General features: G+C 43.6%; 2 protein-coding genes and 1 long non-coding RNA gene across 3 annotated transcripts; all 3 read left to right on the top strand.

Moving 5' to 3' along the window:
- The first annotated feature begins 9,727 nt into the window (after positions 1-9,727).
- gpc1a (glypican 1a) lies at positions 9,728-34,663 on the top strand. Its single transcript, XM_037470188.2, has 10 exons — positions 9,728-9,984; positions 25,360-25,518; positions 26,788-27,005; positions 27,497-27,670; positions 29,138-29,303; positions 30,087-30,217; positions 30,983-31,120; positions 31,321-31,451; positions 32,950-33,125; positions 33,329-34,663. The coding sequence occupies exons 1-10, from the start codon at positions 9,834-9,836 to the stop codon at positions 33,511-33,513; spliced, it is 1,629 nt and encodes a 542-aa protein (XP_037326085.2). The 5' UTR covers positions 9,728-9,833; the 3' UTR covers positions 33,514-34,663.
- A 2,298-nt stretch (positions 34,664-36,961) lies between these two features.
- Positions 36,962-97,041, top strand: LOC119216407 (ephrin type-B receptor 1-like). Its single transcript, XM_037469205.2, has 20 exons — positions 36,962-37,179; positions 56,406-56,470; positions 56,927-57,217; positions 57,609-57,827; positions 57,905-58,085; positions 63,715-63,870; positions 65,364-65,626; positions 66,452-66,527; positions 67,716-67,840; positions 73,991-74,156; positions 85,881-85,986; positions 86,531-86,592; positions 86,676-86,873; positions 89,638-89,885; positions 91,304-91,371; positions 92,230-92,377; positions 92,642-92,791; positions 95,789-95,994; positions 96,083-96,244; positions 96,912-97,041. The coding sequence occupies exons 1-20, from the start codon at positions 37,077-37,079 to the stop codon at positions 97,021-97,023; spliced, it is 3,105 nt and encodes a 1,034-aa protein (XP_037325102.2). The 5' UTR covers positions 36,962-37,076; the 3' UTR covers positions 97,024-97,041.
- Positions 77,945-83,328, top strand: LOC134132159 (uncharacterized). Its single transcript, XR_009956685.1, has 3 exons — positions 77,945-81,362; positions 81,618-81,669; positions 83,286-83,328. It is a non-coding gene; the product is annotated as an uncharacterized LOC134132159 (long non-coding RNA).
- Positions 97,042-120,588: the final 23,547 nt, after the last annotated feature.

Genomic DNA, 120,588 nt, shown 5'->3' with positions numbered 1-120,588 from the left:
TATGATTATCTGACAAATCATTAATCAAAGGCTTAATTTGGAAACTAATTTGGGTGTTTTATGATCATCGCATCCCCCACATCTGGGGTGCTAAATTGGGTTCAAGCGAGTGGCGCGCTTGGTGCCATCGGAGCCTCGTGTGCAGCTCTTTGGCCTCTGGCCTTTTGAGAGATTAACTGTGATTGGATTGGCATGGTGAGGAAGTTGGCATAGTGCGCTCGGTTAATGGAGGGAAACTGCCAGGGCATGATGAAAAATGAAGACATCATTGAATGCAAATTTTTGCAGAGAGAAAGACAGCGAGAGAGAGAGAGAGAGAGAGAGAGTATGGAGAGGAAAGACTTTGAGAAGGAGCGTTCCCATCACTCATCCTAATGTTGGCGCGACCTCGTCATGGGATCTTGTCCCATCCAAACGTTCTGTTTCCCTCTAAAAAACGTTGTTTCAAAATTGTACTTAAGTGCAATCTTTTTGTTCAATGTTTTTGGTTTATCTTTTATGGACAAAGACTGACGCAAGAGTGGACGCGTGGTGGATGCATGCAAAAGAGGGCTGAGGGCCGGCGTACTCTTCACATGAGCACAGCGTAAGAACAGACCGAGAGGTAAACGACAGGCAGGGGGAGAGGTGAAGAGGGGGATGCGTCACAGGTCAGAGCGAAGGAGCGAGACCGGGGATTTGCAGGATGTTGTTCCACTAAGCCGGACTTGAGGTTTGCTGTGCTGAATAATACCCTTCCTCTGTGCCAGCACTAATGATATCAGACCCCTGGTTTATTTTTACCTTGACCAAGGGTTATAACCGAGGTGTGCGATTTTAAATCATATTTATGTTTCCATCCGGCCGCGTTTGCCGCCTTTGAGGCACACATTGGATCAGATTACGTATGTTGCAGCCACACGTGGTTTTATAGCCGTTTAAAGCTATAAAAAAAACGTGACCGGAGGCTTCCGAAAGGTACAGAGATGTGTGGGGATCACCTCAGAAGACACATAGAAGCACAACTAGATTCATGACGGATTTTTAAATTTAAATGTATTTCATTTTTTTGCAGGGACGCCGCACACCTATCGACAGTTACACTGTAAGTGAGCCAGAGTTTTTATGGCAGCATAAAAATGACAATGCAATCCAAATTCATAGACCAAGGCACAACAACGTATAGACAAAACCAATATACAACAAAACAAAATGTGTATCGTATAATAGTCTAGAGCGACCGCAACAGGCTGCAGCATGCGTCACAACAAACCCACCTGCAGTAGAATCACACATACACTATAACAATGCAGCACATAGCATACACAGAGAATTTTTTTTTTATTATGCATACCCTTTTTTATTTTTGGGTCAATCAATCTGGAAAGATTCTTCTTCTGAAATGCCTGATTCAAGTAGGAAATCAGGTTATGCGCTGGTCCTCTTAGTGACTGAACAACTGCAATGTAAGAAAGAACGAGCTCTTTTACTCCTCAGTGAGTAGGCAAAATGAACTGCATTAGCCACATTGGATCTGTTATCCTTCAGGTATTCCAATACTTTAATTGCTCTATTGTGTACAGGAAAATCCAAATAGCGTTCTTAAGCTTCTTAGTTAATAAAAGGACGTTGAGTATCAATGACTGCTGGGGGAATCTGAAGGGCAGCGGTGGGGCGAGAAGATGATCGATCACTGCAAAACCAGCCTGAAAACAAGCATAAAGTTAACAGCTCGGCACCTGGATGTTTACATCATGATCCATTCTGCAGCGTTCCCTGATTTTGAGAAGAAGTGAGAAGCAAGAGACGCAGATTTCATGCTGTTTTCAGGTTGAAGCAGGTTCACAAGGATCTGGATACCAGCCAGTGCTTTTCTACCTTCCCATTTTGTCTGGGCTGTGGTTCGGAGATATTACTCCTTAATTGTCAAATAGTTGCGATGAGGTGGAAGCTATTCAAAGTGTCAGTTAGAGAGACGTGTTGTTTGTATTGTGTGTTACAGGTGAGCATTGGAATAGACACATCAGGAGCAGCTCCAGATGCTACAAACAGTGACGGAGTGAAGAAAATCGGTCTCACTGACTTGTAGCGAGACTCAGTAGATAAGAAAATACTTCCCCTGCAACCCATTACAAGTCATAGCAGGCTGTGCTGCCTTGTCTTTCATTATTCTTCTGATGCAAACGAGTCTGGGCTGAGCTAATGAAGCTCAGTTATGTGGCTGATTCGAGGTGTTAATGACCTCGGGTGACACGCCTCCTCTGAAGTCTTCGGCAAAAAAAAAGTCTCAGAGGTCCACAGTGTGATTGAGACTCTCGTTTGAGGCGAATGTCCTCGCTGGGTCTAATGGAGAGCCAAGACCGGTTTCCCTACAATAACATCTGCTTCATTTTTAGGTCTTTGCGGGGAGATTTTTTTCCTTTGATTAATCACCACGTGAGCCAAAGATCACGTAAACCCAGAGCCAGAGTCAGTCGATCGTTGCAGACTTAACGAGCTGACAGGAATCAGCTGAGGGCCCCCGTGGGCTTTTCTTCACACGCGTCACAGCGGGAAAGGAACAGGCGTTAATGTTCAAATGAATGATCTTTTCATTTTAACATTCTTTGTTTCCGATGGAGATCAGGCATCGGTGGAACACCTGAATCCCACGGAGCAACTGCTCGTGTTGTTAATAACGCCTCGGATTTTCCAACTCAAATGATTTGCGGTGGAAATAAAAGCCCGATTTAATGGTATAGGCTGCAATGGAAGGACACATTACTTCTTTTCAGTTGTTGGATGATCCAAACAGGGTTCAGTTACCTGCTGCCCGTCATGTTCTTTAAAACCCCAACGGGTCAGAAGTTTGGTTCAGTGGTGTGTTCCCGAATTTCTGGCAACAACCACGTGAAGAAAGAAAAGTAGACCGAGGTACAGTTCCCCCGAGATACCTGATTGTTCAGTATCATCCTCGTGTGCCGTCCCTCAACCTTTGAGCCTGAAGCATCAGCAGTTGGTCAGTCACCATCTTTTACCACATCCAATGCAGAAGAGATTGCGTCACATTTAAACCGTTGTTGGATTCACTTTAACCTACGATTGCATTTCATCTAAGCTGTGAGTTTGTGAGTTTCTTGAGTCAGATGTCAGGGCTGCCTTTGACCTTTCCCTGCCAGCTTCTGGACCGAGCACCGCTGATGGGGAGGATGTAAGAAGATTAGGGATCGGCTGACAGCTCATCGGGTCACCTCCATCAAACCCCCTGCCACAGGGACGCACCGAATCCTGGTTCCCAGCAGGGCCACGTTGCACGTCTACAGCTTGTGATTGTCAGGTTTTTGTTTTTTTTTAAAAGAAAAACTGTGTTCTCTTTCTAGCTATTTAGGGTGTTAGTTACAGGAGATAGGGCACCACTGTCGGTGAAATTTGAGCAATGTTCCAACGCTGTAGACCGGGCGTGGTTGGAAAAAATGAATTCCTTTTGCTTTCAAACTTATCTTTTAAATTTGCATCAAAAATATATTGAACATTAGACTGTTATGCGTTTTACCACTTTTATCTCTTATAAATACTTTTTATTTCTTCACTTGTACTCTGAACAATTGTTTTTGGCTTGGCTTTTTGAGCTAGTTGTGATTTTAATACAAGATGCTGTATTTTTTTTTTACACACTGTTCTTCCTAAAATGGTTGCTGACGATTTTGTAGGATTCAAAATATGCATCTGTTAGGGCTCGACCTGCCAGAGAGTCGCACACCTGACGCCGCTCTGCTCATCGCCACAGCTGCAGCTCGTCAGCTCATCCCACAGGGAGGTTAAGAAGCAGATCTGCCAGTGGCTCGCTGTGAGTTCGTGCTCTGTGTTTCCCCAGAGAGGGTTGATTGTTCTTCCCCTGTGCTCCTCTTGGAAACCCTTCCGGAATTCCCTACGCAGAGTTTTTGTTTTCCCTGTGAGTATCGTGTGAGTTTTCATTTTTTGATTGGACTAAGAGCGCCCACGGACTAGAGAAGTTTTTGGAGTTGCCTTTTTTTGTTTTTTCTCCCCCCTGCCAATTAAGGAGGCAGTTCTCGTTTTTTGGTTTATTTCTCGTATTTGGTTAATTTGTGAAATAAACTACGCCGTTTTCCGGCTAAACCTAAGCTGTGTCTGGTGTCGTGCACTTGGGGTCAGAGACAATCCATAACAGTACGAACTCACCATGATGACCCCAGCCGACACAGACCGTGGCAGTTTAGAGGCTGCCCTGGAGAGACAGCTTCAGCTGACGGACAATCATACTCACCAGCTGGAGGCGGCCGCCATTGCCGTGCAGAACCTCCAGGCCCAGGTCCAGCCCCTTCAAGCTTCGGTGGAGAGCCTGACTCAGCATCAGGTGGCGTCGGCGGCCCAGCAAGCCGAGATTCTAATACAGCTACGGGCATTGACGGCGGCTCTCACCACCCAGCCGCCGAACCAGCCTCCGCCGGTGAGGGCAGTGATCCCGCCCCCGGGGGATCCCCTCCCAAGTAGCCCTGCGGAACCTGCCTCGTTACCCTGGGAACCCTGCCTTTCCAGCCCACACCCGTTCGGGGGTGACTTCGAGACTTGTGCCACCTTCATAATGCAGTGTGAGTTGGTGTTTACTCACCAACCCAGCCGCTACACCTCCGACGCTGCCCGAGTCGCATATGTGACGAACCTGCTTACCGGCCGGGCCGCCCAGTGGGCTGCCGCTTCCTGGTCCATGGGTGCCAGTTTCCGTCACTCCTACAGGGAGTTCGTGGCCGAGCTCCGCAAGATGTTCCACCATCCAGTAAGGGGTAAGGACCCCGGCGCCCGGTTGGCCAGCATCCAACAAGGCAGCGGCTCGGTGGCGGACTACTCAGTGGATTTTAGACTGGCCGCTGCAGAAAGCGGGTGGAACGACCCAGCCCTTCGGGTTGCCTTCCGAAGGGGACTCTGCGAGGCAGTGAAGGACCAGCTAGCTACACGGGAGGAGCCCGCCTCCCTCGACGACCTCGTCAGTCTCGCCATCCGCATCGATGGACGCCTTAATGAGAGAAGGCGGGAGCGAGTTCCCCGGGGACCCCTCCCTATCCCCCACATCTTCAGCACACGGGAGAGGAACCCGGTCGCCCATTCGACTCCCCCCAGTCCCGTCCGGCCTTCCACGTCACAGACAGCGACCGAGGAGGAGCCCATGCAGCTGGGACGCACGCGCATCAGCCCAGCCGAACGGGAGGCCCGATTCAGGGGAGGGCTGTGTCTCTACTGTGGCCAGAAGGGGCATCGCATCAGCGGCTGTCCCACACGGCCAAAAGATTAGGCTCACCAGGACCCCGGGAGATCCTAGTGAGCCGCCTTTCGTGTTCCCGTAGTCCTGCATCACCTAACCGGCGGGTTAGCGTCACCCTGGCTTGGGCAGATCAACGGATTACGGTAGGGGCCCTCCTCGATTCAGGGGCGGATGACTGTTTCCTGGATTTGGGTTTCGCTGTCCAGGCTAACATTCCAGTGAGGACACTGGAGAAGCCTTTGGAGGCCTTTGCACTGGACGACCGTCATCTAGCCCGCATCACCCAATGCTCCCACCCAGTCTCCCTCACTGTGGCGGGTAACCATGTAGAGACCCGCCAATTCTACCTCATCCAGTCCCCGTTGGCCCCAGTGATTCTCGGGTACCCCTGGTTCGTGCAGCACGAGCCACACATTGCCTGGTCCTCTGGGACTATTCTGGAGTGGAGCGCCTCCTGTCACGCCCAGTGCCTCCAGGCAGCTCCAAGTCCGTCACCCCGCCCGACTCCCCGTGCCCCTTCCCCGGACCTTTCCGCTGTCCCTCGGGAATATCATGATCTGGGAGAGGTTTTTAGCAAGTCTCGGGCTCAGTCTCTACCTCCACATAGGCCATACGACTGTGCAATCGACCTCCGCCCAGGGGCCCCCCTTCCCAGCAGTCGGTTGTACAGCCTGTCCATTCCCGAAAAGGCCGCCATGGATGATTACATCTCGGAGTCAGTGACAGCAGGGCTCATTCGGCCTTCATCCTCCCCGGTGGCAGCGGGGTTCTTCTTTGTGAAGAAGAAGGATGGGGGTCTCCGACCCTGCATTGACTATCGCCAACTAAATGACATTACGGTCAAGAACCGGTACCCCCTCCCCCTCATGAGCTCCACCCTCGAGCCCCTGACCCAGGCTGCCATCTTTTCCAAGCTGGATCTCCGGAGCGCCTACCACCTGGTCCGGATCAGAGAGGGGGACGAGTGGAAGACCGCCTTCAAGACACCCCGAGGTCATTACGAATACCGCGTAATGCCATTTGGCCTTACCAACGCCCCGGGGGTTTTTCAGGCGCTCATGAACGACGTGCTCCGCGACATGCTGGATGAGTTCGTGGTTGTGTACCTCGATGACATCCTGGTGTTCTCCAGGACTCTCGAGGAGCATGTCCAGCACGTTCGTCGGGTGCTCAAGCGTCTCCTCCAGAACAGACTCTTTGTCAAGGCGGAGAAGTGCCGTTTCCACTCCGCCTCTGTCGACTACTTGGGTTTCATTGTGGAGAGAGGGCAGACGCGGGCCGACCCCCGCAAGATCCAGGCGGTGGTAGACTGGCCGAGCCCTACGTCGCGAAAGAAGTTGCAGAGCTTTCTGGGATTTGCTAACTTCTACAGAAGGTTCATACGGAACTACAGCGTCGTGGCAGAACCCCTCACCAGGCTGACCTCCTCTTCCCAGCCGTTCATCTGGTCCCCGGCCGCCGACGCCGCTTTTCGGTCACTCAAGAGGAGGTTCACTAGCGCCCCAGTGCTGCTCCATCCCGACCCAAAGCGACAGTTCATTGTTGAGGTGGACGCCTCGGACACCGGGCTGGGGGCAGTCCTTTCCCAACGGGCGGTGGGAGATCAGAAGGTGCACCCCTGCGCGTTCTTCTCCCGGCGTTTTCTTCCCGCGGAGATGAACTACGACATCGGTAATCGGGAGTTGCTGGCAGTAGTAGCTGCTCTGGGGGAGTGGCGCCATTGGCTGGAGGGGGCAGAGCAGCCATTTACCATTTGGACAGACCACAAGAACCTGACATTCATCCGGGCGGCCAGGCGTCTCAATGGGCGACAGGCTCGTTGGGCCGGTTTCCTCAGTCGGTTCAATTTCTCCCTGACCTATCGTCCCGGTTCCCGCAACATCAAAGCGGATGCCCTGTCCCGACTACATCAGGGGGGGGGACTGGCCACCGAGGAGTCGGCACCCATCGTCCCCGAGACCCGGGTGATCGGCATGGTGGCCTGGGGCATCGAGACTGTCGTGAGGGGGGCGCTGCGCTCCCACCCTGCACCGAGTGGCGTACCCCCACGTAGGCTTTTCGTCCCGGAATCTGTCAGGCCCCGGGTACTTCAGTGGGGCCACGCCAGCCAGTTTGCCTGTCATCCCGGGGTCCACCGCACCTTCACCTTCCTAGCTCGACGTTTCTGGTGGCCCACAATGAGGAACGAGGTGAGGGACTTTGTGTTGGCCTGCCCCGTTTGTGCCCGCAGCAAGGCCTCTCACCAGGCACCTGCCGGGCTGCTGCAACCCCTCCCTGTTCCTAGCCGTCCCTGGTCCCACGTGGCCTTGGACTTTGTGTCTGGATTACCGGCCTCCCAGGGTAGGACGGTGATATTAACAATAGTAGATCGGTTCAGTAAGGGGGTGCACCTGGTGGCCCTCCCCAAACTCCCTTCGGCGTCAGAGACGGCGGACCTCCTGATGAGCCATGTGTTCCGGCTCCATGGCCTCCCCCAGGATGTGCTCTCGGACAGAGGACCTCAGTTCATATCCCAGGTATGGCGGGCATTCTTCAAGGGGTTGGGCGCCTCTGTCAGTCTCTCTTCTGGTTATCACCCACAGACTAACGGGCAGACGGAGAGGATGAACCAGTGTGTGGAGACGGCACTCCGCTGTGTGGCTGCCAAGAACCCGTCCTCCTGGAGTCGGTTCCTCCCATGGGTTGAGTACTCGATTAACTCCCTTGTCAGCTCTGCCACAGGTCTCTCCCCTTTCGAGGTGTCGCTGGGGTACCAGCCACCGCTGTTTTCGGCACAACAACCTGAGGTGGCAGTTCCGTCGGTACAGACTCATCTGGACAGATGTCGTCGCATCTGGGGAGTCGCCAGAGCCGCTCTACTCCAAGCGGCTGAACGTAGTAGCCGGGGGGCCAACCGTCGCCGGAACCCAGCGCCAACATACCACCCCGGGCAGAGAGTTTGGCTGTCCGCCAAGGATCTTCCCCTGCAGTCAACCGCCAAGAAGCTGGACCCCCGTTTCGTGGGCCCCTTTGAGGTCACGAAGGTGCTCAGTCCTGCCGCAGTGAAGCTGAAACTACCGGCTTCTATGCGGATCCATCCTGTGTTCCACGTATCAAGGATTAAGCCCGTCGCCTGCAGTCCTCTGATGCCTCCTGCCCCGGACCCACCTCCACCCACAATCGTGGATGGACACCCTCAGTGGAGGGTTCGCCGACTGTTGGACGTTCGGCGTCGGGGGCGAGGGTACCAGTTCCTGGTGGACTGGAAGGGCTATGGCCCGGAGCACCGTAGCTGGGTATCTCGCCGGCTCATCATGGACCCGGGGCTTCTGACCGCCTTTTATCGAGCCCATCCCGAGAAGCCTGGCAAGTCGCCGGGTGGCTCCCTTGGAGGGGGGGGTAGTGTTAGGGCTCGACCTGCCAGAGAGTCGCACACCTGACGCCGCTCTGCTCATCGCCACAGCTGCAGCTCGTCAGCTCATCCCACAGGGAGGTTAAGAAGCAGATCTGCCAGTGGCTCGCTGTGAGTTCGTGCTCTGTGTTTCCCCAGAGAGGGTTGATTGTTCTTCCCCTGTGCTCCTCTTGGAAACCCTTCCGGAATTCCCTACGCAGAGTTTTTGTTTTCCCTGTGAGTATCGTGTGAGTTTTCATTTTTTGATTGGACTAAGAGCGCCCACGGACTAGAGAAGTTTTTGGAGTTGCCTTTTTTTGTTTTTTCTCCCCCCTGCCAATTAAGGAGGCAGTTCTCGTTTTTTGGTTTATTTCTCGTATTTGGTTAATTTGTGAAATAAACTACGCCGTTTTCCGGCTAAACCTAAGCTGTGTCTGGTGTCGTGCACTTGGGGTCAGAGACAATCCATAACAGCATCCATATCAGATTTAAAACTGAGACTATAATTTTATGCCTTTTTTGGATTCTGAGGGATGCTTGTGAGTATAATGAAACTAATGTTTAATTTAATATTAAATGAAGGAAATGCATTGACATGTTTAGTTAGGAGAGAGAGAGAGAGAGATTCACAGGTTTCAAACCCCACCTAAGTACCGGATTTTGCTCTTTTGTTTGCCCTTTTGTTTCCTCTTAACGGGCGGATTTCCATAATCATGATCCGGTAGTCTACGCGCGATCTGCCCCGCTTTGACTAAGCGACACCTGCTCTCTCTCTCTCTCTCTCTCTCTCTCTCTCTCTCTCTCTCTCTCTCTCTCTCTCTTTTGTCTCCGGCATCTCACAGCTAGCAGCGCTGAGCAAGAGGTGGAAGAAGAAGAAGAAGAGGAGGAGGAGGAGGAGGAGGAGGAGGAGGAGCGGGGTGTATCTGACCCCCACAGCCGCCCGTCGCAGCCCTTCTCCCGCAGAAGCGCACGGGACTTGTCCACCACCGGTGCCTTTTGGTTCCCTCTCCACGCTGTCCGTGCGTCAGTCAACAGTTCGGGGGGGGACGTGGACCACCGCTTCCACCGAGACACATCGCGCTCGGAACCACACATAAACACGAGAGGAGGGGGGGGGGGGGGGGGGGTTCTTAGAACTCCTGCTTCGTTCACTCGGACCAGAAACACAGAAATATTCGGTATTGTGGTGACGGACCGGGAGCGGCCAGGGGGAGTCCAGCTCGGAAGATGCGCGTCCCGCTGCTCGTGTGCGTGTCGCTGTGTCTGTCTGCGGCAGCGGGCCCGGTGGCCGCGGCGGACCGGACCTGCGCCGACCTGCGCCAGCTCTACACCGGCAAAGGGTTCACGCTGGTGGACGTCCCGCAGACGGAGATCTCCGGTGAGTTTTATAGAAAAGCACATTTCCGCACTTCGCACCACGTATTCACCCGATCTTTAGAATTGTGAGAAGAGAAAAAAAAAGTGATATGGAAAATATATATAAGATATAAGAAATGTTATGATGTCATTTCTCCACAACGCGTTTTCTATCGCAACAGTCTAAATGCTGAGCACGTCAAGCTTGCTTAGCCAAGTTCTACCATGCATTGACATGTTTTTTGTTGTTGTTTTTTTTAAATATCCCAATGGAAAGTATGATTATTGTTATGAATCTCGCGTCGCTCTTATTGAGCATCACCCTTCGGACGCCTCCCCTGGTTTCATTCGGCCCACTGAGCGATGCACCCATCCTCACCGAGGTGTCCCCCCCGCGTCTCAGCGCCCACTCGGTGCCTTTTCATTGTCTGCTGTAAGTGAGGCTCGCAGATTGGCGGGTGTGAGCCGTGTGTGTTGTGGTGCTATTATGCGCTTCGCAGGCCATTTGTGGTTATTTGCTGATGTTTGCACTGCAGGTGTGAACCGTTTTTTTTTTTTTACACAAACAAAGAGGAGAATAGAGATCTGCTGTAACTCCGTGTTGAATCTCACTTTGTGTCCCGGGGCATTTTTCATTGTCTGGTCTTCTCTGGTCTGCAGCAGTGGGGTGTATTTTTGTATATTTGTGTGTATGTGGGACTCATTACATTGCTGAAATGGCCTGTTTTTTTTTATTCCTTTGCATAAATGAATAATGTATTGTAGCCAGGGGCATTGGCCAATAGGAAGCCCTTTTCTGCGGGCTCACAGCGTAACCTGCTGTCACAAAGTTAGAGACAGCAAGACTTTATTGTTTTCTATTGAAATGTTATGCTTCACCCAATCATTGAAGCAAGCATCAGTCAATTGACAATCAATGAATCAATCAGCTCAACCCTCAGTTAGTCATACATCACACATCTGTCCTCTCTGGCTGCCACTCTTCACACATACCCATTTAATCGTCGCCTTGAGGAAAGTGCTGTTACATATTGTGAAAAAAAAAAGAAATTCACCCTTTAGGGAAATCGTCTGACTCTGTCTCTCTCTCTCTTTTTTCACCTAAATATGCAAGTGAGTCACTCGAGGTCTCAGTCAAAGCCGACACAACTCTCCCTCTACCTTTCCATTAAAAACTCATTTTTTATTGACAGACGGGATCTTGATCTGCTCCAGTTATTTGAGCCAGAGTTCCTCCTTCCAAAAACCAGTTGAAAAAGTGACAACTGGACAAAAAGGTGATTCAAAGCAATATTGAAAAATTCAGGAGGAATATCCATTGTTTGGTACATGCTCAAAACTAAGAAACTAGTTTCTATTCATGACTTTTTGCAACATCAACCGTAGAAGCAATAACGGTTGAATCAAAGCTAAACATTCAGGCTTCACTGGTTTTTCAAATGTATCTTTGATCGCTGCAAGCTCATCTTCGGAGGAGCAATTGGTTATTCAGGATTTGGAAACACACTTTGTTCTGGCCAAGCAGTACTGAGGTCCGATATGTATCGCTAAAAAAAAAATCTCAATCTTTATCTTTTTGACATTTGCTTGCAGATTCCAAAAGGAAGTGCACAGTGTGGTTCAGTATACTTGCAGCCAATGGCAGAGGGAAGATCTGTCTGAAACACAACATCATGTCAGTCGTAAATAGGACGGTGTGTACATGACAGTAGATGGTGTGTCATTGGACAGACAGATGCTCGTAATACCTTAAGAGAGTTTATTAAAAAAAACACTCCTTTTGTTCCATGGATTTAACAGCAAGTCGTCTTTCCTGTTGTCTACCCGTCTGTCTTTGCGCCTGCAGGCGTTTTTAGCTCGCTTACATAGTACCTGGTCAATAGTTAAAGACCAGCTCCCCTTACAGTGTGTGAGTGAACCTGTGTGAATGTGTGTTTGTGTGTATGTATGTGTGTGTGTGTGTGTGTGTTCAGTGTGAATCAGTGAAAGCCAACACCTTCTCCAGGGAGGACACTTACTTTCCTTCACACATGCATTGTCCACGCAGAGCAGCACACACCCATGTGATCGCATGTCACGGAGACAGAGACGGACTTTGTGTCCTGCACGCTTTTATATTCCGCACTGGGAGGTATTGACTTTTGATGCAGGTGTCGGTTATGACGCCCACGTCATAGTCATTTTGTCACGTTGCTTGTTTGAAAAAAACATGGGAAGGAATGCGCGTTTTACATAATACACTGCGTTTTAAATCAGATTAGGTTATTAAGACATTACTAGTTTGGTTACTGGTCAATAACTCCTTTACATTGCTGACTTAAATAGGCGGCCTCTGTTTATTTCAATTTACACAATTTGAATGCCCATTTGACATTGGATAATTTAGGATAAAAACATTAGTTGATGAAAATAATCTGAAATTGCACCTTTAATTACATGAACAGTGTTCAGGGAGACATTTTGCAAAAGGAATTATGAATTCAATGAATTGTGTTGAGTTCAAGTGCTCGGTCAGTTTCACGCGTTTTTGGGATCCTGTGTGCGACAACTATACTGCTTCCCCAAATAAAAGTAACTAGCTAAAAGTTGAAAACCTGTTAACTCAAAACCGGTCCGCACTTTTTTAAATATTCGCTTCGCCTACGAGCGCCGCCGCAAAGCCCGGGACAAATGGATGAGTGAATCTAAGACGCTGGCACACATCTGTCCGCCGCTTGCCTCCGTCCCCTTGTGTGCGTTTGTGTGTGTGTGTGTGTGTGTGTGTGTGTGTCGCGAGAGGGGAAATTGATACTGTCCGTCATCCGTCACACATCACGTGCTCACCCGGGCGCTCACAACACATGCCGCCAAGTGGAACGCCGTACACCCAGTCGACACACACACACACACACTAACACACTAACACACTAACACACTAACACACTCACACTAACACTCGTACACAATCTCTTCATAACTTTGACACTCATCTTCCGTCTTATTCCTTCGATGTCAGATGGTAGTCGGGTTGCCGGGTGTTTTGTGAGGGAATGGAGGAGGAAGGAGGAAGGAGGAAGGAGGAAGAAGGAAGGAGGAAGGAGGAAGGAGGTCGTGGCTGCCTCAACTGTGTTAAAAGCACAACTGTGAATCTTTCATGATGTCTGATCCAGCGAAAATGAAAGAGAGCGAGAGACAGACAGACAAGAGATAGAGGTGAGGAGGAGGAGGAGGAGGAGGAGAAGGGGAGAGGATGTGAGCAGGAGGGATCAAAAGGAAGACGGGACGACGGCTCTGTCCTGTCATCTCGCCTTCATTGCCACGGGATGGATGACGCTACCACTGGTTTAGATGGTTTTGCAGTTGATCCTCCACACTGCTGTTCTCCAGAATGACAGCGGGGGAAAGGCCAAATAGATTCGATTCCTCCACCCACAACACCCAATCAAGTCAAAGTGATGAATGCGTCTCCACGTCGACCGCGTCACGCAGAGGGGGAAAAAAGAACCGAGGAGCTAAAAGCACAAACCATTGAAACCCGTAACATCAATCCTTTCACCTAAAATCAATGTGATACCAAACCAGCATTGTCTCCCCATGACCTCTGCTTCTCTCTCCCCACCTCTGGTTCACACCTCTCCTCCTCACTTTTTAATGTTTCCTTTCCCCTCTCTTTGCTCCTCCTCCCAGTCCTCCTTTGATCATCTTTCTCCCCTCTTGAGGAATCGAGCGTCTATCTGTTTTTCCAATATAATGAAATTGTCTGATGTAGTGGACTCGTGGTTTGGTTGCTTTATGAGTCGATGCTCTTCATACATATGTTCCACAGGGCCCCACTACACTATGTATGTGTTTATGTGTGTGTGTGTGTGTGTGTAGGATTAAGATTTATTGGTGTAACAAGAATTTATATAGTGAAATTAACTGGTTGTACGGCTGGTTTCTGAGCTGATTATTCAGTTATAATATTCAAATCCAAAAGAAAACTCATTATAATTGAATAGCTGAGGAATGAAAAAAAAGATTCTATTCTATTCTAACTGTCACGCAGTGATGGTTTGTCATTTCAGGGCAGTTTACTCTGCGTTACAGACGGTGTCTCTGACAGGCTGATTTCTATTAATTGGTTATTATGAGATTTGATATCCTTAGTTTTAATTCAGCTCTTGGTTGAAAAATAAATGCACACTTGTTTAAACACATTCAGTCCGGTTTTCATTGAAATTGATTCACCATTGTGTAATCTACTGATTCCTTTCAATTATATTGATACACACAAAGTTGCCAGTTTATTAGGAACAGTTGCTAAAACTCTCATGATCTTGATTATACTTTTGTGAAGGAGGATTAATGGCAGGACGCAAAGAGATGTTTTGATATACATTTTTTAGAAAATAAAAAAGGAACACTTGCTAGAAACAGCACTGTTTCGATATGAGTACGAATATATAATAGTATCATGACAGATTGGTTGCAGCACTGCTGTGTTGGCGTTCGCTCCATGTAACTGGTTAACTTGTACCACGTGTTTGTTTTATATCATTTGAAGATGTTTAGCAATCATCCAGATCAATAAAGTCACTTAGTTTGCTGATCATTTGTGAAGGATGCAAAATAATATTAATATCTTAATAGTAACATTGATCGTTGTACTGATGGGTACATCGATGCATTGGAATCTCTCATGGAAATATCAGACTGCTGGTACAACGTGAACATGAACTGACAAACAAAATGTCATGGAAAATGACCACAAAACGTAACGTAATCACATGACAATTTGCATTGAATCTGCAGCCAATACGTAGGGGTCAAATATAGACTCGGCACGTTGAATGAGTGTGTTGGCTTGTGCTGTTCTGTACAGGGAGACATTATATTATTACCACTAATCACACAGCTTGCATTTCCCTCAAATCCCAGCAGGGTTTTTATATCGGTCTAATAGCTTAAACAGTCACTGCAGAAGGAAATATAAAGGATGTTTTTGTCAGTTTTCCGAAACTGAGAGGTCACAACCGCACATGCAGGCAGGCCCAGAGCACAGAGCCCCCCCCCCCCCCCCCCCGCCCGAGAGCTTTATCGCAAGCAGACTTTGTCGGGTGTGATTTTGCGTATGTGGCAGGTGTTTCTGTAGCAGCTTTGCAAGCTAACCTTGGGCCAGTTTCCAATAGCAATAGAGGGCTGTGATCGTGATACATTAAGTTAGTGATCTGAATGCATCCAAAATGCAAGATCAATAAAGGGTTACGCTGAAGCTTTCCCCTGAATCCCAGTGTAAGCTCTTTTGCTGCTCGTTACCTCTCCTCAGATAGCAGCAGATGTATGGTTAATTAATAGAGAATGCCTTACATAAAACAATGCATTGCAGTGGGATTTTTGGCATCCTCATGTCAGATAGAAGCTTATAATTAGACATGTTTCTGTGAAAATCCAAACTCCATGCACGTCTGCTCTGTTTGCGCCTCTATGAGCTCCACTGTGCGGCTCCCCTCAGACTCTCTTTGTGTTTTATTATTATCCTAACCTCCTGAGTGTAAGCTCAGAGGCCATTTCATGTTAGTCTTTATTGTTATTTTTATGGCATTTCCGCTTTATTAGATAGTTCGTCATCAGGAGGGACGGAGAACTTTATTTAATATAGTTTCACTAGAAACTCCTTGGCTCATAAGATTTTAAAGACGTATTGAGCGTTATATTCTGATTTTTTTTTAAATTGAACACATTTTATGCAGTAGATCTAGTGCAGTTCCTACAGAGCTTTGCTCAAAGGTACCTTGAGACATAATAATGAATTTCTGTGGATAGATTTCAACGCTCCTTATGAAACTGAGAAAGCCTCTTTGCATTTAACAAAGCTTTCTTTTGAATCTCGTCAGATATTGCCATTGGTTAAACAAATACTGGTTATCTGCTGCACATTTTAAACAACATCTTTTGACAAACCCCCCATTGCTTTTAGATGAATTGGACCGACTTCTTCCTGAAGCACATTTGCGTGTACCCCAGAACTCATGATTTACCAAATCAAGCAGTAGCGTGATTAATATATAATAATGAGGTGAGTGGAGGGGGGGGGGGATCCAATAACAACCACAGTTTATTCACCATAACTGTTATCTTTTTTTCTCAACCTTAGCCATGATTGTAATGCTCCATATATTGTAGAAAGCAATCATTTGACATAGGGATCTTTTTTTTTTTTTATCAATAAAGCTCCAGTAATACGTTCCATGTCTGGCAATACGGTTTAAACATCACATACAAACCTGAAACAGCTGCATGAGAGACGCAGATCAGGTTTGTACTTCTTACATCAAACGGTGTTTCAAATGTGCAGAATGCTGACATTTCTTTAGTCAAACGTCAGATCACATTTCTGTCCCACTCCCTCCAAAATCCCGTGTCGGCGCCCCAGCAGCTCTAATCGGGCGGCGGGTGCCACATTCGTTCAGTGTTTCCACCGCTCTGACGTTGAAGTCTCGACCTGAAAACGAATGACCTCGGGGCGGTGACCTAATGTTCCCCTAACCACAGAGATTTAATGCTCCCTGCTGGGAAAGGGCCCGGGACGGAGATTCTGCCACTGGTGTGCCCCCATTACCCCTCGTCTCACTTTTCACACACACACACACACACAAACTCACATGCTGCCTCACTATTTGCTTCCTCACCATCACCACCACTGGCACGGTGCATTTGGATTAGAGCCTAATGTCTAATCTCCTTCTAATCCCGGGCCTGTTAATCTGTGTGTTAACATGGTTTCAGCTCACAAAATGACAGTTAATTCACTGACCTTGGCACGGAGGGACTAACACCCGAGTCATCTCACTGCATAATTTGCATTTTTTTTTCTCTCCGTTCGATCCTTATACGTACATATTTACATACATATTTACATTTGCAGAAACGCTTATTATTTTGTACAGATCTTGTTTTAAATGTGCCACAGGGCATCACTTTTCAGTGTAAACAAGGGCTAATCCGGGCAGTTAAAGATAGCGGATTGATCCTCGCTTCTCCTCGTGCCGGCTCGGCACACATGTGCACCGTCAGACTCCGAGCGGTGTGGCACGCATGGGTCGGCACTTCTTTTTTTTTTTTTACAGTGAGTGAGTGAAGGGAAGTCAAAGTAGTAGTTAAGAGCCTTTAACTACTCCCACAGATAACCTAGAATTATGGTATTATACGGGGGAAGGTGGTGCCACACACGCACCCATGCACATACACACAATGCACACACACGCACACACACACACACACACACACACACACACTTGCAGGGCAGCAGACGGGGCTGAACTGTGGCGCGGTGGGGAATTTTTAGTTCAGTAATTGTATAAAATGAGGGAAGGTTCACCCACCGCTCCCCCTCATCCACTCTCTGCCTCCTCGTTCCGTCGTTCACCCTTTCATTCGCTGTCTACCTCATGTTTACAAGTCTGTTCTCAATAGCATCAGCAATTACATTTTTCCATCGCTGTGTGTTGCACGTTTGTTTTTTGTCATTAAGCATGCATGCATTGGAAACCATAAACACAGTATTTCATGCATATTCACCACAGTTGGTGCCTTATACAAAGAATGAACAGAACGATTGATGGAGGTTAAAAGTATGTAAAAAATAAGTCCACCAACTTGGATTCAGACTCAAATATCTCCAAATAACATTTTCTTTTGAGAGTGTCAGCAAACACAAAACTAATTGTCGCACTTTAATTAAACCTTTAATGGCTCATAGCAAGGTGTAAATCTTGTTTGATGAAGTTGCACTTTCCTGTTTCTCTTTCTTCTGGGTTTGCATACGGGTTGAAATGCACTTATTGTGCTCATCCAAAGCGTCAGCTGAATGACACGTAATGTAATGTAATCCTGATGTCAGCATATAGCTACGTGCATGGTATGGCCTCACAGAGGCCCTAGCACGTCTGTAGACACGTCGCACCTAGCGAATATTTTCTGTATCAATTAAACTGACCGTACTGTTACTGATTCCTTTTTCATTGAAAACAACAGCAACAGAAAGCTGATTGAGCTGCAGGTGAGCAGAGAGACAGTATGTGTCAGTACATGATGCGTTTTACACTAGGTATCTTTTCTTTTACCCCGAAGGCGATGATATCGTGGGAATTCAAACTAATAATTTTATGATCACAGAAGACAGAATTTATTTGTGGAACGTTGGCATTATTGCTTGAAAGAGGTTTGAGATTTTCTTAATCACCAAAATTCGTTACCCTTGACTCGAAGAACAATTTGCATCTACCTGACACTTTGGCAGCATTCTTTGCAGTAAAGATGCAAATATCGATGTAAGCTGCGAGGGGAGCAGCCTTTATTGATCTGCATGTTGACCAGAGCAAACTATGATGATCCGTCGCAAACTGCTGTGTCGGCCACTGTTTGAGATGACTGTGAATAAATAATCTGCACAAAAATAAGAAAAAACTTAAATCAAAGAGAAAAGATGTAAAGTTGAGATTTATTAGACACTTAGAAGTAGATTACAGCATTATGACTTTCTCCATTTTCCGTTTTTTCCTGTCTCTGCTTCCTCTTGAGTCTCCGCCGATGGTATTTCACCTCTCTCTCTCTCTCTCTCACCTCCCCCACTCCTTTGATTTCCATTTTATTGGATTCTCATCCCTCAATCTCTCTCCCCTTTCATCATTACTGCTCCTCGGGCTCCCCTTCGCTTTTTGGCGGATAGTAAAACGGTAAAAGTGAACTTTGGGAGGAAGGCCATGCGCGTCGTTAAATCACAACACAGGTGCCCTTGCGAGGGTGTGACACGGAAACACGCACACATGCACACGGGGCCCCCATCAGCCCCTCGTTTAGGTGGCTGTAATTTGCCGCAGTTAGTGACAGGGTTATTGTAGGAGGCTCTTTAAGGAAGGGAAGCAGTGAATAAACGTCTGACTGAAGGGAATAAATTCAAACCAGTGCAACGCTTTTACTGCCCAGCAATAAGTTGCTTTGATGTGGTGTGTCATAGCAGCGCTGCGGCAGACTGCCTGTGTGTGTGTGTGTGTGTGTATGTATGTGTGTGTGTGTGTGTGTCAGTCAGTTGTAGTTATGTCTTCTTACAATGGTTTTTACATTTGACATGTAACGTGATCACAGTATAACGTGGGAAGTGTTTGCTCTACATCTATCATATGTGCACTGGACCGTGTGTACATGTCTGTTCCTGAATGCTTCAAGGGTCAAAGGTCAGATCAGTTGCCATAAGATGGACTGCTACTGCGGTAACACAGTGCGGTGTCCTGTCCCCCCTCCCAATGACAAACTTTCCTCTCAGCAGGGGTAAACTGAGTAAACAACTTTGCCACATTTCCACATCCCTGTAATAAGCCCGGTGAGCACTATGTCCCTAACCCCAATAGAAATGATAAAACATCACAGAGGAACTTCTCATTTAGGGTAATTGCTCCACCTGACAGGAGAGCTACTGTCAAACTCCAATATAATTCCTTTGTCATCAGCTGAAACAGTTTGAGCAACGATGTAACATCTGGAAACTAGTGATTTGAGCGAGTTCAGTAATGCTTCCCAGGGTGCTGAGGCAGCATCGAATGCTCCCCGACCCCTAGGAAAGATTGGTCTGCAGTGTTGGTTCTGGTTATTTGTGTGATCGAGCACTTGTGTGGCTGAGATTGTAATTGGATTTACACGTCTCATTTAATCTGCTAGATGCCTGATATTGGAAACATCGCTTGAGGACCTAAAACCAAATTCATCTTGGATTTTTCACGGTGCACTAATATTCTTTAATTACGCAAACATAAACAACTTGCAAACAGTTCAGCAATGTACTACTTTATCATGATTAAGTGTAGCCGTTTTCAGCGTTTCGTCTTGCAAAACTTTTAAGGAATAAATACGGAATCTTGATTTTGTTTCAGCAGTAGCGATCCATGTCAACGTGTGTACTTTATGAAGCACAGTGACCTGAACGTCTTAATTGTGTGTCTGGTGACCCTGATCCACCTAATCAAGGCCACAAGGAGAGCCACATGTCTGTGTGCTTGCTTAAGCTCCCTTTCAGTGATGGAAACGGTGCAAGTGGTAGTAATACGACTGCTTTATTATTGTATTCATAGTGGTTCATGATTCAAAAAGAAGATACACTGGTTAAACCAAACGATATTCATCATATCATTATAGTAATTATAAAGTGGAGAAACATGGTGTCCTGATATAAAACGCTTTGAGAAGTAAAATTAAAGGTGAAGTGTATTATTGCTAGTTACCTGCAAGATATCTAAAGAAAAGTTTATTTTTTAACTAACACAGCAAGCTATCTGTCTTAATGTTTTGTTTTAATGTTGATGTTTCCCACCATATTTTCCAGATTTAATTAAGACCATTGAACATTTGAGTAATTATTTGCTTTCTTTCCCAGAGTGAGATAAGGAGGTGCGCCACGTCTGAGGAGCACAAGATATCATTTGTTTAACCCGCACTACATGGTGATATCAAAGTGACAACGTGTGGTCTTAGATGCAGCAGAGCTTTATAGCTTTGTCCCCTTTTCTGAATCAATAATAAATGAAAAGACATGAGGGTAATTTAGATCTTATCATCTAATGAACCAGTCCTGTTAACAGAATCCAGATAAATAGTTGATTAAAAATGCAGTTAATAACAGTTAAATGATCTCAGTGCAACTACTCTAGTTTTATCAGGACTTTGATTTAATCATGACAGTCAGTGCATTTCCCTCGCTCGCCATCTCACAAAGCAAAACAAACAACTAATAGCAGAAAATAAGTAAAGTAAGTAAAGTAATGTGCTGCAGAAGAAATATTATCAATCAACAGCATGATTGAAACAAAATGACAGTAAACGTGTCAGACTGTCAAGCATTTTAATTTACTGTCTTATTGGATCTGGGTGTTGCCAAAAGTAGCATAATTGACATATTTCAGAGTTTGGCTTGGTGAGAGTTTTCATTTCAGTTTTGCCATATTTGTGCACAAATTAAATGGTGTTTCTGTGACACTAAAAGCTAAAGGCAGAAAGCCTGGTTAGGATTCAGCTCTCTGCGGCACCGATGGAGAGCTTCCTGCGTTGCGTTCACCTGCTTGGGCACACGGGCTGATTGCCGGGCTCACTTGTCGAGACCCGCTCAGGTATGTCGGGGTTGCCACGAGGAATGCGGCGAAATAAAACAGAGACAGACGAGGAGGGTTTTGCGACAGAGAGGGGAAAGTTGGAGCCAGATGCTTTTAATCGGAAAGGGAAACGGGCGGCCAAGTAAAGTGGCCTTGATGTGGTCCCGATGGCGACCCGTGTAAACTGTTTAAAACGTCTGCAGGCAAAACCAAAGACAAGTTTGGAATTTAATGGATTCACTAATGATTAAGTGCAAAAATTCCCCTGCAGCAGAAAATGGTTCTGCCATTTCTGTAGAGCGGCGCTTAGCTCCTGAGAGGCCTGTGGGAAACTCTGATCTCCGCTTGGCACAATAGTGTTCAATGAATTTATATATTCATGAATACGGCATCAGACATTTCCACATAATCAATACTCACCAATTTACCTCATCGGAATGCATGCCAGTCCAACGAGGTAAATACACTATATTTGTCAAATAACAAGCACGGTGTCCCGGGTTTAAATGGATTTAGCCTTCACCACATCCGTGACTCAGAGTTTATAAAAAGCAGATTGAGGCCATGAGGTTGTAGCTTTGAGTCCCCGATCTGCTGCTGAAATGTAAGGAGAAAGTGAACGAGCGGTGGGCAAAAATAGAAAAATGTGATTGAACTAAAGAGCACTCAGTGATGATTATATGAAGAGAGGCACTGGATATGAGCCCAGCTGATCGTTGCTGGATACATGAGTGTTTTAATGTATCAAAGGTAACACTTTGTGAAAGAGGTTAGAGGCAAGACATTTACCGCTTATCGAAAAACACACTTTACAAAAACATACATGCAAAGTAAGTTTGGTTACCTTTAAAATGTGACATACTGCTTTGGCGCAAAACCGCACCCTTGAACTTGGACCTTCTGGTTACTGGGTTGTGTGTGAGAATAGCCAGAAGGCCTGGATTTCTGCCGGTGCAACCAGATGCAGCAGTAATAATGCATTTTACATACTATTTTGCGTACTATTCATATTTTTCAACCGTACTAAATGTTGGGGGTAGTGTGGCTACTGAAACGCACGGCCGGTCTCTCCTTCCTCTGCACGCTGCCTAGTTTCATCTTAGTTTACAGTGCTGCAGGAAATCACTGGCCGATCAGGTCTTTTCCAGGAAGAAATAAAAAGGTCATCATTTGCGCACTGGGGACACACTTCATCCTCAGCGACGACACAAGCTCCTTTCGGGAAGAAAGCGTGATCATTTCAAAGAGAAGCCCCTCGCCTTAGCTGCATATAAAGCAGTTAATGCTAAACTGATGGTCTATTAATGTATTTTCTACCCTTTACGCCGACCGGTTTCTATTTTAGACCTCGAGAGGGAGAACAGTCGATGGTCGTGCGTTAGAAAAGCTCCAGATTTGAGTTAGTGCTATAAACCTTCACTCCAGGAACAGGCACCCAGTGACAACCAATCCCGTGCAACCAAATTATTTTCCGGCATTTTTTTTTTTTTTAATTACTTTTGTCTCAACGTAAGAAACACAAAGCGAAACAACATCAGAAGTGCGTTCCTGGAGTGTGTTATTTTGACACTATTGCATCTTATCATTAACATTTCAAGAGCAGACGAACGTTTTCCATCAGCCCCGGCTAGGATGAGAGCCCAAGCTGTCTTGACTTTCACAATATCTCCCCCTCGCAAAGCTCTTAGCAATCTTGTTTTAAAGTCAAACGAGGCCCCTCACAAGTGAAGTACAAGCCTCTCTGTGCGCGTGTGTGTGTGTGCCCCTCGAGAAGTGTACTTACTAAAGATATACTGAAGCTTGAGGGAAGAAATGATGTGAGCAACAAATTCACTTTCAGAAATGGATCTTATTCGTTTCAAATCTCTCCTCTCCGGCTTTACACCCCTTTTCCATACAGCACAATTCATGTTTTCTCTTCAAGGCTTTGCAGAAAAAGGACTTTCCACCATTGTGATAATCTCCTTTCTTTCCCTATAAGAAGATGCTTCCTGAAAGGCCTTCCATCTGCCCCCACAAAGCCCTCTAATTCACTGATTTCGCAAGACAACCTGCCCTTCACTCCCTCGATGTGTCCGTCTGCACGTGTTGGCACGTTGGCAAACTTGCTTTTTGAACACGCGTTAGTGTGTCTGCACTTCGTTCCTGTCTTTTTCAAGTAAATTGCAAAGTAAATTTTTATAGCAGGATGCCAGCCACTTCCACTCTCCAGTAACCCAGGAATGCAGTAAAGCATATGTGGTAAACGCCCCGCTTCGTCCGGCTTTGCCCACGCAAACAAAACAACTAAATGCGTCTAACATTAGCTGCACAAGGGGACAGAGATTGGGGGGGGTCTGCTGTTTCCGACCCACATGTGGAACCATGATGGGGGAGTCTGGCGCCCTATAAGACGTTCTCCCACGAGAGTTGATCTGTTGAGGGAAAAGGACCTTGGTGTCGTCAGAGAGGAGCCGTGTCGCATCTTTCCTCCCCTGCCGTCCTTAGCTCACATGACGCTCTGTTGACAGAAGGCTGGATTAACAACCAGCAGGTGATGGGTAGTCCTCTCTGAATACACGTGTGTACCCGTGTGAAAATTAAAAGCTTAAGTGTGAAGATTACATTTTTAAAACTCTTTCCAAATTTCCAAAAACAAATGTGAACCTGAAAGCTTTGGTCTTTGTGAACAACAAGTTATTTGTGGTTGAATGTAGTTCTTTTTTTAATAAATCATATTTCTGTATTATTCACATGCGATATTATAGTCTTTGGTTGCAGATTTTATAAATCTAGTCTCAAATCCTTTTTTCCCCTTTCAGATGGTATTTTTCCACGTTGAGTCCCTGATGTGGTGCAGGGGGGCGGGGCATCAACTCAGGTGTCGTTTCTCTGACCAGCTGTTGAGTCCAAATCTGTCAATATCTTGCCAACTTTTCCCGAACTCAGGCGCCGTCGCTGCGCTGCGTTCACAGTTGTTTCTGGAAGTGCAAAACTTTCAGAGATTCATGTGTGGTTGTTGAATGGTAATAGTGTATTTGTGATATATCAAAATGGGACGTAAGGAAGGAAGTAAGATGGAACATAAACTGCCATTTCCTGTGACTACTATGACACTCACGCTCGCACACACACGCACGCAATGCGTACTCACACACACACACACACACGATCGCGCAACACACACACACAAATCAGCCAGTGCCAATGAAAGATTCATGCAGGAGTGATGATTAATGCGTCTCGTCTTCCGCTCCACTTACCCTGGTCGACAAATTCTGCCCTCCAACCCACACATGCACACACATACACACACATGCATACAAACAAACACACACACACACGCACACACACACACACACACACACACACACACACATACAGGACCTGGTAAGAAGAAGGAGACCACTGATGCACACAGCTTTGGGGTACTTACTTACCTTTAACATTTTTAGTGAGAGTGTGTGTGAGACACACACACACACACACACACACACACACATAAACACACAAATACATATTGTGTCTATCAAGAGACTGAGGCTGGAGACTGATTTCTAGACTGTTTGGCAGAAGCAGTGGGTGTTGTGTTTTGCTCCCCTGAAGGAGTATCCCCTGATAAGAATATGAGAATAATAAGTGTTGAATGTCTCCTATTCTGGATTTATAAATGTTCTAAATTAGGCCTGAGGTTTAGGTTTGGTGTGTCATGATGATTTATTAAGGGAATTATTGACTTAGTATTTCAAAGTCAACCAAGATAAATTAAAACAGTTGGCATCTGCGCTGCAGAATATAAATGAAGAAGCACTCACATTTACAACACAATTAACTACAGCACACTATAAGTGAGCATGGAAAGAGACAAACAGCTGAAAAACAAACACGGCTGTTCAATTAAGTTTGCTGTATTTACTGTACAAAGAGCGTTTCTGGTGGGTAACTATAAAAGCGTTGTAATAAATGATTCATGCAGTAGTGTGAGAGGCACTTAAATCCCTCACTAGAAAAGTGGCAGAACCGCAGTGGAAAAATAAACATTCCTGGATACATCCTTTAATTAAGTGAAAGTAGAAAGAGATAGACTATTAGCAGAACAATATACGCCAGTTTAATAGATCCTCGGAAGTACCGAATTATTGATGAATTAATACAACAGCAAAAAACAAAAGAAATCATTAATCTAGGGTGTTGTATTTTGTTGTTTTTGTTCACCGCGTTCAAAGCGCAGTTTAGAACGGTATGTACAGCCGTGGTGGTTGAGACATGCAAACGAGTCAAACGAAACCATTACCGCTGTGTCTCTCCCAACTCGCCAGGTGAACATCTGAGGATGTGTCCTCAGGGTCCAACGTGTTGTACAAGCACCATGGAGGAAAACCTGGGCAGCCTCAGCGCCAAAGAGACCGAGGGACTGATTAGAGAGGCCGGCAGGTCGCTGCAGGCTGCCTTCAACGCCCTCCACAGGGGCTTCGACAGTAAGTACGATACGGGTGTGTGTGTGTGTGTGGGGGTGGGTGGGGGGGGGGAGGGGTGTGTTTGGAGGACAGATGCTCATTAATGCCTGTGCTCAATTCCAAAGAATGACAATAGTGCGTTTGGTGTCTGTGAATGTGTGTTTGGAATAAGCTCTCGCTGTGCTTAGCGCTCAATGCTGCAGCGCTAATACAAACACGTGCGTGTGTGCGTGTGTGCGTGTGTGCGTGTGTGCGTGTGTGCGTGTGTGCGTGTGTGTGTGTGTGCGCGCGAGGGATCGAGGGGGTGTGTTTGTGTCCTGTGCGTCGAGGGGACCCCTGACTGGGTGTTATAATGAGAGCAGAGTCAGCCAGACACAATGAAACCTGATAAGCCGATTCCCTGATCTCCAAAAGGCGGCACGCGCACACACACACACACACACAAACACACAAACGAGCACGGAGGGGTGTCCCCTAAGGCAGTGGCTGGTTTCGGCTAACGAGCAGTTGACCCACTGAGGAGCCCAGGCTGTAGATCACTGCACATCAGAGAGAGAGAGGGAGGAGGAGAGAAGAAGTTCCTCCGCCAACAACCAACAACGGACAAATGTGTCATTAGGAGTCAAAATAAGAACTGAAGCAGATGAAGGCGCAGGAGGAGGACCGGTCAGGGGAGTAGGAGGAGGACAGTAGTGTTAGCCTCCTGACAGTGGGCCACCTCGGTAGCGGTGACGTGGCCCGCCCATCTGCTGGTGGTTACGACGGGCCGGCACTGATCCAAAGCCTTTGAAGCGTGAAGGGGGAGCGTGAGTACAGAAGAGGCCGCTCGCTCCCTTCTTCTTACTCTCTGACCTCTCCATCACTTTGTACCCATCTGGCTACAAAGGCCATTTCAATGAAACTTTTAAAGACGTTAGATGAATGGGGGAATCTAAATACCTCATTGACTCGTTAAGCTTCACGAATTTTACAATTGTTTTTCTGTAAAAAAGAAGAAAACTTTGTGCAATGTGGACGAGGCTCACAGCGACGAACAGACCATTATCTCCCAACTGGGCAGTTTGAGTATTGATTTAACTTTTTTTGTTTTGATTTGGCCTTTCCGCTCTCATTAGTAAAGTTCACAGAGGTAGCAGGCAGCTGTGATGAGGGGCCCTGAGCGACACCCCGGGGCAGCCTGCAGACGCGTTGAGCAGCTGAGGGATCTGGTTTCTCACTCGTTCCTCCTCGTCTCGTCCTCTCCTCCTCTGACTATTGTCTGTCCCCTTTTTTTTTGTCTTCTCCCTCCAGCCTATTTCACTGAGCTGCACGGCAACTCTGAGCGCTCCCTGGCGGAGGTTCTGTCTCCTCTCGGCCCTCTGTACTCCCAGAACACCCGTCTCTATGGGGATCTCTACGCCGACCTGCGGCAGTACTACCGGGGCTCCGCTCTCAACCTGGATGAGACGCTGTCTGAGTTCTGGTCCCGCCTCCTGGAGCGCACCTTTAAAATCTCCACTCTTTCGGATGTGAGTATCGAGGTTCAACTTTTGGACACGTCCTGACTGACGGATTTCTGTACAGAATGAGGAAAAGAATCAGAGCGCCGATCGGGTAACTGGGAGAAGAAAGGAGATGCAAGGTCTCAATGTGGCATTAGTATTAGTATCTGGTTCTGAGCATTTGGTTCTCCATTGCATTTGTATTTATAGTCTACATTTACTGTACAGAATGCTACGGATGAAAAGGCCAAAGACACTGGATACCAGTGTTTCATGTTTAACACATCAGTTTGTAGTTGGCATGTGGAAGGATCTATTTATATGGTGTTTGTATGCATCCAAAAATAAAACTTTAGACTTTAAGAGTCATTTTTTCTATTTCATCAAACCGTTTTAGCTTTTTGTGTGTTTGACACAATGGGCATTAGTTTCAGAAGTTATGTTTTAGAAGTCGCAAAATGCAGTTTAAATCATTCTTCTCCTCAATATCTTCTTCCTGTCAACCCTTGTCTTGGCAGGTGAGCCTGTCAGAAGACTACCTTGATTGTGTTGCCAAGCAACAGGAGACGCTGCGGCCATTTGGAGACGTCCCACGGGACATGAAGGCGAAGCTGATCCGGGCTTTTGTCACAGCGAGGTCGTTTGTCCAGGGGCTGATCGTCAGCGGAGAGGTGGTCAGGAAGGTCTCACAGGTAAGATAGACTATGTGTGTGTGTGTGTCGGTGTGTGTGTGTGTGTGCATGAGACGTAAGGAGAGACACAGGGAGTGAGCCAGACAGAGAGAGACAGGATGAGTTGTTTGTGTGACAGGAACACAAACAACAGGAGTTCAAGAGTCAGTGTTTTGTGTCCTAGTGAGAGAAAATCGTGTGTGTGTGTGTGTGTGTGTGTGTGTGTGTGTGTGTGTGTGTGAGAGAGAGAGGAACACAGGGAAACAGATGATGGATGTGTTGTCGTTACACCCTAACTGTCACAGACAACGTCTCCACCCTAAAAATGATTCAAAAACAATGATCATCAAAAAGGAAGCATCAAACTCTGCCATCAGAACAAAGCTCCCATTTGATAACAACAATGTTGTCAAATTACCGGTGTGATGATGTCTTTTCAGCACTAAATGCAGTTCTTCTATCACCATTTGAAGATGAAGGGTGTTAGATGTGACACTGGGACTGACTTCCTTTGTGTATTGTTATGAAAAGGCTATTGTTCTTATTTGACACAAGAACATTTTATATCCTTCTTGCTCCATACTCAATACTCCCGAGTAGTTGTGCAATGCACCAAGGACCATACCAGATATTTTTCAACACAGGTAACCATTCTTTTTAAATGCTTTTAGCAGTTTATTTTAATTTTTCATTGATGAGGGAAACATACCACATGTTAAAAATGAGCTTGAAATGTGTACAAAGTGTATGAGTGCATGAACTGCGCTACCGTTTCAAATTAAGACTTTTTGTATGAGCAATTAAACAATATTACAGCACAATAATAGTATAACATTAGTAATATGCATTTTCTGCTATAGCACATTTTATACAATAACAACACATATGAAATATAAAAATACAATAAAATAGCAATTACAATAAGTCACATAATAATGAAAAATAATAGAATTAACACATTTGAGACACATCATATTGGATCAATTAGTGCCACAAAATAATGCAGATGTGATGTTAACAGTAGAAACATAGAAAAATGAAAGAACGCATCCAAATATCTAAAACCATACAGAATGCATCTTAAAATAGTCACCAAATTGTAGTGGAAATCTTGCAAACTCACACATGTGATCCTCGTCCTCCCTGCCCCTGTTTTAGAGGCCTCTTTCACATCAATGTAGAAAAGTGACAAAACAAACCCAGGGGGGGGGGGGGGGGGGGGAACTGGACACCTTTTTAAGACCCGCGGACACGTTCAGGAGCTGTCGGTGTAACAGAGACGGCTGTCTGTCTGTCTTCTTCAGGGCGTGTTCCTCATAATGTTACCACACCGCCCCCTGCTGTTTGTACGTCTCTTTGTTCACCGTTAAGCACGAAAGACAAAAGGGGGTCCAGTACGCAAGGGGCCCGGGGGACATTGAGTACATTTTCTCTTGCTGCTGGCCCGCCGCGGTGCCAGAAGATAACGGTTGGCTGGAACATCCGCAGGTTCACCTGAGTCCAGAGTGCATGAAGGCCCTGATGAAGCTGGTCTACTGCCCCCACTGTCGCGGCATGGCCTCAGTCAAACCCTGCTCCAACTACTGCTCCAACGTCATGAAGGGCTGCCTGGCCAACCAAGCGGACCTGAACCCGGAGTGGCAGAATCTGATTGGTGAGACTCAGAACCTAAATGGAGAGTAGAGTGAGGCGAGATGACTTTGTTAGTCTTTGTGTTGGTCCTCATGCAACAATTATCTAAGAAATGATTAAGTGTTCCCTTTGGGAGTTAATAAGTAGTTCTCATGTTGAGCAAAAATTGGCTAAATCTGAATGAATTTATAGTAAAGATTTTATAATAAACAAACGTTGTGCTAAATTAATATTATATTCTTGAAATAATGATCATTATGTCTTGTCTATTTACCAAGAGTTTTTTTTTTCTTCTATATATAGAGATATACGAGGCCTATTTCACCACAGTACCGTCCACTAGTTTTTTTTTTTACATCTCTCAGGCCGCTGCAGTATTATCCTTCTCTGCACAAAGCAATGAAAATTGTCCATCCGGATATTGCAATATTTCTGTTAATTTAATGATTAATTTCATGTTAATGACCAGATGTGTGGAACATGCATGTCCTCATCAAAGCTCAGCCAGTGAAATGAAGTGATTTACTGACACGTCCCTCCAGTTAACATTTGAATAAATTCTACTTGCACGTCTGGTTCGAGCAAGTATGACAGCTTTAGGCTTATCGGGTCAACATGTCAACGTTGTTGCATGAGGTCCACTGAGTGTCAATCATAAGTCATTTAGGATAAGAATGCAACGAGACATGAATGACCAAACAAGCATTTGAATATTATGCATATAAATGTGTCTGAAACTGGAGACTGCAGAGTTTGGGAGTATATTTGTGCCTCCCAAAAATGATTATTTCCCCTCTCCACTCAGACACCATGATCCAGGTGGCCTCTAGTTTCAGCACGGAGCCCAGTCTCGATGTGGTTCTGTCCTCCATCCCCGCTCGAATCTACGAGGCTGTTCACTTCCTGCAGGAAAACATGGACACCTTCACAACAAGAGTAAAACATCTCACTTTGATTCATTAACATCAACACTAAGCAGCGCGGATCATATATTAAACAGGATTATTTTACCGTTTTTTGGCCTCAGCTGTTTTGTACTCTGTATTCTTCGGCTATGAACTGCTCTGATTGTTGTTTAACGCTGTTGTTTTTCTTCATATTTTTGTTCTGGAAGCGCTGGCGTTGCGCATACTTGATGCAGAGTTTAACGGGCTCAAGCTCCTACCACTGCTTTTTATTGGTTTTATATGCATCCTTCAAATAAGACTCAGCAGCATTTCAGCAAAAAAATGCTTGGCTTTCATTATTTTACTGATGAATATATCATTACCCGTTTAAGAGACAAGCAGTAAGTGCAGCCATGAACGGTCTTGACCTTGTTTTCAAGCCAAACTGGTTTAATCTGTTAAGTGCAGTTTATTTTCGTTCTCTGTTCAAGTTTGTTAACTTTATTTAATCAACATCTATGGACTGTAAAAAGTAGAAAGTAGAATTTCTATCCAAATCTTCCTCTGTCATACTTTTAGTGTAGATATAGTCTGGCAACCCTCACATGCCACTAAACATCCTTCCAGTCAAAATAACCTGTGAATGGCGACCTCTTGTGGAGCTGTAGGTTACTACAAAATGTTCAGAGTTCGCTGCTTCAAATACCTGTTTTTATGCGACATTGTATTTGTATGTTATTTCCCGTGTGTGTGTGTGTGTGTGTGTGTGTGTGTGTGTGTGTGTGTGTGTGTGTGTGTGTGTGTGTGTGTGTAGGTGTACCAGACTTGCGGAACTCCAGGTGAACAAGGAACAGGAAGTCCTGCTCTTCATGAGCAGAGGAAGAAGAGCAGCTCCCTGACCGCATCCGGGTACAAACCCTCGCCAACCGCCGGGCTCCGATTGGAGATGCAGGTGTGTGCATGTGTCAAACAGTGGGGATGCGGAGGAATTATTGCTGTCTAATGCACAGCAAACAAAGAGTGTGAGGGTCTGTGTTGGCATTGTCTTATTTGCATCATGTCATTGTTTGGTTTCCACACCCAAACAATGTGATTCAGGGAGTTGGGGACTCACCTTTGACGTGAAAAAGCAATCCTGCCCTCTGTCCTCAGGTGTCGGATCTGTCCAGTAAGTTGAGGGAGATGCGGCAGTACTGGACCCAGCTCCCCGTGGCACTCTGCAGCAAATTGGCAGCAGGAGGTGCCGGCCAGGATAAATGCTGGAACGGCATCACCAAAGCCAGGTAAGCAGAAACCTTTGTCGCCACTGAATGATCACAGGCTTCGTCTAGCTTTAAATGATGACTCCCTGCTCTACTACGTCCAGTCTACCTGCCCTCTGCCTCTCCAATAATCCAAACGCCCCTCAAATCCATACTTCATTTAACCTCAGCATTAAAATGTTTCTTTTGCATAAGAAACTTATTTTTGCTATGCATTTATGCATTTTTCTGTTCCATCTGTTACTGAAAAGCTTTATGAGACTGCTTCTCGGGGGCTTTGTGTGACCATTAATTCCTGAATTTTATCCTTAAAACAAGGCTAATTTGAATTTTCCTGAAACAAAGCGTCATCCACATATAATGTATTACAGAAAGCACACTGGTCACGATCTTTAGCACCAAACAATGCTCCTGAGGTTAAGAGTATAAAGCAATAAAAAGAGGCAACAAGCTCTTTCTTGTCAGACAAAAGAAAACAAACGTTGAATGAAAATACATTCATGAACCGACATTTCCTCCACATACAGCGATTCAAAAGCCCGTTGAGATTAGCATTCTGCAACACATCAGCAATCATGGCCACACACGTACAACCCCAACGCCTCCCTAATCCGGGCCTGAATGGATTATAGAACAATTTGATTCCATGGTGATATGTATTCATGTTATCTCAAGCCTTCCCTCCACACACACACACACACACACATTCCTCCCTTCTTTTAAAGTGGTTGGATGGCAGCCGACTAATGAGATTTGTGCTGAGCGGAACACTTATTTATATATATATATATATATATATATATATATATATATATATATATATATAGTACAATGATGAAATACAGAAGTGTGTGTGTGTGTGTGTGTGTCTGAGCTGTGGCTGTGAAACAAAGATGATTGGCTGCCTGTGTGTGACAGATAGAAGACGTGTGTGTGTGTGTGTGTGTGTGTGTGTGTGTGTGTGTGTGTGTGTGTGTGTGTGGCAGAGGGAGCTTGTAGCAGCTCGAGGCTCCACAGCGACATCTTCTGGATTTCTCAAGGGCTCAATAAATGTCCAACACAAAGTGATTACTAAGAAATTCTCAGTGGAAGACTGCAGATGGTGCTGAAGTAAGGAGCTCCAATAGGTTTATAATACGTGGTAAGCAGCTGCAAAAACATGCAGATGTTGTGTGTCTGTGTGTGTGTGTGTGTGTGTGTGTGTGTGTGTGTGTGTGTGTGTGCGTGCTTGTAGTGTGCTTGTACTTTTTATCTTTGTGAAGACACAGAGTTTGAAAACTGAGGACATTTTAACTACTTCATTTAGGTTGAGATTTTCCATTCAACAGACCTCGCTTACCGAAGGTTGGGCGCCAAAAGCCCCCACTAAGTTCACGACGTATTCCAACGGAGCAAATAGCCTTTCATAAACAAGTCTCCCTTGTTACCGTACCAAATTGTTTTTTTAACACCAAAACCCCCCAAAAAGAGGATGTTGTCACACATTTTCCCTTCAAAAACCCTGCTCTCCTCACGTCAGGTACCTTCCGGAGGTGATGGGTGACGGCCTGGCCAATCAGATCAACAACCCAGAGGTGGAGCTGGACATCACGAAGCCAGACATGACCATCCGGCAGCAGATCATGCAGCTCAAAATCATGAGCAACAGGCTGAAGAACGCGCTGGATGGCAACGACGTGGACTTCCAGGATGCAAGTGAGTAGTGTTGATATTTTGTACACCTTTTATTGTTAGATGATGGCATTTAATGGTCTCATTCCCCGTTGAAACCAAAGACCGAACACATGCAATTAAAAAGGACAAATGGGCCCTGTAACCCTCGCAAAGGAGGAGCTCATCAGGAGCTACAGTGGCTCACATCTTTCTTACCCTCCCCCCCTCCCCCCGTCCCTTCCCAGGTGACGACATCAGCGGCTCGGGAAGCGGGATGTGCACAGGGGGCCAGTGTCCTCGGAACCGGCCGGGACTGTACGCCTTCTCGCCGGACAACAACCGGGTCAGGGGCGCTGCAGCCACTCCTCAAAGCCGCCTCTGCGGCCTCCTGCTCCCGCTCCCCGCCGCCGTCCTGCTGCTTCAGCGATGATGCACCGCCCCTGCCCCCCCCCCCCCCCCCCCGATCCAACTCTATAAAGTCTAGAGGAAGGCTGAACGACGGGACGGACCCAAAATGGGGGTTCGGTTTGGGTGGGAAAGACTAGCACGTAACTTTGCCAAAAAAAAAAAAAAAATGAAATGAGGTGATGGAGAATGAATGGACAGCATTTTCTTTGAGCAAGAGGATCGAAACTTGACAGTGACAGTTTTAATCTCTGAGTGAGGGTGGGATTCAGTTTGTTGAGCTGGTTTCAATGGATTGTTGGAAGAAGATGGAGATGAAGAAGGTGACGAAGACGGAGAGAACGATGGCTGCAGGATGATGTTGAAGATAATATTGATTTATTGAGACTCTTATCAGGTCCTTTCAGCTCCAGTTTCCAGGCACAGCTCAGTGAAAAATTTTAAAGTTCCCTCATATGTGGTGCGTTCAACAAGGCTTGTTTTTTTAAAGTTGAATACCTTTCCAAACATTGTGTAAGTTATAAATGTGTGTGTACATTAGCTTAAAGACTGGCACCATACTGAGCCATGAATGTACAGTGTAATACTATATCGGCAATGAATCTCCTCATAACCTGTGATGTAGTCGTCCCAAATGTTTCGGTGTGTGTTGGCATAAACAGATTCATTCATCGGGATTCACTTCCAAAACAGATAAACGCTGACGTTCCGGAAATGTTCCAACAACGTTCCAACGATTCGTCGCCTTTGTGAAAGACGCAAAGCAGTGTCGTGGCAGCACTGTTTGACAAGCACAGATGGGCAGATTCCAAGGAGTCCTTGTTGAACGCACACCTGCATTAAAACACCTTTTAAACAAAGTCCGAGCAACACAGTGGCTCACACGCAGGAAGTCAAACCAAAGCACTTGTTACACTGAACCCCTTTTTTTAGTGACAACCCTCTCACGACGTTACAGAAGAGAGGATGGCGGGAAACGTGCACGTCATTGACGCCGCGTGCACGTTTGCCCGGTGATGCGTCATTTACTCGGCATGCCTTTCACGCCGTCCACCCTGCTGCACCCGTGCATGCGGGCCTCCTGATTCGCTGGGGTTGTGTATGAAGCAGATTTTTTATTCATCCGTGTATTAAATCACACATTTCATTCATTAAACTCTGTTTGATTGTTGCAATGGAATTCGCCATGAACATTTTTTGATTTGATTGTTTCTCATCAGCATATTTTAACGAGAAGGGAGCACTTTCTTTAAAGGTCGGAATAGTGTAACGTCCTGAGAATAGCATGGTGGAGTCAGCAGCTAAAAATGAAAACATAAAGAGGCTGATAAACCTGGGGGACATTTAACGTGAGTTTTTACCAGGCACAAAGGGTCAAACTAAATGATTGAAATGAATCCATAGCAGAGACTAATGTCTGCCTTGGCCACCTACATTTGGACTATTTATTGCCACACAATAAGTACCTCAGTCAGTAACTCAAATTTGACTTTATGACTCACATGATGCTTCCACTTATCCTCTGCAGCACCACAATGAGGTTGACATTACGTTTCCAGCAGGATTGGTTCATAATAACTTTGAGTCAAAAATGCAGGTCAAAATCTGCACGTGCGCAATACATGTTGTTCAAGGCCAAGTACCTCAAAAACCGCACTACATTGTGAGCCTCAGCTGTACCAAAAGTCAACTGAAAGGAGGAACACGACACTGCGCCTGCGTATCATCGTTTTAGTACGTTAGACATGTCGTTGCGAGCATGTTAAAACACCAATGATTACATTTACAGCCTCACAGAGCCGGGTGCATGGACTCTATTGTGTGACAATAAATCACAACTCACTCCCTGTTTTTTTTTCTTTCTTTTTCTAGAAAAACTCAATTTGCCAGCTGCACTACTTCTATAAATAAGCATATTACTCTTGGTAACAGGCACTGACAAGCCTCACGTGGCCCCGTGTTGTGTGTGGGGAAGACAATCCTGCACCAGTCAGGGGGTTTGGAGGTAATGAATGATTTATTTTCCCGATGCATGCAACAGAACGAAGGAGAGCAGCAGGTAAATGGAGCGAGACGGCCCTCGGTTTCTATATACCTGATTAAAACTTCTGTCCATTTAACACATCGCTTGTCTTTCCTGACGCCATCGTGAAGGACGCGGAAGGAAAAAGTCAAATCCGAACAGAGATTCAACGAGATGTGGAAGCCACCTTCTGCCACACCGTTTATTTGACTTGTGTGGATGTGAAGGTCTCGCCTTGTTGACTCCCCTGGTCGGGAGTTACCTCTAAACCAAGAAGCACACATTTTAAGAAAAGTAAGGCAACTCTGGAGACTGATTAAACTTAAAACCGTTCTGCTCATGTGGAAGCAGGCGGGTCTGGAATTGATTTCCAGCTTCTCCCAACGGTTTGAAAGGCCTCTGACTGCTTCGCTTTAACTTACCAAGCATTTCCCTCTCTTAGTCGGCCTCTCACTCACACACGGACCTACAAACAAATACAAAACAAAGCCATCAAATAGAGGGGGGCGTCGTAGTAGTTACACAATGACGGGAAGGGTGACAGTGAAACGGAGCTGTCTGCCCGGCAGATGAACTGTCCCGAGCGGGGGGGAAATGCGTCGTCACGGCGATGATCTGAACTACAGTGGCGCTCAGCTTCTCTCCACAGACAGGAAGCTGCAGGAGATGAGATGAAGGAGGCGCGAGACAGGACAGAAACTTCAAGAGTGAATTGATCCAAAGCCACCAGGGACTCAGTTTAACTTTTACCTCGTGTTGCACCATCCAACTTTTTCCCTTGCTGCACCTTCAGAGCACCAATACAAGGAAGATGCTGTGCTTTGGCCAACTTTAAAATGTAACGCACGTCACTCCATGGAATATTGTGTGTAAGATAGTGTGAAGCCGGTGAATTTGTGTGATTTAATGTCACCTGTGAGAAAAAAAAGACTTTCTTAAGTGATTAACCTTTTACCACCACCCACCGGTCTGCCTGTGGGATGCTGAAAGTAAGAGGGAACATCACCACACGTACTAGATCTATTTGGGGGGGGTCATTGTGGTTATTTTCCCACAATCCAAAAACGAAATGTATAAAAATGATTTGGGGGTTTTCATTTATAGGGTTTTGTTACTGGTAATAATTTTTTTTTCATACATCACCAAAAAAAAACAATATTTATTCATTCACATATTTCAGGGGGTCTCTCAGTTTTATCGCTCTACCGCAGTGTGACCGCTGGGTGTCGCTGTCCCGTCACACAAACCAAAGCTGGGGGGGTGGAGGGGGGGGGGGAGGGTCTATCCACTGGGCATTCAGCGTAGGTCAGGTGGAAGGGAACGGGTGATTGGTTTACGATCCGCCAGTCTGACTCTTGATTGGACCGCAAGGTGCGCGAGGGGACAGAGCTTTGGAGATCCATCAGCAAGTGTAATCCTTTCACCCCCCCTCCCACCACGCCCCCCCCCGACTCTAAACTCACGCATACACGCACACACAACTCGGGGGGCTGAGATGTGAGTGTTAACCAGAGGAATACAGCGTGTTTCTGCGGGATTTTTTTCTTCTTCTCTTCGCTCGGCTCATGAGGGAGGGCAGCCGGGGAGTCCTTCTGGCCATGCGGGCCGTGCGGGCCGTGCGGGTTGCGGTGCTTCTCTGTGTGATTACTTCGGTGTGCGCAGTGGAAGGTAAGTGCGCAAAGACGGGGGGGACGTTTGTCTGGTCCGTTGTTGCAATGTGACACTTTTTTTTTTTAAACAGCTGCTTCTTTAGTGTCTTTGTGGTGTTGTTATCAACCTTAACTTTCCCCACTGAAACATGTTGTGATATATTAGTCTGAGCGACAGTTCTGTGGGATTCACCAGTTTTCTTGGTTGGTCAGAAGGTTCATTTACCTGTGGAAATGTGGACGCTTTAGCAACTGTGGCTAGTTGGAGGATAAAATAATAATAATAATAATGATGAACAAAAAAAAGAAGTTCCCAACAGGCTCTGTCACCGCTCCAGCATGCCCTTCTAAAAATGTGTATTCCAATTGTCTTCTTAATAATCTGGAGGGACACCAAATGCATGCAAACTATGTGGCAATCGCATCATTTGCATTATTATATTGTTAGAGGCTATCAGGTGTTAATGCTTTGTACATGAGGTGACGTATATTGTGTGGTGTTTAGACACTCTTGCATTTCTCCCTCTCTGAGCCCACTGAAGTAGCATCATAAGTATCGCTCCCAGCTGCTGCTGCTGCTGCTGCTGCTGCCACCACCCTGCTTCTCCTCCTCCTCCTCCTCCTCCAGCAGCACCACCGGCATGCTCCGCATCCTGCTGCTCCTCTCGGAGCGTGTCCTCCTGCTGCTTCTCCGCACACTTTGCCCACTGGGACCGTCTGTCTCTCCAATCCCCCAAATGTTACTCCTGCTCGTCTTGCTGCACCTCCTGCTTCTTCTCTCAATGCTTCACAATGCACCCCCCCCCCTCCTCCTTCCCCCCCACTACTCCGCTCCTTCACTTCTCCTCTTTCTGAGGTGTAAGCCAGTCCGGCTTCCAGCCACTCTGAGGTCTTCCCTACTGCTCCATAAACATTAAAACGTTATACTTCCATCGCCTCCTGTTGCTCCTCTCCAAGCATCGACCTACCGGCGCTCCTGCTACTCCTCCCCACCAATCACTGCTCCTCTCTGAACATCAACCCAAAGATCCTACTAGCTTTCCTGTTCAAATAATGCCTTATTGGGGCTTTTTGTTATCCAAAAAACATGACCTTTTGCTCCTTTTGCACCTACCTGCTGCTGCTGTATGCCTCGTTCCTACATCCTCCCTAGCTCTTCTTCCTGCCACTCCTTCCCACTTAGCGCCCACTGCTCGCTCCGCCGCCGCTCCTCCTCCTCGAGATGCATCAGTGGCAGTATTTCTGTTTCAAAGGACGGTCACTCGTTCGCGTTTTTTTTTTTTGTTGGTCAAAGCCGAACGGACGCTCGGGGGGACGACGGGCCGCTCGATTTAGGCCGCTCGATCAAAGTGTGCAATTGTGTGTCCTCTGGACTTCCATTGAACTCGTGATGTAACCTGCTGGTAGCGTTTACCGTGGGAGGGAATGGCGGGGGGGGAACCAGGACGCTGGCTACGTATACGATCAAAGGCGGTTTAAAGCAGCAAGAGGCCCGAGACCCCCCCCCCCCTGTCTTCTACCGCGTCTCCTCCCGTTCCTCCCGTTCCTCCTGCTGCTGATGCTGCTGATGATGCCTTACGGAAGCGCAAGATCAGTGTGCTGCTGCGTTTTAATGGTGCGGGTAATGACAGCCTCCGTAGTGAGCCCCCACCCCCCCCCCACATTATGAGACATGTAAATGAGCAGGACTATTTTGATTACACAGAAGTGTGTGTGTGTGTGTGTGTGTGCAGGTGACTGAGTGGGACAGTGAGAGAGGGGTAGGAGGTGAAAATGGATAAGAGAGACAAATCGGTGTGGGTGGTGGGTTGTTTTGTGGTCGCCGTGGCCTTTTCGTGGCAAGTAGGTGCTTAACGAACTGATGCATAAGCTGATCGGAGTTTGTTGGTGTAAAAACAACCCACTGCTGACACAGTCACTGCTATTCTATCGGCTCTGTGAACTCTTTTACTCTTTCTTGTCAACTTTCAGAGTTTTTTTTTTTTTTTTTTCTTCCTGCCAGAAGCCAATTGGAACATTCACTTGGACAACATTATTGGCTGATTTTAGTCTCTCACAGGTATATATATATTTATATACTGTATATTGTTTGGAGATTAATATGATGTAGGGCTGTAGTTTAGGATCCGTTTATCAATCAGTCTGCAAATGTTCTTCTTGAATAATGTCCCATAACATTATGCCCTCCTACAGGCTCAGGTAGAATCAGTCATATCTGGCAGCGTACCTTTTTTTTTTTCTTCTTCACCTGAAATGGACTGCAGACCACAGACCAAAGCGTACTTTGCAAATGTTTGAAATGTTTTTTGTGTTCATCATATCTGTCGAGGGCACGCCGTCATTGCGGCTTAATATTGCAAAGGTTTTCTCTCAGGAATGAACGCATGATGGAAACATCACTCTGGCTGTAGCTGCATTCTGTCATATGCTGCACACGTAAACATTGATCTTTGCATTACTCCGGGGCTTGCAACTTTTCACAAAGGCCCAAAACGCAGTGCACTAATCCATAACTTGACCCCGTGATGTTAGAAGCCAACGCAAACCAGCGGATTATGTTGGCTGTGAGTGCTGCATGACCCACTAACCAGCCTTGGGGAGAGGATTGCTGGTTCGTGTCAGTGTTTAGAGGTCGAGGAGTTTGTGTCTTCCGACTTTATCGTGAAGGAGCTGCAACTGTGTTCTGAGCCTTAAATGACCAAATCTGAATGTGTTCGTTGGCGCGGCACGACTCCATGTAACTGTGCGCTCTGCATATAATCAACGGCACGTATGATTCCTGCACTTGAACTATTTCGGGTCCTTTCCCCTCTGGAGCCCAAACACACACACACACACACACACACGAGCCCAGGCTTGTGAGACTGCTAAAGGTTACATATCGTAGATCCCTTTTATTTATGCTGGTATTAACGTGACAAGCGGTAATTTGTGACTTTTTTTTCAAAACAAGCTCTTCTCTATGTGTGTGTGTGTGTGTGTGTGTGTGTGTGTGTGTGTGTGTGTGTGTGTGTGTGTGTGTGTGTGTGTGTGTGTGTGTGTGCAACCAATGATGAACAAGTGATTTCCTCAGGGAAACCCATCACATGCTTATTGCAAATAGATATGCAGATGATACCCTGCAGGTACACAACATTGCCACCACACATGTACACAAACACACACAAACACACACACGTATAGGGTGCCATGCAGTGAGCTCTGCCGGCTCATGTTTTAAAGATGTGGTTTGTATATCCATCTGGTGACAGCTTATCAACGAGACGGACGGATTGTTCAACCGTGGAAGAGTAGGAGCCTGGGAGAAGATCCTTCACACCGGTCCTGAGGCTTCTACTCAAGCATTTCCCTGTATATTTCTTCCTCGGGGCCTCATTTAAATATTAATTTCCACATTAGATTTTTACTCCCCGGTACAGTTGTCTGATGCTGTGGGAATATTTAGCTTCTGCTGAGGGACACGGGTCACCGGGCCTTGGCTGTGTATCTTCACACCTTCGGGCCGCGAACTCTCACGCAACTCAACAGTCCTCTCAGAATTGAGGAGGAACTCGTTGTGACGAGTCGGTCACGTCGATTACTGTTTAAAGGTGGCTTTTTCGTTACCTCATACATTCGGCAGCATCACTACAGTCGCCGTCTCTTGCTCCTTTTGAGAGCGTGAACCCTGCCCCTCCGATAACCTGATATTGGATGGGTGCGCCGACTTATGATGCCCGATCCAGTAGGGTTAGGGTTCGGGGTTCGGGTGGTTTCTGAGGCGCTTCTGATACAAGTACCAGAACACTTCTGTGATGAAGTTGACGCTCGTGTCAAGTGTGTGCAAAAAGCTGCTTTTTTTTGTTTTTATTTTATTGTTTTATCTCCACCAACTGGTGAGGAGAATGTGCAGGAAGTATGTGTGGCAGTCTGATGCAGCTTTAGCAGGACCCTTTGCTGCTGCCCGCTGGAAATGAGCATTCCTAATGAACCATAAGACCGGCTGAGCGAAGGCGATTTATAACGAGGCAACCTGCTCAGTGAATGTATGGTTCATATAAACAACAGTCAATCAGCATCTAACCACCTTTTATTCCAAACATTTAACTCCAATCACAATTTCTCCTCCACAGCTGCCATCGCTGACATGTTTTGGAAGAAGCTCGAGTTGATTTCAGCTGCCTGCGAGAAGCAGGAGGCTTTGTGTATAATAAAACCCTTCACCACCCAAACTCCTCAGGTTATTTGCATCACAAGCCGGTCTAAATGGATTATATTTCCCCCCCGATATGAGGCTATAATTGATACAAAGCACCGGTGGGCATAAAATGAATCAAAGAATCCTTTGTTTTCACCTAAAATTCTCCATTTTCCTTTGACTCAGATCTATTGTGCTGTCACTTCAACTAATTTGCAGCTCAAAGAGTCCCATCAATACGCCGCTGTACTAGACAGATGGAAATGGCAGCCACCTCTCATTGTTCTGTCTCCTCCACGTGCAGCTACTGTAAAAGTATTTCACTATACGCTCTTGTGGCAGACTTCACCAATAAAACCCACTTATTTTATCTTGACCTCAGGTCTCTCGCTGATTTATCAACCTGCTGGATGCAGGAAGTTTGAAAAAAAATAGGAAGAATCTGATAGGCATTCACCTCATTTGAATAGTAATTGGGCAGAGTTACACGCATATTCTTGTGTCGTGCTTGCTTGAAGTGCATATAGAGAGATTTTTTATTTTGCATTACTATCACACTTATATCCAAGTATATTGAGGTCATACCTGGTTGGAATTCAAACACTTTTGAATATTATTGTTGTAACTAAATACTGTTTACATCTGTCTCTTAATCCATCAGTCATTTGTTAAAAAAAATAATTGTATTGTTTATAAAAGGTTCACAATGTGTGAATTTCAAAGCTAATTTCAAACCAATAAGCGCAAAATCAAATCAAAATCATCAGGTGATGGCCGTTGCGTTTCAGCCACTGCCTTCTGCTGCCATATTGATTTATTCATCCCCAGTCATTTAAGCCTTCTGATCCCAAAATTGTGTTTGGTTTCCTCCATTATGACTCCAGAATCTGTTGATGGAGGCTAATCGGAGAGGCCTCCAGTCAGCAGTCATCACAGCGTTGTTCCCCGTTTGGAAGGTGTTTCCAAGTGTCCTGTGACAGAAGCTACCTGTCGGCTACCTGCATATTCCTCCAATTTGTAGATTGAGAAATGAATATTGTTTTGCATGTGTTAAACACAGAATAATGGTGCAGAGGAGGTGGCTTTGACGATGTTGTAAAGCATCCCTGATGGGACTGAGGAATGGACTGAGCGGATTAATGTACCATATCACCTTTTGCTGTTGAATAATTCCACGTAGTATCAAAGTATTGTTAAAACTACACCATTGTATCGGGTTGTGCTCATTTCTGTTCTTCCTTCTGCACGCGGCAGCTTTGAGCTTTGGACCTTTTCATAGCTCAGCATATGATTGAACATAATGGCCTGTTATTTATTTGCCGGTCGAGAGTGGGCTCTCTGCCAGCGTCTTCAGGGATCCTGCGGTGGACATATGGTCTCACAGATAGCCATGCTGGATATTATGGTCTGTGTCATTGTTGAAGCAAAAAGGAAATTGGGGCAGAACATAATGAGGGAGGCAAAGCACATCAGTGAATTTGCCTCGCCCCGGGAAAAGGTTGTGGGGAGAAAAGTACCTCATCAGGAATTGGAAGTATTTCCAAGCAGTATGACCTGGTTTTTTCAGAATTTATTAAAGAACAAGTTCATACGTTTTCATGTCTGTTTTTTTTTTTTTTTTTTAAGTATTATTCAAGCGGCCATAAGAACGAGGAAACCGGTGTTGCTGGTTGTATTTATCCCTCCTGTAGATTCAGACTGCTTTCCCTCGTAAAGTGCTTAATGGGGGACAAATATCCACGTGCTTGCTTCAGTGCAAAACCGACTTCATGCGAGGTTAAAATGAGGCATCAGCATTCCACTAAACACCTTTTTAGCAGAGTAGCGGGGTCGAAGAGTGATCCCAGGCTGGTCATTAGCACATTACCAGCACTTCGATTCGTCGGAAGGGCATTGGGAAAAACCTTCAATATTCATATGGCCACCTGACTATTATTTTGTAGATGGACTTGAAAAAATGGTGGTGCCCGACGTGTGAATGTCAAGCAGGCAAAACCCTCCAAATCCTGGTTTAGAAGAAAGTAAATGTTGTTCTAATAAAATTAACTCTCAATATATTTGCAATATAGAATATAGAAGCGTGCCAGAAAACAATAAATATCTTAATTTAATAATAAAAAATAGAAAAAAAACGTATATAATATTGGTTGAAAGTTCCCTAACTTCACACAGCACACGCATATGATCCGGTGTTGTGTCATTTCAGATTAAACTTGATCAAGTCACGGGAGGTTGAGCGAGCCGCCGTGCTCTTTTGAAGCTGCTCCACACCTGCTCGGCTTCACCCGCACCTGCCTTTTTACAGCCAGGGGTCTGACCGCTAAGCCGCTCTGCTGCAGCTCAGGGCCTTCAGGTGGAACACATGGAAACTGACCGCAGGAAGAAAAAAAAAAAAAAAAAATAGAGAGAGAGAGATTACCGAGTGTCTGCTTTTGTCTGACAGAATGTCACACGCTTGAACAAGTGCACGTTTCCAGACCCAAAAGGGCTTTTTTTTTTCCGCTTCTCCTTTTTGGTGCTCGCTTTCATCACAACGGGGACCAAAGCAAAGAGCAGGGCCGAGCACGCTGGCACAGGGGGCGCAATTTCAGTTTGACAGTTTCTTGCTCTGCGTGGCATCGGTTCTGATGGAAAGTCTCTTAGAGCAACAGAGAGATGCAAAAGAGGAAAGAAAGCGTGGAAACGACATCAATACGGAGATGACGGAGCCAGTGGTTAGCCCTCTGCAGTTAGATATATGGAGCAGAGAGCCGGGAAGTGTCAGGTCCCACCCACTGGGGAGCCATTTTAACAAGCTCTCAGGGTTTGAGTGGCTGTTAGCAGCCTTGTAATCCCACACTGGCAATTTCTGACTGCTCTGAAATTCAAATGTTGTAACTGTGAACACATACAACAGTGTACACAAGGAAGCAAAAGCATAGCATTTGGTAGTGTTGTTTAAGGCATCGTCTTTGACAAACAGAGAGGCAGGCATTGTTCCGTTGGCGGTGAGCCAGATTCTACATAAACACTGCAAACACGAGGCAAATATACAGTGTTTGCTTTAAGGCAACGGTCCACATGGTCCACACTTCTGACCTCGAACACATTCCTTCACTACACAACGAGAACATAATGGCTTCACGTGGATCCTGGCTTGCAGTGCACTTCATTGTACAACATGCTGGATTCCTGGGTGGAAATCTCTCTCACTGGAACACGGACCTCTTCGGCGTCCTCTTCGAGCTCATGTCGCCGTCAGCCGGGTTATTTTAGTCTGGTGTATTTCTTGATTTCGGCACCACGTGGAAAAAAGTGGTAATATTTTTTGGCAGATTGCGGCAGACAGATTCACGTGAGAATCTACCGTTGTTTTGAGAATCACTTTAGGTACTAAGTTTCATGCATTTCACATTGCAGCTATCATCACGTGTTCATTTGTATTTTTAATTTATTGTGTTATTGAACCTTTTTAAAATGTATCCTTTTCTTCTGTGTTGCTATCAGACTTTTATTAACTTTAACAATTAGTACCTGCTCCCAGGTTCTCTTTTCTTGTAGCACTCTCTTTTTCTTGAGTCCTCGTTTCACTGAGATTTACAGTTTTTAGAATTCTGTTATTGGTCTGGTGCAACGCAAGCTCCTTGTTGTACCAGCTGCCAGCTCACAACAGTCTTAGTCACTGTGACCAGACGTTGGATTGTCCGGGAACGTCCCGGTTTCAAGATGGTGTTCCAACAAATATCAGTCAATAAAATGTCCTCGATTTCATTCCAATTAAAATGTTATAATATTATTCTTGCTGTCAGCGCTCGCATAGATTCCTCTTTTTAACACACCATGTAAAATCAGCTCTTTCTGACAGAGCCTAGAACTGTGCTTCGCTTACTCCTTTCATCACAAGCCGGCCTTTTGTTAGGGTTAAAACAGCGTTTTAATTCAGTCCACTCGGTTTTCTGTGTGTGATTAAGAAATAAAAAAAAAATTGTATTGCAATGAAACTGCTCATATTTATTGTTCAAATGTTCACAATATAATTTCTGCCAAGACGATGATTACTTCCAGACAAATGAGAAAAAGGAATGGTGATAATAATTTGGTTTCTCCAGTCTGATATGGAAGCCAGCTGCAACCAAGGGGCGCCGCGCAATCTGTCTGACAAACCTAATCCGGCCCTGACTGCTGACATCGATGAAATATTTAACTTTTGTCAAGGAAACCCATCTCTTTGCTCTACACGTCTTCTCTGAGTGGAGAATATATATTTAAAGGACCGAGGGAGTCCACTGTGAAGCATGGGCTTGCACTCAGAAAGAAGGAGCCATCAGTGACGGGGCAGAGGTCGAGGTGGGAGGGAGGGAGGGAGGGAGGGAGGGAAGCAGAGATTCAAAGAGGAAACAGGGGGGGGGGGGGGGGGGGGTTGGATACAGCTGTTGTTTTCATCAGCCCTCAGGGCGAAGCCAAGAGGAGACACGAGCTCATCTAATATTACAGTGGATCGAGCTCTGTGCATCTATGTGTAAATGCACTCATGCGGTTGACTTAGACTGCAACACTTGTTTTTGATGACCGTCACACACACACACACACACACTCACACACACGTAAAAGCACACGCCTTCAGTAGAAGTTACAAAACCATCCTCAGGTACGCGAATACCTGTGGTATATTCCCGGGATGAGCAACCTTTCGGCGAACTCTCTCTCCTAAAGGACATTTCTTTTCTTCTCACCCGTGTGACATAAAACTGTTCATGAAGTGGTTTATGGACAGAGAAATGGATGTTGAAGAGTTTTTAGTGTCTGTTCAGTGCTGGCTCTTGATTTCACAGAAACCTCTCCAAGGCGTTTTAAAATGGCCTCTTAGCATTTAAATGGGGAGATGAGAAATGGTACATGTTAAAGCATTTCATACGGCATTCACTGGATTGAACAACAAGGAATAAGTGCTATTGTGCTTTTCTATTTCATCCAAAATCTTTGTGTTGTCCCAATGAAGGTTTTTAAATCTTGTGTTATTTTGTTGCCAAATTTAATGTAATTATTTGCAGACCTCAATTAAAATATGTGTATGTAAAAATAGCATGCACGTTTATCCTTCAGGGTTTTGTAGATATCTTGTGAAGTTATTTTGTATGTAATCCATCTGTGCTTAATGTCTCAGCCTGGGGATCGCTGTTGGTTCCCCATGTGATACGAGAAGTCAACATTCATTTATTTTGTTACTTAACTTCAATAGTTAACGGAGTAGTCTATACGCCTAAAGCTGACTGACTGACATGGGAGAATATGTGTATAAATATATATATATACAAATATTTGAATGACAATAAGTAAAACGATCCATGCACCTCCATCTGCACAAGCCCATCTATGCATATATTGCGCAGAAAGCATGTGTGCAATGTCAGCATAGTATACCGTACCGCTTTAAATGACTGTATATAATGCAAGGGGAGCGTGAGCAGCACAACAGAAAGCTCCCGTGTTAACGGTGCTCGGAGGACGAGGTTGAGTTTCACAGTCTGAGGAAAGAAGCTGCTCTGAAGTCTGGTGGGAGGGGGGCTGATCCCTCCATCGCGTGCCAGCCTGGCAGCAGGGTGAACAGGCTGTGGCTGGGTTGGACATCGTCTTTTAGTATCTTTCATAGAAAATAATTGGTTTGGGTTTTTTTATTTTGTAAAAAAAATGCATTTCACAAATGAACAACCGAAAGATTACGAATGTCTTTTTTTAATCTCAGGCTATGGAATTTCATTAAAATGTGTATAAAATGCAGAATAGCAGCACATTCTGACGTGCTTTGAGAATCTGTTCAGTGAAACAGAGAATATTTGACATAAACAAAAGGACAACATTTTCTTACTTTGGTGGGAGCACCGCAATCACTTTTACTTTCACATCCATTTCTCTGGTTGAAATAAAGGGATGGAACAGTTGACTAGAGACTGCGAGGAAGCTATAGATCAATAATATAGGGCCTATTTTCCGTCATCAACATGCAGACGGCATGTTACCAAACCATCCTCAGGTACTCGGATACCTTGGATCTATGAGAAGTTTGTTCCTCTCAGGGGGCACGCCTGCAGCTACTCCCCCCCCCCCCCCCCCCCACCTCCCCCCACCCACCCACTTTGGGGTCTACAGCGAACCTGGCGGAGCACAGCTCCGCGCTGGCGAGACCGAGCTCCACACTGCGCCGGCATGTGTCTCTCAGACACGTCGCACACTTTGAGTTGGCACGAGGTGTCTCACTAAGAGAGCGGATGTCTCCCCCCCCCCCCCCCCCCCCCCTCCCCCCCGGCTGCCTCCAAACAGAACATCTGTTAGCCGATTGGGCCGCTGATCGGTGGAGGCTGTCAGGGGAGATCCAGCAGAGGCCGTGTGGTACGTGGTCAGCTGACACCTTTCGCCTCTGCTTTGTTCGGTTGGGGCCTTTTTACTGGCTGTCTCCCAGGAGACGGCTACATGCTGACATGTGATGAACAGATCCGCGAGTAACGGCCTGTTTTTGATAGAATACCAATTAGACCATTAAGGAAGCTCTTTGTTTCAAGCAAGTCAAAGCAAGGTTAATGCTTGAAGCTGGAGTTTGCTGCTTTGTAATCATCTTTTTATATCGCATCTACTGTATGGGAGGGGGGGGGACTGATGGGCTTTGATTTTTGTGTGAAAAATGGATTGGCTTTTTGGGTCATGCTTGTCCTGGTTTGTCAGTAAAGTCAATAATATGTTCATATTTATACAAGTTGTATTGCGATTAAAGGATTTCAGAGTTGTTGCAGTCTTCATTATACTTTTGCAGGACCCGTGTTGCCCCAATTCTTTGTAAATTAGATGAGCTTGTCACCATTTGAGATGATTTGTAGACGTGCGTCACCAAATGCACCGTGGTCCATTTTCTTTCATTCATTCATTTCAGTCTTTTTCTGAGTCACATAACGTTTTTGACTCCCCACAATCCAGTGGGTTTCTAAATTATTATCAGTTGTCAAAATGCAAAAGAAATATAAAATGGATGTATATTTACTCAAGACTGATTTGACAAAAAAAAAAGGCACGGGATTAGTTCTTTTGATGTTTGGGGCTTGGAGATTAGATGTTGGCGTTTGGAGCTGTTAATGCTTCAATGTGTAGCTCTCAGTTCTGCCTCGTCTGATTTAGTGTCCCATTCATCTTTCCTTTCTGATTGGCAGCTCTGAGACACACACACACGGTGAAAACATTGGAAAATCCCTTGATGCCCTTAAAACCATTTTTTGGATTTATATCCGTAGTCTTTCCTTTTCATTAAAGTTGAAGTTGTATTCTCATTCTCAGTGAGCTCTCGAAAATGACTTTCTGACTATCAAAAAGATGCCAGTACAAGTTCACTTGAAAAACATAATCATTACAGCCCATTAAATGCAGATGATATGATTTCTGGGTGTTGTGCAGATGAAGGGAGGCCTTACTAAAAACCCAACCTATTGTTAAACGTGAGTCAGTCCGGTCTCTGCTTTGGATGTGGACCGATCCCTCTTTAATCTGTGTCTTATTAGTACCCCGAAAATGTGTATATATATATATATACTCATCCACATGAGCACATACGCTGATGCTTGTGCCTCACCGGTTCCCCGGTCACGTGCCTTTCACGTGCACGCTGACAAAGGATCGGGCTCTGCTTTAAAATACTCAGCATGTCAGCTAGAGGCCCGCTCCTCTTGTCTTGGGCACAAAGAGTTCTGCAGCATTGACAGACGTGATGCTTTCGCACGGAGCTGCTGTCTCTGGTCGGGCGCGTGCACACACACACACACACACACTCACGTTCTTTTTAGCTTTCTTCCCGAGTGAGCGAGGAAAGAGACGTTTTTTTTTTTTTTTTTCTCCAAAAGACAATGAGTTAGTTATTTATTTGCCGTACAGTGACGAGCACGGCCCCCGTTGTCTAAAACCTTAATATGCGGCAGTTCTATTCATAGTGACGACCCTCTACTTTGACTACTTGGTGACAAGTCATAGCATTATTGTAAAGAAATCCAACACAGCAGCTGTGTGCCAGCGTGTCTCAACCGGGGTTTTCTCAAATGGACAGTTATCGGGGGGGACTTTGCAGGCCTTTTGTCAGGTAGCGGGTCGTAGGACAAAGATAATGGGTCTTTTCCAACAGTGACGAGCATGTCCTCTTTCATCGAGGAAAAAAATCATGACACCGCGAATTTTCTAGGTCAAGGCTCTTAACAGCCGATGGAAGAGGGGAATGAAAGGAGGGGTGAAATCAGAGGGCTGAGGGAAATGTTGGGGAGAGAAAGTCTGTGCGTCGATGTGCGTTTTGTTTGTTCAATAACACACTGCGGCACAGATAAATGACCTTGTGTGACAGCTTTTTTTTCTTCTTTTTTCTATCCATTCACAAACAAAATGTCAGGTGTGAAAAACAACCCTGATAAGACAAGGCGTTGGTTACAACGCATCACTTTGGGTCCTAGAGATCGGATGCTGCCCTGAAAATGTCTGCAATGATGGTGATGGATGAACTGCTTTAAATATCTGTCCATTTATTATCTGTTCATCACGAGTCGAGTTGTTTGTGCTGCAGCTTTGGATCGATTTTAATGGAAGGGTTACAGGTTTTGAAGATGTATGACTGTTATTAGAAATGCATTTTGGCCACTTGTGGCCAGCCAAACCACATGTAAGGTGTTGGCATCGACTCATTAACCTGATTTGCTCTGTGCATTAACAAAGCAGATGCCTATTTGCACTCTCCTTTGACCCGGTGTTCTCGTCACTTGATGATCATAAGTACAATATTAATGATTCCCTTTTGCAGTCTCTGTGCCCCATCAGCACCAGAGGAAAATGTCTGGCTCTTTATCATTTATGGGTTTACCATTGTTTTCTGTTTGGTGCTGGAAGGGCGACGCACTTATCCGAGCTCATTCGGCCGCAAAGCGCCGTCTGCTGCAGCTATAGAAGAAAAAAAAAAAACGGATGTAAAAGGTGGCTTGACCAGAGGAATCTGAAACAGCAGAGGAGGTCCGTTGAGCTTAGTGAAGCTTTAATTCAATTCAGGTCTTTGAATGGCAGCACAAATCCATAAACATCACGTGATGAACAACAACCAACACACACACACGGACTTTTCTACGTGATACAACCTGTACACGAGCATATCAATGTGGACGTGAGAGCAGAAGTCAGCCGAGTAGTTTCAAATTTGAGGAGTTCAAGGTGTGTTCTGCAGAGAGGAGGGGAAACTTCATTAATTATATAAGTTGAAGCAAATCCTGTCTTAGCCAAAAAAACATTTGTATCATGCTGTATGATCCATATCTTTGTCAACAGTTACACGCTTTATGGTTCATTAATAAGAAGAGAGCCAATATGTCACTGCATTGGGTCTTCTTACACCAAGTGAGCAATTTAGCTATTGATTAAATGAGTGGATCTGAATAATATTGTTCTAGTTCTTTCCTCGTATTTAGTTGTTGGACTTCCTTCATATGAACTGTTTTACACTATGGTGGAATTCCGATGCGCTCTCTCTCTCTCTTGGTAAAAGGAGTTTAAATGTGCATAAATGAGAGCGTAGCTGACGTGAGCGGAAACCCCAAAATACTCAGAGCGGCGTTTATTTGGCACCCGGGGAGGAAAATGTTGATGGTCACAAAAGCAACTCCGAAACATCAAGTGTAACTTTGACATGAAGGACGCCCTCATTGATAAAGCATCACGTACAACCAAAAAGGGAAAATGGAGAAAAATCCAATTCACTGCCGCAAGGACACAGTACAATTCGTCTTCTTAAAGCAATCAAATGAATCAAATGACGCAAAACATTTCAATATGATGCATCTGGACGTATTGTCTGATTGGCTAGTTTTTAGTCTTCTTCAAACGCAGCAGGACGTGGTGAATGTTGTAAATTCCGATCCAATAGACCTTAGAGCTGAGTATGCTTTGGGGCGGGCTAAATGGGATGGACCGGTTCCTGCCACTACTTGAGCCGTATCCAACGGCCCGCATTGTAAAATCACCAAACCAATGCTGCGATGACTTTGTCCACTTTTTGATCCCACTGCGGGGACACAATCAACAAAAATGGCCAGGTATGGTCAGCAGCAGTTGTTGTTGTTGTTGTGTCTAACTGCTGAGCAGACCCGTTTAGGACGACCGGGTCAGCCCATTAGCCGCTGTGCTCCAGGTTGTCGTGGCTCAATGAGTAAAATGATCAGGTGAGACTCGTGCGTAGGTAGCCGCCGCTGAAGAGAAGTGAACTGCGTGCTGATAGGTCGCAGTCTTGAGGCACCAGAGTGCAGTGCAGCGCGTACGCTGCCCACAGAGCAGCCCTCCTGTGGGCCTCGCACAAGAAAACATTCTGACAGCAGCTGAGGCTGCTGATTACCACGCTTCTGTTTTTATTCTTTTCTTATGATCCATTCTTTGTTTTTGTTTTTTTATATTTCATCCTAGTGTTTAATTGTAATTGCATAATTATTTCATAAAAACACTTATGTCCCACGGAGACGTAAGTCATACATTTTGTTTTATTATTAGAGCAGTGTGCCCTGCCTCATCATTGCCTTTATAATTGATTAAGGGGGACTGAGAGGGGAAAAAAAGCTGCTGTGTGTGAGTCCTGCTGAGTTTACGTGTGTGTGTGTGTGTGTGTGTGTGTGTGTCCGTGCGCTTGTCCTGCCGTGATGCTCTGCCATTTGACTTCAACGTCTGATTGGTCAACGGCTGCCTCTGCTGGCCGAATGACGTCTTTTCGCTCCAGGAGGGCTTTTATTGTGCGTTGGACTGCTGTGTATGCTATTTTGCTTCCTTAACCATAAATATGATGCTCCCAGCAGTACTTTTCTTCTTTTCTCTCATGTAAAATCTATAGAGCACACACACACACACACACACACACACACACGCAGACACACATTCAGAGGCATATAAATCAGCATTTGACCACCTGTGCTTCATCACTCTGACACACACACGCACACACACACAGATTAAAAATAGGAGTTGGCAGTGAAAACATTAAAAATGACTTCATGAATTCAGGGTACACGATAGAAATACTTATATTTCTCCCTCTCGGGCCACAACAAGGATTTAATAGCCACCTTGACGGCTACAGTATTGCACGAAGCTACCTCCTGTTTCTTCTGCCATGAAGTGGTTTCAGTTGTGTTCAGTGGTGTGTAGATTTGTTTTGAGGAGGTGCCGCACTGCGGGAGGAGGCGGGCACGCTGCTATCACAGCCTCCAATATGTAAAAAGTAATTAGGCTGATCGGAGAGTATACCCTATTATGCACAAAAAGGTGTGTGCGCCGTTAATTAGACTGATGAGCGTGTTCTCTAATGAGCCGGAGTAGACTTCTTTTAAAGTGAGAATTCACGGGGCCTGTTTGGCGGACTCTGTCCGTACTCCTTGTTTTAAAGATCAGAATAAAAACTGCCAATTGTCAATTTAAAGAACATGAGTCCGCACACACGTCATAAAAATGTTTTTGCGAGCATTTCACTTGTGTGACTGACTCGTGCTACGTCTACATTTTGTTACCGAGCCTTCTTCAGAACGCTGGATTCATACAGACTCACTTCAGTGACTACATTAGTAGAACACAAGAGGAAAAGCGTTGGATCCGATTCTTTAGGAGCTATTAACTTTTCTTTTCTTACATTAAATATTGAGCTCCACAAAAAAAAACGTTTTCTGGTCATCATTGTTTTGTTACTAAAACAATACACTAATTAAATACACATACATGATCACACATATTCAGGTTTGTTGCATCTATCACAGTGCAGTGTTTCCCGCACCATGATGTAAGCCCCCCCCAGCCACACAGACCACAAACATGCCAAAGGGACATGGTGACTTATTGATTATATATGTGTTAATTTACACTTTTAGAGACAGAAACTCTCCTCCTATTTGTGGGAAAGATTGAACAATTTTGTGCATGTTTTTTGTTGCAAGCCATGTGGTGTTGTTGTTGTTGTCATTTCCCTGCACGTGACGGTACTTTTTAATTGTGGGCGCTCTCTTGGATGATTAAAGGGGAAGAGATTTACATTGTCTCCATCAGAAGTGGGTCCTGCTTGAAACGCACGCTGGCGTCTTTCCGAGTGTCTCTTTTAATCTCTTTAATCTATGAAGCGCGGTGATGATGATCGGTGATTAGTGTTTTAGCTCATTAGATAACAAGAGGCCGGAGCAGGACGTGATGTTTACGAGATGCTGGGCTGTCTGATGTTTTCATGCTGTCTGGGGTTTTAACCTCAAAGATTTACCGACCAGACTCATTTGAATTGGGATGATTGCCAGCAGCGTGCAGTATTGGCCCAACAATCCAATTCTCTTGTTTCATCGATAAGGGTTATTTTTGGGGTCATGCATAACAACCAATCCAGCTAGAATTTGCACTGTTGCCGTCCCCGTTGCACTGCATTTCAGTCGGAGCCACAACTTGGATACAGATTTCATAGTTACGGATTATTTGCATGGCGACTCACAGCGTGATTCAGCAACGGGTTGTATTAGTTCAATAAGAATGTGCGTCTTGACAGGTAAAAGCTGGCAGAGTTCAAAGCCTCTTCGTGGGGAATACCACCATAAATTGAACGTTTCCTTCATCACGGGAAACCCGTGTTTTGTTATCACAGTGCAATCACTCAGAATATACTGTGTTTATGTATAGTACGTCTTTCCAGTGATGAGAGGGTCGATTTGGACAAAGCTCGTTCCTGAGACGGCCAGGGAACCGGTACTGCAATAAGGTCCTTGGATTTTTTTTTTTGTGTTTGTTACATGCTTGAAACATTTATGCGATGCCTGCTTCCGTTTATAGAGGGTTAGAAATGATTGCTTGGCCTCCGGTATTGATATTTGGAGCTTTCTCGAGGACCTCTTGCATGTATTCTGTAGCAATGCTACGTGTCATTGGGTTGCAAAAGCTCCCACAAACAGACGGAGAGCAAAGCTGCTTGGCTGTGTATCAGTTACCGGGGGACTCCTCTCAGTACAATACACAGTGTGCACGTAGCTAACCTAGGAATATACCCTCTTGTACTCAATAATACAATAATCAATAATACCTCAACAAAAATGGAAGGATGGAGTCAACCGCATGAACGTTTTTCGGGAAAATCAAAAGAGAAGAGATTTCATAAAACAGATGTAAATGATCAGTGATGAAAATCCTGGTTAGTTGGAGCCCAGACAGTATTTCAGACATTTGGTAGAATGATAAGAAGGATTATGTTTTGTCTACAGCCACATTACTCTCCCTGCACTTGGTCTCAATGCTCAAGCTGTGAACCGTATGTAACAACCTCAAATGATGAATCACACAGGTCTCCCGAGGGTTCCTGGGCATTGTGGTGCAATCAATTTTCAATAAACGTATTACCAGCAAAGCTGGTATTGTACTCTAAAAGTGCCTGAGAATATGTCTTGAATACCCTGTTCTGGAAATAGAAATGCGATGGTATTGTGTGAATATCACACTGCACAACCATTGTTGTGTTCTTATAGTAAAGCCCTGAATCAAAGCCCTTCTTCTGTGCTAGTGTGTGTGTGTAGCTTGTAAGCCTACACGCACTATTCCAACATCTCTTCTGTCAACGTAGCGGATTTCGTTTGATATTACCATATTTATTTTAAGCTGCTTTTCCTTGTTTTAAACCAAACTTGAGCAGACAAAATGAACCAGGTCTGTTCTGCTGTGGATGGATGTTTAAACATGTTTGCTGAGAACACACCGCTTAGACGCACTGGAGCTACAAATCAGAGAGGCACAACTGTCACCGTTTAAATGACCTCTGGTCCGAGGTAGCTGAGCACATTTTGGTGCGACAAGCATTTTTATTTTTAACAAACGCCCTTCACTCCCCGGGGAGCGCCGAAAAACCGGGCTCTGCTGTAATTAGGCTCGCATGCTGGCAAGGGGAAAAAAAAGACGCACCCAAGGTAGAGGGTGAGATGAAAGACGGGGATGCAGAGTGAAGGAGAGGATGAAGGAGGGGGGGGGGGGGGATTTGGGGACGAGGACGGGGGGGGGATATAATGAGAGGCAGGGTGACATATTGAAAGAGGGGGGGGGGGCGGTTTGCCGGTGGCTGCACCGTGGTGTGATGTCGGGGAATCTTCTCACCGTGTTTTACTACAAAGGACTTTGTGTTGAGGTGTGTCAGAATGCCAACTGTACATTTCGCACACGCGCCCAAGTGTTGTTTGAACAAACCGACTCAGCAAAGGGGGGGGAATTGTATTTGTTCAATCTCTTCCTTTGTGGTTTATTATTTATTTAGTTTTTTTTCAGTTGCAGGAGAAGTAGCACTTCTTGCACTTACGAAGGATCGATCATCTTGGCTCCACTTTCTAAACTCAACCAACACGTTGTGGAAAAAGTGACTTCCACAACCTCCATCCTGGATTTCATGTGACATGTGCTTGTCCGTCGCTCACTGTAGGTCCAGATTTACAGACTGTGTTTTCTTTGCAGATACCAGAGAGAAAGTTGCAAAAGTGAGTCTTGAAATGGCCACAATATTTCTCCATTAACACAGTAAATACGATTCACTTTTTACAATTAATACTGCCATCTGCTCTTTGTTGTTGCCGTCGTGCAGGCTAGCTTTGCATCCGAGTGCGCACGTTTAACTCTGGCGCTGCAGCGTGCACTCTGCTATCAGCGTGTCATCGTGCTGCGATCGAATCAATGAGCCGGGTCCGTATGTGGGGTTACTGTAGCAGATAGAGGTGCTAACGCAGGATCAGGTTTGGGACCCAGATCGTTTCGATGCTGCCTACACACATTCACACAATGGAGTTGTCTATTTAATTGCTATTGCTGCCACTGATTGATTTCACCTAAATGCATTTTTTTAAATGGTGAAATGACACCAGCGCCTTCACCTTCGGTCTAATGTAAGACGTTAGTGTTGCTAATTGCTTTCTATTGCTGTCTGCTACTGCCATATCTAAATGCTCACTGTTAACAAATGTCCCCTGTTGTTGCAGACTATTACAGCTGCTTTTATGAACTATTATTGATTTAAAAATCATACCTTCCTCTTTCTTTTTGCCTGACAGAGACGGTGATGGATACGAGGACGGCGACAGCTGAGCTCGGCTGGATATCGTTCCCCGCCAACGGAGTAAGAGCAATGTGGAGAGGTGTAATGTGCTTGTGTGCAGGAGCACAATACTGTGTACCCGGGGGGGGGGGGGGGGGGGGGGGGGAGAAAGCTTTCTGTGCACTTCACAGTGCTCTAAGAGTCTGTCTGTTTAAAAAAAAAAAAAAACATTGATGCATAACACAATGGATTCTAATAGATCAAGAGACAAATTAAGAGAATAGATCACATATAATTGAATGAAATAGGACAGGTTATTTATTTACTAGCAGGTTACAGTGTGTGTGTGTGTGTGTGTGTGTGTGTGCGCCGATCAAATTGTGATAAATGGTTGTCGCTCTTCAGGAAGAGAGAGCGAGGGAGAGAGAGAGATTTGTTTCAGGTCTTGCTAGACCCATTAATCATTTTGCCCCTCCCCCCCCCCCCCCCCTCTCCCCTCTCCCCCATCCACACCTCACACACTCCCGCTTTCCCCAGTGGGAGGAGGTGAGCGGCTACGACGAGAACCTCAACACCATCCGGACGTACCAGGTGTGCAACGTGTTTGAGCCCAGCCAGAACAACTGGCTCCTCACGACGTACGTGGACCGGCGGGCGGCGCAGCGCGTCTACGTGGAGATCCGCTTCACCGTGCGCGACTGCGCCTCCATCCCCAGCGTCCTGGGCTCCTGTAAAGAGACGTTCAACCTGTACTACCTGGAGACTGAGAGGACTGTGTCCGAGGGCATTAAAGGGGTGGAGTACTGGGCCAACGCCCCTTTCCTGAAGGTAATGAGTCCATAAATGAGCAATTTAAAGCACGATTTGGATGATAAAAAAAAAGAAAAAAAGAAAGTGTAACACAGCCTCATGTGTTTGCGGCTTCTTAATTGACCAAATCTTACCGAGTTTCTGTGTGGTTTCACAGTTTGTGTTGATGGAGCAGAGCGTTCTAGCAGCCTTGATTGTTGAGGTTCATTGGGGAAATATCAAATTATGACAAACATAATGACTCTATAAAATATGTGGTCATGAGGGCAGAATTATACAGGAGATTCAAACATTACCCAGTGAATCTAAATTAGGAACCAAGCAACCGGCACACCAGAATCTTCCATCGCTTTCTTTGACATTCCCATCCTTCCCCGCGTCTACCACTGTCCGTCTCGTCCACTGTAAGGTGGACACCATCGCTGCAGATGAGAGTTTCTCCCAGGTGGATTTCGGGGGAAGGCTGATGAAGGTGAACACAGAGGTTCGTAGCTTCGGACCACTGTCCAAAGGCAAAGGCTTCCACCTGGCCTTCCAGGATCTGGGTGCCTGCATGTCCCTGCTGGCTGTCAGAGTATTCTACAAGAAATGCCCCAGTGTGGTGCAAAACTTTGCTCTCTTCCCAGAGGTATGGACCAGATACGTTGGTATGCATGCATGCAGATGTTCAAGAACATTTCCTCTCATCATCCCGATTGTGTGCAGACGTTGACTGGAGCGGAGTCCACCTCATTGGTCATCGCTAGAGGAAGCTGCATTGCCAACGCCGAGGAGGTAGACGTGCCCATCAAGCTCTACTGTAACGGGGACGGAGAGTGGATGGTACCCATCGGCAGCTGCAGCTGCAAGGCGGGATTTGAACCCGACAACGGCAACGTGTGTCGAGGTACGTCCTTGTTATAAATGAGGCTGCGCTATCCAAAATTGTGTTTAGTACAAAAAAATGACACATCTTGGATTTCAAACCTTTTCTGATGACCTTGCTACTGCAAAAACCGTTGCATTGTGTGCACAAATTTCATTTTGTTTCGAGGCACAAGCCGGTAAGCTCGGTCCGACAGGAAATCAATTTCCAGCAAACAAGCAAACATGCAGCAGATGGATTGTCTCACAAAGCACATAACAAACGGGTATCACCAAGCACGCTACGAGCAAACACTTCATATACTTTGTACACTTTGTGATTGTGAGACAAATATGTTGTTGAAATTTTTGAACGAAATGTTTGCATAACCATTTCTTTTTCTTTTCCATTTACAAAGAAAATGAATATTTAAATTCTGGCCTGCTTCACTAAACAAGGTGGATTATAGCGCTGTGTCAATTAAGTTTGTTTGAGTGTTAGTGTAGTTGTGTTACTTCTGTTGGCCCCTGTTTGCAGTTTCAGATGTTTGTTTTCCCCAGGGCGCGATGTTGCATATATCAATATTAGTAGAAGCAGATTTGGGTGAACATAAATAGCACAGAAACAGCTCCTCTATCTCATTTACCTCCTTTTTATATCTGGCCTCCTTCCCCGTTTCCTCTCTGAAGATGTACCCATCATTTCTTATTCTGCCTGGTGAGTCTCATCCATTTTGTGTGTGTGTGCAAGAGACCATGTGTAAGTGTGTCTGGGGCAGGGTGTGTGTGCGTGTGTGTGTGCGTGTGTGCGTGTGTGTGTGTGTGTGATGTATGTACATATGGTGAAATGATAAGTGAGGCTTCTTCATCCCATGTTAATTAGTTTGGTGTGTTCCCCCCAGATTAGTCTTCTGAAAATTAGTCCTGAACTGCCAGAGAGTGTCGACAAGATAGAGGGGCTTTTGGATGGAGGGAGGAAGTGAATAAAGGAAGGAAGGAAGGAAGGAAGATAAAGCAGAATCCTCAGGAGAATTCGACTGGCAGGAAAATAAAATAAAAAGGACAAACCAAGGACAGAAAGGTAAAGACAGCGAGAGTTAAAAGACATAGAGGACGCAGACGGGACGGAGGAGTAGTGTTTCCAGAGAAATGCATTATTCTAGCGTTGCCTTTAAATCAGCGTTTCTTCATGCAGCGTTTGCGTCCTGAACGATAAGCCAGAAAAGGTAGTGCTGTTGATTGCCGCTGCAGAAAGACACAAAGCTAAATGTTTTGCCTGTAATGTTGAGTCCATCTCTTGAAAGATATTGAGCTTGTAATTGTAGCCCTTGGAAAAACTAAATAGTAATGGTAATAGTAATGAATATTTCCAATGGTTATCGCAGTATAAATAAGTTACACTTTAGCTTGAAATCTCATGGGAGATCACAACCTGAAGCATGTCAAAGAATAGTAGAAAACAGGATGTTAAATAAATACATTAGATTAAAATTGTAGACGGCACGAGTGGTACCATGTCTTTTATGTGTATTCAAAAAATAACAGCATGTCTGTTTTTTGGACTGACGTGTTTGTTACTTGTCAAGCAATGTAACCCATGGACACTATAGAAAAGTTGTATTGTGTGACCACTGTTCATGTTGTGCGTTTTGCACAGCTCTACTAGACAGTGTCCACTTCCACTTGCCTCGTGTGTGTTTTACTTAAAGCTCCGGGGCTCAAACAGTGGCTTGAGATGTCGTGGGACGTCTGTCTGCACCACAACGGCATCTTTTGGGTTCGCTCTCTGGCAATCAGCTGATAACAACTTGGCAGGAAGCTGGACTCACTATTGGAACAGATGGTTGTCTTTCTGTGTGTGTGTGTGTGTGTGTGTGTATGTGTGTGTGTGTCAGAGATAGTGGGGGGGGTTGCATACTGGCTTGGTAATATAACTGTGTGTGTGTGTGTGTGTGTGTGTGTGTGTGTGTGTGTGTGTGTGTGTGTGTGTGTGTGTGTGTGTGTGTGTGTGTGTGTGTGTGTGTGTAAAGTGAACATATTTAAATAGACCGTTACACCAAATGCACAACACTACACATGTCAGCACTTCATTTGAATACACACAAACAAGCCTTACTGTGGACTTTGAGAGTCTTTGAAATCTGCAGCTTTTCACCACATACACACACACACACACACACACACACACACACACACACACACACACACACACACAAATGAAAGTATTATGTAATTGATTATTGAGTCTGTATGCCAACTTTAGACAATTGCCATCGACGTGGTCGCCGTGTGACTCCACACAGCTGGCTGAATGCATCGAGGGAAACAAAGGGAATCATATTTTTACCCTTTTCAACTGGCCCTTTCTTTCTTTTTAGGGAATTATGTGTGCTTTCAATATTTTCTTTATTTTAGTCCATTCTTTCCACACCAAAAATGTTACATAGTCTAAATATATATATTTATTTATCTACCTTCTTTTCTAACAGGATTCATAGCTTTTTCCATAAACCAATATTCTGTCTGAAACATTTAATTAACAAATTAACAAAAGGTTGATTTTAAAGAGTAGTACACCATTGTGTGTGTGTAAAGGCTGACAAACACCGGGAGGTTTGTTTTTTTCTGGTTCATTTGCATGTCAATGCATTTCTTTGACCTGTTTTTCATTAGAACTTTCACAAAGTATTTGGTTATTATGCTAAAAAAAATATATATATATTTTTTTTTCCCCGAGCTTTTCATCGATAACAAAGACATCAACCAATCCCACTGTAGCTATATTCCAAAGGCGCACACTACTGTGTACAACAGCATGTAGGCTCCATAGGCAGATTACAACTAAATTACTTTTTGACTTGTCGTTTTGTCAACATTTTGGCAGTTTGATTCTATAAAAATGGTACATTCTGTTCATGAGTGACAACATGCAAATATAGCGTTAAAACCCTGAGACAGCTGGACACAAAGGGAGGGAGACAACCATCGGCGTCAGAGTCCTCTAACCGAGAGAAAGGAAGCAAGACTTGTTGCCATGGTGACACACCCCATGCGCCATGAGTGAGTTTGTTGAATAAATGACCCTGACAAGCCAGATGTCTATCTGCCTATTGAAGACACAAAAAAGGCCCAGGCCATCGACACTCCTGAAGAGACAACTTCAAAGAAAGGTCTGAACACAAAGAAGCTAAAATAAAGGGAGAGCGACACAGACGAAAAGAAAGGTGGAAAGTGTGTCTGACAAATAGGGAGCTTGAGGGAAAGGTAGCTGGTGATGAGATTACATAATTGCTTGAATTGAAATAGTACACACACATAAAGATTAGGAGACTGTCTATTTACTTTAAAAAAATATATAATTTTTCTGCATTTATTACAGACAGTTGAAAGATGACAGGAAAGGAAAAGCTCTTGAGCTGCATCGGCCACAAGCTGTAAGCACAACTTTGACTTATTAACTCCTTTTTATGAAGTTGTTACGGTGAATGTGTTTGTAAATAGTTTTTACAAAGCAGTATTATTATTCAGCCAAAGTCTTATCTCTGTTGCACACGCCTTTTTTATTAACTGTGAAACGTTGTTTTTTTTTTTGTTGCTCTCTACAAACGCCGAAGAAAACACTTCACTTTAGCTGGCAAATGATCCACTGTGTTCACCAGGTAGTCTCTAACTGCGTGTTCCTGCTGTAGTGCACAGAGACCCTTTGGTGGTTTTTAGATGAAACGGCGGGAGTAGCGATGGTTACCCGTAAGATTTTTTTTTGGGGATTTGAGCAATCTTATGATCTCGGTCGTGGGTTTATAGGTTTGGTTTCTTGCTGATATTCTAAAAAGTGGTGTCATTGCTAAAGCATTAGTCTGTTCTGTCGGCTGTTTGCCAAACCGTCACAAATTGGGCAATTTCTGCACATTTAGGTTTTGCATGTTGACAATCATCAATTGCTGGTGTTACCTGTCTTAGTTCTGAGGCTTGTGTTGCATTCGAGAATAATAATTAACATTTACTCAAGTAAAATGTAGCAACGCACACCCTGTGTGTGTGTGTGTGTGTGTGTGTGTGTGTGTGTGTGTGTGTGTGTGTGTGTGTGTGTGTGTGTGTGTGTGTGTGTGTGTGTGTGTGTGTGTGTGTGTGTGTGTGTGTGTGTGTGTGTGTCAGAGCGAAGCACAACTCCACCACTCGTGCAAAGATGCAGAGATAAAGGTTGGCAGCCCTTCCTTTTTTAGTCCTTCTTTTTTTCCTCTGTGATTTTGCTTTTTCTCTTCTAACAAGCCACAGCCCAACCATTAACTCGATACTCAAGGTATTTACTACGGTCTTTTCGGGCTGTCGTTTAGAGCTGAGTGTCAGGGCCAATCCCCAGGGCAGAAGTAACCAAAACAGTCACATTTTTGCAAGAAAAATCAGGCATGGACTGTTTTTTTTAAATACGAGCTCCATAAGGCCCTTTAATTTGAGATGGAGTGTACTTCATATCTGAGCTGCGAGTAGTTTCTTTATGCTCTGCAGTTCATGCACAATGTAATATGCAGTAAAAGAATGGTGGGCAGAGCACAGCATCTTCCATTGTAAGTCATGTTCGAAGCAACAAAAAGCATCAGCAAGAGCAAGAAATAACAGTGTTGCATTTCAGGAAAGTGAACACAATAGAGAAGTGCAGCAGATGTACAGTTATTGAGAGGGAAGAATAAAAACAGCACTGGCTTTTTCCCTGTTATTATCCTCTGCTTGATTTTTTTGTCCTCTCTCTTTGAGTTGATCTTTTTTTTTTGTTCCTGTCTTTATATTTTCCTGGACAAAATCTGCCTTGCCCTTAAATCCTTTAATGTTTTCTCTCTGGTGCTCTGTCTCATTTACCTCTTCCCCTCAATTGGAGTTACCATTTAGGCTCCAGTTTGTTGCAATCTCCCTCCGTCTGCCAACATAAATCTGTGTTACATTGGGTCTTGAAGCATCTAAAACATGGATAAAGTGAACATTCATTACAGCGGAGGAAGTGTTAAAGACTAATCAAACCTGGAAATAAGTCACATTAAAAAAACAAATTTGTTTTTTCCCCCATCAGCCTTTTTAGTCTAATTTCTCATGTCCTCGAATGCAAAGCACATCACATCACATCACAGCACGGTACAACTTGGACTTTGATGGTTTGATTTATTACCAACAAAACAGATCCAGATTGTTGAAGTTGAAACAAAATGCTAATTTCAGCGCAACAGCCGGAGAAAAGGGATACCGCTGGTTCTAGGAACGTCATTATCGCCTTACTGCATTAGGTAATCAATGCTGACAATATTTTAATGACTGCTGCAAGCCAGCCATGGCGTCCTCCCCTCAGGTTGTTCCCCTCACCTGAATCCCACCCCCCCCCCCCCTCCCCCGGGGTCCAGAAGTCCATGCACTGCTCCTTCTAAACATCAATATACCAACATACAATTATACCAAAACTACTGAACAGAGACGGTTTACATTGGTGCCAGTACAGAAAATAAAAGGAAACTTGTTTTATGAACATTAACTTGCTGTTGCTTGAAAGGTAACTTGCAACTTATTTTACTATAACAAACTAGATACACCGTTTAATGCCCTGGCTCCATCGTACGTATGCTGTATGCATGCATTTATTTTGTCTTTAAATGTCTTACCCCCCTCTCTCTCTCTCTGTGTCTCCTCAGCTTGTCCTCAGGGCACCTTTAAGCCCTCCCAGGGGGTAGGATTGTGTCAGCAATGCCCGCTCAACAGTCGCTCCGCCATCGAGGCCGCAACCGTCTGCGGGTGTCGCAGCGGCTTTTACCGCGGGGACATGGACAAACCGGAGGACGTGTGCACCAGTGAGTCTGCCTCTCTGTTGCACAAACAAAAACAGGAAACGACACACTTGCGTGCGTACCCGATGAGCCTTTTTAATAGCCAGCGGTGGTTTTGCCTCAGGCAGGTTTTTGTAGGTAGATTTTTTTTTTTTTTGGACTGAAGTTACCAATAGCTGACAAATTACAGCACATTGGTGTGTGACATCGGCGACACTCTACTTTGATTTACTGTCCCAACACAAATTTCATGCACCTCATTCAGGGGGGGGGTTGGGAAGCAGTACGTCACAGTCCTCAGGCTTTCCATTGAAGGGAATATGTGTTTAGTGCGTGAAAGAGGCTGCGCCATGCAAGACGAGACACAGGGTTTGAAAAACGCTGCCTCTCTGTTCCACAGAGAGATGGTGTAAGTAGGTTGAGACATGAATCATTTTAGACTGTAGCTAGTCTCTATTTGGGAAACTGTGTGTGTGTGTGTGTGTCTGCTATAAAAAGCTCTGGTTCATTCATGGCTGTCGTTAGATATCCGTCTGTTTTCATTCCAACATTCTGCCAGGAGAATGTGTAAAAAGTATCCCGAAAAAACAGTCCAACGTGTGCAATGTTTGATTTATGACTGTGAATATCTACTTTTGGAGTTGGTGGGGGGGGGGGGCGGCAGAGAAAAAGTAAAGCTGGTTGCTACTATGGCGCTAACAGCAGGAACAGTGTAAGCAACGGCCATATCTGCCAGCACTGTTTGAGCAGCAGATCGGCTACAAAGAGCAGTGAGGGGCTCACATCACACTTATTATATTGTTAGGGCTACATGCTGCTTTATTTTAATACTTTGTTGCAATAATACTGATCAATACTGATCACCTATTGCAGTGAACTAAAAGAGGAACATAAAACGGATGTAGTTATTTAACGACTCTATCCGGGTTCATCCTATTTTGACAACAGAGGAATTGCTTGAAAAACCTCACCTCAACAAAGCAGCATCACTCCTACGCAGCAATTTACTTTGTACTTTCAATTTTAGGCCAAAAAAACAAACCAAGTCACACTTTTCTTTCAAACGTAAGCACTAGAAAATAAGAGGGAAACTTTCATCTAAAAAAGGGAGCTTAAATTTATTTTTATTGGGTATTAAATATGAAATAAAATGTGATTAGGGAGTGTCCAAATAGCTACCGGACCACCAATTTAGATTATTGAAAATATCTCTTTATTTACTCTATTCACATCAAAAAGAAAGTCTGTGTCTATTATTGTGAATATGATTACAGAGACCAACAATGTTTCATTTCCTATTCCAACATGTCTTTTGGATGTGTGTGTGTGTGTGTGTATCTTGAGTTTTAAAAGTGTACCTGCTGACTTTGTTGAAACTCTGGGTTTGAGTTTAAGACTCACTGTAACATCCCTTGGTTCATGATGTATAACACAAGGTTTGATTGCATCTAGGTGTGGAGCAGTGATTATGTTGACGGGTTCTGACTGCTGTCAATCACGCAATCGCCTTTGTCTAGGTGTCCCGTCAGCTCCTCGCAACGTAGTCTCCGTTGTCAACCAGACGTCGGTGCAGCTGGAGTGGCACCCGCCACGGGACATCGGGCACCGCGACGACCTGTCGTACAACGTCGTGTGCCGCCGCTGCCACGGCAGCGAGCGCCGGGCGTGTCAGCCGTGTGACGACAGCGTGGCCTTCGCCGCCGGCAGGCAAGGGTTGAAGGAGACCAAGGTGGAGATCAGCAAGCTGCGAGCCCACACGTCGTACACCTTCGAGATACAGGTCCGTCCCCCGGAGTGAAGCTCCGTTCATTCCACGCGCTCGCTCTTCAGACTGCGCGCAGTAGCCGCTCGCTGGCATGGCGGCTTTTTAATGTACAGTTTTGAGGTACAATATGTTCCATCAACCATCATCAACCAATATCAACCATCAAGGCCACTCCAATGCTGTATTAAGCCAGTGAATCAAAGCTCAGATTAAGCCATTAAGCTAGCGCCGCTAATTATCACGTCCTTGTTCAGTGATTTGCTGGGACTGAAGACATTGTTTTTAACTGAGCTCATGACAAACATTACGAGGCAGCTAATTGGGCGTCTTTAAATGCACTCGGAACCTGCTGATTGTGTCTCTGTGTTGGCAGGATGAGACGTACGATGACGCTTCAGTTTCAAGAACACTGAAAATGAAATCACTTAATCACTCTAACCATTTAGCACAATTATTTAATATCCATTAACCGTGCCACGCTATTGTTTAGACGGCCCATTATTTTCAAACCTCAACATTCTATTAAAAAAAATCCTACTGTACCAAATACCTGTTTTACCAAAAAAGAAGACAACAAATCCTGGAATGACCCCAACCCCGTCGGAACAATAGAGAGTCCTCCCCGGCCTCGAAAAATCAGCCGCCGGTTAGAAATGAGAAGCATTCTTTTGTCCGTTTATGTCTGAAATCAGGTGCCTATTGTTTATAGAATTACTGAGACTATTGAGTGTCATGTTTGTCACCTTTAACCTTGTGAGACCAGAATGCTAGCAGCAGAAAATATGGGAGTTAATGTTTGATGGGTCGAAAAGCTGAACCATTCCACTTTTTACTCCACAGGCAGTAAACGGAGTGTCCAACAAGAGCCCTTATCCCGCCCAGCAACTGTCAATCAACATTACAACCAATCAGGCCGGTGAGTGGGGAGCGCTTTTGTATATGTGTGTGTGTCTGTGTGGGTGTGTGTGTGTGTGTGTGTGTAAGCAAACCCTGGGGCACAGCGGATAATGCAAGGGATGAGGGTTATGAGGGTGCCATCTTTGTCCCTCTGCCTCTCTTATTTCACACCCCTTTTCTGTCATGCCTGCACATCCACGGCTTCCCTCCTGTTTTCCTCTGCTTCCCTCTTTTTCTCTCTCTGTTCTCTCTAATTTTGCCTTTATCCCCTCTGCTTGCTCCAAGCCCCCCTCACCCCCCCCTTCTCTCTTTGTGTGACAGTGTAATTCTTTCGGCCAAGTTACCGCTCCATCGATACTTTATAGAGACCAACACAAAAGTGAGATTTTCCCCACTACCCAGTTTAGATTTAAAAGGCGCTTTGCTCTGATGGAAAACACCTCATCTACTGCAACGCAGGCTCCTTCCTAATTACAACATGATCCATTGTTACCGCTGCCTCTGCAAAACTCTCTTATCTCGCTTATGCTTTAGTACTCTACAAGAAAACCCGTTATAAATGCGTTAACGTAGCAATCCATTAACGCCGACAATGATTTCATCATCATCATCATCTTTCTTTTGAGCATTGGGAGGGGCTTAACACTGCGCACATCAACCGAGGAAATGGTAGAAAAGGCATTCTTTTGAAAAGGACATTTTCATTCGAAATCCACCATCTCATAACCGGAGTGCTACGAGCCACCAGTGGAGCGAGACTTCGGCAGACCACGCTGGACGCAAGAAGAAGATGAAGGAGACGCGCACGAGCCTCCCCGACACGCTACGCAAAAGTTGCGTGAAACGGAGGGGCGGCGTTACTGTTGATAATAAATCACACAGCAGTCCGAAGTACAACATCTGCACCCTGTGAAAGAGGTTCTTCATCATCTGAAAAAACGTAAATGAACTTGTGTGTCTAAGCAACTGGCTTGGTGCAGAGGAGTGAGAAAATGTAGTGTGGATAAAAAGGTCTGTGAGAGCTACTGGTTCCTAAAATGATGGTTGAAAATGTGTAATGACTCTGTGTGGTGTCAGCATCGCCAATATGTCATTACATGACACGCAATGTTTTCACATTCACGGCGTTCAAGCACGCTTGGGAATCTTGTAACTGGATAATTGACTGTGTGTACTTGCGTGTGTTTTTTTTTTTTTTTTTTAACAGCTCCCTCAGCAGTTCCAATAATGCACCAGGTGAGCTCAACGAGCCGCAGTTTCTCGTTGTCATGGCCACCGCCCGAGCAGCCCAACGGAATTATCCTCGACTACGAGATACGCTACTTTGACAAGGTAGAGTGATATATTACACGTTTGAGTGTTTTTCCGTCTGCATGCCTTTTCGGTGGTCACCGACAATAGTCCACTAGAGTAAATAAAAACGTACTATTTCACAATATCAACTATATCTAAGTCATCTGTTATCAGAGCTCACTGAGAAGCAGTCTTATCGCGTCAATACTTACGATACACTAAAATCAAACCACCTGCATACTGTCTGGCTTAGTGTAATAAATAAATTTACCAATTAATTAACTTGTGAATCGGGTGACAAAGAGAATATTAAAAAGAAATTGAGTGGATCATATTTTTTCAGCAATCAAACTACTCAAACTTTTGTGTAGAGACCTAATGCAGGCTAAACAGTGTGCATAGGAGGGGGGGGTTTCACTTCAATTTCTGCCTTCTGCATGTCTCATAATTGGGGTCATCAAATATTTAAATATTTTAGCTGTGTCAGCTTCTTGAGCAAACACGACTACACAGGGATTTTATTTTTTTATTTTCTGTCCATTCAATGATGTGTAGTTATTGTAATATATATATATATATATAATGTTACTATTTGTATTACTTGATTCCAGGCTGGATGCTGCTCCACATAGACCTGACATGATTAGTAATGAAGCTGAAGGCGGGAATGTGTCAACATTTTTCCCAGATTTTTAATTCTAGTTATTTCATCTATTTTCAGCTTCACTTTGACTCAATGTCCATTGAAAAGGGCGGTCTATCATCTTTTATACAATATAATTTCCTCACGAGTCTGGATTGATCAATGCATATTTCACGGGGCCTGCAGTCATGCTGATACTGGGTTTTGCACTGATGGAGAGAGACTCTTTTTATTCCAACACAAATCAATTGTTGATCGTAGTCATGCAAAATCCTCATTAATAACTAGCTACAGTGTGATTCTGTGAACTGCGATACTGCATGTGTCCAACAAAATATTGAAAATAATTCAAATAAAATTAAAATGAATGTATTTATTGACTCTACAAAATTGCGTCTCTCACGAACTGATGCAGTTTGAATGGCCATAGTCTCAGAAGCTGTAACACAGTGAAATTGAATTTCAATCTGTGGGCTCTGGATGATCCAATTAAAGCCATTAAATAGGTATATAAGTAACTCATCTTGTGTGACTTAAAGGCCACACTTTAATCACTAGACAAAGAAAAGAAAACTAGGCCACTGTGGGCAACAATATAGACATCAAATGAACCAACAACATTTACTTCTGTTTCCATCCTCTTTGCATTATTAAGTATGTTGATGACTGCAGGAGATGAAATATATAATGTAGTCTTGTTCATTTTCCCAATGGAAAATGGAACGGCTTGGATGCAGTTTATCCACTCCTGGCTCTTCATGATGATGGTTTCACATATTGCAAAGTCCATGTGGAGGATTGTTCACAATGTGTTTCGCCTACCAATAATATTGCGGCCTCGTTCGTTGGATGAGATTCCTTTTAGTCATCAGCTCACTGTTAATGCAGTGAGCATCAATATGTCGATGTCGGTGTCTCACTTAGTGTCCGATGAATCACAACCAACCATTGGTTGGTACTTACCTTTTTTATAGAATGTAGAGTCTTTCCTTCCAAAAGCGCCAGCACAGAGAGAACTAACAAATTTATCCTTTAGCCTTAAATGCTGAAGATCGGTTCGTCTCAGGCTGCTGTAGTGGAAGGTTCTTTGTTGTACTCTTTTCCATTAGCAATGCAGAGCAGCTGTTCAGAAACACACGTATTTATTAAATCGTCCTTTAATCGGGCCGTCTCATTGGAAATTATCAATACCTGGTTGATAATTTGATTGAAAGAAGCATTTATTGTTTTGCAATTGGAGGAACACGGACATCCTTTCATTCTACACTCAAAGCCTCATTTGATTTTTTTTTTTATTATTGAGTCAAGTGTTGAATTTTAATCTTTTTTTAATCTTTTTTGCCGAGGCCAAAACCTATGGTCCAAAAGTTCCTAAAGCGTGTCATTATGTCCGTTTTAAGTTATTTGTACCTTTCCCACGATAGAGATAACTTAACCTGTGCAGGAGGCTCCTTCACTGTTTCTCCATCCATTTCTCTCTTCTGCCGGTAAACAGAATCTAGAACCTTCTCTCCCAGATATGTATTCCTGCTCCTTCTGGATGATCCGGAGGCTTTCCAAAGTGAGATGACATATGAAATGTCATCAGCGTTTTGAGTCATCCCGGGGGGGGTGGGGGGGGTTCCAGTTTGCAGGAGCCCGAGAGGCGTCCTCAACAGCTGCCAAACCACCTCAACTGGCTCCTTTTTAAATGTGAAGGAACAGCGGCGCCGCTCTGATCTCCTTCCAGGTGTCTCGCCCCATCTCGAAGGGATTCTTTCCAGTGTTTTGCAAAGGAGAATAAACAGCGGATATGATGATTGAGCTGTTCCATTTTTTTGCCCTGCATAACAACACCTTAAGGGGCCCCGGAAGATCTTTTTTTTTATTTTTTTATCCCCAAGCCGGAAGGCAAGAAGACCAAAGCACAAATGTATATACTATTGCAAACGTAGTCTCTACCACTCTGCTTTGTTAGGGTGTCGGGCCGAAGCCTCCAGCGGTGCTTTAGTGGATAAGGCAGCTTGCATAAATAATGCCAAACCTGGGGCCGCTGTGTAAGGGGTGAAAGGGTCAGGGCCCGATTGCTTTCCCATTAAATAGTGCTGCTTCAGAACAGGAGGAAAAAGAAACCTCCAAAAAAAAAAGGACAAAGATATTGTCCTTTTTATCATTTAGTCAAAAGGAGACTTAAAGATGAAGTGAAAGCACATCTCTTTTACCCGAAACATAGAAAATCCTCGTATTTTCTGGAGCTGAGCCAACAGCTGCAAAAACAGATGGACTTTCACCAGTTTAAAAAGGAAAAGCAAAGCACCTTCATGGGATTCTGTGAGACGCACCAAAAGAACAGAGTGCCTGCATACACACATTTCCTCTCTGCCAGTCCCCGTGCTCATTTACTGCCTTTTAATACTTTGCGTCAGTGAGTTGATGTTTCCATAACTCCTCATAATTTCTTAGATCCCACCATGACCACAAACTGTAAATGCTCAGGACTGTTGAACTCTCTTGCTTATCTATTCCCTTTCATGCCAATGCTCAGCCACGGTGTTTCAGGCCATAGCTCCGCAGGGCTTTCACACAGATTCCAATTTAACAGCACAACATATTGTAGTGTAAAGCCCCACTTTCACTGTGCTGCGCACGGGAAAGCAAGAGTGTCTGTTGTTTTATATTATTGGATGCTTTTCTTGGTTCAGCTACGGTGTGGCACGTACTAATATCCATATGCTATAGATAAATAACAACTATTTCCCTTATATATTGATGCTTTTTCAGGCAAATCCAGTAATGATTTATTGCTACTGTTATAGACAATAAGATGAACAGTATGACTAGTATAGTATTTGTATTCTTCAACTATTCGACCCTTTGTTGCCTCAGTCATGCATGCATGTCGTTGCAAAACCTCTTAGAAAGAAGCCAAGGTGGAAGGTTGGCACATGTGCAAAGGGTCTTTGTTGGCAGGAGCCACAGTCCCCGTTACCAACAGCCAACACTGGCTTTCACAAAAACACGAGGGCCGGAATAATGACGCACAGTAAAAAGCCACTTTGGCAAAAAGGGGAAATTTTACTGACCACATATTGGAACATCAGACAAACAAAAAAGGCACAATACGAGGTCCTTGCAACATTGCAAATAACCTTTTGACTGCACCTGATGACGTTATGGCACCCAAACATTGTGTCAACATGTAAATACACTTCAGTCACGTAACTGCTCTCACATTATAAAGTGCAGCTGTTGGATAGAACCAGCAGTCAAACATGGATATTATGCTACGGCTGTTAAGGAATCTAAAGGACACTGTTCCCAGCCATCTTGCTGCTGACGATAATTAAAAATATACAGACAAGATTTTGGCCTGCACGCAAAGTGTAAAACATGTAACTGCACAAATGCATACCCAGGGGGGGCTGACAGATTAAACACGTCAAGATCAGGGTCAGCGACTTAGTTACTTCACCGCGCTGCCTTCGCTTCAGCCTTATCCAACATTGGAGACAATAAAGACGCATAATCAAAAGCGGGCAGTTGGATCATTTAAAGTGTTTCTTCTTTTCAATCTTCTTTCTTGATACTGATCTTAAGAAGGTAGAAAATAATCTGTTTGACACTGACGAGCTAACCACAAAAAGTGACTAATTTTAGCTCGCGTCTCCAAGTGAATAATTTTTTTGGGGCGTTTTACCAGACAGCTGTACTGTATCTCATTTTTTTCTGATTCTGATCATGTTCTCCACCTGCCTCCCCTCCATCCGTCCCTCACCTCCTCCCTTCCCTCACAGCCACTCTATCGATAATGAGGTTTTAATGGTGTAAATTTGATATGGCACAGTGAGGCTGGAATTTTCCCCACTACTTATCTCCGGCTTCCAGGCCTTCCCAGATGAGTTGCCCTCTAACCTTTTTAATGTGGCAAGCGTAGAATCCCCCTGAACACCCCCCCCACACACACACACACACACACACACACGCACACACACGCCTCCAAATCCAAATCACATCCAAATATAACTTTATTTTATCTCCCAGGTCTTAAAATGGTTTGTCTAGTTATCCCTGTGCTTTTTGCCCTAATTATGACAGTAGGGACTTGACTGGTCATGGAGGGGTATGTCATTAGTGTAGTAAAATAAATGATGAAAATGATGTCAAATACAGTGTAATAAGATTTTGTAACACTCATACATGGCACATCTATATATCTTGATCTTAATATTTACTATGCCATACAACAAAGCGGAAAACCAACAGGGTCAATAATTTGTCTAAGATGATTAAAGGAGGTTATTACGAATTATAGTGATAACAGTAATAACCCCTTTTTATTCATCTATTGCTCTCATTCCACCCTCAATGCTCATTTTCTTTAGGCTCTTTTCCCCCCAGACCTCTCCGCTCCTCTTCATCTCTCTTTTCTCTCCTCTTCGCTCTCCAGTCGACCTCTTCCACCTCCTTCATCCTCACGGCATGGTTCCCTCCCCCACCCGTTCCATTCCATCAGCATACCATATCTGTCGTTCCTTCTGGACAGTTCAGATCATGCTGCAGTGTAAACCTTTTTTTTATCTGAAATAAATGGGGGAGAGGCAGTATAAAGGGAGGGCAAATAAGATTAGTCGGATGCTAAATTTCACCAGGAATTACCACTTGAGATGGAGGAAAGTTTTTCATTTTTTCTAAGTTCTCAACTTAAGTTTTGTATTTCAATCACTTGTTATATCATCACTCGTGAGCTACCCCCAGCTGTAAAGCGGAAATTCATATATTTTCAGTAGTTTCTCACCTTGCTTGTCTGAAGTTTCCTCATGCACATGATGCGATGTGCACTATGAAATGACTGTGATGTGGTTGCAGATGCAAACTTCTGGCCACACCCATCAGTGGGGCCGGATGTGAGCAGAGTTCAAACTTGAAGGCAGCCCAGACGATTCAATTGGACATATTGTGTCAGTCACCATAGTGGTTTTTATGCTGATGTTTAGAGACTTGGCCCTTCTTGAAACTTCTGCCCCATCCCAGTAAGTTGAGTTCAAATATTTTCTTTTGTTTTTCTTATAACACAAGTAGAATTGGGTTTAATGTAAGCTGCCCCGGTCAATCTGGAAAATCTGCACAGACATCTGTTTTCTCAGTGACTTTCCATCAGTTGAAGATAATGAGGTCTGAGTAACCGGGACAATATTTTAAATTTGCCACAAACAAAATCCCATTGTCCTCCGTCGAATCGGTGTGAAGGTAGATTCAGTATCGCAATGCGGACAAATGGAACCCGTTGTATTTATATGAATAAACAATAACCACAAGTGTAAAAAGGACCCTTCAGGTGTGAATTGATAGACGGAGACAAATGGATGGGTGGAAAATTGATTGAGGGTGGGTTTTTTTTCATAAAATGTGATCGATTCTGTCTTTGTTTATAAATGAATAAACTTTGTAGTAAGGAATCCTGTTTTACCTTAAGCTCAAAACAGAGCACTAAATTCCGTCCCTCTGAGTCAGTGACTGACAAAGTGTTGTGGTCTGTATTTTCATCCCTCCCTCAACCTCCTCTGCAGGCCCTGTCGTCAGTGCAGAACAGCACGGTGGTCCAGAGCAAAACGCCCAATGTGGTTCTGGAGGGTCTGCGGCTGGGGACCGGCTACGTGGTCCAGGTGAGGGCCCGCACCGTGGCCGGCTACGGAGCCTACAGCAAGGAAATGCTCTTCCAAACGCTCACCGATGGTAAGTGGGCTGGTGTGTGTGTGTGTGTGTGTGTGTGTGTGTGTGTGTGTGTGTGTGTGTGTGTGTGTGTGTGTGTGTGTGTGTGTGTGTGTGTGTGTTCTTGTTCTTCTATGCCGGTGGGGACCTATACCTGATTGCACACAGACCGGTGGGGACTTGTGTCCCCGTGGGGACCTAAAATGAGGTCCCCACGGGCAAACCCCTCCCACAAGCTCCAAAATGGTGTCTAGATACACCCCCAATGATTTTTTCTGAGGTCCCCTGGAACATCAATTTCATGACAAAACTGTGTGAGTGTGTTTCTGAATGCGCCCCTAGTGGATGCACACGGGTACTGCAGTCCCCATGAGGTTGGCTGTTCTTGAAGTGTGCGTCGCTGTTTTTCCACTCACTACCGCCCCCTATCGGTTCAAAAGTGGTATTTTCGCAACATACACTTTCAATGCTGTCTGTTTGATGGTGGTAAAACAGACCACAAATAAAATGCTTTATTTCATAAAAAGTATACAAATAAATAAACCAAAAAATTCATACATACATAATATTAATACTGATATTGATCAAATTATTCAATTAAATAAAAATCAATTTCATTAAAACAATTATAAGGTTTATTTCAAATGTATAAAATGTTAGACTAGCCTTTATGTAAACTCTTGCCTGTTTATTTAATACTATTTTAAGGATATGTTGTTATTAGTATGTCATCATTGATATTATTGACAATCGTAATAATAGTCTATATTTGATTTCATTTATCATATGAATAGTGTAACATGAATTATTGCAGAGATCAATAAGGTCTTTTATTTTCAGATAACTTGTCTTAATAAACAGTGCCCACTGTTTAATCACAACGCTATGGATGATAATAGACAAGCAAGTATAGAGTTGTATCCATAGACAAAATAGGAGTACAAAAGACATTTTACTTTAAATCAATATAGCAAGATGCTTTGATGGATGACCATTTAATGTGTACACTTTCTATATCAAATTAATTAGGTTAATATTTGCGTGAACTATAAATGACAAGTTGTTGACTTGCTGAGGGATTGCATAGAGCAGGGGTAGGCATTGTATGGCTCGCGGGCCACATCCGGCCCTTTGGCTGTCCGTGACCGGCCCGTGAGAGGTTGATTGGAAATTACAAAGTAAATATTTTTGTCTAATTTTACCTCATGCATGGACTAAAGCTGCAGTACTTTTATTCTTCTCCTTGGCTTTGGACGAGAGCTAACTGAGGAGCTGGCAGCACTGCGCTCAATGAAAGTGATAACGACAGGGAGCGATTTATTCACGGAGGTAGATGCATGCACAAACATGCTGGGTCTGAAATGGGACCAATTTGCAGGTGTCACAACAGAGGCCTGTCCAAGTCCTGTCAATATTTTTGCATTTTATAAATGTGGTGACCCCTGCTGTGGAGGCAGCAGCTTTGCAGTGGGATTTTGTGGGCTGAGTTTGGTGATTGAAGGCACCTGGGCCCGGTTCCCTGAGATTAAAAGACCCAGTGTTCATTCTCTCTTCTCTCTCCAGTAGACGTCCGGTGGTGTGGTCGTGTACCTTTTTTTCGTTGGCTTATGTTAAATAAAGAAGATGTTAAAACTCTTTAAAACAGTACAACTCCAATCTTGTCATGGCCCAAAGAGCCAGGTTGTGACATAATACATCAGCCTGTGTTGCAAGTCAAAAATTAACCATGTCATTGATGTTGTCACTAAAATATTTAACTTCATCAGGGCACAACCATTGAATCACAGACAGTTTGCTACACTTTTGGAGGAGCATGAGAATGAACATTGTGACATAGGCTACGACACAGCACAGTCATGATTTGATTGTTATATATGTAAACTATTTAAAATCTATAACACCCCAATAATGCAACTAAAACATCAAAAATGGTTAGGGTGGTGTTCTTGTATATTTACCCAAGTGCTTTCCTGTGTTATTTTTAGGCTATAGTATCAATATAAAACATATTTTACTGTAGGATGCCTTAGCCTGGAATCAACCAAGGCCTGCAGTGTGAGCTATTTTGCATCTGAATTACATGAGGGCAAAGGGAAAAATTGCCCATAAGAAATATCATTTTGCCCCAAATATCACTACGAAAGGGGCCAAAAATGCCATTGAATGTTTTTGAGTCTCGCCTTGACTGTTGTTCCGTGTGCGGGAAGGATCAAACGTTCTTAAAAAGAAAAAAGGAGCACTTCTTGATCAGACCTGTGAGTTCGCAGAGAGCAAATCCAGTCTCCGTCACCATCTCAGGTCCAAAAGAAAAAGGCCCTCAAATTTAGCAACAACCAATGTCGTTGTCTACCGGGGAATTCTTCTGCTGACTTTATCAAGTGGAGCAAAAACAACACGAAATACGTGTCCTTTCGTCACCAGGCAACCGAGCAACATAGTGGGTGATAACCAGTTGTTTCAAAAGTATTCACATTCATTACTCAAGTAGAAGTATAGATACTTCTGTTGAAGTATCAACTCAAGCTTTTAACTTAAGTAAAAATACTGATTGTGTAGGTGTAAGGGGAAATAATTCCATCAAGTACAAAGTCTTAATGTGTAATCTCGCTCACAGAACATGTCAGTCCATTACAATAGACAATAATAATTCAGATCATGTGAACCTGCCGTTCGGATGATGTAAACATGGTGATGTTCAGAGAGGCAATGCTAAAACATAGGGACACATGCTCAAACAAATAAAACGCCCCTGGATACTTCCGGTTAAGTTAACCATCATGTGTTGATGATGTCACAGAGGTGCGCGGTTTTGTGAAATAATAAAGATGGACGGATACAGCGCCAATGACTAATATTAGTACTGCGTGTTTTACTTGGACAATTAAATGTCAGTGGACACTCACAAATACTACAGCCCCCATCACGATTACAATTGTTCACTCCTCAGTGCGCGGTTTCGCCCACCAGCGGAACCCCTCCGCCCCTAAACCCGGCCGGTCCGCCCGCAACTTTCAACGTGCTTATTAACTGACGGACCTTCTTGCGGTCCGCGAAAAAGGTTATTAATAGTATATTAAGTTGACGCTTTGTTGCGTAAAATAAAGACCAAACGAAAAGAATAAAATGATCTTCTGTCATTCACGTAAGAAAATAAACTCACGTGTCTGCAGCTCAATAACAACACCGAAGGAACAACGTCTCGACCCCGGTTTAAGTCTCCAGCAGACGAGGAGTAGCCTCGTTAGCAGTTTAGCTAGCTAGCACTTATCGCTCTCCCATGTTTGAAATATCTAACCGTCCTGCCTCCACATACGGTTATGTCCCAGGTGTGGTCGTGAAAAGCAAGTTCCATTTTTATGTATGCATCAATGCATTCCAACTAATGAGGCTTGCTAGCTACCCTTAGTTAACGGTTCACAGACTGCTGTCAGTGAGAAATGTTTCATCTCCTATAGGGTTGGATACCGAGAACCGGTACTAATATAGCACCGGTTCCTACGCGGTACCTACCGTACTGAAATGCAACGCAGATTTCGGTGCTTAGTTTCGGTTCCTGAGCCGATTGAAAAAATGTATTTACACACTCTGATGACACCGTCCTCTCAGCAGCAAACGATAGCCTACCGTGTGGCAAGCTAGCCATCACCCTTCTATTCTATTTATTTAAGTCAGTATTTCCCTCCCTCTTTCAGCACGCGGCACTATCGCCCAGACGGATGCAGGCACACTATTGCGCGCACACACAGACACGTGCGCATATACAGGAGAGCTGCGCTCTCCAGCGGACACAGAGTGTGAAATCCGCAACTACTGCACCCCTCCCGTCGGACAGCCCCCCACTGAAGTATTAAACAGAGGGTGTAACGACGTTCCTTCGGTGCTGTTCGCCATTAAGCCACATTGAGCTGCAGACACGTGACTCCATTTCTTCACGCAAATGACGGCAGATCGTTTGATTCTTTTCGTCTTTATTTTACACAGCATAGCGTTAACTAAACATAGAAATAATAATAAATTCTATCACATGGTGGATAAACAATATGCTCTTTTGCTTAATCAGAAATAATTTTAAATGCACCGGTTTAGCACCGAAAAAACCCCCGATACCAATCCCTACTCTCCTCAAAGGTTACTGACATCTTGTGGTTAACAGCCAATCGTGTATTTGGATAAAATACAATTAGTTGAGACTGTAGTTGATTGAGGGTTTCAAGGTTTAAATTAGTTTTGTTTTTACAGAAGCATGGCGTAATCATCTCAATAAACGAGAGCCAACTTTGGTTGCTGTGAATCTGATCTAGAAGACAGCGTTCTGCAAAATAGTCAAGCTGTTTGACATCTCTTAACACGAGAAACGATAAAAGAAATAAAAAGAAAATTGAATGAGTCTGATTAATGTTTTCTGTTTTGATTCAAAGAATCTAAGAAAAACCCTTTAGATTTGTAAACTACTGCCTAATAGTCTCATTACTGCCATTTTATGGCAATTACATATACATCCAAATGTAGTCCAAATAAGTATATTTAATCGTTTTAACAAAGGTATTATGTTATTTCACTAGTTTAATGAAAAAATGCCGCCAATTTTTTGATAAAACAACCCTGCTTTTCAGTTAGTGGGGGCAAGTGCGTAACAATGCATTCTTTAGGAAATATTGAGAAAATACCAATCTAACCCCCCCAATATACATGGTTACGCCCTTGAATGGGGCCTAAATATTATGTGAATTTCCTACCCTGCTATGGCATGACATATTATGCAGCACGATAAAGTGTCATTAATGTCTACATTGAATCAACGGTGCTAGAATATTTGGTGTTTGGTTGTCCTCCCCCAAAGCCCATATATATGGATAACTTGCCAACGATATAAACTATTTGACAAAAGTATATAGATAACACTGCAATAAGTAAGACAAATCTTTCGATATGAGACAGGCTGTCTCAGTTGAGTTGGGGTCTGATAGGCGCAGATACGAAGACAATTGGTTGAAGTTGTCAACATCAAAGGGGGCTGACTTTGGCAGTCTAGAAAGCTTTTGGAATACACCCTGAAACCAGAGATGGGGATGGTGAGAAGAAATTCAGTCTGAAGAAGAGTAAATGGGATTGGGTCAAGGGTGTATGTGGTGAGGCAGTTAGAGTACATACTGAAACCTCTTGTGAAGCCACATAAGGCCTCCTGATGGTATCAGCCCCAGGGTGCTGAAGACCTGCGCCATCCAGCTGTCTAAAGCCCACCAACATCTCCTTATTCTGAACCTAAAGCAGCAGGCAGTCCCGATGCTGTAGGAGACACCGTGGCCTCAATGACCACTGACTAGTTGCCCTCACATCCCATGTGATGAAGGTGCTGGAGAGGCTGCTCTTGACCCACCTTCAAGCCCAGATAAAATCATCACCGGGCCCTCTGCAATTTGCATTGCCTTATGTGGGAGTGGATGACGCCATCATCTACCTGCTGCCACGAGCCCAGTCGCACCTGGATGGTGGCTCTATCCCTTTCTTTGACTTCTCCAATCAGTGATTCTGGCGCTTCACAGTTCTGTGTACCTTGTACACAACTCACTTCAGTTAGGGCAGCTCCGACCGCTGGGCGCTACATGACTTGTAAAAATAAATGCTGCAGCCTGCCGAAGAGCAACGTCAGTTTTTACGGCATAATGCCGGTATGAACAGTGCGTGAGTTACCGTAAAACCTTGATTAAAGACTACATAGAAGACTGTAAAAATTGTCAGCCCCTCCCCACTCTTTATTCTTAAACCGGAAATATGATCATTAGCGCCTAAAACGTTTTGTGTATTCTTGTGTGAGTACTACACTTTTAAATGCTATTTCCCATTCTAAATTCATAATTTATGTCTGCACATATAAATACTTGTTCTGAATACAAGGGCTTGTAAATGTAGTAGTTGTAGTTTTTATTCTTAAAATATCAATGTTTGTCTACATTTTTAATTGTTCAAAAATGCTTCCAGTTTTATTAGAAATTAAATAAAATACATATTAAAATGTATACTTAATTCTAGTTGAGTAATAACGTCTCAACTTCACCAGGTATTTTATGTAATCCTTCGGTTTTAGTAATTACTATTACCCTTCTACGTTATTAACAAGGCCCAGCAGAACAGGCTGAGCCCCAATGCTCCCTCAAGCTAATGGTGACTGAAGGAGTGGGGGGATGGGCGAGGGTACGGTGGGGACAGTCAATGTCAGGTTTTGTGTTAAGAACCTTAAGTTTCGTTTCTTTACACAAAACCGAACTGTTACCATCCACGTGGGGTCCTCGGTCTGGCCACGCCCCCACCAAGCACCTGCTACCGTCCATTTCCCTCAGACTGCCGAGGAGCAGACAACGTGACGGTGCTGGCTGCAGAAGCTGGATAGAAATGGTGAGTTTTTAATTATTGGACTAGCTTCTAATGTAAAACAGTGCTTTTTACGTTTACTTTGATACTATTAATATATGTACTGCCATATAAAATGAGCTGTTGCAATGTGCTAAACTCAACTTAGATGGGAAGCTAATGTTAGCTAACAATAAGCAAGCATGTGCAACTAGCACCACAAATAGTGCTGTTAAGTTTACTTTGATACTATTTTCATATGTACTGCCATATAAAATGAGCTGTTGCAATGTGTTAAACTCAACTTAAATGGACAGCTAATGTTAGCTAACAATAAGCAAGCATGTGCAAGCAGCAGCATGTGCACGCGTTGTGAAATAGAATGCTGGACAGCTAATTAGTTATTTATTATATACTATATAAATATATTCATGTTTTATCAATATCTTTTCACACAGAATGTGAATATTATGCTCAACAAAGGGAGTGTAATACTTAATCTGCGTTAAGACCTGGATTATAACTAATTTCCCTTTAACCATTTTAAGTATCCTTACGGTGGCTTTTGGGCCTATAACACTTAATAAGCAGTTTTCCATTTGCCCAAAGAGTGATTGTAATATCTACCCATGTATAAATAGGCATTTTAATTCAGATTGTCATAGGTATTGAGATAGATAATATAATGTTTGTCGTTAAGAACAGAAGTAGATGTTGTTACTATAATGCATTCCATAACAGATAAACTTAATTCATTTCAGTAAAAAAAAAAAAAGAGTACTGTAATGAGTTGGATGTATAGCTTTGGCTGAATGTGTCCCTTGTGCTTTTAGGAGGATGGAGCATGTTTGCCATCCAGTAGTGACAGCTCGAAGTGCACAGGTGAGAGAGGGGAGACAAAAGGAGATGATTGTACATTGGTGTTTGTAGAAAGTCAAAGGAATATTACACTAAACTAGGGTTCTATAGATCTTTTTTTTAATCCCAAATTGATCATGATGTTAAGGTTTAGGTCATATAACAAGTATATGGGGATTTCAAATGCAAAATACATACATTCTTTTTTAATGTCTCATTTTGAAGGTATTTGTTCATCATACACCATAATAACATTTCCATCCGCTTACATATTTGCAGATGCTGATGTCGGAGAAATGAAGGAGCCTTTGACCGTGAACATACTAACCAGGTAGGCTATGTCATCTTAAGGTTCTTAAATGGCTGTTAACCTGCTTGACTGTGCACATAGAAAAGAAATGTCACAATGAATACAATGCTAGAGTAATTAATTTCTACAGGTAGTTTATAACATATATTTGACTTCAATTTTACCATAGTGTTTCCCACCAATTTAGATTCTATTAAATACAATATTCACTGGGTTGATAGCAGATCAAGCATTAATAGACGAGTTAGGTACTTAATATTTAAGCAATAAGGTACGAAACACTAAGAAAGTACTGCCTCAAGTACCTTATTGCCTTTATAACGCGGTTACCAGCGAAATTATAAATGGTAAGTAAATAGCTGCCTTTCAGCACTAAATAGTGGTAGCCACCAAACGTTGTGTATCTCATTTCATGAGTCTCGAGCACACGTGTCCAACTCGAGGCCTGCAACGTCAGTTTATGTGGCCCATGAGTGCCCAATTCACATATGTTAAACTCGCGGTCCAAATCTGGCCTGTCGTGGCGCCCGACTGCCCGTCCGGCGCGGCCTGCCGCCGGAGTGTGCTCAGCCCGCCGAGTAACAACCGCGCTGTCACTGAACAGTCGGCCGTATCGGCCCTCCCCCTCCCGTGCGCAGTGATATGTAACGCTTGGGTCAATGTGAACAGCAACTGTAAATTATCACTTATTATAATACGGATATATCATAGCGGCTTTCCTTGTGTTCTCTGCATCGCAAAACTGTTAAACAATGTACAGTATGAGCAACAGTGTGAGACCGTCAATGCTCGGCTGCGGCGTGATGTGTCCACCATTTGCGGATCTCGAAGGTCTTCCTGTAGATTAATGATTGCTTGTCGGCAGCATCGATAGCGCTCGTACAGGAAGTGATGTCATAACAGATCTTTGATTTCGGAGAACTCTCCCTGTAAAATGTAAATCTAAATAATATCGCTCTTTCATTAATGAGGAAGACAGCTTCCTTTTTTCCAGAGCAGTGGCAAGCTTGTGTTGCTATGGTTATTTTGCCAAAGGTTGGTATTTAGCATGAAACAAAGATGAAAGAAAGTACTGCAGGACAAGAATCATAAATACATTTAAAAAAATGATGAGTTAAAGGCTATCCCCAATGTCCAAAGATGTGTGTAATTTGACTTTTTATTTAATCAGGTAAAATTAGTTAAGAATCAATTATCATTTACAATGAGGACCTGGCCCAGAGGCATTAGGAATGGTGCCTACGGTGTACTATGGGTAAATGTAACCCATTGATTGAATTGTATTAAATTAAAATATGAGGTATAAGAGATGCCTTTTGTTTACAGACAGCTGGTTGGTGAAAAAGATATTCACTGCTGCCACATGAAGCCAAATGTAATAGTTTAAGTAAATGTGAGGATTATAGAAATTTCTAAAATAGTAATACAATATTTATCTTTTAAAGAAAACACACAGTTCAGTGACAAGTGACTAATTTTCATGCATTTTACCTTGCCTGTACGTTTATTTACAATCACATTCCCTAATTGAGTTTTTTTTAAATATCAGGTGTGTTCATTCTGTGGGCGCCAAAACTATTTCATTGCATTAATGAATACATTTAAAGTCTCTTATTCTAAATTTTGCTTGTTTTAAGGTAGTTCCGATGAAAAGATGCTGCTGGCTGGAGAGGTCTGGTGAATCCCACACAAAAAAGGTAATCTCTTCCAAGTTTTTCCAGGTTTTCACCTAACATATCTATTAGGGCTGTCAACAAATATTCTATATTAAAAAATATATACGAATAGTTGTTAAAAACAGATATTCAAATGTGAAAATGAATAATACAGCAGCGGCACAATTGTCTGCTTTGCGGGTTGCACGCTACTGTACTGACTTCATATTGCATTTAATAAAATAGACTAGAAGTTACAACAGCTTCATGCACTGGGCCCTGTTCCTCGTACGTGGTTAGCTGGATAATTTTCAGGATGAGATGACGTAGATCAGGCTTTGCGGTTCCCCGAAGCAGGTTTGGATAAATCACCATAGCAACACATCAAAAATCCTGCACTTAACGTTAACTGCCATAAGTACATGGTCCATTTAATTTTGTATAGCACAGTATCGCAAATATGCCTCAGAGGGCTTGACAGTCTACACGTGTGGCATCCTCTTTCCAGAAAGCCTCACATCGGCACAGGAAAAACCCCACAAACAATGAAAAATCTGAAAAAAAGACACCTTTAGAGATGGAGGAGGCTTCTCCCCCGGGATAAACATCCTGCGATGACGTATAGAATGAACAACGTAAAAGATGTGCATTATGTTCAATTCATCCAACAGAAATGATTGAAATACACATTATCTCCTCGTATGCGTTCATCATCATCTCCTGCTCGTGAGCGGAGAAAAAAGACGCACCTCTTTTAAGTTTATTTGTTGTTGTACTGTTAAAAATCCTTGTTTTGGCCTTTCGCTTTCTTACGTATGACGCGCACATGCGATTATCCTGATGTCTGACATTTGGTTCAAACTAACGAGACAGTTTGAGCGCGGATCCACCTTTGGGGAACCGAGTCCCTGATGATTGACTTAGTTGAATCACGTACGAGTAAAAAGGGCCCTAGTTTGATCATTTGCCATTTCATGCCAAGGAAATGTTCCATGTTAACACAGCACAGCTCGCTCGGAGCATTCAATGTTTGTAACTAGCAACTTCAAGCGAATATTAGAACATCATTTTTGAGAATATATATGCTAGTCTTTCTTGTCTTACTGGAATCTTTACTACAAATACTTCACTTTACTGCAACTATAGGTTGTCATACTGTGTGTAGTGGTACAGTCAAGACCTATTGTCATTATAGCCTCAGTAGTTGCTGTTTAACAGCATTACATTTTTGTCTCATTTTATTCAAGGTCACCACAAACAAAGAAGAAGTGGACCAAAGAGGAAATCGAAGCTGTTGAAAGGACCTTAATGGACTACATCAATGGTGGTCAGTGGTCAGAAATTCATCACAACATCGTCACTGGCCGATCAAGGGATGAGTTGTCAAAATATATATTAAAAACTGAATTTAAAAGAATTAAAAAAAAGGTAAGCCGCATTTTCATCAGATGGAAGATTAAATTCCTGGTGGACTGCCAGCACGTTTACAGACATTGTTTACAGTAGTCTTATTGCTCTCTGTTATTGTTATATTTATATAATATTTGAAAGTTGAAATGTTGTGCACTGCAGTTGTGTGTGTATATACATACATATATATATATATATATATGTGTATATACATACACATATATATATATATATATATATATATATATATATATATATATATATATATATATATATATACACACATTCCCCTCCATGATGCTTTAAACTGCATAGTTTAAAAAAAATAAAGATGCAATATATCAAACAATATTATAGAGTGGGGTTTAATATTCATAGATAATGAGTCATTATACAATGATAATGAGTCATTATACAATTATAACATTCAATGGTGTATATATTCAGCATGAATTGACAAAATATGTATTAAATGCCTTAGAGTTTCTAAAAAGTACCCTTTATTGAGTACCTTACCTTGTTTGAGACACATTTTGAACACTGCCCCCTGGTGTGATTTTGTATTATGACATAATTGGACGGTCCCCACCGGAATAGAGAAACCAGAAAAATATTCAACTCTATAAATTTGAGAAATTTTGAGATTTAAGATGATATTGGGGTTTGAAAAAAATTAAGGAAAATGATTTGATTGAAAGTATGTCATTATTCTGTTAAAAAAAATGAGGTCCCCACGCTTCACCTCTGTGCATAAGTCCCCACCGGCATAGAAGAACCCGTCTGTGTGTGTGTGTGTGTGTGTGTGTGTGTGTGTGTGTGTGTGTGTGTGTGTTTGTGTGTGTGTAAGGGGTTTTACGGTGGGGGATTAAATAGAGTGCAGGACGGAGAGAGGAGGAATCAAAAATGTGAAAACCTGGCGGTGAAGTATTCAAATCCCGCCCCACTTTGCATGTGGATGAATTACTGTGTAAAAATGAGCCATGTTATTGGTAATGAACGTGTGTTAGAGTGAGAGAAACTGTGCACATATTTTTTACGTTCCAGAAATCCAGAGTTGTGTTTATGTAAGAGACCCTGAAAAATACAAACATAACACTTTTTATTTTTAAATGCGTGTGGTTGGTTGTGTGTGTGTGTGTGTGTGTGTGTGTGTGTGTGTTTCCACAGATGAGTATAAGTCAGAGCTGGGGCAGCAGCTCTCCCTGATCGCAGGCTCTTTAGTGGGTGGAGTTTGCATCGTCTCCTTGGTGGCCATTGCCATCATCTGCACCAGGTAACGCGGAGACGCACCTGCACACGGATAGACACGCGTTACAAATAAGGAGGGAAATGTGGCCATTTGCTGTTTAGACGCAACAACCCAACGGCGTGTTTCGCACAGCAGACGTTTCCATTGTCACGGAGGAAAAGCACAGGTGTTACTAGCAGCATTATCAGTGGCTCCTTTCAATTCAACCTTCATAATCCGCCCTCAGTGTGACAGTGTGCACAACACTAGATCCAAGAAGGAAGCAGCTTATGTGGAATTCACTCCTTCAATCGTTCATTTTGGGAAAATTTGTATTCCTTAAGAGTTTTTAGCTCCGTAACGACGCCGCCTTTAAATGACCATCTGTTATCACGTGAAGTTACATACTATAGTAAACAGTTCATAACTGAGCCTTCCCCATGAGAACGGAGTAAGTGTACCTCGGGTGCACAACATGAATCATTGCCATTGTTATTTATGTCTCAGTAGGCCTACGTGACCTCGTGACCGACCAGATATAGCACAACCTGTTAGCATTCCTAACATGTCTACCTGCTTGCCTCTGCAGGAGAAGGCAGTGTAAGGAGAGCGTGTACGCTGACAAGCTGCAGCAGTACAACGCAGGAGGAGGTCTGACCTGCACTGGAACCTTGAAATACACCTAACTTCTCAAACGGCGTTCGTATTGACTCTTTGTGCCTTTCGTCCTCCAGAGGTGACTCTGAGGCCTGACATGTTCAGTGGCACCACCCCCACGGTGACCTTTCCCACCCTGTCTGAGGGTCACAATTCACCGGGGGTCAAGATCTACATCGACCCCTTCACCTACGAGGACCCCAACGAGGCTGTTCGGGAATTTGCCAAGGAAATCGACCCCTCCTGTGTCAAAATAGAGGAAGTCTTTGGATCAGGTAGAGATCTCCTCATGCTTGGGGCCTTTGACCTTTGCCCTTCCCTTCTCTCTCATGTTGATTAAATATTAACGCAACACTTATCTAAATTCAAATACTCCAGTTTGTGTCCATCATTACTTTAAGTTCATTTGAAGAAGCGCTTTTGTTCAAGAATTAGGTTAAAAAAAATAGGATTTACGATTCAAGTTTATAAATACTGCTTTAATGAGATATTTAAGTAAAAGAGGACCCTGGTTTTCTTCTAATGAAACCCACTGGCACATGAAATAGCAGATTGTCTACAGTAAATTAATCAATTCATTCCACCGTGCCAGCAATTTGTGTCAATGAAAAGATCTGAAAACAGGCAATGTCAGTTTATTATTTTGCTTTATTTTTTGCCTTTGAAGTCAGGAGAACTGTTTTATTCATGCTGAAAACTTTCAGAAGAATAAATTAAAACTGCTTTCGCACATTCTCTTTGGCTATCTGATCTAAACTGTAAAAATGCGGTGTGAAGTTTGTAGATATATAAGCGAAACGTCCCAGAGCCTCCTTTGGGGGGGGGGGACCGAGTTATAGCTTTCAAATGAGCTAATAAGGGACTAAATATATAGAGGTATTTTAGTTACTAAGATGAGAAGTGAAATACCTTCTTTTATTATTATGAAGTACTGTGTATCTAATGTAGGAATAATATGTCTGTCAGGAATATAAAATACAAGATTAAAGCCTTGATGCTTGGATGATTGTAAAATGTGAAGCTAAAGTGGGTGCTGCATTAGGAGCTCGTCTTGTGGAGTTCTTTTATTCAAATCAAACTCGCTCTTTTAATTTTATACGTCACATCTTCATGAGTAAATTAGAATTCATTCAATCAATTGAGAGGATCTTCTACCGGGTTACGAAACAGTGCCAATTAAATACTGACGCGCTATATAACCTTAGTAGATGTGACCATCAGCAAGAAGAAGACTATTTTTATAGAGTTCTAACTTCTTAATGTGATCGGCGCAACCGGGTCGGATCTCCAGCCCTCAGATCAACAGCCCTCTCAATCTCAACCTCTCAATCCACAATCGATGGAGGAATGTTTTTTGTTGTCATCGTCCCGTTAAATCCGTTAAACTTTTTTTTTTTTTGGGGGGGATCAAAACCAATCAAACACGAATGGCGATGGAGCTCTGGGTGGTAAAGGTCACGAACCAGAATCAGACCCTCACTGCTGTGAGTATGTGCCTTCGGGCTTTTGGCCCGTTAAGCCGCTCCTGAGAGGCTTCCCGTAATCCCTTCCCGTTTCTCGCTTTATTTCTCCCAGTGGAAGGTTGCTCACCTCAGCCAGAGGTGACAGAGGAGGGATGAAAACAACGGGGCAGGGGGAAGAAAAATATCAACTTTTGAATTTCTGCTCTTGGGCTGAAGGCTAGAAAGTAAAAATAAAACCCCCCCCACTTCTCATTTTCCCTCGCTCCAACTTTTATGCTTCCTCTCATTCTCATAACTCTGCCCCTGTGGAGTTTAAGAGTTAGTTTGCGTATAGAGAAATGCTAAAACATAGAAGCAAAGGGATAAAAAAAAAAGCAGAAAAACAGATTGGAGAGGAAAGATAAAAGGGGGAAGGCACCCTGAGGAGAAGATGAAAATATCTCACCTCACCTCCTCTCTCTCTCTCTCTCTGTGAAAACACTCCTCTCTTGTTCTCTTTCCTTATTACCGTCACTTGTAAATGTCTCTCATAAAAAGCATTTCAAGCCCTAAAACCCTTTACAAAAGAAACCACCAATAACATTTCCCCTGACAGGCCAGTTAATTCACTTGCGCAGTATTTAGAAGTGCAGTAGATGGTTTTAGAATAAAACCGTAACTAATTAGTGTAATGCTCCATCTTCCCCATGACCTGCTTTAGAAGGAAAGAGGAATAGAGACCTGATCTCGCCTCTCTTTTCTCCATCCACACTTCTGTCCCTTTTCTCCCTTACTATCAATACTGTCTCATTTCCACGCTTTTCATTCCTTCATACTCCGTCCCTCCTTCCCTTCCATTCTCATCCTTTCTTTTCCCTCCACCCATCTCCACTTCTGCTGGTTTACACCGGTGACAATGGAGCGATTTTAATGAGCGGGTGAGACGTGGAGCAGAGATCACAGCGGCGAGACAGGACGACATCGCTTGTCAGCCGATTCCCATCACTCATGTATAATTCACCCATGGTTTATATCTCTGAGATGATCTTATTTTGAAGTGATATTCAATTTTCACGTCCCCCCCCCCCCGGAGCAGCATATTGCTGCATTTGTTGTGACAAAAGGTATCGGCGTCTCCGGCACTGTAGGAAATTGTCTGTACAATTGAACAAGTTCAAGGCAAACCTTTGGACTTGTTGTTTTAGTTAATCTGCCCGAAATATATCTTTCATTCCAATTGGCAGCTGGAGATTTGAAACCTTATAACTGAAATCTCAAAACTAAACTCTAATCAGCGAGAATACAGGAAGGAACTTAAGGTGTGGTGTGAGGGAGCCAAGTCATTGCATTGATAATGGTCCCTTTTTATCTTGTTTGGTATTTTAAATGGTATTAAAATGCAATTATTTATTCTTCCCCCCTCCTATTCAATACTGTTTTATGTAAACACTTTACTTGTGTAAAAACCTCCAGCCCCAATAGTGCTCATGTAAGTTCCTGTTGAGTCACAGGCTGCTTCTGAAGAATGTAAACTCTAATTCTTCAATTCAACTTTAACGCTTTAATGTCCGCCTCGTGATGGTTTCTCCTTCTACAGGGGAGTTTGGGGAGGTGTACAGAGGTCGCCTGAAGCCCGTTGGGAAAAAAGAAATCCTTGTGGCCATCAAGACCCTGAAGGTCGGTTACTCCGAGAGGCAGAGGAGGGACTTCCTGTCCGAGGCGTCAATCATGGGCCAGTTTGACCAACCGAACATCATCAGACTGGAGGGCGTCGTCACCAAGAGCAGGCCCACCATGATTATCACAGAGTTCATGGAGAACGGAGCGCTTGACTCGTTCCTCAGGGTAAATAACTTTTTAAACAACATTTCAACAGTATTCTGTTGAACTTTATTACATTTTACCGTCACTTTGTCAAGTCGCCCCGATGCTCGAGTAAGTGAAGGAGTATCCACTCTACTGCTACAGGGACAACATCCAACATAGTTTCATTTCTCAACCCAATGTCTACATCCTCAGATGAGATCAGTTTGTAAATTTATAAAACAGCCCTTTGACTGTTTACAATGTGAAGCCTTTTAAGCAGTTTGACATAACACTAGGTCGAACCGGTTAATTGTACAGAGGCAGTATTGCTGATTACTTTGCCAACACTGTCTATTTACACACTTTTTTTTTTAGTCCAAAATTGTTCACGTGACTGGATGCCCATACGGCTCTACGGGTAGAAAGAGGGTTTTTCCAAGAATGGGACTCAAAGGCAGAAGCGACTTCCTGCTCTTCTTTCCCTCCTCACCCTGCGAGGGTGTCCGTCAGTGGGTCTGTTCGTCTCTTTGATCCCGCCCCCTTTTCCAGGTGCCTCTAAAGACAGAGAGAGAAACTCTTTGATGTTCGGTTCGCACAGCGTGACCGCTTTTGACACGGAAATCCTCCGCTGGCTCATGCACACACACACACACACACACACACACACACACACACACACACACATCGATCTCAGTGGTATTGCTGTCCTTGCGTGACCATCTTGCAGACACATGACCCAGAGGATCAATGACTGTGTGTGTGTGTGTGTGTGTGTGTGTGTGTGTGTGTGTGTGTGTGTGTGTGTGTGTGTGTGTGTGTGTGTGTGTGTGTGTGTGTGTGTGTGTGTGTGTGTGTGTGTGTGTGTGTGTGTGTGTGTGTGTGTGTGTGTGTGTGTGGTTGTGCACCGAAAAAAAGGTTTTGCCTGCAGAGGATTAGGCTAGAATAGCATCCAAGGCAAGGTTTGATGCACAAAGTGAATTAAATGGGTGCACACACCTGCCACTGGAAATGTGTCAGCAGAGATGTTTTTAAGAGACTTTCTGGCCCAAAAGTCTAAACTACATTATATGATTACCCTAACGAAACACCAACTCAATCTTGGTATTCATTGTGAGACATTTCTCATACAATTAGTAACAAATCAACATTTCACGGTTGACAGGCCCCCGACTCACAATTATCTTGCAAGGAGATTTCTAATATTGAAACTGCTATTTGGGACTAATCATAAAATAAGAGAACGTTAACACCCTCTAATCCCTTCCTCGTGGCAGCGGGCAGCGAGGTGGAAGCTAATTTGCCGTCTGATAAAAAGTTGTCACTTTAGAAAAGTAGAACATCTCCCTCCAGTTTTTTTAAATTCGAAATTGTAGTTTCAGACACTTTTAAGCATACTGAAGTCCTACTGATGATAGAAAAGTGGTATATTAAATCAATAAAAGTTCATGGTTTTTCAGCAAAATGATGGGCAGTTTCCAGTGATCCAACTCGTTGGCATGCTGAGGGGCATTGCCTCTGGAATGAGGTACACACACACACACACACACACACACACACACACACATTAACACTCTCCTGCTACAGAAATCCCTTTATATTATTAAGATTGTTTTATTTTTTCAAATACAATGCTACCAAAATGAATTCAATTCACTTTGTAAAGCCAAAATCTAACCGAATTAGTTATGAGGCAGTGGTCCCATAAAACGGGGTTCTGAGTAAGGACTATTAGATGTATGCCAGAACAAGTTTGAGGTTCCAACAATGAATGGGTTTCTGTACAGAACCCAATAAAGTCTAGTAATGAGATAGACACAGTAATATCATTATTAACATCCACATGAATCACCTACAATAATTACTTTATCTGTTTGAACACTTAATCAGAACTCAATACAGACCTGTGGCGCCGTACACTAACAAATTAAATGGTTTTCAACAATTAAGACTTTCAAAGTAGCTATGATTTAATTTAGGCTTAGGGTTCATAAATATACTTGATATTAATATTTCAAGTATTGAATATTGTCTGGTATATTGGCAGGAATCACCTGTTTCCAACACACACACACACACAAACATATGTCCATTCATTAATTGAAGTGTACCACAAATTATTGGCTTAACACCTATAAACACTGCTCACATACACACAAACAAAGGCACAATCTTACACGCTCAATAGATCCTATCTGTGTTTTACGGCGTGATACCACCCAAAAGTGTACATGTAGACAGACATTCAATCCTATCCCTTTATCACCCCTTCAAGGGGGCTTGAAGTGATGACTCTTGTTTTTGTCGACCTGGTAGCGTGTGACGGATGAAAAAAAAAAAACATCGGATAACTGTCCAAACAATGACCCCTGTTTTAATGTCACAGGTACCTCGCGGAAATGAGTTATGTTCACCGGGACCTGGCCGCTCGGAACATCCTGGTCAACAGTAACCTGGTGTGCAAGGTGTCTGATTTTGGATTATCCCGATATCTGGAGGAAGACACCTCGGACCCCACCTACACCAGCTCCCTGGTGAGGACCCACGTGGGAACTTGCTCGAAATGCTCCTGCATGACAAATCCCTTCTCGTTCGGGTGTTCATTTTGTCCATTTGACCATTACACACTAAAACAAGACGGAATTAGTTCCTACATATTACATGTAATGGTCTCTCGGGAGGCACTAACAGATCAGGGCCGCGTGATGCACGCGCAAGGGTCCACATCCAGGGTGGTGGTTAACAGCTGTTTCCGATTTGCTTTATTTCCATCATCTATCTTCCCCTCTTTCTCTCAGGGAGGCAAAATCCCCGTGAGGTGGACGGCTCCGGAGGCCATCGCCTACAGGAAGTTTACGTCGGCTTCAGATGTCTGGAGTTATGGGATCGTGACCTGGGAGGTGATGTCGTTCGGGGAGAGGCCTTACTGGGACATGAGCAACCAAGATGTGAGTCACACACACAGAGAGAGAGAGAATTGAGTCAGAAAGTGAAATTCATCTGAACAGAGCTATGTTCTTAAAGGCTGGTGACATGTAAGGTTTGTGTTTTATCTTACAAATGTGTGAGAAATGTGTAACTCCGTTTCCTTCATAACTTTATTAATAATAACATATAAAATAGAGTATCTTTTTACAGGAGAACCATCTGAAATTTGTATTTCTCTGACCCAAAATCGTATCTGCCGCTCCATTTACGAGACTTTGCCTCGGTTTCTTCGGTTCTCTTTGATTTTTTTGATTTTTATAACTGAATAGGGTTGTTTACGCGTACCCTCGTGTTGCCGTTCCAGAGTGTGCGGTAGGTACGGGGGGGGGTGGGCGTACATGTTTGTTTGTTTCGACCGTCTCTCACAGCAGGGTGTCTGAAGTTCTTGGAAAACGAGGGCATCAGTTTGAGTGTCACAGAAACGTTTGTTTCCCGGAACATCAGAGCTGAAGGATTTGTTTTTCCAGCTGGTCTTTTCTCCAGTGAATATCTCATTTTGTGACAACTTCATTCCAATTACCTTCACAGTATGATCAATTTACTGCAGCATTTGAATACTTTTTTCCCGTTCCTTTTAGTTGCGTCAATGATGTTATTAAGTGCTTTGAGGTTTAATTAATCCATCTGCTGTTTAGGCTTGAAATGATTGGCATTTCGTTTATCTCCAAATGTCATAAAAAAAACCCTCTCATCCGCGCTTTAGGCTGAGCATTAAATTTGACTGCTTAGACCTAAAAGGGATACCCGCACAGTACATTAAAAAGGAGGTTTTCGTAAGATCAGAATGCTAAAAATAAAAAATGTCAGCTATTCCCCAGAAGAAATGTGACACTCGGATCCGAGTTAGTTTTGGCACTAAACCCCAATTCAAAGCACCGAAGCTCTAAATCTCAATTCTTGCTTTCTGAAACTACATTTCTTTTGACGCAGACGAGGCAGAAGTATTTACAAGCCTACAGTTTCTCTTCCGTTCAAACTTGGTGTTTGGAGAAATGGCTGAATGCCTTTTACCTTTCGCAGGAGGTGAGATCTTTAGAAAGACAGCTGCTGTCCAGCCGTGTTTCCCTGATTCAGACCTCATTAACCTGGACTATATAAGTGTTCTTTTTTAGCTCCCCCCAGATTGATGAGGAGGTAAATAAATGTAAAACACATAAATCATTCCCCTCCCTTTTTGATATCCGAACAACCCTTTCCCCGCATTAACCCCCCCCCCCCCCCTCGTCTCTCCTCACCTTTCATTCACCTACGGTCCCTCCTCCGGAATAGAAGCGGCCTATGCAGCAGCAATGACAGAGCGTCGCTCTAATGACAGGGACATCTTTTTAATGGCACACACAGTGTATAATGATGGAGAAAGTGTGTGTTACCGCTAGAACTAACGAGGGTCTGCTGCGGTATTAACTATGCATGAACCTCACATCCTGAACCCACACACGCACACACACTAACACATTCAGCTGAACCCCACACATGCAGGAAGACATGAATCAAGGCACACACACACACGCAGGATTTCAAAGAATGGTGAAGTCGTCATTCGAAGCCACCCACAGGTGCTGTGTTCGACATGAATTAATCATAAAAAGAAACCTGTGATGTTTTACTACACTCGCTGCTATTTTGATTGACAGCGGTGCTTAGAGAGAATTTGCGCGGCACAAAGCCTGAGAAGTGTGTCGGGGTCAAGTAGAGTTCAGTCAGCGAGCAGACAAATCCCCCTGCGCTGCCTCCGCACTCTGTCAGCGTGCTGCGAGGTCGGCTTACACCGACGCGGCCCACCAGCGCCAAATTTACGGGGAGTGTTATTTCAAGGAATTTGATGGCACATCTGCTTTGTTAAAGGCAGAATGACGTCTTTAAAAATGTATCAAAGGCACCGAGGCTGAAGGCACAGAAGCAAAATGGAGAGCACGGCTTCAGGTTGGTTTAATGAAGAGTAATGAGCGTGTTTTGCAGGTGATGGAGAAACACACAGGGCACAACCCAGGGAACGCGAGAACACTGAATGCGTGGACCTGGAACTAACTCACCTGAACTTTGCACTATTTGTTGTGACAAAGTGTTTGCAGCGCCTCTTTTTCCTGATGATATCAATCATTTTTCTTAAAGGAAAGTATTTATGGGGCCTAAAAGTGTGGAGGGTTAGAAGAAAAATGAATGACACATTATCCAAATTTCCAAATGATTAAGATCAGCCTAGATTTAAGATAATGATAACAAATATTCTCTTTTCTTTGATTTTTTTTGGGATGGTTTTGAATGCTATGTTTTGGATAATTACATTCCACACTCTACTGCTTCCCTGCAATACAACATTTTTGCCTCCAACTTTTTTCACCGAGCAGCCTTGACAGATCACGCAATCAATATCTGTGTTTTCTCATAATGAAATCCAAAGCGCCTCAGTGTAAAAATACCTCCCTCGACACCAGAGACTGCAGCAGGCATCACTGCTGCTTCGCCACGAATATCTAGAGATGCTCTCTGGTGGAGATTGAATCCTCTAAACTTATCCGACTTTAATTAAAGCTGATCGAGGCAGGAATTCTCTGTAAAAAATACACCTTCCAAAATCACAAAGATGCTGGAACAGAGGTGACTGAACTGCTTTCGGCTAATATGAAGTGACAAATCCAAATCCCGAGAGAGACATTTAACAGCGAAAGAGAAAGTTATTCTAAAAAACGTATTTTGATATCCTCGGCATCACCGACCAGCACCGTGCTGAGTGCAATTAAACTGATGTCTGATCACACAAGTAACACATTTGTTTCAAAAATGTTTCTTTCCTTTTGTATCTTCAATCCCAGATGTTGTTCTGTTTCCAATCGATCTCAAATGCACCTTCAAAAATACTCATCTTTTTCCCCCCTGCAATGACTCCTCCTGCGTCAAGTTGTTCGTCACGAAGGCCTCTGATGACCTGCTCCCCTCCCCCCCTCGCTGTGTCCCAGGTGATAAACGCCATCGAGCAGGACTTCAGGCTCCCGGCTCCCATGGACTGCCCGGTGGTGCTGCACCAGCTGATGCTGGACTGCTGGCAGAAGGACAGGAACGCGCGGCCCAAGTTCCCCGATACCGTCAGCATGTTGGACAAAATGATCCGCAACCCCGCGTCGCTCAAGGCCGGCGCCAACAGCGTCGCCGCCGCCGCCCCGGGGTGAGGGGCAGGCGCGCCCCTTTTTTACATACGGGAGAGGCGCTCGGTGGATTTTTAAAAACGTCCTTGTTTCCCCTACTGTCCGCAGTCCTCCCCATCATCACCCGCTGTTGGACCGCGCGGCTCCCGACTTGAGCAGCGTGAGCTCCGTGGAGGACTGGCTGGCCGCGTTGAAGATGACGCAGTACCGAGACTCCTTCCTGGGCTCGGGCTTCACTTCTTTGCCGCTGGTCACGCAGATGACGGCTGAGTGAGTCGTCCACTCGACCGGCTCCGTGTTCTTTGCACGATCTGTCTCGCTACCTTTTTTTCCGACCGCTCACCTGCCACGTCGGTACCGGTCAGTCAGCTGACCGGCCGGGCCGGCTGCCGCTTCATCTCTCAGACTAACTTTCTTTCATCCTTTTTCTTTTCGTCTTTTTTCTTTTCTTTTCGAGCCACTGACCCTTGGCTTTGTGACACTTGACTGTATTTTAGGTGCGATGAACTTTGATTGTAGTGTACAGTCCGACAGGATAGTGGTTAAAAGAAAATCCCCACAGATAATATATTCAATCATCCAGTAAATTATATTTGACTGAATATTCATTTTCTAATATTTAAATAACAAATAATATTACATTTCCACCCTCCTTTTAATCTCTTAAAACTTTGAGAGGCAATTATGTGAAATACTTTCTGATATTGTAATTTCCTCTCCAGATATTGAACATGGGTTACTATTAGTTACTATTTATCAAGGCCAACATGGTCTTTACGCAGCATGTTCTTGCTGTGCTAATTTAAACCACAGGTACTTTTTTTATTCCAAATTGAGCACTGATGTACTGGGTTTTCCCGAGATTTACTAGTGTCACAGAAACCATTATTGTGACGATGAAGCAATCTCATATTTAACTGTTTCTGTGTAATTGCAGAGATCTTCAGAAGATCGGAGTATCTCTAGCTGGACACCAGAAGAAAATCCTGACCAGCGTTCAGTCGATGAGGCACAACATCGATGACCAGTCTCCCACTGAATCCGTGTAGCCACAGCGGGGGGGGGGGGGGGGGGAAGACAGACAGAGTACGAAATATATATGACAAGTGTCCCCCCCCCAATGCTCAATGCCTCCTGCAAGCGATTCAGTGGGCACCAATTGGTGAGAATGCGAGCGTGATTGGTCGCTGCAAAACAACACGAAGAAAACCAGTATCCGGTCTTACAATCCATCCCTATAAGGTATGAATTCCGCAGAGCAGTTTTCACCATCCCGACTGTTTGATTCGACGGGGCTGGTGGTCATTTAAGGATAAATCACACCAACAAAACGCTACTGTGAAGAAGGGAACTGACTGAACTGAAAGACAAAGTGTTTCCCGAGGCGCGCGGCAGGCTTCGCTGTTTCCTCTGACCTGTTCTGTTGAGCCCGAGTCACGAACATCTGAATCCAGATGAGAGACGGGATAAAAAACGGGGGCTTTGTGAATCCATCTTCATATTGAAGAGTTTGTACATATTTATGATATGGGATGTTTGTTTCCTTGCTTGCTTTCACTTTTGCCAACAACATGGAACAAGTTAATTGCCACTGGAGTATTTTGTGATTTCTCTGTGATTATCTTCCCCCGACTCATCGCCGTAGCCTTCGAGGGCAGACAAAATATATTTAAAACTCCACTAATCCACACAGAGAGCTGGAAAGGCTTGGTAAACTGGAAATACTTAATTCAGGAGTTACTCACAATGGACGGAGTTCGACCCTCAAAAGGCAATTAGAGATTAGGAAGCAGAAACCAATATCGGGTGAATGTATGTGAACGTTCTTGTGATTTGGCTGCCTGCCGCTGACTGCCAAGCGTGAACAAACCAGAAATCCAATGTTCATATAGCGTGTCCATGCATGGAACTAGTTTCTGCCTCAACTCAATGGCTGCCGTCCAGATGGTAATCACTCTACGGCAGGCAGGCTTTGCATCGATTCGCTGTTCTATTCATTGTTCATATTCATGCGATTTGACATCAGTGATTTGTACTGTTGTGTCAGTCAGCAGATGAAATTATATGAAAGTGACCTGATCCACGCTAACCTCCATGGAGGCCGACAAACAAATGTCAGAAAGACGATCTAAGCAAGCATAGATGGTGATTTACAAAATCGCTGGCGTGTTTATCCCATTTAGTGCAGATGCGTGATTTTTGACTCACTGTTCCTCAAAAAAAAAAGAAAAAAATACACAATCAAGAAGGCCAGATCCCATTCTGGGGCACGCAGAGAGATCTCTTTCATCTCGGCGGGCAGCAGATTACTCTGGACCTGCGCGTGCCCCCTGCCCAACCCGAGGATTAACAGTCTGCCGCCCTGCATTGTATTTTGTGATTTTTTTTCTTTTTTTTCTCCCTTCTGGCATCCCCTTCGGAGCGCAGCTCTCGATGACAGAAGTGACAGAAGTGTGTTTTTAAGACGTTTTCTTTAAACACGTTTTTTGCTGCTGACGTGTCCTACAGGACTATGTGTTTGTGTTCGTCTCGCTCCACTGCTCTCCACTCCTGGGAAGGCCCAAACTCCTTTTTTTTTAATTATGAACAGAAAAGAAGCACCAAACATTTCATTTTCCACTGCGACTGGGATTGCGTTTGTCGCCCCCAGAAACGGTTGCTTGTTGAACTTTTTACCAGCCGGGCTGGCGTCAGGGGTTTGGAGGCATGATTCTTTGTAAATAGGTGTCAGTGGAGAAAATGCGTCGGCGCTGCTTCGGAGGGTTTTGACAAAAGAGTGACACAATGAGTGCACCTGAAAAGCCACGTTAAACGCCGTCTAGTAAATACGTCAGGTGAAAAAAATCGATCCAGAGAGGCTTCTCAACACGTTGCCTGAAATGAAGCTACATATGATTTCTAACTTCCTAACCAGATTCGCTGTGAGTCAGGAGATGTGGGCTCTCAGATTGCTTTTTACATGTGAGCAGAATGATGGACATCTTGTATTTATACTATGAAGTGTTGATTGAGCAGCTTAATTGTCCAATTATGCACTGTATGAAATATAAATACAATATGAAGGGCTTTAAGAGCTCATGGAGAAGCTCTTGGAATTACATTTTTATAGGTTTTTGCATCTTCTTTACTTTTTTTTCTCGTGTTAAACCACAAAATCTATTCTTTGTAAACTATTTTACACTGGGGACTTTTTAAAGACATTTGAAAGCAGCCGTTTTACTCGCGTGCATCCGATCAATGTCACTCTCCGAAAGGTATTATTTGAATCTTTGATCGTAACGTGTGAATCCTTCCGTCTGGTTTCACTGAGCTGCTCACAGATCGCGCTCGGCCCTCCAGGTCAAGGAAGTTGTGGCAAAGAAGCCGGAGCTGTAAAACTGTGACGGCCAAACAGCTGAAACAAGAATAACAGATGAGTGAGACAACCATAATCTCTAGTTCAGTGGTTCTCAACTGGTTCTGGCTCCGGGACCCACCATCACCCCTTAGTGACAAGCCGCGAGCCAAATTGAGGAACATTCAACTTCTCAAATTTATTCAAAATCAAGTTCATAAGCTCTATTTTATATTCAGGATGTTTAATTATCCTGAAAAACCCAATGTCTCCCCCTTATAAGAATGGTTTGACCCAACCTGGCACACGCTGCTGAAATCATGGACGGACGAGGGTAAAAAAAAATCGACACTCCGCTGCATTAAAAAAGTCCCTTCAAAATAAAATCACAGGATGAATTATTTTTGTTATTTTTTTTTTTTTCCCATGGAAAGGCCCGCGACCCATTAAAAACGGGTCCACGACCCACTAGTTGAGAATCACTGCTCTAGTTGGTTCAAACAATCTTGAATGCTTCCTGGACCCCGTTTACACTGAGATCCGACGAGGCCTTCTAACGTGGGTTATTTATTGTCTTTTGGAAAATTAAGAGGACTTTTACCTGGAAACTTGATTGTGCCAAAATATCTCCTCCGACTTCACATCTCTTCATGCGATTGGTTTGAGAGAAACGGCTCCTGCATCGTTTTCAGATGGGCTTCTGCTATGAATATCATTTGTAATTAGAACATCCGTTTGTTGCATGGTACTTTGAAGTAGTGTTGCGTAGAAACGTGCCGCGCTGAAAAAGGTCGGCGTGTATGTCTGTGACCACAGTCTGTTTCCTTTACAAAAACATTCTGGTCTGCTGGGATTACTGTGGACAACTATGATTTTTTTTAGACGGGGGGGGGGGTATAAATGGCAGTTGCAGACAAAAGCCCTCGCTCGGGCCTGACACCCAAACCTGACATTTACTGCAGATGTTTTAGATAGAGAACTCCATTCAGACTGCACTGTAACTGAAGAAAATATATCATCATGATGTCCCTTTATTTTTGGCCACTTAACCACTATAACGGGCCAACTATGGCAATATTCAGCAAAATAGGCCCAGAAATGACTCCTGTACCTGCTATGGGGTGGGGGGGGGGGGGATTTATCTTTTAATTAGGTTTTTTTTTTTTTTTTTTCTTCCAAAGGCTGAAAGGACTCAGCTGCTCCTCCTCTCTCCAGTTGCTCTGGTGTAATAGATACTGTTGGAGATGAGAGGAAATAAAGTGAAAGGGAATAGGTAATAGAAGGAGCCAGAGAAGAAGGAAAGTGTAAAAGAGAAAGAAAAAAAAGAAAAGGAGGCGGAGGATGAGAGAGGCGAAGCTCGACGCTGGCGTTTGAATAAAAATGGCTCCTCTTTTTGTCTCACTCTGGCTCCCTGCTCCCCCCCCCACCCCCCCCCCCCCCCCCGGCTGTCCTCTCTCTTCAGCTCAATCTGCTCCCACTCTAAGAGCCGCTTTAAGAACATGTTGGATTTGAACTTTTAAGGAAATTTGACGCTTTTACATTCACAATAAAAACGGCAATCCGCAGAGTGTTGTTGGTTTTCAGGAGCAATTATCAATAAACTATGAAAGTAAACATCCAATCTATGCGGAAATGAAGGGTTTTTGGTTTCATGTTAGCCTTTGGTCAATGTGTTTAGTCATGTTTAAAAAAACTTACAAACTAAAACTGCCTTGCTGTAAACTCTCTATTATTGCACAAAAGGCTTTATTTATTATTTATTTCAAACTTATCTTATTTTCTATTGCTTGCCTTTTTTTCCAGTATTTTTTTTTATGTGTATCAGTTTCTCTTGTTTAAAAAAAAAAAAAAAAAAAAAAAAAAAAAAGCAGCTCAGTAATCATCTGTCTGCCTTTCTCTGTTTACCTACAATACTGTTAAAGGTGTTACTGCCCATATAGTCAGAACATCCCACTGTAATGTATTATAATGCTGTAAGATAATGTGAGTGTGCGCACGCCTGTGCATCTTTTTGTGTGCGTGCGTGTGTGTGTGTGCGTGTGTGAGTGTGTGTGTGTGTAAGATAACGAGCTGTTTAGTGTGCAGTAAATGTTTGTACATTGTGTGTGTGTGTGTGTGTGTGTGTGTGTGTGTGGGTGTGAATTTGTAGCTGTTAACTTTCTGAGTCTTACATTTACAAGGCCCTGTTTGTCAATAAAGAGGACAAATCAATCACGCTGATCAGCTTTGGTAATCAAGTGTTTATGCTGAGGTAAGAAAAGAGCGAATCAATCTCTATGAAATAAAAAGAGTCAAACTATGCGTTTAACATCTTATTAGACTTTCCTAACATTCTTTAATAACCTTGACTATGTTACCTTTTATAAATGTGTGAAGTGCTCAAAAAACATCATGCTAAAACAACAATTCAGTCACGTTTCAATGTAAATGTTGTCTTTAACTTTTTGCATCAGATTCCCAGTCCAATCAATTTACCAACAATGACATGAGCTGGAATCAACACATTTCAACCAACGGTATCATCACATCCAAAGTGTTTGGCGTCTTCTCATTCCAGCTTTGTATCGTGCAACATTCTTACCTCACCAACCTTTTAATAAACAGGTAAGATTTTATTTCAATCACTCTTCTGACTGAGACACTAAGATGTTCTGTTCGTAATACGTCACAGAAGTTAAAGTTCAAATACAACTCTGAAATGTTTTCTTTAGCAGCATTTGCCTTGCAAACCCCAAATAAGTATTCAGGATTTTTTGCAATTAAGTCAGTTCTACAGTTAACTGGGTATGTGAGATTTTTATATAATAAATATAAGCAATGCTTATAATAAAAGGCCAATTTAATATTCTTTGCTTGATGTTCTGGAGGCAAAATCCACTCTTTATCTCACAAACTACATCAAATCCCTTAGTAGATTATGGAAGACAACTGCATTCTGAAAATCAATAAAGACGGTAATAAAAACTCTATAATGAGTTCCACTAGTGTGCCAGCAGACTAAATGAATCATTGATGGGAGTGAGAGTCTGTGTCATTAAATGTGAGAGTCTTGTGTTTCTGACACACTCTTTGTTTATAAAGCGCAACGTTTACAACCTGGGAGGTCGACTTTGAGTGTCACAGAGGAATCTAACACAGCTGAGCCAACTAAAGCTCAAACCCACAAGGCGGGATAAATGCAATCGTATTTAGAGTCGGATTCACTTGGTAAAAGAAAACCATTACCTGCCTGTGCAGTCTGCTGCAGTGTATCATTCAGAGCAGTGAGAGAGCCATTAATTCACACAAAACAGATTAACTGCACGGGAACTATTGCATATTGCTAATGAGGGCCATGAATACACATTAGTGGTGTAATTGACATGAAGCCGTTAAGTGCAGCTAAGTGACAGCAAATTCAATTTGATGACAAAAAAAAAAAAGTTATTTCAAAGTATTAAATACATTCCCCATTTATTTCACTAAAGCATTGACCTTAAAATGCAAGTCGAGCGCCCCCACAGTTTACCATGGACGTGTCTCTGTATTTTATTTTTTTTACCTCCTTTTTTTCTATTAATCCACAGCTGAAAATAGACCTAAAAAACGTTAATTATTTGGACATTTGTGGTTAAAGGAACCCAATGTCTTTTTTTTAAGAAATTGGAGGCAAAGAGCTGTTTTAATCCCACATTAATGAAATTCAAAATCCAGTCCAGAGTTTCATCTTCATCTGGAAGCCACTCCCTGTATATTCGCTGCCTGCGTCTCATCGCTTTTTAGTTCATAAAAAAGGGGACCAGAGCTCCTGTCTTATGGATGATGCCGTGCGTGTCGCCCCAACACTCTGCTTAAAGGGTTGATGGCTTTCAGTGATAACGGACCAAAGCCTGGTCAGGCGTGTTAGAGGGGGGGAGGGGGGGGGCACAATGCCGGCGTGGTGGCATGACTGCATCGCCAGAGGAAAAGAGAGACTGACAGAAAGAGGGGGAGGAAGGGGGAAAAAAAGGGGGATTCTTCATGAAATGTGTGTGTGTGTGTGCGTGTGTGTCTCTCATGGAGTGAGTCATCTTCACACAACCATCCCAGCACATTTCTTTCTCTCTCTCTCTCTCTGCTCTGCTCTCCTCTCCCAACAAACCCCCCCGGATACATAATTGACTCACTCTTACCCCACTCTGGTCCACTGGTGTGAGGCATTTTGCTCACCCGACTTTTGTTTTTCCTGGAGATGAACAACGTGATTCTTTCTCCTCCTCTCTGGCTCTGTCGCCTTCCCTTTTCATGCGCCTCTATCTTTCCCTCACAGAGCTCTCTGCAGGAAAACGATGAACGCTGAGGGCTCTACTTCCTTTTTGGGGGGGCAATGAACGTTTATCTGTCATTGAGCAGCAGTCAGCAGCAGCTATCTCCACCTTCTAGGTTGCTAAAATAAATATGACACAGCGCTGGAGAGATTTGCACGGATCTGAGCTGAGCCCCCCCCCCTCCAGAGTTACACCTTCACCGGCAAATCAAGAGCCAGACATGAGCCGTGCAGTCGGGTCAAAGCAACTAGTGAAGGAAATCATATGTCTGTTGTACCTGGCAACGAGACATGCATATTGTATGTGTGTGTAAATATAAAACCCTGCAGAGCAACTGGAGTCTGTGTTTTGCGACAGTATTTCTCTTGACCTCCATCCTGAATCCACTGTCTCTATTTATCCAACTATTCCAGTCATTCTAGACAGCGCACACAACGAGCTTACTGCCTTCCCTTGTTTGATAATTGCTGCGGCACAGACAGAATTCTCTCCAGCGTAAACCTCCAGCCCCTGATTAGCTGCGTTCCCCATTTAGTTGGAGCTTTTCCAACCTTCCTCCCCATGCTGCCCGCGTTGGTTGTTTTTCTTCCTGCTTTTGCCCCTTTTTTTTTTTTTTTTAATTCTTTGCTCATTTCAAAATGTATCCTGAAAAGGTGTGATGTCGGCTTTTCCCCTCAATTTGGACCTGCTCTGTTGAGCTACTGTGCTGTACCGAGAGAGGCCGAGGCCACGTCCTCGGGGGGGGGGGGTGGCTGCGTGCAGATAAAAAAAGAATCCCTGCCTTGTGGACTTGCCGTCTGTGAGGCAGGGAGTTGGGATTAGGAACAGACTTGGCAGTGGAAAAGGCAGCAACGTGCAATGTCACCTCTCTGGGCATCCGCGGCTCGAGGTGACGCCTGTGGCTGAGCATAACGTGAGAGTGAAGTTATTGGACCTCCATGTCATCAGGGGGCAACTTTTAATACATTCTCCTCTGCAAAAGTAGGGGTGCAGACTTGAAGTACATTTTATAGATCAAGTCTATTCACCGGTATATGTCCATACTCATTGGTATGTAAATATACTTATAAAAGCTTTACTTTTGTTTTTAGTTTTCTATCCACTTAGATTTTACTACTTCTATATATGTTTATATATGTACATATAGTACATCTGCATAATGTAAAAAGCATTTTGTTGCGCTATTTCTGGTAAATGTCATGTAGCTGAGACAGGCCCATCACAAATGGTTACACACATGTCCTTCTCGTAACACGTAAGAGGAAAGCAAGTCAAATTAAAAGAGGGGAATTGGCTGCCTTCAAATGTCCCATTATGAAATGGTAAACCCTACTTTGATAAACAGGGCTCTCCACAAGGCTATTTAATTGTTTAATAGCGAGAAGAAGCCAGCTAAGAGGTTCAGGGACCATAAAAGGCCCAAATTGTTGGCTTCTAGCACATTTAACTGCCACTATTTCATTCTGATCTTCATATTGTATGTTTAAATGAATGCTGCCTGCCTGATTATAGTGTATTATTCTAAAGGAGGATCAGCCTCTTGCTCTTTTTAGTCCACACAGACTGTAGATATTTATTCAAATTCAAACCAATGACTCCTGACTGGCAAGAATGTGTGTAAATAAGAATCATCAAACCTTATTTATTATCTAGCAATTATAAATGGACGTCTTTTATCAGTACATTCCACAACGATGGTCCACATAGAGAAAGACAATTCATGTGTATGCTTAAATAGAACATAAAGCACTTTCCTCTAATTGTTTAACGCTGACTGCGGATTATAAAGTTAATGCCACTGCTGCTGCACAGTTACTCATGTTAGCTGTTAGCTTATCCATGAGAGCAACGTAGACGCCACAGTTATGTGATCATGTGACCCAATAAACATAAATAGTGTTTCTTGTGCATGCTGAAATTATGCGTAGGGTTCATTATTTGGCTTAATTGATGTATAATAGCGTGTTCAACAGTTTATACTTTGATTTGGGTCATAGAAGAACTTTCATTCGTAACCATGAAATGAATTGGGCATGACGTCCTGTCTCGAGCCTTGTTGATTTGACGTGATGACGCTTAGCTTAGCTTACGTTTGCTCTTGCACACCTCCGAAAAGTTACTGTAAAATTATAATTTGGTCATAGGTGCAATGCCAGACTCGAGTAATCATGTGTGAAGTAAATATTTTGACCATTAAATATTGCTCTCCATAGGCCTAATCACTTTATTTTGTCTGAATCCTAAATGTGTGCACCTTTGGGTGGACGTGCGCATTTCTCGCAGGCCCGTTTACCGGACTTTTCCAAACTGCAGTTAGCAGTAGACTGTTGTAGTTTGGTAACAACTAGCTCATATCCTAAACCTTTTTTTTCAGTTTTTTTGTAAAGATGCATCATCATCATCACTATAACGAACGAATGCATCATCGCACCAGCTTTAATACATATGAAACATGAGAACAGTTGGAGTTCTGTGGAGAAGGTGAGGGAGCAAACGTTAAAGAGTGAAGGGAATACTGGAAGCATTTCTGCTCAGTGGCCCTAAGCCCCAGCAGGGAGTAAACACCTGGTTTGGTCTCGTGTGGTCCATGGCATCCCTTCCTCTTCTGACGTAACTCCCTTCCTCGCTCATCATGTCACAGTTAAACAGAAAAAAGCTTCCGGAGATTCACAGCAGGGTCACATGACATTGCTGAGCAGTGACATGGTATAAGCAGAGTTTGGCCTGTTGTACGCTGTCAGTTGAATCTTCTTTTCAAGTTCCAAAGAAATCTGTAAAAAGTACATCGTTTTTGGGAAGTCTCCAGGTTGCTTTGTGTCATTAAATGAATAATTGATACAAAAAATGGATGAGTGAACAATTTGTTACTATATGGTGATTGCTTTGCACTGTGGCATTAATAAATTCAGGACGTAATATCTTGCATTGTGACTAGATTCAGCGTATTAACACATCCAGATGAAAGGAATACATTTTTTCGGGGATTCTCTCTAAGCACCTTCATTTGGGAAATTTAACTTAACTTTAATGCTCGACTCTTCATCTAATTGAAGAATTCTGGTCATTTTTTGTTGAAGTTGACCCAGAAATAAGATAACCAACGTGTCTTCAACATTCAATTTAATGCTTGTATGTACTTACCTACTTATAACTAAGATCACTAAGTTAATACCAATATAATAGCAATTTCTTGATGGCTCAAGTAAAAGCTAAAGTTTGAATCATCGTCAAAGGTCAAAATATCGCCGTGCCATCTAGGTTCTGTCTGTGTGTATTCACACTTCCCTCTTCCTCTTTCCACTTAGATCCCCTCCATCTCTTCCCTTCTCCCACCCCATTCCCATTTCGCCTTCGTCTTCCCCCTCTGTTTCTTGCATCCCATCGTTATTTTCTGCCCTGAAGCTTCTGAAGTTTAAATTTAGCCAGCTATTCTTCTGGCGGGATCAGTACTCGCTGCTTTCTGAAGACGCGCTTAATGTTTTGCAGGAAGTAGTACAGCGTAATCCTATTTTATCTGCTGAAAATAGTTAAGAATAAGAATAAAATGAACATGAACAAACCAAATTCTACTTTAAAACTAACACAAAACAACTATTGGATCTCATCTTGTGTAACATTCTGTATTTAATTCAATGAAACAATGTATTTAATTCAGAGAAAAAAGCCTGTGACAGGAATGTCACGGTGTATAAATGTATTTTTTGGTGGAAACAAATGCCGAAAAAAGGTGAGGGAGTGGGAGGATGTGACGGAGGCCTTGAATAGCCGCCTGCTGCGTCTGAAGGTCGGACTGTCTCCAAAATACAAAGGAAGTGGTCCAACATAGAAGTAGAAAGCCAAAAGGTGCCGCGGCGGGGGGCGGGGGGGGGGGGGGCAGGACGACGCTGCAGCTCCACCCCCTTGATGAGCAACTCGCTGCCTGGGTGAGGAAGTGAGGCACACTGAGACGCACGTACATAGGTAGGTCATTTGGAGGCCCTTTTTGGAAACATTTTTTGAGTAAAGTTGTCTTTAAAGCGGTTTGTGGGTACATTTATATTTTTGAAAACAGCAGGTAATGTTCTCCATAAGGTTCCTTTTTTACCCCATCAAAGGGTTTTTGATTTTCGGGGGTTTGAGTTTTTCCTGTGCCGATGTGAGGGTTCTGTGACAGGAGGTTGTTGCGTGTACACAGACTGTTGTTAGGAAGTTAAGTAGAAGTGCACCCCTAGCGGTGAGAAGTATGTTACATGTATCTATGTTTAGTGTAGAATTATAGTTGGTGTGATGTTAGATAGCAGATGTGAAGTGAATGCATTATAGTCAATTTATAGTCATGTAAATCATATAAATACTGTACGCATCCTGTCATGATGTAATGTTAAAACCTGGGGACGGAAGCTAATTGTCGTCCTTTATGGATTTTTCTCATCTTTCCCCAAAAGAGGGTTTGAGTTTTTTCTCCTGTCAGGTATTAGATAAGCAATTGGATGCAAGACAGCCGAATGAGGCAAAGTATTGCACCAGATATACTGTGATAAACCATTAAGTACTGTGATCTTATACGATTAAGTTTTGTTTTATCACAATGGCAAAAGAGAGTTTTGCTTAAATATCAGAACATTTATTAAAATATCAAAAGACTGCAGTCCATGCGTGATCGCTGAGCTAAATCAGTATATATTTTTTATTGGGTTGTAGTCAATACTTTATATTTTAGTTTCAAAATACAAAATGTATTTTTCAAGATATATATGTTAGATATAATATTTCCCGTCTGCAGCAGGAGGTCCCCTAACATGAGATCACACCACACTGATTCATTCAGAGTCCCTCATTGTTACCAGATAGCAATAACACAGCAGGAGTGCGCACACACACACACACACACACACACACACACACACACTCGCGGAAAGCGAGAGAGAGAGAGAGAGAGAGAGAGAGGGGGGCTAAATTTTGCATTGCCATAGCAACAAGGTTGGAAGAGAAATTTGGTTCTCACTTTTAATCTTTTTAATTCATCTCTGAAGAGTGCTCAGTCACATTGTGTGTGTGTGTGTGTGTGTGTGTGTGTGTGTGGGAGAGAAATACTCTGACTATGAGAATGAATCACTACATTAATTGTGGCCTCTCGCCACACCTTCTCTCACACACACACACACACACACACACACCCTTCACTTCTTCCTCTTTTTGTCAGGGCACAGATTCTCTCACTGCACAAGGGCACATTTCAGAATAGCAATCAGCCTGCCTCATTTGGCCCCTGTCTCCTTGTTTAGCAAGGAATATTTCTGCTCTCAAGTCAAATGCTGCTCCCTGAAGAGGTGCAGGCGTCCCTTCACAGGGCAAATTAGATCTCTAAGTGGTGGGATTCTATGTTGCAACTCGGGGGGGTTGAAGAATTATGGTAGAAACAAAAAGAAATGCTTACAAACAGGACCAAGTTGAAATGATTGAACATCCAGTTTGCATCCTTTGTTGCATTTCATATCCTCTTCTCTCCTCGTCACTCTTATCTCGTCATTGATGTTTTCTGTTCCCCATTATTCAGTGAACACATGTCAAGTCATGGTGTTGGTGTACAAATTTAAATCATGGTCTCTGCCTGCAGCTATTAAAAAAAGCTACAGTTTCTCTGATGAGAGCATCATTCTCAGCAGCTTATGGGAGAGATAAAGAACGAGTCAGTGCCTTCTGGTTTAATAATACGACCTACATATGATTAGGAAGAAAATTTAAGACATGCATATATTAGAAGTCTGCATATTTTCTCTGTGTGTCTCCATTGCAGGATCGTTGCATCATGTTGGAGTTCATCTACGTGCTGAGCTAAGACTGACTCATAAGGAATCGGGCTCAGAAGGTTACTTTAAATTCTTCTTCTTTTTAAATTAGTCTTCGGTGACCTGTCGAACGCTAGTCAGCACGGGAATCAAATAAAGATTTGCAGACTGTCTTTCTTTGAAGTTTAGCCACTTTTCTTTAGCCTCTTTCGGCCTTGGAGCTTCAGAAAATTGAGGGCGGTGGCTCCCCTTCTCTTATTCATATTCTTCCTCTTTAGAACAAAGTCTCTTTTCAATGCGGTCTCTGCCCTGACGTTAGGCAGAGGCCCGGGCTGTGCAGCAGTGGTTCAGTCCCAGGCCTTGTTAATATTTAAACGAGGCCGACGCCTGGTTTTCTCTTCATCTCCTCATTTTAAAACCTTCGGCAACAAATCTCCACGCTGCACCAGCCCAGCCAGGGGCATGGCTGGTGCAGCGTGGGTCCCTTGTTGTTTTCTTGCACTGTGCTGCTAGGCATCGCTACTTGCAAGGCAACAAACCCTTTAATTGATTAGGAGCATTTTGGTTGCCTCTTAACCTGCTCTCAACGTTGCAACTATCAAGCTGACCAAGGTAACGAGGATTGCCCGGGAGGGACAGTGGCTGCCGTGATCTGCAATCATCTTATGAGCGTCGGACAGAGCAGTAACTGAAGTAAACACGTGGAGCACACTAATATGGTGTCATTCTCTCTGCTATTACAAATAGCTTAAATCATGTGTTGGATGTAGAACATGATGTAGTTTATACATTTATGTGTAAATTAGGCATCTTGTACAATGTTTGAGGTGAAGTCTTCTGTTTTTACTTTTAAATACCAAAAAAAAATGTAACAAGCTGCTATTATAACTCTGCAGAACAATTCTGCAACTCAAGTTAAATGTGTTACAAACTAAAGAGCTAATTACTTAGCCAGCTAAAGTCCATCCCTGAGTATGATGTCAGAGGCTTATTTATTGGGAAGAATGTTTCTAATATCATAAAGTCAGAAATGTTTCCCTCGTATAAACCCAGCATTTCATTGCGTTTATGTCTCTTAACACGCGTGTCCCAGTGTGTAATCCTACCAGCCTACTCATGATGTTTTCTTCTTTCTAAAGACTTAGAAAAAAGACTATTTGAATTTCAGCATGAAAGCACTAAATTGACTTTCATAACAATTATGTACAGATAAGAATGAATCACGTAAAAATGGTGCCTGCATTTTTAAGTGCAGCCTATGTGCTGCAGAGGGGCTTCCTTTTCAAAAGCATTTATAATTACACTTTCATAAAGGTCTGCACCTCACAAAGAGGGTGGGGGATGTGGGATGAAACACTCACAATTCACTGCATTATATGTAATATAGACAGTTTTCCTCAATGCGGCTCTTCCAGCGGTTTAATGAAGACTCAAGGGATATTAGGGCCTCTAGTAGAATCAGGGTCAGAGGGGTCACAAAAACCAGCTTTTCACAATAAGTATCTCACTTTGCTTCTATGATGTAAGTGACAGATTTGTTAATGTATGATATATGGACCAAACAGAGTATATTTTACTCTAAAGGAGAAGATTGTCACTAAACTTAATTTGATTTCCAAACATGCATTTTGCTCTTTATTCAATTGAATCAACACACAAAACCACAATTATGATGATGACTCCGAGGATTTGATTATCAAACTTAGATTAATACTCTACAGATAAATAGACAAACACATTAACCTCTGCAAAAATAATTATCTGTCATCACAAATATGGCAGAAATAAATGTGGACGTGTGGAGGATTTATGGCAGTCATTTAGGGAGAGGTTTAGTGTTGCAGCAGCCGGGGAGGCAAAGCATTGCTGTTAAAAAATAGTCTGTCAATCTGTCCTCCCAGGGTGGAATCTCACACCAGACGGTAAGAATGAAATGAAATATGAAGTATTTCACTGTTTAAATATTCTGCTCGGTCTGTCCTCGTTATATGGTCTCTGTCTGCCTGTCTCTTTTGTCTCACTTTCTACCTTCCTCTCCACTGACTGCTGTCTTCATCTCTCTGCCCTCCCAGTCTGACTTGTTCTGTCTGTCTCCCTCTCTTTCAATCTCGCTCAAAGCTGCAGGAAGTTATTCGGCATTAAATTAGTGACAGCTTTCCCAACTACAGAGGAGAGCAACAGAGTAGAGAGTAAGGCGATGGTGAGAGGGCATCACCCATCTGTACGTTTTTTCTGTTTCCTCGCGTCTAAATTTATGTTTTCAAATTATTCATCTCGATAAAAAGTGAGGTAAGATAATAGCTTAATTGAGAAAATGGCTGTAAAAGTTTGCTGTCAATTTAAGATACTGCACCCCTGGGAAATGCTGTTCAAAGAGATCTACTACTGGAGATACTGTTCCTAGAGATTTTAACAACTCATTTAATCATTCTTTAATACAAAAAGGTCTGCACCGAAACACTGACAGAAATATTATAACGCTGTGAATAGAACGTAACCTAATTAATTAGATTTGACATGAGCCGAAATGAAACTAGAGAGTTAAATTTCATTTAATTTGTGTGGCGGGAAGCGGGGATGATTTCTTGCACAAACTATTAAACTGTTACACCTGAGATGCAAAAGACGGAAATTAAAGTTGACAGAAAGGACAGCTTTAGCAGTTGGTCACCTAGGAAATGCAACTAATTTCGATTGGCTGTTAACAAAGAGTCAAATTTGATAATTAGGAAAGGAATTTGAAGAATTTGAAACATTGCATTCCTCAATAAAAGGCTTCACAGAACTTGAATTGGAAAAGGTCCCAAACACTATCTCTTGTCTGCTGTCGGCAGTGACCTCACACATACATTTTTTTTTATCTGATTCAGGCTGTCGAGAGAACCATTTCCTTTAAACTACACAGCTATTTAAAAAGGGTTGTTTTTGCAGTCGACAATGTGTTCGGGAATCCTCTTTTGTGGAGTTTCAGTCAGCACCAATAACTCGTATGGTATGCATGACATAATGCATAAATCAATGAATGAATATATAAGCTACATTGTCCCAACTGGTTTTAGTTGTGAATCCTCGTGAAAGGTATTCCAACACTCTATGTAGATTAAATGTCGCTTTCATTAAAATTATACTTTTCTAACTCTGCTGAAACAGTTTTCGCCATGAAAATATATTAAATTAGGTCACAGCCAAGTTTATGCCAAAAATTGAAGACCTGTACAAAATAGCAAGAAATACATTTAGTATTAGTACTTCTACAGTGCATAGTGCTTGCGTGAATCACTTTTATTCAAATGTGAATTCAATATACATTCAACACATTTGAATTCCTTTTGACAAATCGGTGTGGACAAATCACAGCTTGAATCAGGTCCCGCTCACTGTGCCTTTGTACCTGTCCTTCTACTTGGCCACATTGTTAACATTAGAACTGACAACCTCCTGAGTGGCCTCCACTTGTCAGACTTCATTTGAGTTACAGGTGCAGCGATTCTGCCTCGGGTTGGGCTGGAGTTTTATTTATGCACTAATTGGTCCAACGTTGGACGATCTCAGTGATGAGACCGGAGGTCAAGGCGCATTGAGCATGTTGCTGTCCGTGGTGCTGATAGCAGCAGAGTAACTCCCGACTGCCTTCATCCAGCACTCACCAAAGCACTTTTAACACCTTTTCGGCGAGTTTTTTCGCTGATGTAATTGATGGTGTCATTTCTCTTCTCCTGGGGTGAACCCCATCCCACTCTCCAACACATGAGCCCTGTGCCTGCCAGTCGCGTAGACAGTCACGCCCCATACAGAGTTAATTCAAAAGCTCGCTCCTGAACGAGATGAAAGATTGTATTTGTGCCAGTGACTTGAACCGATTCCCTTGGTGCTGTGACACTTGATGCGCCACAGCTTCTTCATTCCATGAATTTTAGTTGGAAATTTGATTTTCCGCAAGTCTCCGCTCGCCAGAAAGTGTCTGGAACTTTTTGGGTGACACAAGTTTTGTGAAGCACACAAACACACACAAAATAGACCTCCCCCCCCCCCCCCCCCCTAATCTTCTTCTCCTGCCGCAGACTCATCCAAGTGTGCAAGCAGGCACACAAAATAACACAGATGGAATAAAGAAAATACCTCTGCAGTCATGCTGAGATGAGAGGTAGCAAGTGGAAAATAATGACATCTATTGGGAGTCAAGAATCCCTCTGTGCAACACACACTCATACACACAAGAATGCACACGTGCACAGAGAAGTTAATGAACACCATCATCATTCTATGCATGTTGCGCATATTGGTTTGAAAGGGTTTTGCCTTCCAAGTTGTCCGAGTCCAAGTTGATTCAGTGCGTGTTTGGTGTCAACAGCTACGCCTCGGTGTCACCTGTGGTTCCTGATGTGCTGCCACGGCAAAATCTTTTCTCGGCTCACGAATCCATGCTGCTGGCCACGCCAATAGAATAAATGGTTTGGACTGAATCTGTTATTGCTGGTGGGTGTACTGGAGTCTGATTCTGCAATATAGAGTTCCAGTACGTGTCCAGACTACTTCTCTATTTGATAGGTTTTGCTTTTTTTAGAGTCTCCTCTTTGCTTGTGCCTCGACAACACTGAGCAAAATAAATCCTGACTGCAACACGGAGATAAGGATTCACTGTACGCCAGGGGATCATTACCTGATACTGTGTGTTGGAGCAGCCGGATGTGCAGTAGAGGTAGCATGTGGTAGTCATTTGACAGTCCCGGTACATGGCAAGACGACAGCATTTTCCAAATGATTACAACTGAGGGGCAGGGGTTATCGACAATAATGCAACAGGAAATAGCTTTTTTTTATTATCACAGCTGATAAAGCACGGGTGTGGAATTGGGAGTGAATGCATCTCATTGGTACATATTTAGAGACTGCTGGCTGATCATTTTGTTTTGGCTTTACAGAAGATCAAACAATCTACAAGCTATCCGACAAGTACATGAGGACTTGTTGTCCTTAATGGAGACAGCAGTTGAGAAAACCGTCTTGGATTATGTCAAATGCTTGTTTTGCTTTTTGTCTTCTAAACCTCTAAGATCATATTAATATGCTCATAGCACCACAATGGAGACATGTTTTACAAACATCCACTCATTAAGATGAGTCAACCTTAAAAATGCTGTGGGTATTCCTAGTACTGGTCAAGCTCCAAAAAAATGAATCAACCCTTTATCTAGCAGAATAATGAGGTATGTGTCATAGTTCTGCTGCCATACAGTCTCTGTCATCTCAGCGTATTTTGTGCACCTCTCAGCCACACCCTCCCCATCACTCTCACCTACCCGCTCCGCTGCACCTACTCGCCTCAGAATCTAAACCCCACGACCCGCCTGTTTAAACTTCACCAACAGGAATCCGTCTATTGACACAGTAGCTTTGGAAAGCCAGAGGATCCCCTCAAATAATTTAGCCTGTCTGATAAGCATTTAATCTTACAGATCTTTTATTGTTAATAATAAGTTCAATCGTGCTTGAGTTGTGCTTTGGCATTGACCTTCTCTAAGCATCATTTTGTTTCTGTAGTTTTTGAAATCAAAGTATTTGAGAACTTGGAAGCCTTGAATGGTTTTAATTGGCGTCTACTCCATTTTTCAAGCTGCATTGTCCATGCAACTGAACCACAGTGATGGTGTTACTGCAAAGAGTGAGGATTTCATTGTCTTGTGATGGCCCTTTGATTCCGAGGAGTTTGGCTGTGGCCAACTTTTTTTCTAATTGTTAAGGTTCTGGAAGCCCCTCGAGGGAGATCACACTACGATGAATCAAATCAGGGAAATATTTCGCAAAATAGAGAATTCTCCGACCAAGCCAAAGGTAACTTATCAAAGCGGCTGCAGGAAAACAGCTCTTCTCAGTTCTTCTCCCGGTTTAGTCCTTTGAAAACTCCTAGACAACTGTCTTGCATCCAGTTGCTCATCTCATGCCTTATAGGAAAAAAAACTCCCCAAAAACCCTCTTTGGGGAGAAAGTTAGGAGAAATCCATAAAGGATTAGCTTCCGTCCCCAGCTTTTAACATCACATCGTGACAGGATGTTAATGTGTACAGTATTTATATGATTTACATGACTATAAATTGTCAATTGATTATAATGCATTCACTTCATCTAACATACAAATGTAGTATCTACTATCTAACATCACACAAACTACAATCATACACTAAACATTACTACATGTGATACACTTCCCTACCGCTAGGTGTGCACTTCTACTTAAACCCCAAACATTTTCCAGTGACCTGATTAAATGTTATTTGCAGTTGCAAGGCAAGATTGTGACTGGGGATTTACAGTATTAAAAAGAAGCAAGTGTGCGTTGTATGAATGCTAAAACTGAGACACAAGCCTCTAATACAATGAATAAACTAAACAAAGCAAAACAATGAGTGAACCAAGCAGAGGAAGTTTGTCACTATCTTTATAGTTATGTGTAGTTCTCTGTATCCTTCTTCATCAGTCCATTAGTCAGCTTACATTAAATGCTTTCAAACCTAGTTTATGTCCCACTGCAGAGTGTGTTCGGGTGTGTTTTGGAGCTCCAAGGCACAGACTGTGCTCTGATTCAGCATCCAAGAGTGGAGCTGAATGTTAAAATGACTAAATGCTAAATGCCAGTTCAGTAATGAGAAACTGTCTGAAGCTGTCATATGCAGGCCAGACTAAATGCTCCATCTTGATTGAGACACCTATCGTCTGTGTCCCCCAAACAGAAAACACACTGCGCTCTGAAAAGGTCAAGTTTTTCAGAAAGTGTGAAAGATTTATTAATTCACCAGACATCTGTGCAGTTCTCCGTGTGTTTACTTGTTAAAATTCACGTCGGTGTGCGAATGCTTCTCTGAACAATGAACGGCTCCATTATGCAGAGGAAGATTACAATGAGTTTTCTAAACAGATTCCACATTTCTCAGACAAACAGCAGGTTATCAAAGTTTCATCGTGGCAAGCTGACATTTTGAATCTTATCTTTAGACACATTAAAGTTGTAATTCGTTCAGATATCAGTTTTGGCTCAATTTGACAACACCCATGCATCTAAATGAACTCCTATCACTCAGAGAATTATTTAATTCATCGCAAATAGTTCTCCAAATATTTTCTTGTTAGACTTTTAATGTCTTAAGAAAGGCTTTTTTTTCGGTGAGTGCCCTAAAATGACAAATAAACTACTAAGGGCCTTTTATTTCTTTACCAAGTCAAACAATTACATGGGACTTTTTATTTAAAAGAATGTTTTACAGTGGATGAATGAATGGAAATATCTTCTAGCCGTTTATGCCGTGTGAATATGGATTTTTTTAATGATCCAAATTCTCCATGTTCCTTTACCCTCAACATTTTTCCCCTAAAAAAAGGATTTGTGTATTATATGATTTGTGACAGTTTTGGAAAGCACAGAAAAAATCACATTGATCTACTGCATCAGATCAGAAACACCCTTCTATGTTTTGTTATGGTGATTAAACTATTGAACTAGATTTCTTTAGGTTTGACAGTATTGTACAGTTCATTCTACACTGTATTTTGTCTGATAACATTGCTCTGTCCATCATTTGCCTTCAATCAGCGCTTCAGTCCAGCTTCATTATTTTCAAGATGACCACATAAAACCTTAGCTCATTCAAATTTTTGCACATTCTGTTTAATTGATTATGTTTAATTCATGGTCAATCAGACCAGAAAACATGGCATCAGCCTCTCTTATCAAAGGCGGGAAGCCTCTTTGATTTAGCGGCAGCACAGAGTCACTAATGATGTTGTCAGTGGAGCATCCCCTCATGAGTGATTGTAGGCAATGTTTGTTGTTGTTGTTTAGATGCATCAATCTCACCGCTCAATGGAGTGGACTCCTGCTGCCACTGCTCAGCATTTAAACATCTTCCGCTCAATTATTCACAAATTTGCAAAAAAAAGAAAGAAAGATTTGCTTTTCCAAGAAATGTGACACGTAAACTGTGACCAAAAAGTCACCGGAGGACAAACAGACCTGTTGTTATCCACAGAAATGGAAGTTTACATTTCACTGTAGACTGGGAACTTTTAGCCAACTTTCATGCTTTAAAAAAAGAATATATGAAATACACATACATTCACTTATAATAAAAAAATATACCCCTCACGCACTGTGTAGAAAAACCTCATTAAGATCAAAGTCTTGTTTCTGTTAATTACTCTGTCTTTGTCTTTGTCTTTGCCCTCACTCACTCTCTCACACACACACACACACACACACACACATACACACACACACACACACACACACAGCAAAGCATAGACCTAATTACACTTCTGTTATTTCTAAAAACAGGATCTGTGTTTCTATGCGTACTTTCTTTAGGTAAAACTTATATTGTTACTACTTGCTGTATCAACTTATTCCTTAGCGTGTCACTTGACTCAAAAGTCAATCGTATGTAATGATAAGAACAAACTAATTTACAAATACTGTACTTACATTTAAGGGACCTGTGCAGAATGTGTGTGTTTCCATTAAATGAAATGTAATTTTATATGACTTTATTACAGCTCAGTAATCTGGCCGTGCTTCTGAAAGAAGAGATAGAAGCCAACAAAAATACAGCGGTGGTCAAATAAATAATGAACACGGCAGGAAACAAACACAATCTTGACATGTGACTATGTGACTAGATCCTGTGGTCTTTACCTTCTGAGAGATACTTCTGTTATAGATATTTATTAGAAGTTTATTTTGGCAAATGCCAACGCTCGGATAGGAGTATTCTCTATTTAATATTTGCTCACCACGAAGTTCCACAGCCTTGTTTTTTTTGTGTTTTTTTCATTTCAGCAGTTTTTGAGGTCGGCAGGCCCGATGTTTGCAGAGAAGGTCCTCGGGGGGAGACCTAGATATTGGTGTGTTGGAGATGAAGGAGATGAGGCAGCAAACTGACCCCAAAGGACCAAGAGAAAGCTCAGCGCAATCAGCACACGTGGCGAGATCAATCAGCAAGTTTGAGCCGTCTCAGCAAGTCGTGGTCCTCCGTCCTTCGTGGGAATAAAAAGTTGCTGAAAAGGTGTCCCGGTCCGCATGTGCGAAACAGGAAAGTGCGAGTCGCTCACCTGTGGCGCAGAGACGCCAGACAGAGGGAACCCCGAACAAACCTTTCATCATCAATCTGCTGAAGGTTTCAAAAGACCAATCCGCTCAGCTTCTTTCCGCTCCACCCGGTTCCAGTCCATCATTCCTCTTTCCCCTCCGCTCAGCCAAAATGCCAGGAAAAGAACAAATCTCGTCAGCAATAATATCAAAATGGAGAACTCAACTCACATCAAACAGACGCTGTAGTGAATCCTTGAAAGGTTGGCTCCTGTGCTGACGGATGACGCTCAGATGAAAATTGACCCGTGGGATTAGGTAATGCATCAACTTCCGCGAGGTGAATGCCCAGTCAGACTTTGATGCATATCCGATGCCAAGACTTGAGGACCTAAATTAAAGAGTGGGAAATGCAAACTACATCAGTGCTCTTTATTTCCAAGGCTGCCGGCAGGCTCAACGAAGCTGCCAAGCGTCTTACAGCTAATTCAAGCCTGTGAGAGACCAACCGGCAAAGCTCAGCTGAAGGGATCTCTGGGTTTGGCAGGCGGGTACATCACTTTTCAGTAGAAGCAGAACCCAATCCACTGCCCTGACACACCAATTTCAGAGCAAGGTTGTTTGGGGAGAAGAGCAAGAAGAGGCATTTGAGGACCTCTGCTGTGAGCCTGTACTTTTTTTTCTGGGCGGATGTCTGAGGAAGGAGCTCTGGGGCTGTCCTGCTGCAAGGTCAGTGGGGAGGCCAGAGACCCTTGGCCTAGATGAGCAAAAGGGTTTTCTCCATGGGGGAAGTCAGGAATGCCTCAAAAGGCGAATGTCTTCCCTCACTGGGAGCATAATTCTGCCTAGAGACAGACCAGGGCTCTCAAGGGATTGGAAGGACACAAACTTCAGCAGAACCTTTATCCAGAAAAGGATGTTGTTGAGCTATGTCAGTGGATTCATTTTTTGCTTGTGTAGATTATGTTTAATCTGCAAACAGTAGGCTTTATATTGTTTATATACTTAACCGAGTCCCTCGAGAGTGGTGCTAATTCTGGTTCCCATAAACCTCCTAAAGCCCTTGTCTTCATCAAAATGGTTTAAACTTGCTAAACAACAACATAAAATGATTTTCACAGGATACAGATGCATCAGTATTATCACTTGTCTACTTATGTGATTATATTTTAGTCACAGGATTAGATTCTCTGCAATCTTTACTTTTCACACCTTGAGCCAATTTATTTGATGGTTCTGTACCTGTCATATTGCCGTTTACTAAAGTAAAGGATTTGAGTACTATCTGCTGTGTTGTTTGGCTTTTCTCTGTTCCTGCAATGGAAGAAGAACTGGGGATGTAAAAAAAACAACGTACGCCGTTAGAAAAACTGATATATGGTTGCAAGAATGTTTTTGGAGATCTCATTTACAAGTAGTTTTATGAAACTTTGTAGCGCATTGCAACCTCCGAAACTTGACATGCAAGCTGATGTCTGGAACAGTGACAGCTGACAATTACTTGATATCATTTGACTTTATCTACTGCGGGCTTGTGCTCACTTGCACATATTTTCAAGGCACTTTCTGAATGGGTGCAAGTGTGTGTGTAAAATCGGTCTTTTCATGTGAAATACAATAGTGACGGGCTACTGGGAGGGGAAATTGTGTTAGATCAGGTCTTTCTCGCATGAATAGTAAGACTTGAGTCAAGTCAATGCTCTCCCCAGATGACTTGCTTTTGTCACGGCTCCTCCTCTGCCTTGCAGGGGCGGTTCCTCCAGCAGGCAGAGGAGGGTCTTTAGTGATTGGAGCCACCTGGGCTCTAGGTATAAGAAGGCCTCTAACCACTTCTCTCTCTCTCTCTCTGCTCCTCCAGGTATGATCCTGTTTTGTTTGTGCCTTTGAAGGTTTTACGTTGTTCACACTCAGTCATGTTTACACATACAGATTCACTCAACCATGCACCTTACATACACCTTACACTATGACATTTGCACACCTCATTCCTTTTCTTTGTTTAAAGTTACTAGTTTTTGATTTATAATAAACTCTTCTTTTGATAGGCCTATACTTGGTGCTTGTGTCCCCTCATTCTTGCCACAGGCAAGCCGGCCTGTGACACTTTTGACATCCATGTGGTTTTTAAAGCTTGTTTTGTTTTGCTCATT

Source organism: Pungitius pungitius, chromosome 7 (genome assembly GCF_949316345.1).
Source record: "Pungitius pungitius chromosome 7, fPunPun2.1, whole genome shotgun sequence".
Classification (NCBI taxonomy): domain Eukaryota; kingdom Metazoa; phylum Chordata; class Actinopteri; order Perciformes; family Gasterosteidae; genus Pungitius; species Pungitius pungitius.
Note: the sequence above shows the minus strand (reverse complement) of the source record. Positions and strands in the feature narration are given on the sequence as shown.

What these genes read in the sequence shown, in the direction of transcription:
- gpc1a (XM_037470188.2), top strand. Translation starts at nt 9,834, where the DNA reads ATGCGCGTCCCGCTGCTCGTGTGCGTGTCGCTGTGTCTGTCTGCGGCA. An exon ending in CCTCCACAGGGGCTTCGACA is followed by an intron (nt 25,519 to 26,787) that starts GTAAGTACGATA and finishes TTCTCCCTCCAG; the next exon opens with CCTATTTCACTGAGCTGCAC. An exon ending in CGTGGACTTCCAGGATGCAA is followed by an intron (nt 33,126 to 33,328) that starts GTGAGTAGTGTT and finishes GTCCCTTCCCAG; the next exon opens with GTGACGACATCAGCGGCTCG.
- LOC119216407 (XM_037469205.2), top strand. Translation starts at nt 37,077, where the DNA reads ATGAGGGAGGGCAGCCGGGGAGTCCTTCTGGCCATGCGGGCCGTGCGG. An exon ending in TATCGTTCCCCGCCAACGGA is followed by an intron (nt 56,471 to 56,926) that starts GTAAGAGCAATG and finishes CGCTTTCCCCAG; the next exon opens with TGGGAGGAGGTGAGCGGCTA. An exon ending in CTTCCAAACGCTCACCGATG is followed by an intron (nt 74,157 to 85,880) that starts GTAAGTGGGCTG and finishes GTGTTTCCACAG; the next exon opens with ATGAGTATAAGTCAGAGCTG.